The 144,179-nt window shown below is 43.1% G+C and overlaps 1 protein-coding gene across 1 annotated transcript; it reads left to right on the top strand.

Moving 5' to 3' along the window:
• The first annotated feature begins 6,279 nt into the window (after window positions 1–6,279).
• On the top strand, window positions 6,280–119,172 carry ENPP6 (ectonucleotide pyrophosphatase/phosphodiesterase 6). The gene is made up of 8 exons (XM_045879628.3): window positions 6,280–6,583; window positions 58,191–58,370; window positions 87,696–87,807; window positions 96,210–96,351; window positions 97,084–97,263; window positions 100,126–100,263; window positions 112,872–112,995; window positions 117,680–119,172. The coding sequence occupies exons 1-8, from the start codon at window positions 6,343–6,345 to the stop codon at window positions 117,883–117,885; spliced, it is 1,323 nt and encodes a 440-aa protein (XP_045735584.1). The 5' UTR covers window positions 6,280–6,342; the 3' UTR covers window positions 117,886–119,172.
• Window positions 119,173–144,179: the final 25,007 nt, after the last annotated feature.

The raw sequence follows: 144,179 nt of genomic DNA on the forward strand, positions 1-144,179 counted from the left end.
GAGCTTTTACATGCAACTGTTGCATAATTATTAAATAATTCACTTTACTTCCCTCTGCATACATGATGATTTCTATTTATCCCGCAAAGACATGAAGAGTGAATATTAGGTCATTTGTATAAGAGTATTTGAGCCAGGACTCAGAATTGCTCATTCTTGACGGGTGTGCTGAGATCACTTCCCTAGTTCTATTTTGAAGATAAAATTCCTTTGTTACCATGGATCATGGTTTGAATTAGGTTAACTTCTCTCTTTTTTTCTGATTTATATGATGAGGTGATTGCTTAAAGATGGCAATTCTCCGACAGTACCGATCCTGACAAATGGTACCACTCTGTCATGTAAGGCAGAACCTTGGGATTCATCCAGGACCTTTCCCTCTCCCTTACCACCCACATGTTCAATTAATCACCAAGACCCACTGATTTTTTTGGAAAAAAAAAAAAAAGTTAAACTCTGTTTCTGGCCTACAGAAAATCTGAGAGCATAATATAAATGACACCCCTGTACCAACCGTCAGGTTTGTGAAATTGTAGCATTTTGTCACAAATCTATAAAGCTCAGGTTTTTGTTTTGTTTTTTAAATAAATATAACATTACAGACAGAGTTGAAACCCCCTGTGTACCTCTCTCCTTTCCAGAGGAAACCTCAATTTTGGTGTTTATAATTTCCTCGGCGTTGGTACCATTATATATTGTGCTGCATGTTTTAATGTTAATATTTTATATTGTTTGTATCCACCTGCAGTTTGTTTTTCCCATTCATCATTGTTCTTGAGATCTATCCAAGACATTTAAGTCTACACTCGTCCCCCGCTTCTTCGCGGGAGATACGTGCCAGAATCAACTCTATATATACCATGTTCTTTCCTTTGCATACACATCTCTGATGAAGTTTAATTTATCAATTAGGCACAGTAAGAGATGAACAACAATAACTAACAATGAAATAGGACAATTATAACAGTGTGCTGTAATACAAGTTGTGTGAATGTGGTCTCTTCCTCTCGAAATACCTTACTGTCCTGTATTCCTCCTTCTTCCTGTGATGTTGGGGAGTGATAAGCTGCCTCCCTCACGAGACAAAGTGAGGTGAATGAGGTAGGTGTGTGACCTTCTAATACCGTGTCAAAAGGAAGATCTTCTGCATCCTGACCATGGGCGACCACAGGTCACAAACCGTGGAAAGCGGAACTCAGATAGAGGCGGGGGGACTACTGGGGTTCATTCTTTTGGACAGCTCTATCGGGTTCTACTAGACGAATATTGACGTCACTTATTCATGCTCTCACTAATGGATGTTTAGATTGTTTCTAATTTTTTTTTTACCATTAGATACTGCTGCGGTAAACACCCGTGGACCTAGATCCTTGTACAAACAGGTGTGTGAGAGGTCCTCTAGGGATCAGTGGGGGTGTAGTACCAGGGTCCGCACACGAGTGGGGTGCAGAACCATTATTTTTTTTGGCACACTTTTTGGTCACAGGGTTATAAGCTTCCTCTTTTTGGAACCACTAAAACAAATTTTGTGATGCTATGGAAAACCTTTTTGCCTGTTTCAGTATGAAGCCTTAGAAGTGTTACCCCTGACAAGATGCAGAGTCAGTATGCATGTCTTTGCGGTAACTTTCACTCCCAGCTCCCAAACGAAGGGCAGTTGGGACTCCATTGTTTTGTGTTCTCAAAAGCATTTTTATCTTCCCAAGATTCCTGTTATTGATGATCAGACTTCTCGTTTCAATTTAATTTTTTTAACTTTTTATTTTGAAAAAATTTTAGACTTACTGAAAAGTTGCAAAAATAACGTAGAATGTTCCCATAAGCCCTTCACCTAACTTCGCCTAAGGTTAGCATTGTTATGTATCCACAGTACAGATATCAAACCTAACGTTGGTACAGAAGCATTAACTAAACGACTTTATTTGGATGTACCAATTTCCCTTAATGTCTCTTTCTGTTCCAGGGTCCCATCCAGGGTCCTAGGTTGTACTGCAGTTAGTTGTCACGTTGCCTCAACTACCTCTGTTTTGTGACCCGTGTCTTGGTCTTCCCTTGCTTTTCATGACCTTGATGTTCTTAAGGAGTACATGATAGTTATCCTGCAGACAATCCCCCAATCTGGGTTTGTCTGGTGTTTTGCTCACGATTAGATTGGGGTTATGGATTTTTGGAAAGAACACCTCGCAGAGCCAAGTGCCTGTCTCATCATATGAGATGGCAGGGGTACATGATGTCCCCATGACATCACTGGTGATATTAACCTCCATCACTCGGATAATGCTGGGTTTGCCAGATTTCTCCACTGCAAAGTTACTTTTCCCTTTCTCTACTCTGACCTTTGGAAGTGAGTCTCTAGGTCAGGCCTAACCTTGATGGGGAAGAAGTAGGGATCAAGTTCCAAGTCCTGGAGTGAGGGTATCAATAGGTATTGTTTGGATTTCTTCTGTAAGGAATATTTGTCACTTCTCCCCTATTTATTTGTTTATTCAATTATTCATTTATACAATATGGACTTGCATAGTTATTTTGTACTTTGGGTCAATATGCCAATATTGCATTGCTTAGTTAGTGATTCAGATTGTTCTGGCTTTGGCCACTGGGAGCCCTTTCAGGTTGGCTCCCATGTTCCTTTGACACGCCCTGTCCTTTTGTTCTTTTGATCACTTCCTTACTTTTTTTTTAAGGATTTTATTTATTTATTTGACAGAGAGAGACACAGCGAGAGCAGGAACACAGGCAGGGGGAGTGGGAGAGGGAGAAGCAGGCTTCCCGCCGAGCAGGGAGCCCGATGCGGGGCTCGATCCCAGGACCCTGGGACCATGACCTGAGCCGAAGGCAGACGCTTAACAACTGAGCCACCCAGGCGCCCCAGATCACTTCCTTACTTAATTCCACTAAGCTTAGCCTCCATTGGTGGCTGTTGCCTGTGACAGTTATGTGTGTAGTGTCCTAATGGTGATTTTCTACTTCCCCCCTCACTTCAATCAAGATCAATGAAAGATACTTAGGATTTATTCTTTTTTTTCTTTTACACAGGCTTTGATTCCTCTTCCTAATTGCAAAAATTGAATGTATTCCCCCCCAAAATATGGGACTCTAAAAGACACCTGAGCTTGAATTTCCATCCTGACACTTTGGGCTATTTGGCGTTAGGCTTCTCTGAGCCTTCCATTTCCTTTGTATCACAGAGGTCTAAATACCCACCTAATAAAACTATCAGAAGGTCTAAATGAATGATTGCATTTAAGTTCTTAATACCAAGGAAGGCGGGTATTGTCATCCTTGCTTGCACCAACACTGTTACTGTCCCACACGACCTCCAGAGCCTGTTTTCTAACATGCAAACTCTGATGATGACCCGACCATGCTCAGTTTTGTCCGCGGCTGCTTGGGCACTGTCAGTGGTGTTTTCCGAGCCTGGCTTTTGACCGGAATCAAATGAGGAACTTTGAAAGCCGTAGGTTAACTCAGTCTAATTGACTCGGATTTTGGTGGGGTAGGTTCAGCCCTTATCTGTACTCTGGAGAGGGTCCACCATGGTAGGCATGAGTCTGGGGCCAGGTCCGAAGGCTAACAGTGGTTCTCACTCGGGAGCTGCTGACGGTAGTCAAGAGAGGATCCCTGCCCCTGACCTTGAGACTGCAAGGTCGTGCCAAAACGTGAGATGAGGAGTCAGGCTAAGAGTTTCTAGATACTCCACTTAGTATTCGTGTCCTCCTGCTTAGTCAGCTGCCTTTTAGAGAGAGAGTCTGTTCTTGGAGACCTTTTTCATTTAAAAAGTGCACAAAGACTACTTTTCTGGTGGGAACAAATAGAATGATTATTGTATGCCCTTTCTCTAATACCACCTTGGACTCCTTTTCACCTTTAACTTGCCAGAGCGCTCTCTCTCTCTCTCTCTCTCTCTTTGATTCAATGCACATAGATATATTACAAAATGATTACCCCAATAAGGTTAGTTAACACTTCCATCACGTTACATAATTACTGTTTGGGGTTTTTTTGTGTGTGGGGATAACATTGAAGATCTACTCTCTTAACAACTTTCAAGTATATGATTAAATATAGTAACCATGCTGTACATTAGATCCTGGAACTTATACATCTCATAACTGGCAGTTTGTATCCAACATCTCCCCATTTCCCCCACCCCTCAACCCCCAGCTACCACTGTTCTACTCTCTGTTTCTATGATTTTGGGTTTTTTTTTTTTAGATTCCACACACAAGTGAGAACATACAGGTATCTGTCTTTCTCTGTCTGACTTACTTTGCTTAGCAAAATGCCCTCAGGGTGCATCCATATTGTTGCAAGTGGCAGGATTTCCTTCTTCCTCATGGCTAAATAATATCCTATTATATATAAATATACACCACGTCTTCTTTCTCCTTTCATTCATCGATGGGCACTTAGGTTGTTTCCATCTATTGGTTATTGTGAATAATACTGCAATAAACACGGGGGTGCAGCTAACTCTTGGGAAAGTGATTTTATTTCCTTCTCCATATCCTCACCAACGCTTGTTATTTTTCATCTTTCTGAGGCTAGCCATTCTGATAGGTGTGAGGTGATAGCTCAATGTGGTTTTGATTTGCATTTCCCTGACGATGAGTGGCATTGAGCATCTTTTTATACACCTGTTGGCCATCTGGATGTCTTCTTTGGAAAAATGACTATCCAGGTCCTTAGCTGGGAAGGACCTGGAAGCTTCTGTCGCTTTTCAGAGGAGAAAACTGACGCATGGAAAGGCAACTTTCTCAGAATCACACAGTTGCATAATGCCAGAAGCCAGGCCATGGAATCCTGTCATCTTTCTGCAAGCCTTGGGTTCTTTTCTTCCACGTCATCTTCCTTTCCAGGGAGGCGAGGCCCCAGTGTGCTGACAGATCAGGGCAGCACACTCCTGAGAGCTCATGCGTGTCACTAGCAAGAGCTGGAACAGCTTTCAACACAAAGGTGATTCCAGATCCTGGAGGAAGTTTTCTGTTTTTCTGCATTGCCTGGGTTAAACCGCTGTGACAAATGACCTTATAGCATTGTCAACCTTTGAAACACAAGTAGCAAGAAGCACTCATTCTGAAGTATTAGGTGCTGATAATCACACCCAAACAAGATCCTCCAGATAACAAACACATAGACTTTGGACCACAAGACCTGGGGCAGTTAATATTAACCACATTTTCTGATCCCTTGTCTTCTAGCTTTTTTATTTCCAACCTTTCCCAGGCCAGAAGGTAAAAGATTAGAGGGACTCTTACCGTAGGCAATGCTGGGATTTGGTTAGAATTCCATCCTATACGTTTCTTTCTTTTCTCGTATGTTGGTGTGTATATTAAAGGGGCTTGTTTACAATAAGTTATTGACCCAAAACTTTAGAGAGACTGTCTACACATGATCATAAAGCAATAAGATCACCATAAGCCAAGATAGGCCACATCACCAGTGTCCCCACCCGGACATGTCCCGGCAGATGCCAGTGATGCCTTGCGAGGCTCTGAGGACCTGTGGACTCAGGGAGTTGTAATCTGCTCAGGGAGCTGAGGGAGCTGAGGAGTGAAGCAGAGGAAAGTGGATACCCCACGTATGCTCATCCTTAAAATTCGGGAGTCCTTAACCTTTCCCCACGTGAGCCCAGGCCGCCCCTGCCCCAAAGGGTGAGAGCCACCTCCTCCTGCAGATGGGTTTGGACATCTGAAAAACAGGACAATAAACACTGTAGATAGACGCAGAGGGAAAAAAAATAAGTGGCTAAGACTTAGACAAGTAATTTGTTTTTAAATGTGATGGTGACAGAGACATCGCTGAAAAGTTCACAAATGTGCCCACCTAATTTTATCATCTCTTGTTTCTATCCTGGATGAAGAGGTTCGTGTTACTAAATTGTAAGCGGAAAAGTCAGTCAGAGAGTTTAAATTAGGCAGAGGCGTGGGATAGCAGCAAATTAGGATTGTCCTTTTCTTGGGCCCCACCCTTCGGTTAGCCCAACTGCAAAGTTAGCGTGGGCTTCCGGCATCTTCTAAAATTCTACCTCTCTGTGGGTGCCTGTGTTTCTGGAACACTCACCCAAAATAATAAGGTCGCCCTGTCTCCCCTGGTGTTGATTCTGGGTTGTGTGGGGACCCGGCTTCTCCGAAGGAGTTGGTCTCCGGACTTTCTAGTAAAGGATGAGCATAGATGTTTTTAAAAGGGGGTGCTGTACCTTTAAATTCTGCAAGTGAACTTGGCTCAGGAAGGCCAGCAGTCAAGGTCCAGCCCCTAGAAGAGAGAATAGCTCCAGATTCTCCATCCTCAGTCTTTGCAAGAGGAGGGCTGGCACAGCCGGGCGGGCGGGCTCCTGGCACTATGGCAGTGAAGCTCAGGGCCCTCCTGCTGGTGCTTGCGCTCAGCCTGGTGCAGCCAGCCACTGCCGGCCGGAAGCTTCTGGTGTTTCTGCTGGATGGTTTTCGCTCAGACTACATCAGTGATGAGGCCCTGGAGTCCTTGCCTGGTTTCAAAGAGATCGTGAGCAGGGGAGTAAAAGTGGATTACTTGACCCCCGACTTTCCCAGTCTCTCTTACCCCAATTACTACACCCTAATGACTGGTGAGTACTGTGTCCTCTTCTGGGTGGGGTGGGGGCGGGGGGACTGGAGTCCAACAGGAACAGCTCCTGGCACTGAAGTCTGATTTAAACATTCAGGTTTCCCTAGCCCTTTGGGACACCAAAGTTCTTGGCTGAGACTTCTTTTTCACAGTAGTGTTGTTCTCCAAAAGTTATCTCAAGGACCTGTTTTGGTGAGGAGAACAGAGAACTACACGAATAGATGATGTTGAAAGTCGTTATTTGTTTCACAAATAAAAATTCTAGTTAACTCCGTACTTTCTAAGTTCAAGCTAAAAAGTCAACAGGCCTTCGTGTATTTGTACACGAAGTGTACAGGCTTGTTTATCAATATGCTAGACTATGAAAATTACGAATGGGATTCCTGGATTGCGTGGAGAGAATTTGTAGGTCATATCCTGAAGTATCACTTAGCAATGCCACTTGTCCTTCTTTTGCCTTCTTGGGCCAAGTAAAATGACATGGAGAAGAAAAAAAAATTGTTTTGTAGTTCAGATTCCCATCTTTAACTTTTAGTATCTGTTAAAACAAAACAAAACAAAACCCTAGCCAACCCAGAGCATGCTTGGGTTTGGGAAGCTGATTTTTGCCTAAAAATGATCTTCATCAGGGATCGCCAGAACGCCAAATGTGATTCCAGAAATTCAGTCCTCTCTCTGTGCTATAGAACATACTTTCTGCTCTCACAGTTGGATTCCTAGCTTCCAGTTTGTTTTTTAGCTAACCTTTGCAAGGGCCAGCAAGAGGCTCTCAGAAAGAATTTAGCAAACTGTCCAGGGAGGCTGTTAAGAATGCACTGTTATTGCTGCTTATGCAGGACTTAGCTACGTGCTCCGAGCACAGGGAAAACTCTATAAATTATGTTAACAGGAAGAGGATGAGAACTCTTGGATCTCATTATGGATCTCCACACAGAGGCAAACCCGAAGGAGTCTAGAAAGACAAATTGATATCTCTGACTTCATGCATGGGTACTGGTTGCATGCGTACATAAAAATGTCATAAAATTAAGGTGGGGGAGATACTTTAGAGAATTAGAAATGAGAGCATGGGGAGAAAAAAAAATCCAGACGGCACAAAGGCAGAGAATTTACTTGTTTATTTTTTAATTTCCCCCAACAGACAAACAAGCAACCTCTGTAAGATAAAGAGGATGAACAAAAGTCCTCTCGTCCTCACTTGGCATGCTTCTCCCCTTGCAGGGAGCTGGTTCGCAGGCTGCTGGGTCACACATAGATGTTATTGTGTGTCACAGCCTGACTTCAGTTCTGTCCCATGGAGTTTCGCACCCGCAGACCACCCCCACTCCAGTTGTCTTTCAGAGCTTTGGCTGGGAGACCCAATTCATAAAGTGCCACGTGCAGTTTTCTCCATTCCCAGTGGAAAAATGAACAAAATCCATTTTAGAAAGCAGGGCTCCAGTGAGTAAAAGGGGACCATGACAGCCTCCACAGAGAAACCAAGCCAGTGGCATGGCCTTTTGATTGTCAGACCCACATTCCTGATATTGGCACAAGGAATAAATGGCACAAAGCATCAGTCACGCGGTGACCACACTTTCTTCTCAGGCTAGGGGTGTTTTCACTTGTCCACTCATGACGGAAGAGCCCTTTCCATGGGGGACAGGCAGAGCCCATGAGTGTCTGGCAATGATCTCGCCTTCATGGTCAAACTGAGGCTAGCCTGAGGAAGCCATAAGAGCTCCATAGGCATTCTGCCTGAATATTTTTAGATGGTAAGATGTATTATTTGAAAGCCTTACTTACGTTGGCTTTCTCTCTTTTATAGAAGCAATATTTCTTTAAAGATTTATTTATTTGAGAGAGAGAGAGAGAGAGAGAGAGAGCACGAGCGGGAGGGGCAGAGGGAAAAGGAGAGAGAATCTCAAGCAGACTCCTCACTGAGTGCAGAGCCCCACATGGGACTTGATCTCATGACCCTGAGATTACCACCTGAGCTGAAACCAAGAGTTGGATGCCTTAACCGACTGCGCTACCCAGGCTCCCCATGGAAACAATATTGTACACAGAATGGCTCATGTTCATGTGCACATGTCTTTGGGTTTGTCTCATACCTACTGAGTGAAAGTATGGCTTAGAGCAGGACTGGGGGCCAGGAGGTGCTAGACCATGAAGGTGGTATCATCTCCACTGCCCTGGAACTGACTCAGGGCTACATTTAGACTATTCCTCCCAATAGCCATGCTTAGTTTTCCACTTGATGTTGAAAAATTCCTCTGTTTTCATTTAAGGAAGGATATATCCGTTGGGAATTGTACTTAAACATATGGTTTGAGCATTTGAGCATTTTATGAATCGACAAAGGAAGCATGCTGGATCCTTTTGGTACTAAAAGATATACTGTTATAAGGGTCATTGGAATCCCTAAGAGAGACTATGATCTCACTTCATTACATGAATTACTGCTCACAAGACATAAAGCCTTTGGTGTTCTTATCTTTGCATAATGAGGAATACTAGGTTATTGGCCTTGGAACTGGAAAAACTTGGCTGGAGTCCTCTCGGGGTCAGGATGGTGCTGGACAACTTCGGGCAGCCCAGTGCACTGCCCTGAGCCTGTTCCCTCAGTTTCCAGGTCACAAGTCAGGCCAGGATCTCAGGTGCTGCCAGATGCAGACATGAAAATGAACAGTGCATAGGGAATTAGAAAATGTTAGGACTGGCAACTCTTGGGAGGCCTAAATATAAGAAACGAAACAAATGACTGAAATTCTAGAGAGGAGAATTTTTTGGGGAAGCCACATGGACAGTGATGGGGAATGAACAGTCACAGGATGCATAAGGAACCTGGGAAATCATCTAGCCCAGTCACTGACATGAAGCCCCTGCAGCTGATTTTTTTTTCTCCTTCAAAATATATATTGACATCAGGACAAATGTGAACAAAATCTCAAAAGTGATCAAGAAGATCCATCAAACAACTGATTGCTGGGGATACACAGAATCTTAAAACAGGGTCTTTCATACGGGGAGCCCACAATCAAGTTGAGAAGGAGAGACAGATCAGATACCTACTGATATTCTAAGATGAACGAAAAGGGCTGAATTGGTTCCCTCCAAAATTTATGTATTGAAGTCCCAACCCTTAGTAGCTCAGAATGTAATGTATACAGTAAAGACTGTAAAGATACAGTCTTTAAAGAGGTGAGTAAGTTGAAGTGAGGCTGTTAGAGAGGGCCCAATCCAATCTGACTGCTGGCCTTTCAAAAGAGGAAGAGACACCAAGAATAAATGTACTCAGAGAAAAGGCCATGTGAGGAAACGGTGAGAAGGCACCATCCGCAAGCCAAGGAGAGAGGCCTCACCAGAAACGAAACCTGCTGGCACCTTGACCTTGGAGTTCTGGAAGCTGGTGATTGGAAATCAAGGTGTTGGCAGAGCCACGCTCTCTTGGGAAACTCTACGGGAGAATCTCTTTCATGATTTTCTCTTAGCTTCTGGTGTTGCCAGCGATCCTTGGTATTCCCTGGCCTGTAGATGCATTGATGTCTTACTCTAGTCTCTGCCTCTGTTGTCTCATGGTGTTCTCCCTGTGTATCTCTGTGTCTCTTCTCTTCTTTTTTTTTTTTTTTAAGATTTTATTTATTTATTTGAGAGAGAGACTGAGATAGAGAGAGCATGAGAGGGGGGAGGGTCAGAGGGAGAAGCAGACCCCCTGCTGAGCAGGGAGCCCGATGCGGGACTCGATCCCGGGACTCCAGGATCATGACCTGAGCCGAAGGCAGTTGCCCAACCAACTGAGCCACCCAGGCGCCCTGTGTCTCTTCTCTTCTTACAAGGACACCAGTTATATTGGATTAGGGCCCATCCTAATGACTTCATTTTAACTTGAATACATCAGCAAAGACCTTGGTTCCAAATAGGGTCACAGTCACAGGTACTATGGGATAGAGTGTCAACATGTTTTGCGGGAACACAATTCAACCCTTAACGCATGGTAGAGTGGAAAGAGCTGTGAATTTGTTGCAGAAGACCTGAGTTCATCTATCCTGTCACCTCTTAACTTTCAGAATTTGAGTAAGTTCTTTTGAGTTTGAGTATTATCTGTCAGTAGAATGGAGAAAGGAAAACTAACCCAGCAGGCTTGTTGGAGGACAGAATGGGACACCTCGTGTAAAGCCACCATTATAAAACCTGTATCTATTACACACTTAATCACTAAGATTAGGCTAAATTATGTTGCAGTAACAAGCTGCATCCGAGGCTTAAAACCAAGGTTTATCTCTCACTCAGGTACATGGACTTTAAGGACTAACTCTGCCCCATTTCCTCTTCATTTTGAGAGCCAGGCTGAAAAAGCAACTTCTCTATGAGACGTGCTGCTCACGTGGCTAAGGGAAAAGGAACATGGCAGGATGACGTGGCAATGCTTAGACCCTCTGCTCAAGGTGGCGCAAGTCACATCCCCTCATTCCATTGGCCAAAGCAAATTATATTGCCAAGCTTGATGCCAGTAGGTCAGGGATGCATAATCCTGTCTCCGTGGGGACAGGAATTGTCTGGAACATTAATGCAGTGTATCACACACACCGAATGGTTACTAATTGCATTTTAGAGGAAGCTTGTGGGGCTTTGTGAGAAAGAATGGCATAGAGATAAGTGTCCACAATGCAAGGGAGGGCAAGTATTATCGGGAGTTACACTGGGCTTGAACATTTCCATTTAATTCCATCTAGAACTAAACATTGAAAGATGAGTGGAAAGATTTTTTTTTTTAAAGATTTTTTATTTATTTATTTGAGAGAGAATGAGAGAGAGCACATGAGAGTGGGAAGGGTCAGAGGGAGAAGCAGACTCCCTGCTGAGCAGGGAGCCCGATGCGGAACTCGATCCCGGGACTCCAGGATCATGACCTGAGCCGAAGGCAGTCGCTTAACCGACTGAGCCACCCAGGCGCCCGAGTGGAAAGATTTTTAGCAGGAGATGTATTTTAGGCCAGATCTTAAGGAAAAAAAAGAAAAAGAAAAGAAAGAAACCTATGAAGTCTGCGAGAGGTGAGGGCCACAGTACAAGCAAATCAGAGAGACAGAACAAGGCAGGCGAAGGGGCACTAAACCTATTCCCCACCTGGGTGTGGGTTGAAGGGCTAGAGATGAATTTGAAAAACAAGTCATGCAGTTGATGGAAGGCTTTGAAAGCTGAACTGGAAATAACCCAGTAAGCTCCTCCTTTCTTCCTCTTCCACTTCAAACGTTCAAGTGTCTATTCTTCGTGATGGACTGTAAGTGAGGAGTTGAATTTGAAGAGCAGCTTGGAGGCGGCACCCGCCGAGGCTAACATGGTACTGAGAGGGTAGGAGGAAGTAAGAGGAAGGGAGCCTGAATCGGTTCCAAGACCAGGAGGCATTCAGAGTCTGGGACTCCTGTGAGCAGAGACCAGAGACGGGAAAGTTTGGAGGCCTGTCTATTTGGGGAAGTAAATTTTATCAGAATAGATTTCAAGTAGAGTAGGATATTCACCTGGAATTGGCCCTTTAGGGGATCAGAGAGAGTGTCTTAAAGGACAGTTCCAGAAACATGTGGAATAACCATGGGGGTAAAAGGGAGAAATTGGGCGCCTGGGTGGCTCAGTTGGTTAAGCGACTGCCTTCGGCTCAGGTCATGATCCTGGAGTCCCGGGATCGAGTCCTGCATCGGGCTCCCTGCTCAGCGGGGAGTCTGCTTCTCCCTCTGACCCTCCTCCCTCTCATTCTCTCTCTCTCAAATAAATAAATAAAATCTTTAAAAAAAAAAAAAAAAGGGAGAAATTGCTCCTGTGGATCCCAGTGGATCCCTAGTGAATGGACTTCTTATCTCTCTGGGTGCCCCAAGCTGGTGGAGGCTATTTCTCACAGATGCACAGTTAACTCTGTCTTCCCATCTGCATGAACTTGGTCTCCATTTTGTCATTTACTTCGCGAGGACACATAACCGTACTTTTCTAAGGGGTCCTGATCACGCTGCCTCAAGAAGCAGGCTGGCTAGGTAAAGTGCAGGGCAACAGAAGCCTGAAGAGCAGTAACCGGCTCATGCCCAGAGAAAAAAGTGTGTTCCAGGAATTTACAAAAATAATCTTTCCTGGCACGGCATTATTTGAGCTCCCATCAGCAGACCTCTCTACACCGAAGTGCCACTCTTCAAAAACTGTGTTTCTCTTGGCTTCCTTGGTGATGAGAGGGCGTTCTTGTTCTATGGCATTCAGCGGCTGGAACCTGACTCCCTGAAGGAGGGAATGGCTAGGGCTGTGGGGAAAGCTTAAAAATGTGGTGAAAGCTTTTGATTATAATAACAGCAAACTCTTTTCCAGAAGGTCCACCCGCACCGTCCTCAAACCATGGCGGCTCTCCACTCCCCCTTCCCCTCACCCCAGTGTTGATTGATAGGACCATATTCCTCCTGCCAAGGCTTCTGGGAGTTTGGCTGAAGCACACGGCCCTCAGGACCTGCCTCCTCATGAATGATATGCCAAAAATGGGTTAAAGGACATTTAACATTATTTTGGAGGGAGCCTGAGTCAGCGTGGTAACATTTATTTCAGTTTAAACAACACATACTCAAGTTTCAGAGCCCCCTTCCATGAATAGCACCATTGTGTCCACCATCCTCCAGGAGAGGACCTGGAGCAGGTCTGGGGCTCCCCTGGCTCCCGTGTGTAGCATTTGGCTCTCGTTGGATATTGTGCTTGATCATAGCCTAGTCCTACCTTCAGCCATTTCCATCGCAGGGAGAAAGGGTCTGGCAGACAGGTCATGGAACCATGTGGAGCAGTCTCATTTGGACAAAGGGCTGCTCAGACTGGGATCATAAACAGACTTGTAGTCGGGGTTATGGCAGATATTTTACCCCTTGATGAAGTAACTCCCCCTGGGTGCCTGCCTTTAAGAGCTTCTGTGGCAGCCAGGCATGCAGCAGGAGAACGAGTGGGGCCACCGTGAGAATGCATGCACGTGTCTGCAGCATAGTGTCCCAGGTGGGACCCATGAATGGGTCGCAGGTGTGCCAAGGGGCCTGGTCCCCTGCCCAGTCACCTGGGGATGAACAGCCTTGTGTGTTCACCCCACGTTGTCCAACCCAAATGTCTGATGTGAAGCAGGTTGGGAAGCGCTGGTGGACCAGAGAGAGAGCAGAAGGGAGGGCAGGGTGCCAGGATTCTTCTCCTGACTGCTAGGACCCGCTGGGACATCGGATAAATCATATCATCTTCCTAGTCCTGAGTTCCCATGGCTTTCAAGATGGGAGGCCTGGGAAAGAGGAGCCCTGGGATTAAGTGTGCACTTAGTGAGTGCCAGATCTATGTTGGGAATGTTCTAAGTGCCCTGTTCTAGGTGCTGGGAATAGTCATGAGGCTCAAAGGTGATTCTCAGGGGCCACGGTGGGGTGGAGGGAAAGGGTTATCAAATGGGGTTCTTTTTTTTTTTTTTTAAAGATTTTTTATTTATTTATTTGACAGAGAGAGACATAGCGAGAGTAGGAACACAAGCAGGGGGAGTGGGAGAGGGAGAAGCAGGCTTCCTGTGGAGCAGGGAGCCCGATGTGGGACTCGATCCCAGGACCCTGGGATCATGACCTGAGCCGAAGGCAGATGCTTAACGACTGAGCCACCCAGGCGCCCTCAAATGGGGTTCTTGATGACATTCTGCATCCTTCTCCTGTTAGGATCACAGCGAGTCCTCTTTGACCTCTTTAACGCATTTGAAGAAAGTAGTCTGTGGTTCACCCCACCAGCCGCTGATGGCCCTGGACAAGGATGCTGGCCTGAGGGGAGGGTGAGAGGGATGGAGGTCCCCACATCTAGGGATGTAGTGGGTAAGCCACCCATAGAGTTTCCCTGAGAGGTCCCTGGACCTTGGCTCTTCTTCCAGATTCTGCACACAAGGCAAATAAGTCAGTGCCCTGGCTCTGCAGCCCATCTAGTTTTCCCTGAAAAATTATCTACATGTATAAGGATTTGGCTTTCTCAGGTGGGCTTGAGAAAACATTCTGCTTTCATGGTTGAAGGCAAAAACCTTAAACAAACATAGGTGTTTGGGAGAAAACCTCAAATATTGGGCTTCTTGTCATTCACCGGCAGACCACAGGCCCAGCCTTGAATACACTCCCCACCCATGTCAGCCCCCGCCCCTGTTGGGGGTACAGGTAATGAAAGCCTGAATTAAAGGGTTATCCCCCCAGGCTCACCCTCACTGTCTATGTGAGCTCCATTTCTGGGCTTTGGTGTGTTCTCCTTGATAAAGGAGGTGGACCCTCTCTAGGGTACACCCTGACCTGGAAGACAACCCACCAAGAGTCCACCAAAGAGGGCAGATGTGAGGCCAGGCCACGTCAGGCCTGACCTCGGAAAAGTCACCAGGGTCTACACTCCTGAAAAAGGCCCCCAAGTCACTCACTCTGAGGTGTTCCTGGCAGCCAGGCCATGTATAATGTGTGAGTGGTCAGTTATCTTAAAATTTTTTCATACATGTTCTCCTAGTCTCCTGTCACGAACACTCTCCCCCACCCTCTGTCTGGCCGGGCCCCACCAGGAGGCAGGAGGTGCAAGCAGCCCCTGCTGGGAGGCACCCCCATTCAAGGTCATCGGGGCCCAGCCAAGGATTTTTGCCAATTGGAGGAAAAACATACCTTTAAACATACACAAGAAACTAGAACCATGGTTCCCTCTTAGAGATAGATGAGAGACGAAGAGGGGAAGGAGATGTCTTATTGCCTGTCTTTTGAACAATATGATTTCTCTATTCAAAATATTAAATTAAAAATATACCTGTATCCAGTGGAACGTGCTCATCTGTAGTTGAGTAAGCAGACATTCTAATTTAGCACTGATAAAGCCCCCTGTTCTGCTTCAGGCTGTTATAACAGAGAACCATAGTTTAGGTGGCTTATAAACAACAGAAATTTATTTTTCGCAGTTCTTGGGGCTGGAAGTCTCTGATCAGCATGCCAGTGTGGTCTGGTTCTGGTGAGGATACTCTTCTGGGTTGTAAATGACCATTTCCTCATTGTGTCCTCACATGGCAGAAAGAGGGTGAGAGCATTCTCTGGGGTCCCTTTTATAAGGGCACTAATCCCATTCGTGAAGGCTCCATCCTCATGACATAAGCACCTCCCAGAGGCCCAGCCTCTTAAGAACATCACATTGGAAATTAGACTTTAATATATGAATTTTTTAGGGAGACAAACATTTGGTCCATTGCACTGCCCTTGTGACCTAGAGAAATATCTTCACACTAAAAGAGGGTGTTTTTTTTTTTTTCAGATTTTATTTATTTATTTATTTATTAGAGAGCGAGCAAGAGAGAAACAGCATGAGAGGGTAGAGGGTCAGAGGGAGAAGCAGGCTCCCCACTGAGCAAGGAGCCCGATGTGGGACTCAATCCCAGGACTCCGGGATCTTGACCTGAGCCGAAGGCAGTCGCTTAACCAACTGAGCTACCCAGGCGCCCCTAAAAGAGTTTTTAAAAAGATATTTTCCAGCCTAGGGGGCATAAAGCAGTGTTTTGTGGTTTGGTTTGGTTTGGTTTTCTCAGTCTGTATTGCAGGCTTGCAAACAACAGCCAGCCAGGGCTCGGGAGACCCATGGTGAAGGCCACTGTCATCATCCTTCATGGAATACTATCATCTCATGGGGGCTGCCACTGCCCCTTTAAGAAGCAGGACTAAAGACAGTCTACTGGGCCTCTGAAGCCTTGTTTCTAGCCTCTGAAGGCCTTCCAATCCCCAGGTGGGTCCCTCGAGCTACCCCTGCAGACCAAACCAGTCCACACAGCAATCCGTCCTGCTTTTGGTCTACACTTGCTCAAGGGCAATGGAGTGTTAGCAGTCTCTGCATCTGGGCCCAGTACTTGCCCAGAAAAGACACCCCATTCATGTTTGTTGGATCCTGTTGGTTCAGCCAGTAACTGGACTTCCGTCCGACCCTGGGGTGGAAGTCTTATGTTATCTATCTTTTTTGTAGACTCTAGAGTTTTGTTGCTGAACCACATCTACTAAGGGTTCCACTGTTCTTTAACAAACCACTGGTGCATTCATATATGTGTGTTGATCTCACTGGATTCTGGAGTCCTTCTGGCCATATTCCATAGGCTTCTAAGTTCCCCCCTTCACCTTCACACTGGATGTGCTTCTCCTCCCCCAGGGCCCATAGCAACACCATTGCTACTTTTAGCCTGTCCTCCTGGACTCCCCATCACCCAGGGCTGTCCTCCTTTGTGCTGGGCTCTGTGGGTGGATCTGATTCCATGTTCCTGTTACTCCCAATCTATCCCCTTCCCCTGAGGCTTAGCCAGCTGGCCCCGTCCCAAACCATGACACCCCTCCCTGTACATTCAGACTCCATTTTAGCATGCATTCATCAGTGTAAAATATAACATTAAAACTATGTGAATGAACTTGGGAATATGTAACAAAACCCACTATATCCCAATCCAAAATTTCCCCCAGAGGCATTCAGAATTACAAAATGTAAAAACCAGAAGCAGCCTTAGAAATGCTAGTGCATTTATTTGTCTTATTGTGCAGAACAGGAGCCCGAGGCCCAAGATTCAGACCCAGCAGCTAGGTAAGGGCAGAGCCTCACCAAGCACAGGGCTCTGAGGCCGGCTGGGATCTGGCGACCCCCAAATGCACAGGGACAGAAGCCCAGGCGTCCTTTGCTACCCTTCCTGCCTATTTGTCTGGTAGGCTCCTCTGCCTGAGGTCTCAGCTCTGCTCTGGACCCACCACTCTTTCAGAGAGGGGCTTCCCTGCCTGGGTGGCTCTGCTTCTTTTCTCACCCTTACTAAGCTCTCCCAGGATGTATAAGCTGAAATGGAATGAGATTCAAAGAAGCTTTCTGTGAGGTTTCATCAAAGATCTGATCAAGGAGGAGGTGGATCCATCTAGAAGACTGGGGGTGCTGCTTGGATGCCGCTCAGCCATCCTCCCTACTTCCCCGGGCCACGGATGGTCATTGAAGGCTGGCTGCTCTCCTTTATGCTCCTTAAATAACTTCCCCAAGCTCTGATGGAGCAGATCAGAAAATCATGTTCCAAAGAATTCACTCTCAGACTGTGTCAGCATGTACTTCAACATCTAGCTAAAAGCTAAAATAATCAGAAGGAAAAAAAACGACTTTATTGACCGAATCCCAGCCATCTGTTTGTTCTTTTGAAATGAGTAGCCAGCTGTGTGGGTGTCTCGAAAATTCACCTCAGGAGTTTCCCTCAGTGGGCATCAGATTAGTCCCTACCCTTCAGGGTCCTGTTGGCCGGTTGTGAAATACCCGTTGGAATGGAATTCTGGAGAATGATCAAGTGATCTCTTCGCCTCTCCCTTGTCACCTCCCTATTTTTGTTGGAGGCCTCTCTGGGAACTCTCAGTCCTTCCTTTGCTTATACTACTTATTACTTCTGGAAGGGCTCTGCTCCCATCCTCTGCTCCAGCCCAGATGCCAACTTACCTATCTATCTCTTTCAAGCCAAAATAAAATATCTCTCCTCTAAAAACCTTGACCCACAGATAGAAACCTTTCAGAGCTGCGTGGTGCTTTGAGATCTATTTGCTAACTCCTTTACCGCTTACTGTCTGAACCGCAGAATTTGGTAACTGCAACAACATATAACGTGGACCTATATGCATACAATACATTCATATATGAATATTCTCTATGCAAGAATATATTGAACATTACTATTCTAAAGAAGTTACTGTTCTAAAGATGACCAGGACACGGCTTCTGTCTTAGATGAACTTGCAATTAAGCTGGAGTAACTAAATATGTGTTGAAATAAATATAATCACAGGACAGACTAGAATAGGCACAGTAGATACAGAGACCATTTCTGAGAGCGTGTGGTGAAGAGGAAAGGTTTGCTGAGGTGCTGATATTTAAATAAAGCCTGAAGGATTTGGACAGGTTGAAACTTGGAGGAAAGGCCATAAGGGTGGCCGGTCTTATGCAAGTCAAGGGGCAGAGGTGGGAAAGAGGAGAAACATGTGGAGACTAGGACTGGGCTTTGAGATGCTTACTGTGACATCCCTGAGCAGTGTGGATCTGAGGGAGGCCATCCAGGTCTGAGGTGAGAACTCACCTGGGAGTCGGGTCCTCAGAAGCAGAATGAACCTGGGGTCAAGGATTTTCTAGGCTCTGCGGAGAGGGAATGGGCAAGACTGGCTGGATGTGGAGGATCAGAGAAAAAAAAAGTCTCAGTATCAGACAAGAATTCAAGCTAGTCCTATGGTAATGTTAATGAATTAATCTGTGTGTAAGTGGATCCAAGTTCACAATCTTGAATGTGTAAGAAACAGTGCATGTCTTTATCTTCTTTAAAAAAAAAATCAATGCAAGTGATGAATCACTGAATTCTACACCTGAAAACAATATTACACTATATGTTAACAATTAGAATTTAAATACAAATTTGAAAAAAATAAAAATGAAAAATAGAAATTTACAGTTTAATCCCAAAATAAGTCTGACCCCCCAAAATCTAAATCTATGGGTGAATCTGAAAACATGCTAAGTCAAATAAGCCATACACAAAAAGACAAATATTAGATGATTCCACTTATGTGAGGTACCTGGGGTAGTCAGATTCATAGAGGCAGGAGGTAGAATGGTGGTAACTAGGGGCCGGGAGGAATAGGAAGTTAGTGTTTAATAGGACAGAGCTTCAGTTTGGGATAAGAGAAGTTCTGGAGGTAGATGATGGGGATGGTTGCACAACAGCATGAATGTACTTAATGCTACTGAACTGCAAACTGAAAAATGGTTAAAATGGTGAATTTTATATTATCTGTATCTTACCACAACTAAAAAAAAAATCCTAAATCTGACTCTGCCTCCCATCCCACTGGGCTCAGTGGAAATTCAGTCTTGGTCACTGCTGCGTGGGTAGTGGGGTGACTTCTCTTCCTCATCTAGGGTTATGCAAAGGTCCTGGGTCATATATAATCCTAAGGCATTGAGGACAGTAGCCATTGTTATTGGTCCACCCTGGTTCCCACCAAATGCCCACATGTGAATCCGTGTGTGTCCCAGAGACCAGGCTCTGCTGCTCTGAGCTGGAAAACCTTGTGCCTTGACTCCAGCCTCCCTTGTGTCTCTCAGACATCGGTCCTCCCCATGGAGTTCTGCCAGCAGCCAGTGCATCATTTTCTGCTCTCACTGGATCAGTAAATCCTTCTTACCTCTCCCATGGTCTGGAGGAAAAATTTTCACCAGGACAAGTTTCATGGGTGTGTGACCTATGCAGTCACACTGGGCCCCGTGCTTATAGGGACCCTGTTCTTGCTTTCATGCTCTGCTGTCACTATTTTGAAATTCTTAATAACTTACGAACAAGGAATCCCACATTGTCATGTTGCACTAGGTCCTACAAATTATGTAGCCCATCCTGCCTTCAGAGACATGTTCACAGTGTGTTCAAATGAGCTCAATTTGAGATGATAAAATGTCCCACAGGAAAGAGTGTGTCCATTAGGCAATACCAGCTGTTTTTCCAGAAACACAGACCACTCCAAAGACAAAAGGGGCTGGATGTCTGCTTGAAACACAATGGAGGGAAATACATAAGAAAAGAACAGGCCCGTTCATATTTCAGTGAAATATCTCAATGCAGTATCTAAATCAGTTGTTTATATTCTCATACCTTGGGCACTTGCAAGATATCTGGGTGGTGACTTTTTACCAGTCATGATGGCTTAGAGATAAAGATTTCAGAGTTGTCCTCAGAGAGGTGGGAAATTATGTAAATAGATGAGGTCCCTTGGGAAGATTATGTCAAGAGAAGAAAGAGAGAAGAAAAAGAGGTCAAGAGGTCCCCTCAAGGTTTCAAGACTATATATAGTTTATATAGTTGTGATCTCAACTGATCTCTTAAAATTATTGTTACAGTTTTATTTACATGCCATAAAACCCACCCATTTATAGTATACAATTCAATGATTTTTAATACACTTACAGAGGTGTGCAACTATCATCACAATATAATTTTAGACTATTTCCATCACCCCACAACAAAACCTTATTCCCTGTAGTTGCTCCTCATTCCCACTTCCAGCAACCACGTTAGGCAACCACTAATTTACCTTCTTTCTCTAAAGATTAACTTTTTCTGGACATTTTATATAAATCAAACAATAGGATATGTGGGTTTTTTTGTGTGTCTGGCTTCTTTCACTACTCATAATGATTTTGAGGTCCATCCATGTTGTATCAGTACATCTTTCCTTTCCACTGGCAAGGAGTCTTCCATTATACAGATAGACCATATTGCAAGTGATGAACCTGGGGTCAAGGATTTTCTAGGCTCTGCGGAGAGGGAATGGGCGTTTATCCGTTCACCAGCTGATGAACATTTGGGTTGTTTCCACTCTTCGGCTGATGTGAATGATGCTGCTACAAACATTCACATACAAAGTCTTTGTATAGACATATGTTGCCTTTTCTTCGGGGTAGGTACTTAGGAGTAGAATTGCTGAGTCATGTGGTAATTCTACGTTTAACATTTTGAGAAACTGCCAAACTGGCTTTCCAAAATGGCTGCATGACTTTACATTCCCACCAGCAATGTATGAGGGAGTCCCAATCCTCTACATCCTCGGTAACACTTGTCATTGTCTTTTTTCATTATCACCATTCTAGAGGGTGAGAAGAGGTATTTCACTGTGGTTTTTTTTTTTTTTTTTTTAAGATTTTTATTTATTTGAGGGAGAGAATGAGACAGAGATAGAGAGCTTGAGAGGGGGGAGGGTCAGAGGGAGAAGCAGACTCCCTGCCGAGCAGGGAGCCCGATGCGGGACTCCATCCCAGGACTCCAGGATCATGACCTTAGCGGAAGGCAGTCGCTTAACCAACTGAGCCACCCAGGCGCCCTTCACTGTGGTTTTGAGTTGCATTTTTCCCTAATGATTAATGAATGATGCTTGACATAACACGCTTAGTGGCTATTTGGTAATTTCTTGGGAAGGGTGTCTATTCAAATTATATTATCCATTTTTAAAAATTGGGTTATCTGTTTCTATTACTAGGTGTAGGAGTTTTTCATTCATTTTGGATATACTTTTCTTAGAGGAAATATAACTTGCAAATATTTTCTCTTAGGAGTCGGGCTGTTTTTTCACTTTCTTAATGGAGGGGCTTCAGGTGTCAAAGCATTTAATGAAGTCTATTCGTTGATTTTTTCCCCTTTATCGCTTGTACTTTTCGCGTCATCTGTAATAGCTGCTTAAGCCAACACCCTGAAGATTTACTCCTGTGTTTCCTTTTAAGAGTTTTGTACTTTTAGCTCTTACATTTAGGTTTGCAATCCGTTTTGAGTTAATTTTTGTATCATGTGAAGTAGTCACATGGCACCATGTGTCAAAAAGAGTATTCCTTTCCTACTGAATTTTCTTGACACTTTTGTTGAAAAGCAACTGACCATAAATGTTAGAGTTTATTCCTGGGCTCTCTGTTTTATTCCATATGTCCCTCCTTATGCCAGGACCATACTGTCATGATTACTTAGCTTTGTAGTAAGTTTTGAAATCAGGGTGATTCTTACCCCCCGACTTTGTGCTTGTTTGGGTTTTTTTTTTAAGATTTTATTTATTTATTTGAGAGAGAGAATGAGATTGAGAGAGCATGAGAGGGGGGAGGGTCAGAGGGAGAAGCAGACTCCCCGCTGAGCAGGGAGCCTGATGCAGGACTCGATCCCGGGACTCCAGGACCATGACCTGAGCCGAAGGCAGTCGCTTAACCAACTGAGCCACCCAGGCACCCTATTTTATACTATTTTATTAAAAATTTTCTGACCATGGCCATGAACTTGAGTTCACATTTACTTTGAAAAACACCATGTTAGTTGGTGATGGCGATGATGATGATGATGATGCGAACCATCATGTAGTAGTAGTAGTTAATAGCAGCTGGGGACATTTTTGTAGAAGCTAAGAGTTTTTTTTTTTTTAAAGATTTTTTATTTATTTATCTGAGAGGGAGAATGGGAGACAGAGAACATGAGAGGGGGAGGATCAGAGGGAGAAGCAGACTCCCTGCCGAGCAGGGAGCCCGATGCGGGACTCCATCCCAGGACTCCAGGATCATGACCTGAGCCGAAGGCAGTCGCCCAACCAACTGAGCCACCCAGGCACCCCTGTGCTTGTTTTTAAAGATGTTTTTGTCTATTCTCAGTCACTTGTCTTTCCCAGTGAGTTTTAAGATAAGCTTATCAACTTCTGGGAAAAGAAAGGAAAAAGAAAAAGAAACCCAGCTAGGATTTTGATAGGGATTGCATCGAATTTAGAACAATTTAGAAAGCATTGCCACCTCAACAACATGATGTCTTCTGATCCATAAACATGGGATGTGTTTCCATTTATTCACGTTCTAAACCCTTTCAGCCATCTTTGATAATTTTCCATGCGTAAGTCTTGCACTTCTTTTGTTAGATATTTCAAAGCACTTCATTCTTTTTGATATTGTTCTGAATGGAATTATTTTCTTAATTTCATTTTTGCAGCATTATGAAAGCCCAGTTGGTTTGGGGGTGTTGATCTTGTATGTGGCGACCTTGTTGAATTTGTTTATTAGTTCTAATAGTATTTTGTGGATTCCATCGGATTCTCTGCATACAAGAATATGCAAGATCATGTTTCCTGCAAATAAAGACAATTACTTCTTTCTTTCTCAGCTTGACGCCAGGAAGTTGTCAGGAGTTACATAAGGGTATCTTTGCAGATGAGAGACCTTAAGTCTAGAGAGGGTAAGCAGCTTGTCTGGGGTCACCTAGCCAGGAAGTGAGTAAATAGGACCAGAACAGAGGACGTCTACCCCCATCCATCACTCAGCATTTTCGCCACGCAGCCTCTGGTTGGTAGAGAAGACAATGGATGGCCTATATCTCGACAGCACTCCTATTGTCTTCCAGATTCAGTCAAGCCGGGAGCAGAATGTACATTTCCCACATGTCTGCAGTATTTATATGCCTGTATATTTGTAGCACTCAGTGCTAGGTGCTTTCAAATACTACATCAATCAATCCTCGTAAAACCCTGTATGGTAGGCATAGTTATCCCCATTTCGCGGATGAGCAAATCAAGGCTGTGAGGTAATAAATTACTTGCCCAAGATCACAAAGGCCATAAATAGCAGAACCATGAGTACAAAATCCTGTGCTCCTCCCATGACATCATGCCCTCCTCTCCTTTCCTGCTCTCAAGGAAGTGGCCTGAGGGCAGCCCCACCCTGTGCGGTGAGTGTCTGTCCCTCAGACGGTGATCTCGTTGCGGCCTTGCACGCCTGGCATATGCCTGCACGCTCAGCTATCCCGAGTGCGTGAGTCAGTGCCTTTCCAGGCTTCCTCCAGACGAAGCAACCTCATGGGCAACTATGTTTTTAAACCCTCCTTTGTGAGCCTCAATGGACAATGTGAACAATAAGCGCTTCTGGGGGTGAGTATAAAAGAGAGGATTCAACCTCAGACACTTAGCTACTTATCTCAAATGGCTGAGGCTGAACAGTTGTGAGGAATGGTTTAAACAGGCCTCTTTTGATAAGCCACATCTGGGATCCTGACCCAGACCACCAAGATGCATCTCTGGACCATTGCTTCTAATTACACTTGGTTCTGGGGGCCTGGGAGGCCACGGCAGCCCCTCAATGGAGAGGGAGTCCGAGTTGCCCCACATCCCACTCATGCTCCCTGACACTCAGTAGGAACTCAGTAAATGCCTCTTTGTATTTGTTCTAAAGTTACTTGGAAACTGCTTTATCTTAAACACTAGGCCAATTTCTCTCTTCCCCATCCCACCCCCACTCCTAACAGAAAGGGACATCCCACTGCCAGTCTTTCAAGGGGGACGTTCTCAGGCTCACAGCAGATGAAAGATCCAAGCAGAAATGGCAAAGATCGCCTCGGACTGAGCTCTGTGCTTCTTTCTGTCCTCTTCTCCCCCAGGCCGGTCCACACCCAACCCAGGACGGGCCCTAGAAATACAAAGCAAAAACGGGTATCATTAAGTATCTTGCAAACTCAAAGATTTTAAGAGACTATGGACTCTGAGAAACAAACTGAGGGTTCTAGAGGGGAGGGGGGTGGGGGGATGGGTTAGCCCCGTGATGGGTATTAAAGAGGGCATGTACTGCATGGAGCACTGGGTGTTATAGGGAAACAATGAATCATGGAACACTACATCAAAAACTAATGATGTAATGTATGGTGACTAACATAACATAATAAAATAAAATAAAATAAATTAAAATAAAAAATAAATTAAAAAAAAAAAAAAAAAGAGGCAAGGAGACACCCAACCTAAAACTCTGACGGTTTGCCTTTTTACTAAATTCCAAGTTGGTGAGTAAGCCAGCGCCCTGGTGATTTGAAAGGACTTCTTTTGTATTCCCCAGAGATTGCAGGTTTGGGAGTTTGAGACATTTACAATGGAGAGTCTAGAAAAGTTCTCAGAAACAACAGTTCCCAGGGGCGACATGGTGTGAGGTAGGTCTCCTGCCCCAGGCTGGCTTCCGGGTGGTTTTGTGGTCAGCAGGAGAAAAAGAATTCCTTAATAACATGAAATAAAAAGGCGATGCTTCTGCCAAAACCGGATTGCTTTGTTATTTTACTTAACCATATTTTATATTTTTTCAATTCATTGCCAAATCCGACCCCTTCTCCCCTCACAGGAGTCCCTCCTTGTCCACATTAATAGGCAGGTGCTGGGTGTTGGCCCAGTCGCTTCTCTGGTCTCTTGAAGAGATGTGCACCGGGGGGAGCCATGAGCTGGAAGCCAGAGATGTAGGTTCTAGTCTGGCCCATGGCCCTCTCTCGACTTTGTGGCCTCAGAGTCTTTCTCAGTTCCGCTCAGTTCTTTTCTTTTCTTTTTTTAAAAGATTTTTTTTATTTATTTGACAGAGAGAGAGAGCACAAGCTGGGGGAGCAGCAGAGGGAGAGGGAGAAGCAGGCTTCCCGCAGAGCAGGGAGTGCGATGCGGAACTCCATCCCAGGACCCTGGGATCATGACCTGAGCCAAAGGCAGATGCTTAACGACTGAGCCACCCAGGCGCCCAAGTCACTGGAATATTCTGGGTTCTTTTTTTTTTTTTTAAAGATTTTATTTATTTATTCATGAGAGACAGAGAGAGAAGCAGAGGGAGAAGCAGGCTCCCAAGGAGCAGGGAGCCCCATGCGGGGCTCGATCCCAGGACCCTGGGATCATGACCTGAGCCGAAGGCAGACGCTTAACGACTGAGCCACCCAGGCGCCCCTCATTTCTTAAAAAAAGAGGGAGTTGAGGGCTTCAGGGATGTGAATCCCGATGCTATAGGAAGGGGCTGTTTCTTATCTGTCGTTGGGGATCCATCCCCCCTAAACTTTCTGGCCCCGGCTCCCGTCAAAGGAAAGGTCCTCTTGTTGTTGGACCTTGTGTCTCCTCCTCGCTGCCATCAGGGGGGACAACACAGCTGGAACTGCAGCTTCGGTTAGCATTGGAAGCAGATGTCCACACATTTCCTTTTCAAACCATGAATTTAGTTTTTACACACACCCCTTGCCCTGGTAAGAGGCAGCGTTATGATTTTAAAAAGAAGGAAAATGGTCTGGCTTGAGGTAGGATTTGGGGGATTAGAAACCTAGGCCAGAAATTTCTATTTAAAATCACATCCTTCACTACCAGTTTCCTAGAGGAATATAAAGTTTCATTCTTTTGGGGAAATATCTGACGGACTCCATCCCCCTCTGGTTTCACTGGAGGAAACCCCCACACAGAGTCATGGCAGCGAAAAGAGGGGTGGCCAAGGGAAGAAGTCCCCAGTGTGACCACGAGGAACTATTTCTCTCAGCCCTGATCCATTTGCCCAGCGCAGCCCCTGGCTCGGCACACAGAGTTGCTCAGCCCAGGCCTCCAGCCCCGAGACGTCCCGAGAGGCTGAGTGGCCACCCTGGTGGGTTACACGGGGAAAATCCAGGAAATTCAGTTTTGAAAAAACGGCAAACACATTGGTTTGCTCGATCACCTTATCTGTCATTTTGGTCCCTATCCCTCTCTCTAGATTGATTCAGTTTCAAGTCCAAGTGAGCATGAGGCCAGAGGTTGACTCCTACTTGGCAATCAGTACCCCCTCGATCACATAAGGAAAAAAAAATGAGATGCAAAAATGGCTTTATGAGTGGGCCTGGGGGATTAAGAATGAATCTTAGGTTTACGGTTTGATGTCTTTATTTTGAAATGTCTCCACCATGTAATTGGTGGTGTATTCTCCTTAATCTTTTCTCACCATAATCGCTACTCCTTAATGCCACGTTGTTTGTACATTTTCAGAGGGCTGGAGTGACTTGGCTTCAGTTTTCACATATGGTTTCTCCTGAGCTCTTGGTATGTTTCACCTGAGACGTCCGTCTGTCTGTGGTCCGATGGACCAGCAGCAAACACAGTGGCAAGGCCAAGACGCAGCTTGTATGGAAGCTTCTCGTCACGTACCTACTGATGACACAAATAGACCCTGGGTTCCCAGGTCTTTAGATAATATTGGGAGGAGTGAAAGGGGCCTTTTTTTACTTGGAGCAAAAACCTCAGACAATGTTTGATTTTGTTGAACAGAACTGGGTTGGTATTTTAAGAAAATGTTTGCTTTGTAAGTCTCAGAATTGAGCTCACAGAAGCCAAGCTCAGTTAACGGTTTCTTAAGGAGACACCACTGGGAAAGGCTTCAGGCACAATGTAAACCAATGCTTGACTTCTAGAATTAAAATATAAACTCACGGATAAAAACAAAGACCGCTGGGCTTGTTCAACCCATGGGCCATGTTACCTTCTTTCCTGGGATAGTCTCCTGGAAGAGTTTGCTCCTTTAAAGTGAACTTAAAGGAACTTATGACAAGATTCCTCTGCTTTCATAAATGATCTATGAGGCTCCAGCAGGCAGTCATCAATCTTTTAGTTTTATGACAGAATGTGTGCTCCATGACATCAAGGACTTGGTCTCATTCAGTGCTCTATCCCCACCTCCTGGGACAGTGCCTGACTCATTCATTCATTCATTAAATAAATATTCTCAGAGCATGTGGACATCTCAGAGCATCTGTGGACATAAAAGATGTTCATCATTCACTTATCATTCATTCAGAAATTATCTAGTGCCTTCCACGGGCCCAGAGATATACTCTTCTAGGCACTGGGGACACCCACAAAAAAAGCAGGACAAAGTTTCTACCCTCATGAAACGTCTGTTCCTGTGAAGTGCCACGATTAAACAAATAGGTTATAAATAATGTCAGGCACAATAAATTCTATGGAGAAAGTTAAAGGTTAAGTGTACCAAGAACGATGAGAGTGCCATTTGACAGAGTGGTCTGGAAATGCCTCTCTGATTAGATGGAAGTTGAGCAGAGACCTAAAGAAAGTAAGGGGGCCAGCCATGTAGATATCTGAGGGCAAAGCCTGCCAAGCAGAGGAACCAGCGCGGATACAGGTCTGAGGCTGGCCCATGCTGGGGTTATTGGAGGTGAGTGATGGGGAGGGTGGCAGATGAAGTCTGAAAAGTAACAAGTGGTGTGGCAGCCCTGAAAATGCACTGCTCAGATTTCCAGATTTTATAGTTAACCCACAGGCCACCATTGTGTTGGTGGCGCAACCCCACATCTCCCAGGCTGATCCTCACCGACGAGTGAGCAAGGCAGGGGTCCAAAGCCGGCCCGTTCCCCTGCTGGTGACTTTGGTTGAAGGCACCCCCTCAGCCTGGCCCAAATTTCTTAGAATTGTGAGATTCTTTCTACCCAACCTTTTCCTTCTCCGTCTCCTTTCTACACATGTCAGCCCTTTCCTGCCTACTCTCGCGTCCTCCCCTGCATTCATCATAGATGCTTCCCCTGTACATCCCATGTGTGTCTACTCTTGGCTCAGGGTCTCCTTCTCGAAGGACCTGAACTAACTCAAGGCCATATCAAGTCTCTGCAGGTCATGGTGCAGACTTTGAATCATATCCTGAGTACAGGGAACGCCTCTGGAGGGTTTTGAGTGGAAGAGCAGAGTGATACACCTTTCATTTTAGAAAGATCACTCTGGCTACTGGGGTGCGGAGATGAGGAACCACTTAAGGTAAGGGTGGAAGCAGGAAGCAGGTTAGGAGGCTTCAGCTCAGACTCAGGTTGGGCAGGTATATGAAGTACAGTTCGACTTTTGATGTCATCTTCCTACCATAACTGCTCTTCCTAAGTTCACGCAACACCTTCTAATAGCAAGATCCAGCGACATCTTCCAGCACCTTTCTGTGGCATTTTACCTTTTGACCATGCCTGCCTTCTAGAGACTGTCACTGTTAGGTTCTGAGTGTCCTCTCACCTCTCAATCTCACCTTCTAGTAATTTCCACTGACTCCTTTTTTTTTTTTTTTTGCCAGTTCCTTCACACTGGGGCTCCTCAGAGTTTGGTCCCAGTTCTTGTTCTCTCTTCTCATCTTGGTGGTCTGACTCCTCATGCACATTTGTTGTTAACTCCCATTTGTCACTACCTCTACCCCAGACAACCACTAATCTACTTTATGACTTTTTAGCTTTGCCTCCTATGGATATTTCACACAAATGGAGTCATTCAATACATGGTCTCTTGGGTCTTGCTTCTTTTACTGAGCTGAACTGAATAGCTTTGAGGTTCATATCCATGTTTTGTTCCTTTTTATTGCTGAATAGAATTCCATCATCTGAAAATTTCCCAGATTTTTATAATAAAAAATCTTCAAGCTAAAGAAATCCTGAGAGTATTATGGAATTAGGGAATATTTGTGTGCCCTTCACTTGGTTCTCTAATTGTTAACATTTGACACATTTGCTTTATTCTCACTTGAGAAATAGAGGTTTCTGTTTTGTTTTATTTTTGTTTTTATTGAACCAGTTGCAGAGAAGTTGCCGATATCATGACACTTCACCTCTAAATAATTCAGCATGTACAGAATGCTCTCCTATATAACCACGATTATTTTTACATTTTCTCAATTGCCCAAAAAGTATGTTTTATAACTTTTTTGAAATAAAAATTCTAATCAAGGTTCAAATAGTACATTTGGTTGCCATGATTTTTGCTCTCTATTAAGAATATTATCCTTGACTTTTTGTTTTTTGGGGGTTTTTTGGACTTTTGTAATGTTAACATTCTCGAAAAGCCCAGCCAGTTCTTTTATAAACCGGCTGCGTTTTAGATTTGTCTGTTTTTTCCTCATGACTAGATTCAAATAAACCTTTTTTTGGCAAGAATACTACAGTTTTTTTTTTAAATCCAAATCAGGGCAAGGTGTCATGTAAGTTGGAAGACGGCGATGTGCGTCAAAAGGTCTCAAGGTGTTGGCATTATTCTAGAAGAGGGTCACAAGTGCCCTTCCTCTGCTGCCACCACACGTGGCTCTTTGTAATATTGGTTGGGTTGTTCCCACAGGCTTTACCCTTGAGGTTCACAGGATACATTGTCAGTTTTGCTGTAGATCTTCTTTGTCTTTATGGGGGGACTAGGTGACGTTCAAAATCAATGCAATCAATCAGGACACTTTTGAGAAGGAAAAAGTTTCTAAGAATCATTACTTTGGAACAACAGGTATGAACCATGACTATCTGGGGCAAACGCTACCCATGACCAGGTAATTCTACTCCCAGGTATATACTTTGAAGAAAGGGATGTTCTGCGTTCTCACTACAGTTCGTTTTGATATGAATTATGATATTACAATTTAACCTGCCTTTTTTTTTTTAAAGATTTTATTTATTTATCTGAGAGAGAGAATGGGAGACAGAGAGCATGAGAGGGGGAGGATCAGAGGGAGAAGCAGACTCCCCGCTGAGCAGGGACCCCGATGTGGGACTCGATCCCGGGACTCCAGGATCATGACCCGAGCCGAAGGCAGTCGCTTAACCAACTGAGCCACCCAGGCGCCCCTTAACCTGCCTTTTTATATGCTGTCATCACCTAAGGATTCATGTATTTCATTAGTTTGGAAAATTATCAGTCATCATCTCTGTAATACTGACCTTCCTCCAGTCTCCCTATTCTTCCTCCTTGGTCTCTTATTAGATGTAAATTAGAACCTCTCATTCTGCTCTTCGTATCTCTGAGTCCTCGTATTAGCTTCCTAGGGCTGCCATAACAAATTATCACAAACAAGGTGGCTTTAAACAACAGAGATGTATTCTCTCACAGCTCTGGAGGCCAGACTCAGAATCCAGATGTTGGCAGGATTGGTTCCTTCTAGAGACTCCAAGGGAGAATCTGTCCATCCGTCTCTCCTAGCTTGATGCTGCGAGAATCCTTTGGCTTGTAGATTCATCACTGATCACTGTCTCCATCCACACATGGCCTTCTCCTGTGTGTGTATCTGTATCTTCTCCTCTACTTGTAAAGACCTGTGGATGATCCAGGATGATTTCATCTCAAGTTCCCTAATTACACGTGTAAAGATCCTTTTCTTAAATAAGGTCACATCCACAGGTTCTGGGTAGACATATCTTTTGAGGAGCCACCATTCAAACCCACTACAGTCTTTCTGTCATGTTTTAATCTCTCTCTCTTATATGCTGACTTATGGGTGTTTCATTTATATCTTCCAGTTTACCATCTTTTTAGCTGTGTTTATTCTGCTGTTTAGCTGACCACCAAAATTTTAACTTAAATGATTATATTTTTAATGTCCAAAATGCCTCCCTGGTTATTTTCGAAGGTCTTTTTTTCCTTGATAATTTTGATTCTCTTTTATTAAACACGTAATAAGTCTCATATTATATTCTAGCTATGGTAATCCCAAACTTTTAAACCCCTGGTGCTAAATTTGAGTTGTTTTTGCTGACTCTCACAATGACTGATTAGTTAGTTAAAGTCAAACTGACTTCTACACACTTAAACTCCCAAATCTCAGTGGCTTAACATTCTAAATCTCTTTTCTTACTTGCATAATGTCAAGTGGGTGGATTGAGGTGGGACTTCGCTCCATGCAGTCATTAAGGGACCTTGACTGGTGAAGGCTATGCCATATTTGACGTGTGGTGTCCAGCATCACCCTGATCACCACCATCCTGCTAGTGGACAGGGAGAGACTGCAGAGGATCACAGAGGTAGTCACTGTGGGCCAGGCCGAGAAATGGTTTTTACCACTTCTGCCTTCTTTCTGTTGGCCAAAGTGCATTCACGGCTCCACCTAGATGCAAATGTGGCTGGAAACTATCATTGCTGGCTGGACATTTGCTTCCCAGCAACAATGAGTCCCTATGGAAGGACGGCAAGAGACATTTGTTGAGAACTACCTGCCTGCGTCACATGATTTATTTCTCTGTGTGTTTGGTCTGGTTTTTTGTTGTTGTTTTTAAGCTCATATTTGATTGAACTTAGTCTATGGGAAATCTGAGGAATTAAATTGGGACTTTCCTTGAGAGAAGAGATTCAATTGCTTCTCTGGGAAAGAAGGCACACTACTGATCTGGGACCATTTGTGAGCTTAGCAAAATTTTAAGCACTATGTGGGTGTGTGTGTTTGTGTGTGTGTGTGTGCGGCGTATTCTGTCTAGGATCTGTTCTATTATATATTGTAGTTACATTGTAGAGGGAGAGCCCTTCAGAGTATCTAACCTGCCAGGCTTCCCATGAGTGTTTGCACATGCCTGTCAACGGTGGAAAATACCTATGCTCATAATGTTCAAGTGTAACCTACCTCATTGGCTGTGTAGTAGTTGGCAACAATAACTGGCACTCTAAAATGAAAAGCTATTCACATATTTCTACATACTCAATATCTGCCTAATAGTATCAGGTGTTCTGGTTACTTTCCATTAGTCTGACAATCTAGTAGGTCCAATGTGAGTAGGAAGCATAGATCTCTCAGTGCGATGGTCTATACAAGCATGACATATTTCACACAAATATCACGTCATGTTTCTCTGGCACCTTTCTTCCAAAGAGCTCTCAAACATTTTCATATTTATTAACTCATATATCCTTAGGATTTCTTAATCCGGTGCAAAGGGGTGAGATTCTTTTAGTCCCACTTTAGTGATGAGAAAGCTGAGCCTCACGTTGTAGCTGAAGACCAAGTCTCTCTCCAGGCCAGATTCTTTCCTCTTGCCCACATTTCCCCCACCATGATGACCATCAGAGCCTGGACAGTAAAGATGGTGTGCAGATAGCTGTCACTTCTGTTTTGGTGTTTTCATAGTCCTATGTTAAGTCTCATGATGAAGTTTTCTTACTACTTTGGAAAAGGTTCAGTCAACTCTAACAGGTTTTTCTTCAGGCCCCACCAGCCTGAGAGTATCCAAGGTAACAACATCCATTACAGGTCACGCCTCCGTACAATTGGTACCCAGAGCTCTGGTCCTCACCAAGTCCTTCTCCTCTTGCAGTCCCATGCAGAAGGAGGTGTGTTCCCTGTGGCCCATGGAAAGGCAGCATGGCACACTGCTCAGGAGCCATAATCCAAGTCTGATGGCCTGTGTGCATGCTTATATCTGCCTCCTAGTCACCCTGAGTAGGCCACCTAACTTCTCTGGGCTTCCATCTGCTCACCTGGATCAAAAGAAGATGATGATGTGTCTACTTCACAGAGTTGGTGTGAGGATTAAAAAAATAATGCTGGTGATGCACCTTGTATCCTATTTGGCATAGACTTAGTTTTTGGTACCTGTTAGTTGTGATGGTAAAGATGACACTGAGAAAGGCCTCGCTCTGTTGACCACAGGTGCTGGTTCTGCAGTCACACTGTTGCAGTTGGATCTGAGCTCTGCCACTTAACAAACACACAAACTTGGGATATTGACTCACCTTTCCTAGTCTTTTCTTGGAGGTTCCCATTCCAGTGCTGGCTTTGATTTTTCCCAGTGGTGTGATAAAATGTCCTCTTCTGCAGCGGTAGCCCCAGAGGAAGGGCTTTTCCGCCATTTACCTTTGGCATCAACTCAGTAGTGGGGTGTAGACAGGAAGAAAGCAGGGCTATTATGAAAAGAATAGTTGCCTTTAATCTAGTGATTATTATGCGATTCGTTCACATGAATTACCTCTCTTTCATCCCCTGTAAGAGGAAAAAAGATAACATGTCATTTATAGTCTTCCACTGATTTTGAATGGGAGTGGATCCTAGTTTACTCAAGCAGAGATGGGTGTGGGTTTGCAGGTTTGGAAACTGGGACTCGGAACTAGCTGAAGGCCTCTGCCAGAGGTTAAAGAGAGAATAAGAGGCCTAGGGAACAAGGGGATAGATCTGGGTGAGAGGGAGTCAGGTATCAAAACAGCACTGTGGGGTATGGAGGAAGAGAGAGAAGGGTCCTGGGAGCTGCCAGGAGAGAAGAGAGACTGGAGCACTGTATCTTGTGGGAGTTTGGAGTAAGTGCTGTGCAGTGTATTGTTAGGAAATCTTCAGCAAAGGGTACAATGTTTCTTCTTTTTTTTTTTAATTTTATTATGTTATGTTAGTCACCATACAATACATCATTAGTTTTTGATGTGGTGATCCACGATCCATTGTTTTCATATAACACCCAGTGCTCCATGCAGTACATGCCCTCCTTAATACCCATCACCAGGCTAACAAATCCCCCCTCCCCTCTAAAACCCTGTTTGTTTCTCAGGTCCGTAGTCTCTCATGGTTCATCTCTCCCTCCAATCCCCCCCCCCCATTTTTCCCTTCCTTCTCCTAATGTCCTCCATGTTATTCCTTATGTTCCACAAATAAGTGAAACCATATGATAATTGACTTTCTCTGCTTGACTTATTTCGCTTAGCATAATCTCCTCCAGTCCCATCCATGTTGATGTAAAAGTTGGGTATTCATCTTTTCTGATGGCTGAGTAATATTCCATTGTATATATGGACCACATCTTCTTTATCCATTCATCTGTTGAAGGGCATCTCGGCTCTTTCCACAGTTTGGCTATTGCGGACATTGCTGCTATGAACATTGGGGTGCATATGGCCTTTCTTTTCACTACATCTGTGTCTTTGGGGTAAATACCCAGGAGTGCAATTGCTGGGTCATGGGGTAGCTCTCTTTTTAAATATTTGAGGAACCTCCACACTGTTTTCCAAAGTGGCTATACCAACTTGCATTCCCACCAACAGTGTAAGAGGGTTCCCCTTTCTCCACAACCTCTCCAACATTTGTTGTTTTTTCCCTGTCCATTTTTGCCATTCTACCTGGTGTAAGGTGGTATCTCAATGTGGTTTTGATTTGGATTTCCCTGATGGCTAATGATGATGAACACTTTTTCATGTGTCTGTTAGCCATTTGTATGTCTTCTTCAGAGAAGTGTCTTTTCATATCTTCTGCCCACTTTTTGACTTGATTATTTGTTTTTTGGGTGTTGAGTTTGAGAAGTTCTTTATAGATTTTGGATACCAGCCCTTTATCTGTAGTGTCATCTGCAAATATCTTCTCCCATTCTGTGGGTTGCCTCTTTGTTTTGTTGACTGTTTCCTTTGCTGTGCAGAAGCTTTTTATCTTGATGAAGTCCCAAAAGTTCATTTTTGCTTTTGTTTCACTAGTTTTTGGAGATGTATCTTGAAAGAAGTTGCCGTGGGCGATGTCAAAGAGGTTACTGCCTATGTTCTCCCCTAGGATTTGGATGGATTCCTGTCCCACATTGAGGTCTTTCATCCACTTTGAGTTTATCTTTGTGAATGGTGTTAGAGAATGGTCGAGTTTCATTCTTCTGCATGTGGCTGTCCAATTTTCCCAGCACCATTTATTGAAGAGACTGTCTTTTTTCCATTGCATGTTTTTTCCTGCTTTGTCAAAGATTATTTGACCATAGAGTTGAGGGTCCATATCTGGGTTCTCTATTCTGTTCCATTGGTCTATATGTCTGTTTTTGTGCCAGTACCATGCTGTCTTGGTGATCACAGCTTTGTAATATAGCTTGAAATCGGGCAAGGTGATGCCCCCAGCTTTGTTTTTCTTTTTCAACATCTCCTTGGTGATTCGGGGTCTTTTCTGATTCCATACAAATTTTAGGATTGTTTGTTCCAGTACTTTGAAAAATGTCATTGGAATTTTGATCGGGATGGCACTGAAGGTATAGATTGCTCTGGGTAGCATAGACATTTTAACAATGTTTATTCTTCTGATCCATGAGCATGGAATATTTTTCCATCTTTTTGTGTCTTCTTCCGTTTCTTTCATGAGTGTTTTGTAGTTCCTAGAGTATAGATCCTTTGCCTCTTTGGTTAGGTTTATTCCGAGGTATCTTATGGTTTTTGGTGCTATTGTAAATGGAATTGTTTCTCTAATTTCTCTTTCTACAGTTGCGTTGTTAGTGTATAAGAAAGCAACTGATTTCTGTGCATTGATTTTATATCCTGCCACATTACTGAATTGCTGGATGAGTTCTAGTAATTTGGGGGTGGAGTCTTTTGGGTTTTCCACATAAAGTATCATGTCGTCTGCGAAAAGAGAGAGTTTGACTTCTTCTTTGCCAATTTGAATACCTTTTATTTCTTTTTGTTGTCTGATTGCTGTTGCTAGGACTTCTAGTACTATGTTGAACAACAGTGGTGAGAGTGGGCACCCTTGACGTGTTCCTGATCTTAAGGGAAAGGCTCTCAGCTTTTCCCCATTGAGGATGATATTCGCTGTGGGTTTTTCATAGGTGGATTTTATGAACTTGAGGAATGTTCCCTCTATCCCTATACTCTGGAGAGTTTTAATCAGGAAAGGATGTTGTATTTTGTCAAATGCTTTTTCTGCATCAATTGAGAGGACTATATGGTTCTTCTCCCTCCTCTTATTAATGTGTTCTATCACATTGATTGATTTGTGAATGTTGAACAACCCTTGCATCCCGGGGATAAATACCACTTGGTCGTGGTGGGTGATCCTTTTAATGTATTGTTGGATCCTATTAGCTAGGATTTTGTTGAGGATTTTGGAATCCATATTCATCAAGGATATCGGTCTGAAATTCTCCTTTTTGATGGGGTCTTTGCCTGGTTTGGGGATTAAGGTAATGCTGGCCTCATAGAATGAGTTTGGAAGTTTTCCTTCTTTTTCTATTTTTTGAAACAGCTTCAGTAGAATAGGTATTATTTCTTCTTTGAATGTTTGGTAGAATTCCCCAGGGAATCTGTCAGGCCCTGGACTCTTGTTTTTTGGGAGGTTTTTGATCACTGCTTCAATCTTGTTAGTGGCTATTGGCCTATTCAGGTTGTCAGTTTCTTCCTGTTTCAGTCTTGGCAGCTTATAGGTTTCCAGGAAGTCCTCCATTTCATCCAGATTGCTCAGTTTATTGGCATATAGTTGTTGATAATAATTTCTAATAATTGTTTCTATTTCCTTGGTGTTAGTCGTGATCTCTCCCCTTTCATTCATAATTTTATTAATTTGGGCCCTTTCTCTTTTCTTTTGGATAAGTCTGGCCAGTGGTTTATCAATCTTATTAATTCTTTCAAAGAACCAACTTCTAGTTTCATTGATCTGATCTACTGTGTTTCTGGTTTCTAATTCATTGATTTCTGCTCTAATTTTAATTATTTCTCTTCTAATGCATGGCTTAGGCATCATTTGTTGCTTTTTCTCTAGTTCTTTAAGGTGTAGAGTTAGTTGGTGAATTTGGGATTTTTCTATTTTTTTGAGTGAGGCTTGGATGGCTATGTATTTCCCCCTTAGGACCGCCTTTGCAGTATCCCATAGGTTTTGGACCGATGTGTTTTCGTTCTCATTGATTTCCATGAATTGTTTAAGTTCTTCTTTGATTTCTTGGTTGACCCAAACATTCTTGAGCAGAGCGGTCTTTAGCTTCCATGTGTTTGAATTTCTGCCAAATTTTTTCTTGTGATTGAGTTCCAGTTTTAGAGCATTGTGGTCTGAGAATATGCAGGGAATAATCTCAATCTTTTGGTATTGGTTGAGACCTGATTTGTGACCCAGTATATGGTCTATTCTGGAGAAAGTTCCATGTACGCTCGGGAAGAATGAGTATTCTGTTGTTTTAGGGTGGAATGTTCTGTAAATATCTATGAGGTCCATCTAGTCCAATGTATCATTCAAAGCTCTTGTTTCCTTGTTGATTTTCTGCTTAGATGATCTGTCCATTGCTGAGAGTGGAGTATTGAGGTCTCCTACAATTAACATATTGTTATCAATATGACTCTTTATTTTGGTAAACAGTTGGCTTATGTAGATGGCTGCTCCCATGTTGGGGGCATAGATATTTACAATTGTTAGATCTTCTTGTTGGATAGACCCTTTAAGAATGATATAGTGTCTTTCTGTGTCTCTTATTACAGACTTTAGTTTAAAATCTAATTTGTCTGATATAAGGATTGCTACCCCAGCTTTCTTTTGAGGTCCGCTGGCATGGAAGATGGATCTCCATCCCTTCACTTTCAGTCTGGATGTATCTTTAGGTTCAAAATGAGTCTCCTGTAGACAGCATATGGATGGGTCCTGTCTTTTTATCCAATCTGCAACCCTGTGCCCTTTTATGGAAGCATTTAGGCCATTCACATTGAGAGTGATTATTGAAAGATATGAATTAATTATCATCATGTTGCCTGTGAAGACGTTGTTTTTATAGATTGTCCCTGTAAATTTCTCTTGTAGATCACTCTTGGGGTCTTTCTCCTTTATAGAACCCCCCTTAATATTTCTTGCAGGGCCAGCTTAGTGGACACATATTCTTTCATCTTTGGACCCTGAGTCAGAGACATTTATGAGATAATTAGGGAAATCTGAACATGGACTGGGTAACAGCTGATATTGAAGAATTATCATTCATTTTATTGGGTGTGAAACAATGTCATTTTTTAAAAAGTTCTTCAGTATGGGGCGCCTGGGTGGCTCAGTCGATTAAGCAGCTGCCTTCAGCTCAGGTCATGATCCCGGGGTCCTGGGATCGAGCCCCAGCAAGGGCTCTCTGCTCAGCAGGAAGCCTGCTTCTCCCTCTCCTACTCCCCCTGTTTGTGCTTTCTCTCTCTGTCAAATAATTAAGTAAAATCTTTAAAACAAGTTATTCAATATAAGAAATAGGATAGAAGTATTTAAGATTTAAGATATGATGTCTGGGATTTGCTTTACAATTATTCCAGCGGGGGAAAGGAAACCTGAAATCAAGGCAGAATGTCCTTTGTTGTTGTTTATCCTACTCTTTTTGTACGCTTGAACATTTCCATAAAAGAGAACTTTTAAACTTTAAGCTCTTCAGAAGAGATAAACATACACTTAGCCCAGAAGCACTGTAAGATTTTGCCATGGCTGAGTCAGCCTAGAGGGAGGCCAAAGCCACCGTGCTAAGGCTTGGTGCTCAGAGCCATGCGCCCCTGGGTCGGGGACATTACTCTAAAGGGTTCTGAGGCAGCGCCCTCAACGGCCAGGGCCCTGGCCAGGCCCTGTGAGCTGAGAGTGAGGAGGGCCAAGAGGCCAGAAATGCCCACAGAGCCTTGTTGTTGGATGCAGGGAGGGGAACCCTGGAAAAGGTAAAGGACCAGAGTGGTGGCAACCCAAGCCCGCTGCTGTAGACAGAGAAGGCTGGGGCAGCTTCTCTGCCCAGAGGCACACGGGGCGGGAGGTTGGGGGGGTGGTGCTGGGAGCAGAGCTAAGGACGAAACCCTGGCAGGACTCAGTCCCCACCTCCATCTCTGCTGCTCCCTTCCCTCCGCCCACATTCGCCCCGACTGCAGCCTGAGGTCCTCCGTCCAGGGAGCACGTCTTTACTCTGGGGACACATGTTCCCAGCTTGGCCACCAAAAGGAATGGGATCTCCAGCCTGGGGAATGCAGCGGCAGGTGCCTGACCTGCACAGCCCGGATCCTGGAGCACCTGTCACTGCAGCCACGAGTGGGCCCCGGCTTGGCATAGGTGGCCCCCCTCTTCCCACTCACTGTAGTCAGAGAGGTCTGGTCGTACAGGCTGCTGAATGGACCGTGTGTTGGGGGGAGGCATTTCCCCAGGGGCAGGGGTGGCGGCTCCCGGAAGGGCACAGGGGTGCTAGAGAAGTTAAATGCTCACTGCAGGCACCATTACAAATTGGGGTTCAAAATCACTTACCTTAACGCAAAGAGAAAGGAAGAGGAGGGTCATAAAGGGTAGGATAATAAAACACTGAATAGAAGCAAATACTGAATAGAAGCAAGTAAGAAGGAAAGTGAAACAAAACAAAGATGAGGATGGGAGGCGCGGTGGCTGAGGACGCGGAAACAACACGAGAATTACAATGAGTGACGTTCAGACTGGGCGATCGCTCCCGGCTCTGCAGGTTGCGGGCTTCACTTTTGCTGCAGTGACTGAAGGGGCTCCCCTGAGTGCGCGGCCCCTCGGCTCCCCGGGCCTCGCTGCCTGCCTCGGCCCGGATTCCTGGCATGTTTGGCATCTTTCCAAACAGCTTTAAGAATCCTGGGGTGCCTTCAAACCGTGAAATGCAAAACCGAAACGCGGGGCGGGCACAGGCGCGAGGCTCCTAGCATCACCCTGGTGTAGCTGCGGGTGGCGGTGATTTTTGTGACCGCCAGGAGAGGGCAGTGTCGGGCCAGGCATGTCCCCGGCACAGGGGCGACGTTTTCTCAGCCCTCCACGGTTAGGTTCTGAACGTGGGGGGATTCACCCCTTCCAAACTTTCCTGAGCAAGGCGCGTAGGTGGCAGTGCTGCTTTTCCCTATTCCTTCAAGGATTTGGGAGTCGGCCTCGGACCGTGTTGTGTAAACACGAAATAAGAGGCGGCCCAGCCTCAGCCCTCCCTAGAAGCCGTTGACCAGCCTGCACGCCCTTTGATAGCATTGCCCTGTAAAGGGGGATTTAGGTGATGGTGTGCATCTACCAAATGCCTACCATGTGCCTACGGTGTGTTAACGGTCTAGCTACTCCAGTTATTTAACTCTGCGAGAAAGTATGATTATGTCCATTTTTCAGATGTGGAAATGGAGGCTCATTAAAGTTAAATGACTTGTGTGAGCTCCCACGGCAGGGGTAGGACCCCGACTTTGGTCTGATGGGCTCCAACATGCCCTCCCCTAGGCCACATGCTTCTCACAGGTCCTCAGGTCCTGCCAGTTCTCATCCTGCCTGAGCGTCTGTGTTTAACTCAAAAAGCTCCTCTGTTCCCGTGGTGTCAACTCTTTGGACTGAGAAACTATCAAGATATCAAAAAGATACTTCTCACACCTAGCCAAGGGAAGAATTGCTCATTTGAGTTACTCTTTCATCCGCAAGGCAAATTATCTTTCAACACATTTTAGGTATGCTAAGAGCACCCAAGCAGAATTATATACACAAATCATTAGGTGAGGCGTAGTGTCACTCCAAAGCCGACCATTTACATGCTGATCGCTGGTGCTCATTGATCAGAGCAGATAAACTGGGGCTACAGTGATGACCTAAACTGTTTTTTCCTCCCATGACTTGGGAAGCTGGGAAGCTGGGAAGCTGGTCTCCCTTCTCCACGGCCACACCTGGCCCAGGGTAGTGAACTGGGACAGGCCAGCATCATACCTCACACATTCTAGCAACGACAAACAAAACTAATCACACTGACAAAAGTTAGTTTTCTTCCATTTGCTTCCCACCAAAAAGAAAAGAAAAGAAAAAAAAGCACGGTTGGGGTGGAACAGTTTTTATTTTTATAGATTGGTGGGTCCACACTAGATTGAGCCATCGACATTGCTGGTTACCTCACACTCCTGAACAGCTGAATTTGATAATTCTTTATCGGTTTCTGGAATTAATGGTTGATCCAATAATATTTTGATATCTGGTCCCTGTTGTTGGAGATCACCCATCGGTCATCCCAGATTCTACGCCAGTTGAAAAGCTGGATTGGAGAGTGTGGGTTGGATCCAAGAACTACATGTGCCTTTTTTTTTTTTTTTTTTTTTTACTGAGTTGAACTCTCCATCCTTGCTCCCCACCCCTCCCCCAGCCACAGGTGGACAACTATAGAACTAGAATCATCCCCTGCCCCCCCTGCCCTGGCAAGAACTGCTGTCCTGGGTGAGAGGAGAGAATGTAAACACTTGTAGGCAGACAGGCTGGGAGGGGGGCTGGAGCCTGTTTAATGGTCAAATAACCACCCCAAGTAGTGTGAGGAATGTGGCCAATCTTACTTCACCGGGGGAGAGGAGGACAGTTCAGTGGGTGGGGGGGAAAGATGGAGGCTTTATCACTAGGGAGACGGTGTTTCAGGATAAAGGTATTGGCTGAATTTCACTCGTGTATGCAAGAATAAGGGCCAGGAATAAGAAGTTTCTCCTTCAAATACCTTCCATCTCCAGAAGTCCCTAGAAGTACTGAGTAAAATGGGAATGTGTGTCTCAAAACAGATTCCATCTTAATGCAATAATTAATTCAGGCTTGTTTCTAACTGTGCACAGAGGTGAGGATAGATTAAATTGTTTGGAAATTTCTTTGAGCTTTGATTTTTAAAAAATCAGCTTTCCTAAAATAAAAGCGCCAAAACTTACATTTTTGTCCTTATGCAGGAAAATAATTTTTGTTTCTTTTCCTGTATTCTGGTTGTTAAATAATTGCACCAATCGAGGGCATGCCAGAAAAATAAAACCGTGCATTTTTTTTTTTTAGTCCAGTGACCTCAAAACTATGAGTGTGAATGTCTCTAATAAAAACTCTCTCTCCGGGCGCCTGGGTGGCTCAGATGGTTAAGCGTCTGCCTTTGGCTCAGGTCATGATCCCAGGGTCCTGGGATCGAGTCCCGCATCGGGCTCCCTGCTCCTTGGGAGCCTGCTTCTCCCTCTGCCTCTCTCTCTGTCTCTCATGAATAAATAAATAAAATATTAAAAAAAAAAACTCTCTCTCCTTTTCAACATTTGGGGTTATTTTTGTTGCAGTCCCTACACTTCACGCTATAATCCAAGCCCGTTATCTCGGTCTTGCAATATCTGTGACTCAGACTCTAATCATGACTGTGTCTGGCACATAGATCAGTAGTTGCATTTAAAGACGTGCAAATTTTGAGCTTTTCTTTCAACTTGACCTTGCATATTTCATTTGCAGCCCCTTCCTTAACATACCAAATTCTGAACAAGTTAAGAAAATAAGATGTATTTCCCAGCTGAGGTGATCCTTAAAACCAATCTCAACTTGTAAGTTAGGTGCTTTGAGCAATACGTTGTTAATTCTTTCAAGCACCTTGGGTACCAGGTAGTCCTTTGAAAGTTCACTGATCTAAATAGGGTCTAAACTAACCTTTAGAGCTTCCAAATGCTCAGGAAAAAGTGCTGAGAGGGCTCTAGTAGTAGAAAGCTTGACTCGCAACGTTCTCAGGTTGCCTGGCTCTGAATCAGGTATATAGTTATGCATTGGAGCCCCATCCATTTGAGGTGTTGTATATACATTCAGTCTTTTAAATGCACCCATTAACTTGAGACCCCTGGATTTCAGACCTTTGGGAGCCTCTCTTTTCACAGCTGGCCTTTTTCCAGAGGAAGAGGGAATGTATGATCCCTATCTGTTTCGTTGGTATCCCTTGTCTGGCGGCATTCCCTCCTTTAGAGATATTTATGGTAATGTTTGTGTGTGAGAGTCAACTGTAAAAGATAAAAGTGTCTGGCTTTCTGGAGATCTGGGCACTTCCATGTGGTTACCTTGGTGAGAGTCTCAGAAGCAAACCTGGGTTATGAGGCAATTTCTCTTACGATGACCGAGTCCTGATGGGCTGATAAACAGCCTGGTGGCTGGAGCGGGGTGGATGCTGGGAAGCATGAGGGCACTGAATCGTGGGATCTGGCTTTGAATTGGGCCTCTGCCTTCTTACCAGCTGTGTTGCCACTTTGAACCTTAGTTCTCCGCCTGCAAATGAGGGTAACAGTACCCATCTCTAATTAGAGTTATGTTGAAGACTAAGGGAAAGCATAAAGCACCTAATTCCAGATACTTAGGAGGTGGCCAAGAACTAGTCTTATTACTAAGCTGATCAGTCTTATGACTAAGCTTATTACCTGTCAAATTGGTTCAGACCTTTGGCCTTCAGGTGTTAGGCCCTCCTGAGTGAGTCTAACTTGGTCTCTAGCGCCCCCCATGCATTGCCCCAGTTAAAGTGCTTCCGGAATTGGCTGAGCCCTGCATCCTTACACCTGGACGGAGCCGGTGACCTGAAGCCATCCTGTCCTTGAAGGTGGAAGCTTTATAGATTGCATAATAGCAAGCTCCGCAGCGGCTGCAGCCTCCCTGTGGACTTATTAAGCGCTGTCCCTGTGGGCTTATTAAGCGCTGAGGATTGTATTGAGTGCGGGTTCATACACTGGCGAACTAGTGTTAGTAGATCATCCTGGTTAAGAGCAAGGACTCTGGCTCCAGACTCCCTGAGTTGAATCCACTACTCCTGCTGTTGAAAGACATCAAGAAAGGTACCTCTCTGGGCCTCAGTTACTTCATCTCTAAAGTGGGCTAACAGTAGTACTTATCCCCTAATTTACTGTCAGGATTAGATGTTATGTTAGTTTCCTAGAGCTGCTATAACAAAGCACCACACGCTATGCACCTTGGAACAACACAAATTTATTGTCTCATAGTTCTGGGTGCCCGCAGTCAGAAATCAGGGTGTTGGCAGGGTCACACTCCGACTCAAAGCTCCAAGAGAGTATCCTTCCTTGCTCCTTCTAGCTTCTGGTAGCTCTTGGCGCTCCTTGCCTTAGAGATGGCTATCTTCTCCCTGGGTCTTCACACATCTTCCCTCTGTGTGTGTCCGCCTCTGTGTCCAAACTCCCCCACCTTTTTTTAAAAAAGATTTTATTTATTTGACAGAGAGAGACACAGCGAGAGAGGGAACACAAGCAGGGGGAGTGGGAGAGGGAGAAGCAGGCTTCCCGCTGAGCAGAAAACCCAATGCGGGGCTTGATCCCAGGACCCTGAGATCATGACCTGAGCCGAAGGCAGACGCTTAACGACTGAGCCACCCAGGCGCCCCTCAAACTCCCCCTTTTTATAAGGACATCAGCCATCTTGAATTAGGGTCAATCCTAATGACTTCATTTCAATTTGATCATCCTCTCTAAAGATCCAATTTCCAGATAAGGTGACATTTTGAGGTACGAGGGGTTAGGACTTGGATGTATCTTTTGTGGGAGCGCACAATTCAACCTCTAACATACGAACTGAGAACAATACTTGGAACAGAGCCAGCACTGCCTATGTGTGTTGACAGAGTTTATTTTTAAGACCACATTCCAGCCAGGAAGGTACTGTTATTCCCATTTTAAAGATGGAAAAAATGAGGCTCTGAGAACTTAAGGATTAGCTTCAATTCCCACAGCTAGAAAGAGGGAAGACCCCTTAGCCCAGACCCTGGTGTGTCTGACCACATGCCTGTTGTCTCTCCACAGTAGCCAAAATCTCCCGTGTGTCCGTAACGCATGGTTGTGACACCGATTTCCAGCGGGTGGCCCCAGAGGCCTGCCTTCAACTCTGGCCTCAGCCTCTCGAGTGCTGTCCCTGGGTGAAAATGTCTGTGTTCTAAAAGAATCATTTCCCAGATCCTCATTAGTATTTTAGAACCTGTATTTATTTCACCATGTTTCGACTAAGCTGATGGGCCTAACATGTAACTTCATTTTTCCCTCTTCAATGAGCTCTCCGAATATTGATTAGACACGGCCCCATTCATCCAATGGAAACACCTGTGGGCCCCAGGAAAATATAACGAACGACTTTAGAAATTAAAGATTCATATTACTTTGTAGAGGTGATTATACATCAGAATTAAGAACGCTTTTGTAGAGTAAATCCCTCTACTGGTTCCTCATTGGCTGTGGAACCTCAGTGTTTAGTAATATAATAGGCTATGGGGTTGTTTTCTGCATGTATATTTACGGACATAAGTAAATGGTTAAAAAAAAAAAAAAAAGCCAAGAGGTCTCCTCTTGAGATCAGCATAAATTTATGTTCCGGAATATAAATATGACCACTAACTCTATTGTAGTCATGAAAAGTGAAGAGCAAAGAACATTGTATTGAAAGACAGGTGATCACAGTTCAAGTTGCTTTTGTTCTCTTTGCCCCTGCACCCAATGCACCACTTGTTAGCACTGTGACCTTGAGCAAATATTCGACGCTTTCACAAATAATATGTACATGATGCAAAGTTATTTCTCTATACCTCTGAGTGTATATGTGCAATATGTACATAATGCAGAGTTATTTCTCTATACCTCTGAGTGTATAGGTAGACGATTAGACCCGGAGGCCACCCGTGGTCGCCTTCATTTCTGAGATGTGTGTGGGACCGTAAACACAAGGCCCTGTGGTGGTGACATCAGACTCGGTGGTGCCTAATATTTAGTTAAGGACCCTACTCAAGAGGTCAATATGATTTTCTTGAAAAATCTGTGCCTTATGGTTTTGTTTTGTGCTGGGTCTTCTCTATTTGTCTATTTGCCTGACTCTACCTCCCCTAGCCCTACTGGAGCTCTGAGAGGCTGACCTTCTAGGTGGCCTCAGCTGGACAGAGGGAGGAGTTTGAATTCAGGAGACTGGTCCTGACTCCTGGCTCAGCGCTGGCCACGCTCCTCTGCTTGCTCTTCAAGTCTCCGTGGGGTGGCGGGCAGGGGTGCTGGCTCCCTGCCACACTAATCTTGGGTTGCCTCACCATCTCTTGTTGGTTTTCCTAAACGCTGGCCACCCCTTTGTAAATCACCCCTCTTGGCAAACTGTACCATCTGTTTACTGTGCCAGGACCTTGACTGAATCAAGCCATGACTATCTTGAATTGTCCCAGCACAGCGTATCATTAAGAGCATCTCACCCTTTAAGGAAAGTGAATGATGAGTGACGGAAAGCAGAACTTTGTTTTACCTGAATAAGAAATCTCCCCGTCTCTCATCTCTTCTTCATTTTGTGCTTGCCATCACCTCTGTGCAGTACTCTTTGTGCCTGAAAAAGTCCTCCTTAGCTTTCATATCCCAGCTCCTCTAGAAGCTTTCCCTGACTCTTGCAGGCCGAGTTGGCCTCCCCTCACTCTGCATTCCTTGCAGGCTCCCTATGTCCATCCTACCCCACTTCTCGTGCTTCACTGTTCCTATGAGATAGCAAAAGAGAGGGTGCTTTTCAGCACGACAGTGAGAGCTGCCAGGTAAAATACAGGGTGTCTGGCCACATTTGAATTTTAGATAAACAACAAATAATATTTTAGCAGAAGTATGTTCCATGGAATATTGGGACACACCTATAGGGAAAAAAATTCATTGTTATCTGAAATTCAGATTTAGCTGGGAATCTTACATCTTTGTCTTTTACTTTTTTCTTTCTTTTTTTTTCCCCTAAAATAAACCTAGCAACTCTAACTACAATGGACTTCTAAAGTGGGTGGCTCCTGTTTAAAGAAACACTTTCTTTTCTTTTTCCTTCTTTCCTTTCTCCCTTCCTTCCCTCCCTTCTTCTAGCATTCTATGAGCTAATGAGTATGAAAATTTGGGAGCTGAGCAGGAGCTCTGGAAGACTGAATTTCTTTTGAGAAAATTGAGGTCTGGAGAGAAATTTGGCCAGTAGGCACTGTGGAGCAGAGAATGCAGAGGAGGTCAATCAGTGAGATGGACAAGGCTGGGACCTTTACAGTGAGGGGCCAAGGACGAATATTTTGTCAGGAGGGGGGAGTGGGGGGCAGTTCTTCGTAGAAATGTAATGCAATGTAGCAAATGACTGAGCTTCTTTTCTGGGGTGCCATGTATTATGGAAGCAGGAGTCTAGAGGTGGAGATGCCTGCAATTATGTGGGAATTTGCAAGAATCTTGGTGGAAATAGGGTTGCAACCATTCATGTGGAGAGCTCAAGAGAAAGGAGGCTCCAGCTGATCTCTAGATTATATTTGTTTCTGTGATTCTCCACCCTAATAATAACAATACAAGTTAATGTTAACAGTGCTTACTATGTGCTATGTATATATATGTATGCATATGTGCATATGTGTGTTTGCACATATGTCTATGTATACACAAACACACTCCTTGATCTGTTGAGTTTGAGTAAGCACAAAATCCAATTACCACAGTTGAGTTAAATAATACCAGTTCTCCAGCAACAGGATTCTAACTTCAGTTGCCACCCCATATTCACTAAAATAAATATGGCAACCTTAATTGTAGCTATTGTAGCATAAAGTATAATTCACTGCTGGCTCCTCAGTCCACTAATCACTATGTAAATAACAAATGTACATCATGATCAGTGACCAATTGCATCACTTCTTTCAAAGTCTGTTGGTAATTTGTTGTTGCACATGTTACTTAGTTCATGCACAGACAGCAAAACATGTAATTGTGTTGCCTCCTCGCCTCCCAGGGATAAACCCACATAATTTAACTTTAATGGACTCCCGCTGCTGGATAATGCTCCAGGTCACCCTAATTCTCTTCAACACTTGAACAAAGGTGGGAAATGTGCTTTTTACTACAAAAACATTTTCAATAATCTAGGAAATAGACCAAGGAGCTATTTCAACTTTTAAAAGCCTATTTTCTTAGAGGGACTGTTGACTAGGCTATTGGTGCTACAGTGGGAGATCATGCAGTTTCTTTAGCTAAGTTTTGGAAGAAATATGACCTAAACATGCAGCCGAAAATATCCATGCATCATGGAAGCAAGGAATATGTGTATGATGTGGCAGAAATGTACTGCATTGTGCAAATAACTTTGTAGGATCTGAACCCAAAGTAAATGGACTCATAGAGGAAATAATTGATCATGGGGATGTTGACATCCGGCACCACTGAAGACTGTCACCATGCAGCCAGGGGAACTTAGCAAAGGCGAACTTATTGACATAAATGAAGAAAGCAGTTGTGATGAGAAGGAGGAAGATGTCCTAAAGTGACACCAGCAAAAATCTTCACATTAAAAGAATTCTCAGAGATATTTCATGACATTGAAAGCACAAAGGATAAAATGTTTGAAGCTGATTCAAACTTAGAAAGGGTAGGACAGTTTGCTAAGGCAAGGAAAATATGCTCACTTTTATTGTGTTATATCTTGGGAAGAAGGCAAGCACTGTTCAAACCAGTCTGATAAGTTTCATTTTTATAAGGAAATAAGACTCTTTGTCAATATTTCTAATGTTTTAAATTACATTGTACTAATAAGTGTTAATTTTACTATTTTCTTCAATTCTCTACACAGTTATTACTTACAGTAAGAGAGTGTTTAATATTTTGACAAAAATACTAGAAGCCATGGAAGAAGTGTAATTTTCCCCACTGATTATTAGGATAGTTTTGCATGGTTTCAGATTGCATGGTCATTTTTAAAAAATTTTAATTCCAGGATAGTTAACATACAGTGTTCTATTAGTTTTGGGTGTACAGTATAGTGATTCAACAGTTCTATAAATTACTCAGTGCTCATCACAAGTGTGCTCCATTCCCATTCACCTATTTCACCTCCCCCCATAACCATCTGTTTGTTCTCTATAATTAAGAGTGTTTTTTTGTCTCTTTTTTTCTTTGTTCATTTGTTTTGTTTCTTAAATTCCATATATGAGTGAAATCATATGGTATTTGTCTTTCTCTGATTGACTTATTTCGTTTAACATTATACCCTCTAGATCCAGCCATGTTGTTGCAAAAGGCAAGATTTCATTCTTTTTATGGCTGAGTAATATTCCATTGTATATATCTACCACATTTTTATCCATTCATCAGTTGATAAACACTTGGGCTGCTTTCATAGTTTGGCTATTGTAAATAATGTTGCAATAAACATAAGAGTGCATATATCCCTTGGAATTAGTGTTTTCATATTCTTTGGGTAAATACCCACTAGTGGAATTACTGGATCATATAGTAGTTCTATTTTTAATTTTTTGAAAAACCTCCATACTGTTTTCCACAGTGGCTGCCCCAGTTTTCATTCCCACCAACAGTGCACGAGGGTTCTTTTTTCTCCACACCCTTGCCAACACATATTGTTTCGTCTTTTTAATTTTGGCCGTTCTGACAGATGTGAGGTGATATCTCATTGTTGTTTTGATTTGCATCTCCTTGATGATGAGTGATGTTGAAGATCTTTTCATGTGTGTGTTGGCCATCTGTATGTCTTCTCTGGAGAAATATCTGTTCATGTCTTCTGCCCATTTTTAAATTAGATTATTTATCTTTTTGATGTTGAGTTGTAGAAGTTCTTTGTACATTTGGATACTAACCCTTTGTTGGATATGTGCTTTGCATAGATCTTCTCCTATTCAGTAGGTTGTCTTTGTTTTGTTGATTGTTTCCTTCGCTGTGCAGAAGCTTTTAATTTTGATGTAGGCCCAATAGTTTATTTTTGCTTTTGTTTCCCTTACCTCAGGAGACACATCTAGAAAAATGTTGCTGTGGGCAATGTCAAAGAAATTACTGCCTGTGCTCTCTTCTAGGATTTTATGGTTTTAGGTCTCACATTTAGGTCCTTAATCTATTTTGAGTTAATTTTGTGTATGGTGTAACAAAGTGGTGCACTTTCATTCTTTTGCATGTAGCCGTTCAGTTTTCCCAACACCATTTGTAGAAGAGACTTTTTCCCATTGCATATTCTTTCCTTCTTTGTTGAAGATTAATTGACCATATAATTGTGGGTTTATTTATAAGCTCTTTATTCTGGTCCTTTGATCTATATGTCTGTTTTTGTGCCAGTACCATACTGTCTTGATTACTCAGCTTTGTAGTATATCTTGAAATCTGGGAATGTGAGCCCTCCAGATTTGTTCTCTTTTTCAAGATTGCTTTGGTTATTCAGGGTCTTTTTGTGGTTCCATACAAATCTTAGGATTGTTTGTGCCAGTTCTGTGAGAAATGCTGTTGGTATTTTAATAGGGATTGCATTAAATATTTAGATTGCTTTGGGTACTATGGACATTTTAATAATATTTGTCCTTCCAATCCATGAGCATGGGATATCTTTCCATTTGTTTGTGTTGTCTTCAATTTCTTTCATCACTTTTTTATAGTTCTCACACCTCCTTGGTTAAGTTTATTCCTAGGTATTTTATTATTTTTAGTGCAATTATAAATGGGATTATTTTCTTAACTCCTCTTTCTGCTACTTCATTATTGGTGTATAGAAATGCAATGGATTTCTGTATATTGATTTTGTATCCTGTGACCTTACTGAATTCATTTATCAGTTCTAATAGTTTCTTGGTGGAGTCTTTAGGGGTTTTGTTATATATAGTATCCTGTCTTCTGCAAATAGTGAAAGTTTTATTTCTTCCTTACCAGTTTGGTTTTTTTTAAAGATTTTATTTATTTATTTATTTATTTATTTATTTATTTATTTATTTATTTATTTATTTAAGAGAGTGAGCAAGCTAGCGAGAGAACAGGAGGGGGCGGAGAGGCAGAGGGAGAAGCAGACTCTCTGCTGAGAAGAGAGCCTGATGTGGGGCTCAATCCTGGGACTCCAGGATCATGGCCTGAGCTGAAGGCAGATGCTTAACTGACTGAGCCACCCAGGTGCCCCTTTCTTACCAATTTGGACGCCTTTTATTTCTTCTCGTTGTCTGATTGTTGTGGTTAGGGTTTCTAGTATTATGTTGAATAAAAGTGATGAGAATGGACATTCTTGTCTTGTTCCCGAACTTAGAGGAAAAGTTCTCAGTGTTTTACCAATGAGTATGATGTTAGCTGTGGCTTTTTCATATATGACCTTTATTATGTTGAGGTATGTTCCCTCCAAACCTACTTTGTTGAGGGTTTTTATCATGAATGGATGTTTTACTTTGTCAAATGCTTATTCTGCACCTATTGAAAGGATCATATGGTTCTTATCCTTTCTTCTATTAATGGGATGTATCAGGTTGATTGATTTGCAAATATTGGACCACCCCTTGTATCCTGGGAAGAAATTCAACTTGATAGTGGTGAATGATCTTTTTAATGTATTGTTGGATTCAGTTTGTTAATATTTTGTTGAGGATTTTTGCATCTATGTTCATCAGAGATATTGGCCTGTAGTTCTCTTTTTTTGGTAGTGTCTTTATCTGGTTTCGGTATCAGAGTAATGCTGGCCTCATAGAATGAATTTAGAAAGTTTTCTTCCTCTTCTATTTTTTGGAATAGTTTGAGAATAATAGGTATTATTAACTCTTCTTTAAATGTTTAGTAGAATTCATCTGTGAAGCTGTCTGGTCTAGGACTTTTGTTTGTTGGGAGTGATTCAATTTCATTGCTGGTAATTTGTCTGTTCAAATGTTCAATTTCTTCTTGATTCAGTTTTCGGAGGTTATATGTTTCTAGGAATTATCCATTTCTTTTAGATTGTCCAATTTGTTGGAATAAAATTTTTCAGGATATTCTCTTACAATCCTTTATATATCTGTGGTGTGGGTTATTTCTCCTCTTTCATTTCTGATTTTGTTTATTTGAGTCCCCTCCCCCTGCTTTTTTTGATGAGTATGGCTAAAGGTTTATCAATTTTGTTGATCTTTTTAAAGAACCAGCTCCTGGTTTCATCGATCCATTCTATTGGCTTTTTAGTTTCTATTTCATCTATTTCTGTTGTAATCTTTATTATTTTCTTCCTTCTACTGGATTTGTATTTTGTTTGTTCTTTTTCTAACTCCTTTAGGTGTAAGATTAGGTTGTTTGAGATTTTTCTTGTTCTTGAGGTAGGCCTGTAGTGCTATAAGCTTCCCCCTTGGAATAGCTTTTGCTGCATCCCAAAGAGTTTGGATCACGCATTTTCATTTTCATTTGTCTCCATGTATTTTTTTAAATTTCCTTTTTGATTTCTTGGTTGACCCATTCATTGTTTAGTAGCATGTTATTTAACTTCCATGTATTTGTGGTCTTTACAGATTTTTTCTTGTTGTTGATTTCTAGTTTCATAGCATTGTGGTTGGAAAAGATTCATAGTATGACTTTGATTTTTTTTCAATTTGTTGAGACTTGTTTTGTAGCCTAATATGGGATCTATTCTGGAGAATGTTCCATATGCACTTGAAAAGAATGTGTTTTCTTCTGTTTTATGATGGAATGTTCTGAATATATCTGTTAGATCCATCTGGTCCAATATGTCATTCAAAGCCACTGTTTCCTTGTTGATTTTCTGTTTGGACGATCTATCTGTTGATGTAAGTGGGGTGTTAAAGTCCCCTACTATTATTGTATTACTGTCAATTACTTTCTCTATGTTTGTTATTAAGTTGCTTTATGTATTTGGGTGCTCCCCTGTTAGATGCATAAATATTTACAATTGTTATATCTTCTTGTTCCCTTTATGATTATATAGTGTCCTTCTTTGTCTCTTGTTACAGTCCTTGTTTTAAAGTCTATTTTGTCTGAGGTAAGTATTGCTGCCTCAGCTTTCTTTTTACTTCCATTTGCATGATAAATGCGTTTCCATCACTTTCACTTTCAATCTGTGTCTTTAGGTGTGAAATGGGTATCTTGTAGGCAGCAAAGAGATGGGTCTTGCTTTTTTATCCATTTGGTCACCCCATGTCTTTTGATTGGAGCATTTAGTACATTTACATTCAAAGTAATTATTGATAGGTATGTACTTACTACCACCTTGTTACTTGTTTTATGGTTGTTTCTGTAGTTATTCTCTGTTCCTTTCTTCTCTTCCTCTCTTCTCTCAGGGTTTGTTGACTTTCTTTAGTGATATACTTGGTTTTATTTCTCTTTATTTTTGTGCATGGTCATTTTTATGGTCCTACACTACCATGCAAAGGGAGAACTGCATATCTATATGTATATATCACAATAATTATCACCATCCTCATTACTTTGATGAGAAAATTGATGCTTCAGAGAGTCTAAGCCACTTGTCCAAGGTCATGCAGATAATAAATAGTAGAGCTTGGATTTACATCTATGCCATCTGTCTCCAAGACCTTCACCCTTAACCATTATACTACAATGTTGCCCCTACCAAGCTATGAGCACTTCAAAGACAGGGATCATAGCTTGTGATCTTTAAATGCCTGGCATGTAGACATTTGATAAACACACGCTGAGTGAATGAAAAACAAAAAAGAATAAATGAAATAGGAACTATAAAAGGAATTAACATTTATTGTTTGAAAATAATGAGAAAAAATTAAGACCAATTGAAGACTAAGTAGCAACAACCTTATAGATGTCCATCAGTTATAGATAAAACAGACAGATCTGAAGTCATCTCATTTGATGTGAAAGCCAGCCATTTCTGAAATGTTTGGAAACATATAGCAGATGCAGAGGATTATGGGTATTTGCTAAGAAACTTTTGGTGATGGTCATTACATCAGAACACACGTGACAAAGACTTTGGGGAATAAAGAATGAAGGTTTCTTTTCCTGATCCTTTCATACAGTAGTTCTAAGTGTAGAAACTATTCCACGAGCATCCTCTGAGAAAGGCAGGCAGTAGCCCCTGCACTTGTCACTGGCCCGAGTAGCTATTAGCAGCTCCCAGTCCAGTGCAACAGCTTTTAAACTTAGGCATCTATGGATGGGCTTCAAAAGTCCCCAAGTCACATAGTGGGCTCTTGATGGACTCAGCATTGGGTGTTCTATGCAACTGATGAATCACTAAATTCTACCTCTGAAACTCACTTTAAAAAAAAGTCCACAAGTCCTTCCAAGTATCAGGTTGATTGCCACATTCTGTGTTAACAAGTTTATAAACTCTACGGGAGGAAAAAAGAGAAAAACATCCAACTGTGTTTGGAAATTTTTGTACCAGGAGCTGTCCCCATTTTCAGAGTGAGTACTACACCTTCTGGAACAAGTTTTAAAGCCCCAACTGGCTGTCATGTGGAGGAGGAGATGAACAAAAATAGACCTTTACACCATACCTGAAAACCACCTGAGATTTGTGGTTTGTGTCCATGTCAGGAAAGTTCCTGTTGAACTCTTGAGGAAAGGGTCCAAATAATCAAAATTAGAACAAAGCTCTGTTTGTAAAGCCCAAACCAGAGGAAAATCAAGAAGAGTTGCAGATGTATAAAAATAGGTATGGGTCAGGCAGAAATATGGAGATGAGAGCTTGTGGGCTGCAGAACCCAGTACATTGTGTTTTGTTCTGTTCTGTTTTTACAGCCATAGCATTTGCCCAGGCAATAAAAATGAAAGAACAAGAGAGAGACAGGGTAGGTAAGGAAACCAGCTTGAGTAAGAGCGGACTCAGACTGTTATAAGCACAGACTGCCAGCCTTAATATATTCATGGAAAGAAATCAGCTCATCTGGGAGAGAAGACTCAGAGCAGACATGAGATAGGGAACATACATCCTCTTGCTGGCTTCCATGAAAGGCAATGCTTCCCAGAACAAAGGGATGCCCCTGGGGACTAGCACAGCATCTATGATTAAGTCTTTGAAGAATACACCCTCCCATTTTAACTCAAGGCCCCAATCTACCAAAAGAATAAAACCTACTTTCTAAACAGGGGTCTGAGGTTAGCCTTGTTGAAAGAGCTCCAGTCTACACTTGGAAACCCTATAACTCGCACAGAGAGAACTACTGGTCCCGGGACCTTCTTTAATAAATGTGAACATACCATTCACTCACAGGAAGTAAGCAGGAACCTCTCTGTTCCAGGCTATCACTTCTAGCCTTTGGAGAAGTGTTGACCTCCTTACGTCTGAGATTCCTTTAGAATGGATGAGCCACTCTGGGCCAGCCTAGACCAATCGGTGTGCTAGATGGGAGCAGAAACCAAAGCCACCTTGGGGTCCTTGTCTTAAAGACCTTCCCTAAAAAAAGTCATAATTAAAGTTATCAGAGCTCACTTGAGTCAGTGGGCACCACGGATTCGATTAATGTGTAAAGGGAGTATCAAGGCTAATGCTACATCTTACATAATGAGGAGGAGAGAAGATCCATCATGAAAAAAGCTAAGGGATTCAGATAACCACAGGAAACAAGATTTCATTATTTGAAATTTTAAAATATGCCAGAACTGTGTGTTAACTGCACACATAGATCCTGTCTCTCCTCAGTGAGGCCCGATGGATATTTCCAAAAAAAAAAAAAAAATGTGTAAGAGATGGAGAATTTAATTTAACAAAAATTCTCTGGAAGAATGTTCTCTCTCTCTCTGTCTCTGTCTCTCTCTCACAAACACACCTCCCACAATCCAGTCATAAGACAGCCCTACAATCCACAGGAGTCTCCTTATAAATTTTTAGCTACAGAACAAAAGAGGGTGAGAGAGTTTGCACCCTTAAGAGTCTAGATGGTTGAGTGTGAGTGTTGAAAAGAAGAAAAACATTTTATCAAATGATATTGTAGGATTTCTGAGATATACAATTTGTAAGTACTTTAAAAATTATTTTCAGTTGCTTCATTCTTCTTTGAAAGTAGCACCTTGTGGAAACTGAATCATATGAGGTCCCTGCTTAGATTTGGCTTTCAGGCATTTCTTCTAAAATAGTCAAAGCAGTTTCAGATAAAAACAGAGATTCCTATACCCCCTCCCCACTTGGTATCTCTCCCCATTATCCTAGCCCTTCTAGCCCTTTCCTGTGATTCATCTAGAAACTTCTTGGTTTACTGACTTTGGTAATGCTTTCCACACCCCTTTCCAGTTTTGCACCCTTGCCCAGAGTCTGTGATACCAGCTTCAGATAAGATTCCTCTGTCCTTAGGAGGACTTTAGAGAACATCTACAGGGAAAGACTGAAAAGGACACATTTCCCAATGAATATCACCATGATTATCTTGCCTTGTGAAAAAGGTGAACATTAGTAGGCTAATAAAGAATGTTTTAGGGGTGCCTGGGTAGCTCAGTTGGTTAAGTAACTGCCTTCGCCTCAGGTCATGATCCCGGGGTCCTGGGATAGAGCCCTGCATCGGGCTCCCTGCTCAGCAGGGAGCATGCTTCTCCCTCTGCCTCTGCCTGCCACTCCCTCTGCTTGTGCTCTCTCGCTCTGTCAAGTAAATAAATAAAATCTTAAAAAAAATGTTTTAGATACAGGATGCAGTATTTTGAGTAAAGAAAGCAGGTAAGAAATTTTACTCAAGAAAGGGTTCACCTTGATATTATTAAACTTTGATATGCTAAAAAAACCATAATCAACCAATAAGAAGTATGCCCCTACTTTTAAGGAGTTAGAACATACTAGAAATTATCCTCAAAAAAGTGGGTGAGAATCCTTCCAAGTCTCAAGCTAAGGTGTCAACCTGGTCCGCTTCTCAGCCCCAGCCCAAGGAAGCCTGTCTCTTTTATGCAGAAGAACCTCTGTTGAGTATTACATTATAAGGCACTTGAGGATGGGGACCACATTTATTTATTTATTTATTTATTTATTTATTTATTTTTAAGATTTTATTTATTTATTTGGGACAGAGAGAATGAGATACAGAGAGCATGAGAGGGAGGAGGGTCAGAGGGAGAAGCAGACTCCCTGCCGAGCAGGGAGCCCGATGCGGGACTCAATCCCGGGACTCCAGGATCATGACCTGAGCCGAAGGCAGTCGCTTAACCAACTGAGCCACCCAGGCGCCCTATTTATTTTGAATATCTATGCCTATCACCATGTAGAGCCCATAGGAGCACTGAATACATGCTAGTTGAAGGAATAAATATAACTAAATTCCTTAACCATTGGAGAAATTGCTCAAAGTTTTTATTTTATTTTATTTTTTAATTTTATCAGTCCACATGTGAAAGCTTTAGTCAGGGTCAAAAAACTAACTCTGCATTCTTGGGTAAAAACCATTTTGGTTGGATCTCTGGGCTTGCATGATTTGTAGAAGGCCTGGGTTTCTGGATGAAATAAAAGGTTTTTCCTTTATAATATTTTGGGTCTCCAAATTTTCAAAAATGTATTTTTTATGGTTTCTCTTTGTTTTTGTTTAAAAATAAACTTGTTGTGCGTGTTGGGGTTGGGTAGAGGTGCTCAAGAAGAAAGAACAACAGCAAACAAACAAAAAAAAAGCCACTTTGATTAAGCATAGTTAGTGAGCTCAGTGAAGCATGTTTCATCCTGATGCCAAATGACGCTCACGAAAATTGCAGCAATTTTTGATGCACTTGCCAATGTTTGTGTTATTTTTACTTTAAAGATGTAGCAGATTGCTCCAAAATAAATAATTTAAGCCTAACGTTTCAAAAGAGTCCAAGCGCTTGCGTCTTTCACTTCTGGCTTCTCTTCTGGGACTAAGCTGTGCCCAACAGAAGCAATCCTCATTTCTATGTAACACTCCATTTGGAGGGCTGTTTTCTTGCTTTGTTTTTCAAAGTCGAATCTATTTCTCACCATCCTGTTACAAATGTCGTAGATTCTATCATTGTTCTGCGCTGAAGCCATAACTCCTCTTATTCAGGAAAGCAAGGGAATAAACTCCACAGCATCTAGATTCGTGACTTTGTGGGAGGAGATTCCAAAGAGGTGCTCTGGGGTGAAGATCCAATCCAAGCCCCATGGGAAACTACAATTTCCATATTGATTCATATTTAGATTTCGAGCCATGAACAATGGGTCGAATTTTGTGCACGTCCTCAGTATAACTTAAAATAGGTTGGCGAATTAACTTCACACAAAATGACCCCATCCTCAATCAATTATTAGACTTCTCATTTGATTGTCTTTGTGGTAAAATCTAAGAGAGAAGAAACAGCCATGATTTAAAAAAAAATCAAAAGTAAATCTTTGTGCTGTTCTGTACTTCCTAACTGTGCATGAATGGCTTTTATAAACAAGAGAAAATGGCTTTTATAAAAAGATGAAATATAAAAAGACCAGAACAATAAACTGACGGCCTTGTGTTCTCATTAATGTAGGTCGCCATTGTGAGGTCCATCAGATGATTGGGAACTACATGTGGGACCCCACCACCAACAAGTCATTTGACATTGGTGTCAACAAAGACAGCCTGATGCCTCTCTGGTGGAATGGATCAGAACCTCTGTGGGTCACTCTGACCAAGGCCAAAAGGAAGGTCTACATGTACTACTGGCCAGGTGAGTGTGTTGACATCCAGGTCCCTCCAGCCTTCCAAATCTCCAACACTGTGGAGTCTCTGAAGACAAATGATGTGGTTGTCATGTTCGAAGACCAAGTCAGAGTTTGGAAAATGGGATCTTTACAAGAAATATGTCTTATGGGCATGATTTTTAAACTTTTGTTTTGAGCTCTCTAACATCAGACCAGACACAATGCAATTTCCTGATTTCCTTGGTTCAGCAATGTTGCTGTAGTAGATCATGCTTTTTCATGTGCAAAATTTTGGATATCCAAAAGAGATAAATTATGTGTTGCTTCTCTGCTTTACAAAAGAATTTGGCATACTGTTTCTATAGGTTTTGATCTCCCCTGTAATGTTGAAAAGACAATTTAAAGCACTTACAACTTTTTGGTACTGCATTAAATGAGGTCTCTTTGTATTAATATTCCTCCTGTACGTCATAGACCAATGAGGAACTAAATTACTTTACTTACTGCAATGAGGTAAGTCATCATGCAAACTACCCTGGCTGTTGTGAGAAGTCTTCAGAATACTCTCGTCTTGGCAGTCAAAAATCTTGCACTAAGGATGAGAGGATTCAGTGATAACAATATAATCAACTTACAGTTGTCTTCCCATTGGTTCCCATTGGGATTCATTCTTTAGGTAAGTGGGTGATTTGACTTCCCGATGTACATGGCTGTGGACACTTTTTTCCAAATTCTTAATGGTGTAATACTGCTGAGTGCCACAATGGAAAAAGATGTCAGGGGAGGCCTGGAAGAAATGAAGGGATTAATGGGGAGAGGCCGCTGGGGGAGTTCACTGGCCTCAGTTGGAGGGCAGCAGTAGCCTGATAAAACTGTGAGAGCACGGTGGGTGGTGGGGAAGGTGGTAGGTGGGGGTTGGGAAGAACAGAGAGAAGGATGAGTAAGCTGAGGCTGAATCACAGATGGCCCACACTGAGGGCGTGGGCCTTCAGCAGGAGTTTAGAAGATGCTGGTTGGAGGTGGTCACGTGGACAGCTGCTTAGGGCACTCAAGGCTGTGCCAATTCTTGGAGGAGCATGGAACACAGACAGATGGAGACCGTGGAAAACAGACTCACAGCCATGCTGGGGTAAGTGCCCGGAAAACTGCCACAGAGCAGAGACTAGCATCCATAGGTGAGCCCATGAAGGCCAGAGCAGGCTGCATAAATTAGAAACTGGGCATAAGAACAATTAGACACACGCTGGCTCTGCTGGCAGATAGAATTTCAGGGAGAGCACTGGAGTTTCTTCAGAAGACTTGGGATTCGGTCCATAGAAGCTACCTCAGCTGACATGAGAAGAAGCTTTCAAGCAAGGGAAGGCTTTAAGGGGACTTCATTACCTTAAATGGAGACTCAACTTTTCAGAATTGGACATGAAATTAAGAAAAGCCAGTGCACCAGACAAGCTAATCAGACTTGCTGGAGGAGCCAGGCTCATGGTTCAGCCCAGTGTGAGGAGGTCTCAAGCCAAAAGATGCACCTTGAGGTCATTCTCAGAAATCATTATGAACAAATACAAGGCCCACATGCCAGGGCCTAGGAGAAGGAACAGATTGGGCATGCTGCCTTAGGGACCACCTTAGACAAGTCTAAGGACCATCAAGATGCCTGTTACCCCAGTGCTGTAAGGGCCATCTTCCATGGTAGCTGGTTAATTTAACTTCCTGTCTTGGAACTTGAGTTTTTCATGCTCCAAAGAGTACATATCCCCCATCATCTCTCCCCAGCTCCCCACGTGCTGCCTCCTCTACACATGATCTCCTGCCAGTGGCCTTTCAGATAGCAGTGGGTGCCATTGTGCATGAAGGTAGGGAGTGGTCCTGAAGGGAGACAGCTGCCCTATTTTAGACCTCTCTCTGCAGCATTATAGATCGTTATTCTGTATCTCCTCCTGGAGGATCTGGCTCCTTCAGGATAATAAACAACTTGAAGTTACATATCTCTGAGTATCTAAAAAAAAAAAATCTCAAAGCTAATTTGCATGTAAAATATCATGTTCTCCTCCAAAACAGCTCCTTAAGGGCAAGAAAGGTCCAATCGCTTCTTTTGATTCACAGTTTAACAGCTAATGTGATGTGACAAATATGCCTTATGATCAGTTTATAGTGTTAACTATTGGGAGGAAAGAAGCTGAAAAGAAAGTCTCCTGGGATTTCCTCAGCAACCTAAATGAAGATGAGCTCAAGATCTGGCTGTGTTGAAGTCTTGATAGAAATCGGATGAATAGTCTCTTCTTAGACACTGTTCAGTCCTTCTAGGACCTTCTAGGCTGGATACCCAAATAAAGGCTCTCCAAGAGCTAAGTGTCTCTGAAGCCCCTGCCCCCTGACCCAACCAGGAGTGCTCTTGCCCACCCCAGTTTTACTGGCTGCCAGCTGAGGGATGAATGGTCACTGCTATCCTTTCTCCCTCCACCTTGGTCCCCTCCAGCCCCTCCACACAGCTAACAGCCCAGTGAGCGTTCATTTGTCTCTACAAGATTAAGTGAAGTACAGTGGCATTTCTTCTAAACATGACTTGATTTTATTTTTCTTCTCAAATCCTCCTCTTCCTTCTCCACTTCCCACAGGACATTGTACAGACCTCTGGATGAGGCCTGGAAAATCTTCATTGCTCCAGTGAGCTGTGTTATGACACTTTGAGTCTCACTGTGAAGTCAATATTTAGAAGTGCAATTTAGAAATGGCAGTAGTTCAAGTTTTTCCTGTCAGGTAGACAAAGCAGCAGACGGAGAAATTCGTCAGTGGTGAAGAGTCCCAAATAGCCCACCTCAAGTCTCAAGAAATTTAATATTGTAAACAGACCCTTTATTACCCCACCCAATGGTGCCATTGAGCTGTGCAGGGAGAAGCGTACCATGGGAAATGATCCCCAGCCCTAAATCAAATATTCCTTTGGGAAGCCCAAAGAAATCATCCAGGAATTGTACGGTGGGGGCCTAACAGTGTTCTGCAAAGGAAAAGGGCTGAGTGTGTGTCGTTCATTAACTTTATCTCCTATTCCATCCCTCTGGTTTGAGATCAAAGAAATTTTACTGAGGGGGAAGGGAAGAGGCTCTGATACTCACTTCATAGTAAGAGCATCCCAAAGCAGAGAAGGGTGGAGGAGGAGGAAAAATGAGGGGAAATGGGAGGATAAGGCAGATACCATGTGGAAACCAAGTTTGAGCTCCTTGGACAGCACACAGGGGCAGTGGTTTTAAGTTGATTCTTACGGCTGTTGTGAAATCCCAAAAAGGAATAAAGATTAGCAACTTTTTAGGAGTCTCTGGTTAAAACTCCTTGGAATGTTTGAAGACTCTGAGTTCTATGTCTTTTATGATGCATTTTGCAGTGTGAACTCCCTACAGCCAAACACTCAGGGGGACTGGGGAGCAACCATTCATATGGCCCTAGAGAAGGGCCTGGGCTCTTCTACCGACCTCTTCCTGTCCTGTGCAGGTGTTCAGATAAATAGGGCACCTTCTTTGTAGGGAAGGACACGTTTCCACCTTGCTTCCCTTTCCTACATTCCAGAGGTGGGCTGGGTGGGGATTTTAGGGGTGAGTATCTAACTGAGCTCCTACCAAGCAAGGTGATTTCATCTGCGTAAGTAAGGAGACATGCACTGGCTATTGATGGAGAATATGGATTGTTCACAGCCTCTTCCCCTTTCCTGCTGTGGTGGGTTCCTGACAGCCTTCAGCTGGGCTGAACTTGGTTGCATACACTAAGGCACAGGGAAGATTAGGGACCCAGCATCAATTATACAAATGAGTGAGTTAACGTTATGAATGGCTCCGTTCTTTGACTCTATGAACAGGACTCCAAATATCTGAATAAAAACTGAAATTCTTTTTTCAGACAAATATTTGACATTGCAAATGCATGGGATCCAGAGTTGCACTAAATTTTCCAATAATATCACCAATTTAGCATTAGACTTTAAGATGTATGTAACTTTAGAACACAAAGAGGTCCTCGTATGTAGTTTGCTCATTCCTATACTTGTAAATCAGGACCTCTTTAGGAAACTCATCAAAACTATGGATCCCCTTTGCAGAAAAACACACCCTTGCATACAACACTCATAATTTTGTCCTCATGTAATACAAGAAACTACAATGATGAGGATTGGCAAAAGGTCTTTGACATAGCAACACACATATATCTAATCTATAATTGATTTGATTTTTTTTTAATGTGATAAAAACATGTGTTAAAAATCACGGAAGTACCAAGCGAAACTCAAGATCCTGTAATTAATCTTGTCTGGCTAGAATGGGCTTGGGTCAAAATTCTCTAAGACTCTTTGGGTTGAATTCACTATGAGTCATTTCCTTTGTTTGTCAGGAACTTTGGTCAGGTCTGCATCCCTGATATTCCTGTCTGTGTCAGCAAGAAAAAGATTATGAATTCTCATTTCCAGTTGGAGGTTGTCTCTAAGACATGATCTTCAAAAGCGTTCTGTATGACTTCTCAGCATCAATGACCTCTGCTGCAGAGAAACTGAGGAGGTGTTGCCTATCTGGACCACTGCCGGCGGGAGCAATTCCTCCAGTGCTGGAAAGTTTTCATAGCTGCCCAACCACATGCAATTTCCTCTCGGAGGCTAGCATCTTGGCCAAAAGAGCTCACAGTTTCTCAGCAGCATCCATGATGGTAATTAGAAAGCCTTAAAGAGAAATCCAGGGATGAACTTCTATTCTTCACAAGTCATGGCAAATCTATTTCTTCATAAAACATCTTAAAAGGGTGTGACTCCAGGCCCTGAAATCTGCTCTTAGGAGACAACTATGAGCAAAACCAGATGCAGGCTCTCTTCACTCCAACTCCCCTACCTCCGGGAACTCACCATCCCATGGAGAAGGTAGATGATAAGCTTATACTTGCCCAAATAAATGTAGAAATCCACTTGTTAAAAGTACAATAATGAAAAGTAGATTGCATTATGACATCATCTAATAAGGGATCTGGTTTCATCAGATGACAAGAACTAACACCTTGGGTAAGTCGGGGAGTCAGTGGTAAGGAGCACCCAGGCTGAGGGAACAGCAGTATTAAGGTCTGGAAGGGATGGGAGAAGCAGCAGGCTCAAGAAGGTAGGATGCATGTGGTGTGGATGAGATGGAGAGAAGCCGAGGCCAGGCCAGGTTCTGTGGGCCGAGCAGGAGAATTTATTCCTATCGAGAGGAATAAAAAGTCACAGGAAGGCTTTGAGGAGGAAGGAGGCAGTGTCATACTTGCATTTTGACAAGACCACTCTGGCTGCTACATGGAGAATGGAATGTGACACCCCGAGGGGATGGAATAGTCAGAAGGTTATTGTACGGATCTAGGAAGGAGGTAAGAATAGCTTAGACCAGGGTAACCCAAATGGTGAGAAATGGAATCATTGGGGACATATTTAGGAATTAAAATCGCCAGGACCTAGTGATGAATTGAATTTGGGATTGAGCAGTGACAGGCATGACACCTGGTTTCTGGCTGACAGAACTGTGTGGGTGGCGAATCTTCGCTTAAACTGGGGAAGCTGGAAGATGAATGGTTTGGGGGCAGAGGAACGTCGGCTCTGAGTTGACTCTGAGACATGTGGACAGGGCAGGTCTGGAGCTCAGAGAAGAGAGCCGGAGGTACTGAGGTGTAGTTCGTGGAGGTGGCGTCAGCGGTCCTTGATGTTGTGTGGGTCAGAAGCTCACCTAGGGAAGGAGCAGACCTGAAAAGAAGAGAGGGTCCCAGACACAGCCTTGAGGAAATGAATGGTCGGACGGAGGTGAGCCTGCAAAGGAAACAAAGAAGGAGTAGCTTGAGAAGCAGGATTACAAACAGAAGAGTTGTGGAATGTGTAATAAAGAACAGTGATATCCCTTTATAAAGGCCTCTACTAAGGGGCTTGCTCTCATCTGAGAGAGGAGGGAAAGGTGTCACTGAGAGAGTGACTCCAGTGGAAATCTGTTGGCACGCACTTGTTATAGAAACCAAAGGAATAAAATGGTTTCAAGATGGGAGTGGCCATCACCAGTGCTCACTGTTGAGGGATATTACAGGGACTGCAAAGAGCATCTGGATTTATTATCAGGGGCATCGCTGGCAAGCTCTGAACTTTGTAGGAATTTCATCCCCTCAGCATTTTCTAATTTAGACTAATAATTATTATTAATAGCACAGGGTACCCTTTAATTTCTATCTATTGCAAGAGAGTCTTGATTTTAATAGTAACAATGATTATTATACTTCATCTATAATTGGTTTTGAAGAAAACAAAATATACAAATAATAAAATTTGGCATGATTTCTCCCACAAAGGCAGTTTTCAGTTAAACAGGAAAAGATGATGAAAAAAATCCAACACCTCTTTTTCTGGTTAGTGACTGCTTTGAACGCCATCGAGAGTTGATACATGCTAACGAGAAACAAAGCATATTTCCTTGGGTCAGGAAGCAGACCAGAGGTCAGCAGTTACCATCCGCCATGGCTGATGCTGTGATTATACTACACACAGGGTATTAGATGAGCATGTGGGACGGATTTCTAGTAGGAGCATTTGAGGCAGAAGAAAGAATCGCAGTCTTTTCAAAGACAAAGCGAGCTAAGGCATGTCATCTTTGCAGAGCTACAATGGCTCTATGGACTATGGTGGGAGTGAAGAGATATAAAACTTGAAATGGCCAGATCTTTATATGCTATGTAAAGGGATTTGAGTTCTAGGGGGCAGGGTATATTATTAAGTTAATGTCAATTGCAGAAACAGATAAGTCCCAAAGTCTCAGTGGCTTCACCCAATAGAAATCTTTTTTTTTCTTTCTTTTTCTTTTTTATTTTTTTAAATTAACATATAATGTATTGTTTGTTTCAGGGGTACAGGTCTGTGATTCATCAGTCTTACACAATTCACAGCGCTCACCATAGCACATATCCTCTCCAGTGTCCATCACCCAGCTATCCCATCCCTTCCACCTCCCCCCCACTCCAGCAACCCTCAGTTTGTTTCCTGAGATTAAGAGTCTCTTATGGTTTGTCTCCCTCTCCGATTTCATCTTGTTTCATTTTTCCCTCCCTTTCCCTGCGATCCTGTCTTGTTTCTCAAATTCTTCATATCAGTGAGATCATACGATAATTGTCTTTCTCTGATTGACTTTTTTCACTTAGCATAATACCCTCTAGTTCCATCCACGTCATTGCAAATGGCAAGATTTCATTTTTTTGATGGCTGCATAATATTTCAGTGCGTGCATGTGTGTGTGTGTGTGTGTGTGTGTGTATCTCATATCTTCTTTATCTATTCATTGTTGATGGACATCTGGGCTCTTTCCGTAGTTTGGCTATTGTGGACATTGCTGCTATAAACACTGGGGTGCAGGTGCCCCCTTGGATCACTACATTTGTATCTTTGGGGTAAATACCCAGTAGTGCAATTGCTGGGTCATAGGGTTAGCTCTATTTTCAACTTTTTGAGGACCCTCCATACTGTTTTCCAGAGTGGCTGCACCAGCTTGCATTCCCACCAACAGTGTCAGAGGGTTCCCCTTTCTTTGTATCCCCGCCAATATCTGTTGTTTCCTGACTTGTTAATTTTAGCCACTCTGAAAGTCCAAAACGGGTGTTCCTGACCAGCAGTTGATTCTCCAAATAATGAAACAGACACTGCTGGGGACTGAAATGTGTCCCCCCCAAATTTTGTATCTTGGAGCCCTAATCCCCAGTATGGTGGTATTTGGGTGTGGGGCCTTTGGGAGGCAATTAGGTTTAGATGAGGTCGTGCGAATAGGGCTTCCATGCTGGGATTAGTGCCCTTAGAGGAAAAGGAAGAGACTAGAGACCTCTCTCTGCCACACAGTAAGGTGACCCTTTGCAAACCAGGAAGACCTGCCTCACCAGACACCAAATCTGGTAGCACCTTGATCTTGAACTTCCCATCTCCCAGAACTGTGAGAAATAAATGTTTGTTGGTTAAACCACCCAGTCAATGGTATTTTATTACAGCAGCCTGAACGGACCAAAGCAGAAGGGAAGGGGGGAAGATGGAAAAGAAGATAAGGAAGAAAGGAAGTGTGAGAGACAGACATTACCCCAACATTTGTTAGACTAAATGAGGAGGCAAACCTGCCGGGAGCAAGGCTCTGGATTACTGCAAATCAGAACAAGGCAACTGGATTTTCAGGGCTCCTATTCCTGCCATCGTTAGGACTTGGAAGTCCTGGGTGCTCCATCCACCTGATCTGGCCTCCTAAGCCACACATCAGCCACAAAGCTCCCTGAGCCCTAACTCGTCCTATGTACCACCTGCCTTCCATTCCCTCAGTGCCCCTGCTGTCAGCTGGCCCCATCAAGAAATTTCAACTCAGGCTAATGATGGACAGTATTTTAGTCTAACAGCTCCCAGTGCCCTGCTAATTTAAAGGAACGACTAATATAGGAATGATAGCCTTCAAGGTAGAACCCAATGAGGAAGAAAGTTTTGTTCTGCAGGGTCAGGTCAGCGGCCTCTCTCTGGGCTGATTTGGGCATTCTGCCAGCTCCAGAGCTTGTTTGGGGTCAAGGTTAATTCCCACCGAGAGCTCCACCTGGCCCAGAGCTGATGCTGGTGTGGGAGGCTCAGAAGCTCTTCAGGGCTTCACCATCTCCCTTTGCTTTCTGCATTAGTCCGGGCACTGAACTCTGACCTCAAGCTGTCTGGGCAGGCTTGGCTGCCCCAGCGAGGACCCTTCTTACTGCAGACAAGGGTGGATTGAGCATCTAAAGTAAACTGGGCACTTCCCACACATCCCTTTATCAAATCCTCAGAACAGTCATGAGAAATGACTGCTATTCTCCCCACTTTACCATGGAGGAATGCAAGCTCCAGAGAGAACATGCAGCCAGGAAGCAAGTGAGCTAGGCTGCCACTGGGGCTGTCTGACTCCAAGTCCCAGGCAAGGTCCCCTGCCCTGGTACCTGAGCTTCGGCCAAGGCTGGGGAGGGTCTTGTGCTGCTGGGGCATCCACTGTCCCTCCCAGGCTTGCCAGCCCAACTGCCCAGAGCAGAGCTGGGATTCAGGGGGAGGGGGCCTGACAAAGTGAAGAAAGGGGCCCAAAGTTGGTACTCCTGTATTAAGCCAATCCTCAGTAGAGAATGCTGGAATCTTAGTTTTTGGTGGCTGAGAACAGTCCTGCAGCCATTTCTCCTAGGTCTGTGCCACAGGTTTTGCTGGTCCTGAAGCCCTCCAAGTGGGCAGGGGGGCCTAGACACCTCTATGCCTTCCCCGGGTGGGTCGGCAAGCTGCTAGCTGTTCGTCAAAGAGATTTCACTGTGTTGGGACAAAGAAGCAGCACTTTTACACTCCCTCCCCGAGCTCTTAGTGTGTGGGGAGCTCTGTCCCCTCCGTCCTTCCTACTGTGTTTCCAGCACTTCACTGAAGCACTTGGGAAACCTCAGGGAAATTTAAAGAAAAGAGCGAGAATGTGGCTCTAAACCATTTCAGCTCCTTCCTTGCTGTGGGACCTGGGGATGGTCACTTAATCTCTCTGTGCTCCAGTTTCATCATCTAGCCAACAGGAATGACCATATGTACCTCTTAGGCTTATTGGCATGTGATATGAGATAAGACATGTAAAAAATCTGACCAGAGTAAATGTTTAATCTCTGTAATAGACCTCTTATCCCCAGATTCTAAAAAGGGATCTTCAGTTTGTACCGACTTTAAGTCACATAGGGAGAGCCCTCTGATCCAGGTTACTCTCAGCCCAAAATAAAGCTGCAAGGTCACATCAAGAATTCAAATATACATTTGCAGCAAACATCATAGAGTGATATACAAGCCCTACTTTAAATCACTAAGAGAATTCTGGGACGGGTTATAAGGCCAGTAAGGAACGGGTGGAGAGTGTTTCCAGGAAAGGAGTAGACAGAGGGGGTTGACCACTGGGTCATCAGAAAAAGAAAGGGCAGAGCCTGTCTTTTGATGTCTCAGAAACCATGGACAGGGTTAGCATACACAGGGCCATATGCAGAGGGAGAACCTAATGCTGGGCAGTGTGGCCACTGGACTGGTCACAGGCCGTTTGTCTAAGGATTGCAGAGAAGTGACTTTGCAGGGCCCACACAAAGCACTCAGTCCTGGTTCCAGATGTTCCTAGTTCCTGGTTCCTAGTTCCTGAGGCTCAGAACCAGCTCAGAGGTTGGGGAGACCAAGATTCCTCCCGTTATATGGAGTCTTATTTGTAAGACTTGGCAATCACAGCTCGGATTTGGGGGTTGGTGGGGGTGAGGGATTCCTGGATAGGTGCTAGAATTCTAGCAAACTAGCTGACAGGGCTGAGCTGCAGTAAAGGACTTGTCGGCATCTTGCATCTTAAGTAGTACTGCGATCTAAATGACAAGAAATCACCTACTCAGAGAAAGAGACTATGGGAATACCATATGGTGCAGAAGCCAAGATGGCTTCCTTTGGGGGAAGCATGATGTCACTGTAATCATGTAATCAATCATAAGATTTAGATAATCTTGAAGCAGGTGCCCCTGACCCAGAGACACTGCTGATAGCTTATATGAGGGGGCATCCAGGGGTGTCATTCCAGGAGTGGTCATTCATTCCTCACCTGGTCCCACTTGGGAGGAGTGCAGTCCTTGACCCTGGCCAGAGATTTTCGCCATCTAAAGCTAACTAACAGATGCAGAGATTAAAGCTCCACCTTTGGCTTCATTATGCCTTGCTGTGGTTTCACCACCGCCTTCCTAACGCGGGGACTCAGGTTGGGTTAGGCATACATTCCTTCTCACCTTCGTTTCCCATTAGTCATCTTTTATGCCCAGTGAGTCATTTTCAGTTGAGTTTTTGGAATCTGCTCTGATGGATGAGTTGTTTCTCATCTCATTTGTCTCCTGGGCTTCCTTCTGCCCCTGCACACAAAACCAGTATTCAGTGGCATCCTGTACTCAGGCCAACCCACTGCCCTCTCCCTACATCAGAAGAGAGCTGTCACCAGAGGTCTCCTAGATTTGTGGGCCAGGCCAACCCTGGGGAAAGGGTCTCTGAGATCAAAGTCCACACCTTCCCCAAGGACCTGTTCCCACAAGCTCCTGTGCCTCAGATGTATTTTCTTGGAAAAGGTTACATGTTTCTAAGAGAGTTAATTGGCTTAGCTGTTTTAATAAGCTCTCTTGAGACATGTATTCAACAGTTGTACACCTGCCTCATATCACATAAAACGCAACTCACAGGGGTTATTGTTACAAGATGTGTCAAATTTGGCAAGCTGAGCTGCACTTGGAAGGTGAGACCTGTGCTCTTGGAAGTTGGAGAAATGTGATTTTTTATGGGCTCAACTTGGTGGTCCTTGGAGAGAACTGCCAGGAAGCAAGGATCATCTAGGAAAGCAGTGTGCTTTTCTAGGAGAGCTGATTACTAGCTGGCCTGGAGACCTTGGGACATTGACTTCTCCCATCTGAGGCCCTTGATTTCTTTGTAAAATAAAGGGGTTTGATGTAAGATTTTCATGAAGGGCTGTGAAGGCTGTGAGTTGTGCAAGGATGCCACATCCATGGGAGCATCACTCACATTATAGACGTTGGAGATTTGCATATTTATTTTGACATTTTGGCCCGTGGCAGTCAAGTGTTGGTGTGACAAAATAGGTGTATTCAAAAAAGTTTCTGTTGGATGGTAGTTAAGTGTTTTTAAAAGGAAATGCCTTTAAAAAAAAATCAAGCATGGGGCTCCTGGGTGGCTCAGTCGTTAAGCGTCTGCCTTCGGCTCAGGTCATGATCCCAGGGTCCTGGGATTGAGCCCCACATCAGCTCCCTGCTCGGCAGGAAGCCTGCTTCTCCCTCTCCCACTTCCTCTGCTTTGTTCCCTCTCTCACTGTGTCTCTCTCTGTCCTATAAATAAATAAATAAAATCTTAAAAAAAAATCAAGCATGGGCTTAGTGGTGACCCTCTTTGTCCTTTAAGTTCCCTCTGACTCTATATTTTCTACTCAGGATATTTTTATTAGGTTGTAGAAGAGGATACTCATCCAGTGTGAGGTTGGAATATCCATCAGGAAGGTGGACTCTAGAGAGAGATAAGATGAGGTCCTAAAAAATGAACCCTAATTCAGGGCAATTCCTTTCAAAGTTCCCTGGGAATAGTGAGGAAACAAGTTGTGGAGTAAAGCCAAAACATGCCTTCATGGTGTTTGTGAAACCAAAATCTTACTCCAGAGTTCCTGGTTGATTTTTCAAACTGTGAGATCCAGGCCATTGCCTTTGTTTCCCCACAGATCCCTGTGCAGAGATACAGAAATCCTGTTTTCTTCATTCATGTTGAGGTGACCTACAGTGACCTTCATTGACCAGATTCCACACGCCCCCTGAAGCCATGGAAATGGCCTGAAGGCAGCAGACTCAGAGGTTGAGCAACACACCCACTTTCAAAGATTGGGCCTGTGATTAATCCAGAAAGGCCCACAGACTCCTGATTGGAGAACTATCTCGTGGGATCCACACAACAACCCCCAACACCAGTCTGCTGATTTCCATCAGATAAAGACTAAAGAAAACAAAATGAAGTATCTACACCAACTCACTTAGGAATAATTAGTCTTGCTGTCTCTAAAACCACCAGTTTCATTAATTTCATGTTCCATTGCATTGTGGCTGTCATCTCTTGCTAGCTTTCTCCTTTGCCGGTCATTTATTCATTCTGGGTTATAAGATTGGAGGTATGGGGAATGTGTCTGCCTTTTGAGGTGCCACAAAAGAAAGACCATTCTGGATGGACAGGACAGAAGGATTGCACTTGTTCCAGTTTCTGTCCACCTGGGTACTAGTTTAATCTCTTCTCAGGGGCACAGGGAGGTATATAGTTTCTATCAAAATTAACTGTGTTTGCAGGACTTGGATTCAGGGCATCTCTGATGGGTTGAGATATGATCTTTTCACTCCATCATCTGGATCTCTGATTACCCCAGTAGAGAGCAAATTATAATGCCCCATTTGCTCTGCTATGAAGGTTCTTTCTCTCTCTTTGATCACAGAGCTTCAGTTGTGGGACAACCTAGAGGAGAATAAATTATACAACTATCAGTCATATGTCACCTCCAACTCCCCACACTTTATGCCCAGCTGCTTTATTGAACATTATAGTTCCCACAGAGTAGAGCTACTGCTGCCTGGTTTCCCTAGTTTAGGGGTCTTCAAACTGGGTTCCCAGGAATTTACAAGAGCAAAATTACTTTTAAAGAAATCAATTCTAAGATCCTAAAGTTTCATGTGCATTGCATATATTGTCTTGACTGAAAACATGCCCTTTCCCTACTTTACATAAGAAAGTAATACCCCTGAGCCATGCAGAACCTTACTAAGGTGCATTGCTCTGATATATGAAAGCCTCTAGGTACCAAACAAAGGGACAGTTCAAAATATTGGTGTAGGTGTTGAGGAAGTGAATACATCTAGTGATAAAATAACAAAACTTAAAAAAAAATCAAGTATTTTCTTCTGCTTGCTTTTAAATTATTTAGGAAAAACTTAATTGAGTTGTCAGCTGAAACATTATTTAAAAATTTATGATGATATGTGAATTTGGTATTCAAAGAATTAAATGACATTGGTACAACAAACTACTTCTATTTCCATCTACTTATTTATGTGAACAGCTCTCTTAGCACTTAGACTTAATAGGAATAGAGTGGATTCTGAACTTGTCTTATTCTAGAGATCTAGAGATCAGTCATATTCATCCATGGATATATGAATTGATTTTTGAAAGCATCCCTAATCCTTTCATTATGAGATGCATTTCTCTTTTATTTTATTTGAGAGAGAGCAAGAGAGAGAGAAAGAGCATGAGCGGGGTGAGGGACAGAGGGAGAAGCAGACTCCCTGCCGAGCAGGGAGCCCAATGCAGGGAGCCCAAAGCAGACTCCCTGCCAAGCAGGGAGCCTGGAACTCCAGGATCATGAATTGAGCCAAAGGCAGACACTTAACCAACTGAGCCACCCAGGCACCCATGAGGTACATTTCTAATAAAATGTAACTTTTTTATGTTTAAAAATTATTGAGATCTGGTGTTTCACTTGGTACAAGGACAGGCTAAGTTGTATTTGAAATAACTCTTCTCTTCAGCAACAGCTATAAAGGAGGCTGAACTATGTGTGCATATGTATGTTCATAATGGGTCAGAGGCATATAGAGACCTAGAGAAGGAGGTATATCTGGCAATTGGTACCATGTCTCCTCTGCAGTGAAATACTGATCTCAAAAGCAGTTGAGAGGCCAATAAACTGAACTGAGCTTTTGACAGACTCACAGGATGAAAGAAATAATAAAAATTGGAGTTCATAGTCCACCAAGGAGAAGAGATCTAGTAAATATCCCAGACGTTTAGTTGGACAATAAAGGGCAACACTCTAGCAATAAAATGAGCTAGACACAGGCAAACAGTATAGATTTTTTGAGGACTGAAGCCTTCATAAAGAGAGTGGGAACTTTTGAATCATCTTAACCCATTGTGAATTGAGATGGTCTGCCCATAGCCTAGGTGCCCATTGAAAGCAAAGCATTTGCTCTCTAGAAGAAGGTAACAACTATGGAGGGGCAAATGATATCTACAGTTTTTCATATGTAATATGCAGCATTCAATTTTTTAAAATAACCAGAATATAGGAAAACAAGGCTTGACTGAAAAATCAGGAGAAATAAACAGATGGTAAACTTAAACCCACTAATGATCCACCTATCAGACATGGACTTTAAGGAATGATGATAAAAGAACTAAATGACAAAATGGAGACTTGCACTAACCAACTAGAATCTTTTTTAAAAAGTAAATTCTAGAACTGAAGACAGCTATCCAGCTTAAATGTGGAGAAGCAAAAGAATGGAAAATGTAGAAAAGAATGTAAGAGACATATTGGGTATGGTGAAAAGGCCACAAATGGATTAGAGACACAAGCAATACAACACAAATAATGTTTGAGGACTTCCCAAAACAGACATGAGCTATCAAATCATAGATTCAAGAAATGCCATGAAATCCAGGAAAGAATATTGTGAATTTCAGGACTGCTAAAAACCACAGATAAGAGAAAATCTTAAAAATTGCAAGAGGAAACTTTTCAAAGGGTCTATATTAAGACTGATAGCTGATTTTCCAGCAGAAATATTGGAATCAAGAAAGGCAATGGAATGGTATCCTCAAAGTGATAAAAAAAAAATTATCAACCCCAAATTCTATAGCCATTGAAAATAACCTTCAGAAATGAACACTCAAAAATGACTTTTTCTAGAGGCAGAAAACAGAGAATTTATTGCCAGCAGGTTTAGAGTAAAGGAAATACTAAATTCTTTAGGTAGAAAGAAAATGGTCACAGATGGGAGCACAAAGGAGGAAAGAATGAGGAGCAACAGAAAGGGTAAATATGTAGGTAAAGGTAAAACAATAATAGTAATAATAATAATATTTAGATTAAAAATCCAAAGAGAATTAAAATACATGAACAACAGAAGCACAGAAGGTGGGAGAAATGTAAAATTTAAAGCATTCAAACATCTTTATATTTTCTAAGAAGGTACAGAAATGCAAATTTATATTAGACTTCAGTAGATCAATATTTCAATTTTTTGTCATATCCAGGGCCCTATGCCAAGAAGATATTAATTAAAATATATAAATAACAAGCTAATAAAGGCTGAAAATGGAACAACAATAATAATACTTAGCCCAAAAGAAATCAAGAAAAGAAAGAAAACCTATCAAATGTGTGATACAAGGCATTTAGTTAGATGGCTGATTGAAACACAAAGATATCAGTAAATACATTACGTGTAAAAGTTTACTTTTTTACTAATATTTTATTATTTCAATTAATCTCAGTTATTCTATTTGTTTAAAGTTCAAAAGCATGTGAAACCAATTCACATTGTTAGAATAGTGTTTACATTTGGGAGAATAGGGACTAGAAGGTGCCTATGTGTGATAGTAATGTTCTGTCTCCTGATCTGTGTGCTGGTTACACAGCTGCATTCACTTTATAGGAATTCATTGACCTGTACAATTATGATTTATTCATTTTTTGTCTATGTTAAACTTTAATAGACATTTCATTAAAAACAACTATCATCTGACAGGACAAAAACAAAACCTAATATATGCTGCTTATAAAAGGCATACATTAAATGTAAATATGTGGAAAAATTTTTTTTTTAAGATTTTATTTATTTATTCATGAGAGACAGAGACACACAGAGAGAGAGAGAGAGGCAAAGGGAGAAGCAGGCTCCCAAGGAGCAGGAAGCCTGATGCGGGACTCGATCCCAGGACCCTGGGATCATGACCTGAGCCGAAGGCAGACGCTTAACCATCTGAGCCACCCAGGCGCCCAGTATGTGGAAAAATTTTAAGTAATAACATTTTTAAAAAGATATATGACACAAAAAAATTAACCAAGGGAGAGCTGGTGCTGCTATACGAATATCAATCAATGTATACTAAAAACCTAGACTATTTTTATAATAAAGAAGGATACTTTATGTTGATATAAGGTTCAATCCACCAAGAAAATGTAACAATTCTAAATTGTAATACTCCTAATTGTACAATCTCAAAATAATAAAGCAAAAATTGACAGAACTAAAGGAGTGATAGGTAAATTCACAATATATTGGAAGATTTTAAGACTTCTTTTCAATAACTGATAAAATAAGAGAACAAAAAAGTTAGAAGGGTACAGAAAATTTATACAACATAATTAACATATTTACCTAATTGACATTACTAGAACACTACACCCAACAACTGATGAATACACATTATTCTCAAGTGCACAGGGAACATTTGTAAAAAATGACCATATGTTAGTCATAAAGCATTTCTCAACAAATTGGAGAAGTGTGAAATTGTACAGAATGTGTTCTCTAACCACAGTGCAATTAAAGTACAGTCAATAATAGAAAGAAAACTTTAAATCCTCATATTTTGGAAAATAACCAGAGACTTCTAAATAATTCATGGTTCAGAGAAAAAGATACAGTGGAAATTTAGAAAATATCTTGAATGGAAGGTTAGTGAAAATACTACATAAAATGTAGCAGGATAAATGGGATGCAACTAAACTCATGCTTGAAAGGAAATAAATACTTATATTTGCATATATAGATAAAAATAATGGCTGAAAATCAATAATCTAAGTCTCCATCTCAAAGCAAATTAAATTCCACCAAATGGAAAAAAGGCAACAATAACAATAAGAACAGAAATTAAGTAGAAAGCAAACATATGAGAGAAGGGATTGACAAAGCCACATTTGTTATTAGAAAAAAACGAGGGGCGCCTGGATGGCTCAGTCGGTTAAGTGTCTGACTCTTGATTTTGGCTCAGGTCATGATCTCAGGGTCATGGGATCAAGCCCCTTGTTGGGCTCAGCACTCAGCACAGAGTCTTCTTGTCCCTCTCCCTCTGCTCCTTCCCCCAGCTCCCACTCTCTCTCTCTTAAAATAAATAAATAAGTAAATAAAATCTTTAAAAAAAAAAGAAAATCTAATAAAATGGGTGAAACCTTGACAAGGCTTATCAAGGAATAAAAAGAGAAGACACAAATAACCAATAATAAAATGGAAAAGGGAGCATCAACATGGAACCTACAGACATTAAAAAGCCAGTAAAATAATATTACGAAAAATGTTATGCCGATGTATTTGAAAATGTAAATGAAATAGACAGTTTTCTGGAGAAAAATTACCAAATGGACAAAAAGAAATAGAAAATTGGAATACTTTTATATCTATTTTTAAATTAAATCTTTAAGATCCTTCCCTAGGGATGCCTGGATGGCTCAGTCAGTTAAACATCTGCCTTTGGCTCAGGTCATGATCCCAGGGTTCTGGGATCAAGTCCCACATTGGGATCCCTGCTCAGCAGGGAGTCTGCTTCGCCCTCTCCCTCTGCTCTTCCCCTGGCTTATTCTCTCTCTCTCTCTCAAATAAATAAATAAAATCTTCAAAAAATAATAAAAAATAAATAAAAGCAGAATACCCCAGTATTAGATGCCTCCACTAGTGAAGTTTTCAAACATGTAAGGAAAAAGTAACACCAGTCTTACACAAACTCTTTCAGAGAATGTATAATGATAAATCACATCCATAATGAAGTCAGCATAAGCTCGATACTAAAATGTGACAAGAAGAAAGTTATAGGACACCTTTTTCATGAACATAGATATAAAAATTCTAAACAAAATATTTGTAAACTGAATCAATCAATACATAAATAGAATAATATATGCCAACCAAATTGGGTTTATTACAGGCATAAAAGATAGGTTTCATATTTTAAAATCTATCAATGAATTCACAACAGCAACAGAATAAAAATAAAAAAAACACTTGATCATCTTAGTAGATACATAAAAACTATTTGATAAGTAACAACAACCATTCATAAAAAAAAAAACCTCTTAGTAAACGAAACTGGAATTTATTAGAATGAACTTGGGTAACTAGTAAAATACCTCCTTAATCTGAAAAAGAATATCTACAAAAACCCTATAGCAAACATAATAGTTGATAATAAATGGGTTCAGGAATGAGATAAGGATGGCTCCTGCCATGACTTCTATTCAAAATTATATTTGGAGGTCCTATTTAGTTGGGGATTGTGGTGCGGAGGGCAGGGGTAAAAATAAAACAAAAAGAAGAAAAAAAATTGTCATTATTCTAGATGACTCTGCAAAAATCCAAAAGAATTCATGTTTAGAGTTAATGAGATAAGTCTTTTGATATAAGGTCAACATTTTAAAACTATTGTATTTATATATATTAGGAACAAAAAGTTAGAAAATGAAATTTAAAAACCAATATCATTGGGGTGACTGGGTGGCTCAGTTGGTTAAGCGTATGCCTTCGGCTCCCGTCATGATCCCAGGGTCCTGGGATCAAGCCCTGCGTCAGGCTCTCTGCTCTGCGGGGAACCTGCTTCTCCCTCTGTCTGTGGCTCCTCCTGCTTGCGCATGTTCTCTCTCCCTCTCTGTCAAGTAAATAAATAAAATCTTTTTTAAAAAAACAATATTATTTACAATAGAATCTAAACACAAAAAAATAAAGGCATATATCTAACAAAAATGACTTGAGAACTTCACTTAGAAAATTATTTAGAGAAATGTAAAAAGACCTTAAAAAGTGGAGGAATATATTACATTAATCAATTGGAAATCTTAATATTATATCAACTTTCCCAAAGTTTGATCTATAGGTTCAGTGTAATTAATCCCAATCAAAATTCCAGCAGCTTGTGTGTGTGTGTGTATGTGTGTGTGTGAATTGTGTATGTCAATTGGCAGGTCAATTCTAAAATTTATATGGAAATGCAGGTTCAAGAATAGCAAAAACAATCTTGAGTCAAATGAATAAAACTGGAAGATTTACCCCCATTAAATACAGACATTTTAAAACTACAAAAATGAACACAAAATGGTATTTACACAAGAGTAGACAAATAGACTAAGAGTAAAGTTTAGATATTCTTTTTAAAAAAAGATTTATTTATTTATTTGAGAGAGAGAGAGAGCATGAGAAGGAGGGGCAGAGGGAGAGGAAGAGAGAACCAGAAACAGACTCCATGCTGAGCACTGAGCCCTACCCGGGGCTCCATCTCACAAAACTTGAGATCAGGACCTGAGCCCAAACCAAGAGTTGGACGTTTAACCTTCTGCGCCACCGAGGCACATCCCTACTTTATATACTTTTGAAACAGACCCGCAATACCTGATTTATGACAAGGGAGACACTTTAGAGCAGTAATGAAAGGTGATCTTTTTAAAAAATTATAAAACGTCTATTGAATGTGTGTATATATATATATTCAGACTCCTATCTAACACTATCCATAAAAATTCTAGGTAATTCCGGGTGGACTATAGATCTAAATGTAAAATGTAAAACATAAAGCTTCTAGAAGAATACATAGGTGAATATAATATCCTCATGACCTTGGGTAAGAAAAATATTTCTTAAACAGGAAAAAAATAGCATAATATAGAAAAATGACAAAGAAAATAGAACTTCTTGGGAACTTCTTGAAAATTGGGAACTTCTTGAAAGGACATCATTAAGGGCAAAAAGAATTCCACAGAGTGGAAGGAAGTATAACAAAAAGAAGTTCGTATCTGGAATATATGAACAACTCCTACAAAAAACAGCCAACTCAATAGAAAACCCTAGAAGATTTGAACTGCCACTTTACATAACTGGGTATCCCAATGGTCATATGTAAAGATCCTCAACATCATTGTTTATTAGAAAAATGAACAATAAACTGCAATGAGATAACTCTACACACACATGGAAAATGGTTCATTAAAAAAACTGACAAATCCAAGTGATGGTAAGGATGGATCAGCTGGAAGTCTCATAAAGTGTTGGTAGGGGCAAACTAAAAAAACAGCTTTGAAAAACTCTTTGGCATTATCTAATAAAGTTGAACATATGCATACCCCCAAATCTAGCAATTCTACTCCTACATATATTCCAACAGAAATGCATACCTAAATGCATCAAAGAACATGTACAAGAATGTTTATGTCAGCATTATTTAAAAATTTTAAAAACTGAATAGTAATACAATAGAACTTTTGTACATTTTTGGTTTCCTATTACAAAAATAATATTTATTTTAGTAAACTTGGTTCAATTCAATAAACAATAGTAAGAATTAAAAGTCAACCACAATCTCTCTGAATCAGTTAGGAATTGTCTGCTGCAAGTAATAGAAAATCTAGCTAACAGTGAACAATGGATACACATATGGGAATTTATTTGCATCACAAGAAGCACTTTATGGGGTTCATCTGCTTAACAACCTCATTGGAGGGGGAGACGAGCCATGAGAGACTATGGACTCCAAGAAACAAACTGAGGGTTTTAGAGGGGAGGGGATGGGGGAATGGGTTAGCCCGGTGATGGGTATTAAGGAGGGCATGTATTGCATGGAGCACTGGGTGTTATACGAAAACAGTGAATCATGGAACACTACATCAAAAACTAATGATGTACTGTATGGTGACTAACATAACATAAAAAAAAAAAAAAAAGACATAAACCTGAAAAAAAAACAAAAAACCCCAAGCTTGTTATACCCTTTGGCTACATTTTAGCATATTTGTTTTTTATCTTCACACGTGCTACCTCATGGTTTCAAGATGGCTGCTGTAGGTCCAGTGATCACATCCTCACAACCTGCATTCCAAACTGGAAAAGATGGAAAGAGGCAGTGCCAGCAAAGCACTTTATCTTTCATATGGAAGCGAAACTTTCCACCTTTAGCTCCTCAGCAGATCTCACTGCCAGTACGAAGTTATCTGACCATTCCTGGCCACAGGGGATTCTGAGGAAGTAAGATAGCTTTCTTCCTTCTACAGCAAGGGGTGGAAAGGGAGAAGGGAGTTCAGAATAACTTCAATTTAGCCCGAAAGAGTCTACCAAACCAGCGATCAAATTTGTCTTTTCTAATACTCATTTTCTTATATTCATTTCCACTCTTTTTTGTACACAAATATGCTTTAAATATTTATAAAAATGATGGGATGCCTGGGTGGCTCAGTGGGTTGTGTCTGCCTTCGGCTCAGGTCATGATCCCAGGGTCCTTGGATTGAGCCCTTCATCGGGCTCCCTGCTTATTGAGAACCTGCTTCTCTCTCCCTCTGCTGCTCCCCCGCTTGTGCTCTCTCTCTCTCTGTCAAATAAATAAATAAGTAAAAATCTAAAAAATAAAAAAATAAATATTTATAAAAATGAGATCATCCTTTACATACTACTTACTAGCCTCTCACCTAAAATATTATGCCAGTAAACACAAACGACAAAATGATTTTAATGCCTACATATAATTTAACCATACCGCTCTACCAAACATTTATTTATTTATTTTTAAAGATTTTATTTATTTATTTATTTGAGACAGAGCGAATGAGAGAGAGAGAGCACATGAGAGGGGGGAGGATCAGAGGGAGAAGCAGGCTCCCTGCCGAGCAGGGAGCCCGATGCGGGACTCGATCCAGGGACTCCAGGATCATGACCTGAGCCGAAGGCAGTCGCTTAACCAACTGAGCCACCCAGGCGCCCCTCTACCAAACATTTAAATTGCATCTTTATTTTATGTTATAAATAAGAGTGTAATGAAGATGCTTATATATACAACTTGCTTAGAATATGTTCCTAGAAGTGGTTTGCTGGGCGAAGCATGCATACGATAAAAATTGTGTGAATATCGCCTAACAACATTATTCTCAAAGGACGAGAGGGACTCAGAAATTCACACCGAGGTGTATGGCTCATATTGGTGTTGATCCATAGAGGACAACCAATTTATGGATTGCTAATCAGTATTAAAAAAAAAAACAACAACAACAACAGAATAGAATAGAACAAGAAAGCATTAGCCTGCATTGTTCATAGTTTGGTGAAACTTTTGTGTCTGCTGTGTGTGTGTTTCTGTACGTGTCATGAAGCAGTATGAGTATTTTGCCACAATTTACAGACAAAACGTTTTTAAAATGTTCGTGCAGATGAGCTCTTCAGGCATGCCTTCTGGTTTCCAGCACTCATTTTTTTATTTCCTTTTCTTGTTAACTGCCTTGATAAGAAGTTTTATAACAGTAATAAACTGCAGCAGTGATGGCAACATTCCTGATTTGCTTCCGACCTAAATGAAAATGCATCCCATGAAGTTTTGAAAAGTATAATTTTCACTGTAGTTAATATCTAGCGCGTCAGTGAAAGTTTCATTTCCTCTTTACATCAAGTTACATAAGGGTTTTCTTTTTCATTTATAAGGATTAGGATTTATTTTTAGTTAACTGTTATGATTAATTCCTAATTTTATTACCTGTGATCAGACTATGTGCATGGTGGCCTATAAAATTTCTGCTTTTTGGAAGTTATTGAGATTTTCTTTGTGGACCAGAATACGATCAGCTTTTCTGTTCGGTTTGATAATATTGAATATTCAATAATAATAAAATAAAATTTTCAATATCTATTGAATCCAGCTTATTGATACTAATATTCAAATTCTCTATCTCTTTAAATAAAACAAGATGAAATAAGAGAGGGAGACAAACCATAAGAGACTCTTAATCATAGGAAACAAACTGAGGGTTGCTGGAGGGGAGGCGGGTGGGGGGATGGGGTAATTGGGTGATGGGTATTAAGGAGGGCACGTGATGTAATGAGCACTGGCTATTATATAAGACTGATGAGTCACTGACCTCTACCTCTGAAACTAATAATACATTATATGTTAATTAATTGAATTTAAATTAAAAAATTCAAATCCTTCATATCTTTATATAGCTGTATCTTATATATCATTTATTCTTTATTTTTTGAGTTGTCATTAAAATCTTCCACCAAGATTGCAATTTTGCACTTTATTTTCCCAAGACTACTGTGTGTGTGTTGTGTATATTAATGATATATAAGTAATCATACCTATTCTTTTTTATTTTTATTTATTTTTTATTGAGATAAAATTATATTAAAATTGTATTCATTTCAGGTATACAACAGAATGCTTTGACATATATATGGTAAAATGATTATCACAATAAGTCTAGTTAAATCCACCACCACACATAGTTACAAATTATTCTTTCTTATGATGAGAACTTTTAAGATCTCCCCTCTTGGGGTGCCTGGGTGGCTCAGTCGTTAAGTGTCTGCCTTCAGCTCAGATCATGATCCTGGAGTCCTGGGATCGAGCCTCGCATGGGGCTCCCTGTTCGGCGGGAAGCCTGCTTCTCCCTCTCTCACTCCCCCTGCTTGTGTTCCCTCTCTCACTGTGTCTCTCTCTATCAAATAAATAAAATCTTTAAAAAAAAAAAAAAAAGATCTCCCCTCTTAACAAGTATACACATTCTTAACTGTTAATGTGGATTTGTAGTTATTTCAGGTTTTTGACACTAACTTTGGGGTGTTTTTTTGGTTCAGGGGGTGGGTTTCATCCACTCTTTTATATCTAACCTTTCTGTGTCGTTTTATATCAAGTGTAAATTTTTAAAGTATTTGATAGTTGGATTTTGTTTGTTTCATCTTCACATTCTTTCAGAGTTTAATCCATTCACATTTATTTTGAAACTAATACAGTTGGTTTTGTCTTGTATTATGTTTTCAGTATTAGTGCTTCCTGGATATTTCCTTTTCTAATCTTTTTCACTTTTCATCTATTTTGATATTAAGTTAATTTCATATGCTTCTTTTTTAGTGATTTGGAAGTTATGCATATATAACTCCCAATCTTTATATTCTAATCTTTAAGTCAATGTCTAGAATGAAACATATATTGACCATCTCTTTCCTCCAACAACAATGAAAATGCTTTTCCTTCCTTCCCTGGCACTCTCCTCCAATTTTTGTTGAAATAATTTGGAACTTTAGATCCAGATTATTACATTAAATTTTTCAATAAAATATTTTCTCATTTTTCAAATTTTTAATAGAATATTTTCACATAGCTACATTAATATTTATTACTGAATTTAATTATGTTTTGCCATTTCATTGTTTGTTGCTATTTATTTTAAAACCCTAACTTCTTCATTCTTGGATTCTTTTATTTTGACTTATTTTTCAGTAAGCTTGAGTAAATCTTTATAGTACGGAGAGCATAATTTCTGCCCTTGTATGTCTGAAATTGCCAGATACCATTTTAAAATAATACCTAAGGCTTTGGAGTCAGATAAAACTAGATTCGAATGTCAGCTTTTTCTTGTTCTTGCCCTGTGATAATGGGGAAATCTCTTTACTTTTTTGACGTAGGTTCCTTGTGTGTAAAATGGAGGGACTATCAGCTTACAGGATGCGTACGTTTTATACCAAGTAAAGTGTATTAACACTGGTCCATAGTAGTCAGTCAATAATAGATTGTTATTATTATTATTAATCTTTGTACAATACCATCTTTATTGAACATTATCCACATCTTAATACAATGTTATGCATATTAAAGGTCCTCCATTAAGTTGTATTACCATTTAATATTTGAGATATAATTTACATACAATAAAATGGATAGATCATAATAGTAGCGTTTGGTGCATTTTTTAAAATTGCACGCATCTCTGTAACTACCACCCAAATCAAGATAAAACATTTTCCCACAGTCATTCTTCCTTTCATTCAGCCACTCCCTGTCCCCAGAAGCAAACGTTTTCTGATTTGTATTATTATAGATTCATTTTGTCTATTCTCAGGCTTAATATAAATGGAATCACACCATATATATTCTTCTGTGTCTGCCTTCTTTTACTCATTGTAAGATTTTTGAGTTACACTCCAGATGGCATGTATCAGTAGTTTACTGTTTTTCACTGTTGAGTAGTATTTCATTGCATAGATATATCAAAAATTGTTTTTCCATTCTCATATTTATGTGTATTTGGGTTATTTCCAATTTGGAGCTATTATAACTAAGGCTACTATGAACATTTTTGCACAAGTCTTTTTGAGGACATATGTTTTCATTCCTCTTGTGTAAATACCTAGGGGGCAAAATTGTTGGGTCTTTGGATAATGTATATGTAACTTTATAGGAAACTGATGAACAATTTTATAAAGTGACCACATAATTTTATTATCCCACCAGAAAATTATAAATGTTTTAGTTTCTCATCCTCACTATCATTTAATATTTCATAAAAATCTATTTTGATGTATAACCGTATCAACTGCTTATATTTATTGTTGCATGATGTAACTTTTTTCCATCCCTTTCTTTTTAACCAGTGTATTTATCTTTTAAATTTTTTCTCTTATAGATAGTATATATTTGGGTCTTAATTTTTTATCCAGTCTATCTCTGCCTTTTAAATAAAGTATTTAGTTCATTTACATTTGATAGTATTTGGTAATTATTGGTATGGTTGGGTATAAGCCTACCATGTTTGTATTATTTTGTTATGTCTTAACTGTTTTTATTCATCTGTTGCTCATTTCCTATATTCTTTTCCATTAATTGAATGCTTTTAGAATTTTGTTATATTTTCTCTATTGATTTCAGATTTTATTGTTTTTTTTTTTCCCTAATGGTTACTCTAGACATACCAACATGCATCCTTAACTTATTCATGTTCTACCCTGAGTTAATATTTTATATTTCACAATGAAGTTACAGTTTTTAAATTTTATAATGCCATTTGTCCATTTATACATTCCTTATATTCTTATTGTCATCTATTTACTTATATATAATATTGTAAACCCCATTGTATATTGCTTTTAATTTTGCTTTAAACAGTCAGTGATCTCTTAAAGAAATTTCTTTTATGTTTACCCTTTCTGGCCAACATTTGTGTCATCTGTGGATCTGGTTCTGTTGAATATTTTTCTCTTAATTATGAGGCACATTTTATTGCTTCTTAGTACATCTCATGATTTTTTATTATATGCCAAACATTATCTGAAAAAGAACAGTAGAGAGTGTAGCAAATGATATTTACCCTGAGAAAAATTCATGCCTCCTCCTATGTCAGGCCTTTAGAGTGGAGGCTAAGTCAATCTAATCTGTAGTTGAGCTGGATCTGGGGTTTTTTGAAGCTTTAGTTAGATTTACTTTGCCACTAGTTTCAAATGTCATGAGGGAAGATAAGGATTATCCCTTTATCAGGTCTTGGAATTTGTCCAGTGGAGAACTCTCTGTTCTTCACATGGAAATTTTATGTTGCCTACTTTTTGAATCACTGAGTTCTTTTTCTCTCCAGCATTGTCCTCAACTTTCTGCAGCTGGGAAGACCTCTCTCCCCTTTGATGTTCTGTCCCTAGCCTTTGATGAGCTGTTGCCTTGCGCTCAGTGGAGGGTTTGTGTACTTGGGGGAAATTTCTCTGAGTTCTCCTGTCCTACCCTTAGCTTTTAGAAAATGCTGCTATGGTTCTGGAATGAGTTAAAATTCATTGTAATTTTTAAGAATAAAAAATAAAAATAAAAAAAATGGATCTACTTTGCCACATGTTATCTCTATCTTTACTATAGAATTCTACATGTAACTAATCGATAAAAAGTTGTTTGTATCCTCCTTTAACTTGAGGAAAGGGTAAATTTCTCAGGTGATCTATGTTGCTATGCCAGTGTTAAATTCAGATTCATTTTAATCCAATAAGAGGATTAAGAGAATATATGACTGATAATATTAACAAACATAATTCTTATTTAGTATAAAAAATACTGATTGATATTAATGTGCAAACATAAAAAAGTGTGCAGTTTCTTTTATCTGCTAAAACCATGATCAAAATTCCATTACTTGCAAACTCATAATACCCATGTATCAGATATGCCAGAAGAAGATACCTGAGCACACTGTATAAGGCTGCTAAAGTTTTAAAGGATAGGTGGTGTCTTATTTGCTTCTGAATGCTGACACTGAGCACAGAGTAGATACAAAGAATGGCCTTCATACATTGTTGAATAAACAGCTTTGCAAGAACAATAAACATTCACAAAAAACCTTCAACAGATGAAACACAGATATGTAAAGTGCTATAACCAGTCAAGATCCCACTGGCATTTCTTACCATAATGAATTTTCTTCAAGAACTCATGGGCAGGATTTACTCTTGGGTCATCTAGCCTAATCATCTTACTCAACAAACAGGCCTTGGAAGGGGAGCTGCCTGCCTTCTAGGCCTATCTTAATTGTCCTGGATAGCCCTTGCTCTCCCAAGATACCAGGCAGAGAGAGATGAACTCTTCCATGGAGCACTCAGCTTTGCTATGGTATGCTGGAGTAAGGAATTCTTGGAGGCTGCCCCACCTTCTTATAAATGAGCTGTAACGGACTAGCAGATATACCCAGGAGTGGGGTTAATGTGTTTCCTGACAGAGACGTTCCTTTCCTGCTTACTCCCAACTTGTTCCACTTTACTTACCTCTACCTTGAGAAATCATTTTTCCTGGGCTATAAGAATGCTCACCATCTTGTCTCCTGGCACTCCTTGTCCAGAGCTTTATTTTGTGTATAGTTCCCCACACTAACCTTGTTGTTTCTCATCTCTGAACTTTTGCTTCTGCTTCTCTCTTTGCTTGGGATGTCCCTTCCTTCCCCACCCCCATGCCCTGACACATTGGCCAAATGCAGTCTATAAGACTGAGCCCAACCTGGGGATTCAAGGAAGGCTTCCAGGAAGAAATAATCCCTCAAGTAGATGTCCCTCATCTGAGATCCCACACCAGTAAGTGTGCACCTCATTTTAGACTTCACATATTACCATATTTCCCCAAATTTCTCTTCCCACTAGACTAGATTCTGGGATGCTCCAGGATGAAGACCCTGACTGACACATTTTTGTTTCCACTATGTCTGAACACAGTGACTAGTTCATGGTAGGTGCCCAATAATAGTCAACGAACTTAAACTGAGGCTTGCTCATACCTCTCCTGCCCTATATTTTGGTAATAAGTTTGGGTGTCTCTTCCTCAGAGCAATTACTTCTACTTGTCCAGGGGCCTGGGGCAGTGAAGCTGAGGCCATAGCAGCTCCTAACATCTCAATGCCCTTAATTCTTTTACTTCATTTTGGGGCGCCTGGGAAGCTCAGTTGGTTGGGCCTCTGACTCTTGATTGCGGCTCAGGTCATGATCTCAGGCTCATGGGACCAAGCCTCACGTCTGGCTCTGCAGTCAACACGGAGGAGTCTGATTGTCCCTCACCCTCTGCTCTTCCTTGCCCCACCCACTCCCCCACCACTCTCGTGCTCTTTCTGTCTAAAATAAATAAATAAAATCCTTTAAAAAAAATCTTTTACTTCATTTTGGGAGAGGCAAAGTCGTATCTCAGAATCCCTGCTTTAATTCAGTGATTTTTAGGCTTGCTAATTTAGTGTGGCATTTCTTAGTCCAGTTAGACTACTGAAATTTTTATTTTATTATTCCAGGACTAATCAGATACTACCTAATACTTGATTTTAGAATAGACAAAAACACACTAGAAGACTCAGCAGTTATGAAAAATCTATGGGAAAAAGTTTTAATTGAGACCTTTCTGTGTATGAATTAATTTTGTTTCAAATTAGAAAAGACAAACATTAACCAATTTTTGTTAGTCCCTATCATGGGACGCCAGTGTTGTATAGGAACAATATTTGAGAACCTCTGCTCCAGTTAAGTAAAATTACAGTTAAATATACCACCTATCAGCAGTAAGTTCTTTTATTTCATGAAAATGAACAAAGATTTTTATTTTGAGTAATGGTGTTTGCTTCCTGAAATAAGCTCAAAAACCTACCTTTATTATATATATATATATATATATATATATATATATATATATATATATATATACTTTATTATTGAAGAAAGTAACCATTTACCATCTTTTTCCTTCTCAGGCTGTGAGGTTGAGATTCTTGGGGTCAGACCTACTTACTGCCTAGAATATAAAAACGTCCCAACGGATATCAATTTTGCCAATGCAGTCAGCGATGCTCTTGACTCCCTCAAGTAAGTGTCCCAAGGTTTTAGTCATACCATTGTTCTTCATTGTTTCCAGGACCAATAATGAATGCTAAAGTGAGTTAAGAAGGCTTGGTACAGGTGGAATAATGTCTCAGAGATATGATTAGTCTCTTGCGTGATGACTGTTAACTGCTACCAGAGAATAATTGTGAGTGAGTCGTTTCAGGTAGGGGCACTCTCTGTAAATGTTGAATGGAGAGCAAGAAAGTCCTCAAGTGTTTGGGACTTTCTTCTTTATGTTGATGGACAATAGAGAAGCAATACAAATGTCAACATCTCTCTAATTAAGATTTAGTGAATGCTTGTATTTCATAAAATGTTATTATTTGGCAAGAAGGGGGGATCGGTGGTGAAGTAAATTTGAAAAAATTGCCTAATCTACCCTCTTCTTGGTAATGTATGAAACACGTAGAACATAGAACCTTTTTCTTCCTCCCACATGGAGCAATGACACAGAACTTTGAAAATGCAGAAATCATTAATGGTGTCTTAAATAGCACACGAGAGTCTGTCAGGGAAGCTGATTAACAAGAAAGGTCAGGAGAAAGCCTCAAGGCAGTCTCAGAAATCGCTAGATATGGAAGTCAAGATAGGAGACCAGCTGGGGTCTACCTGAGTAATTAGCAACCAAGAAGCTAAAGATGTTGGGGGCTCTCACATTTCCAGGGCTGGATTTGCGGTCTCCTTGGCTACTGAGTGGATCTCCTGGGTAGGGTCAAGGCAGAAGATCCATAGTAATCAGTTTGGAGACCAAGGAGGGACTGTGATCCTCCCAGGAGAAAGAGCCTGTTTTCAAGCTGGGCAGCCTCCGAGGGCCACCATATCCCAGGCACTGTGTACTACTCACCAGCAGTAACCACATGAATTGGCCTATAGCTAAGATAGCCCCAGATATAGAGCTGACCAATTATGAATCCCATTCTTGCCATCACCACCCCAAACATTGCGGGGAACAAGTCACCCCCACAGAACTGCACAAGGAGAAAACAATACCCCTCCCTCCGTTCCTTCTTGGAATAATTCCACTTCCATGAAACCCATTAAGATGGGCCTTTGAGGCGCAAGAAGGCTCAAGCTCTGACAGATTGGAGAGGAAATAGGTTTGAAATACTTAAAAACTGAGATGTAACAAATTTAAAAGTTGAGATTTTTTTTTTCTGGAGGGAAGAGGGAAGGGACAAGGTCTGGAATGAACTTTAAATAAATATTATTAACCATTGAATAAATAGCCTTCAACATATGGTTTGTAAATCATGTGTGTTATATGATCCTGTCTCCTACCTACTCTGCTTTCTTTTCCTTGCCCACAAGTGCTGGAAAACCACACACACATGATGAACTAGAATATCGTGTTACAAACTAGTTTGTGCAAAGCTGAAGAGCACCACACGCACAGCAGATGCGCAGAGCTAGAACTCTGGAATGGCTCTGTGTCTATACAGTGCTGTTTCCAACATATCCAAAGTGCTGGCCACCCCTACAGCTTATTGCCATGCTAAATAAGAACATTTAGAACATAGCTGTCATACAAATACCTCCAAATAACCCAATGCTCTATTTGGGAGGGTAATCTTTTTCACATTCATCTTACCTTGAGAATCGAATGGTCACTGACTGTACACAACCCAGTGATGCAACAGGTGGAGAGCCACAGAGTCCCAAGAGGCTCAGGTTAGCCAGGGCTGGCAAGCCGGCCCATCCAAGCAGACTTCCTTGTCTTGAGGTATAGCAGCATGCTGGAGGAATGAGTGCTGGGCTCTGTTTCCTAGGGAAGTTTCTGTTTCTCTGTTTCTAGAGAAGTTTTTCTTTTTCCCTTTTCAAGCAACATGACAAAGCTCTGGAACACTGGGGAATAACATCTTTACCTTAGAGCACAGCATTTAGAAAGGGGGAGGTTGGTGGGGGGTGAGGTGGTAGTATGTATATGTGTGTGTGTATCTTTGTGTGTATGTGTGTTTAGCAAAGGCATTGGGCTCCCCTAGACAGAAAAGGCTACCAAGAACTGGAGGCCCAGGAAAGTGGCCTCGGGCTAGGCCTCTATCTGGTGTGACCTGATACCACCATATTGTTCAATTGGCACCATTCATACTATAGTTTACATAAATGGCCTTGAAATCCCAGGGGATGACATTCACATAATCTACCAGTGAATGATGCTTCTGCAGTTGGGGAGTGAAGGCCTAGGAAGGATGGAACCAGGCCAGTGCAATTGTCTTGTGGGGTCTTCATACTGTCAAAGTTAACAGGGCCACCAGAAACATCCCCTGTGAATAGTAGTTGGAAAGATGGAGATCCACCATTTCTAAAACTAGTTAGGGCTTGAAATGAGACAGAGAGAAAAAAAGAGAAGAAAAGCAATAGGCCAGATGATACTGATTGCCTGTGGAAAGCAGTAAGATAATTTAGGCTCTCTTGCAAAGAAAAAGAAGGCACCTTCTATAAACAGCCTAGATAGATAGATAGATAGATAGATAGATAGATAGATAGATAGATAGATAGACTGATTGATTTAGAGTGGGGGCAGGGAGAAGTAGGGGGAGAAGGAGAAAGAGAATCTTAAGCGGGTTCCACACCCAACGCAGAGCCCGATGCGGAGCTCGATCTCACCTCCCTGAAATCATGACCTGAGCCGAAACCAAGAGTTGGACCCTTAGCCAACTGAGCCACCCAAGCACCCCTAACCTATGCATTTTTAGAACATGTCTCATTACCTTCTTACAAAGTAGAATAAAGGATTGACATTTGTGGGCCAACACAGTTAAGACCACTTTACATGTAGCAGCTTATTCATGTAAGAATGTGACTCAAAGGAATTATGAATTCTCTTGGTGTGTATGCTTAGGCAAAGATGTATTAATTATTTATCTTTCCATCAGATAGCCCCAAAACAAGGAGCAAGTTTTAGACTCCATAGCTTACCTCTTGGTTTCTGCTCAGCTCTATCTCAAATTCCTAGCTATAATTTGAGGAGTGCTTAGAGTTCACACAAGTGTGCGAACACAGGCATGCATATGCATGTGGGCACACACAGGCATTTCTCCTGATCAGTACTGCTTATAGAGTGTCTTTTCCACTCTGCTATTATTCTGAGAGGCAGAGAGAATGGGATACAGGATAGATATGCTTTTGAAAGAAGGCAGTTACGATTGACCTATGGACAACATTTCGGCAAAGGGTCCGGCTCAGCCAAGAAGCTGCATGGTTCTGTAGAAGGGCTAGTCCAATTTCCATGTTTGATCTGGGCATTGCCATCCAGGGCTCATAAAGCTTTATTGACCCAAGTCATATCCATGGTAGACGCTACCTCGGCACCTAGACAACCTCCAGCGTAGAAGAAAGGAGAGGGCAAAGAGAATTCATGTCTTCAACACACACCTGCCAGCATTGTGTCAAAGGCGCTATCGCCATTGACCCATTCTGCTGTTACAGCTACTGTATTACACAGGTGTGTCATCCTCCTCCTCTTACAAAGAGTCCTCCTCCTGTCCCAAAGTTAAGCACCTCGCTTCAGGTCGCACACAGCTAGTAGGTGGTGGAGCCGGAGCCCAGGTCTGAGAGAGAAGTGCCTGGACACTTCAGAGTCAAGTTCACAGCTCTCCTCCTGGTCTGCACCCATACCTCTGAGGTGCCCTGAAACCGAATCAGACCAACAGGATGGCGGGGGTTGGCTCCTTCGCAAGTCACCCCTGGGCCTGGGGCTCATGAGCGCCTGAGGTGGACTGGCAGCCTTTCGGGTCTGCTCGCTGCTTGACATGTGCAGCACACAGCCCCAGTCATGGGCACGCTATGTACCATGCCACCGCACACGGGGACAGGGAAGCAACACCCCTGCCCACACAGCACCACAGAAAGCAGTTTGTGATCACAGCACTTAATCTGTCCTCCTGGAAGTTCTGTTTGTCGGACAGTCATGCTTCGGTGGGCAGGAAAAGGGGCATACCAGTGGTGACAGCCCCGTGCAGCCCTGACCGCCTGGAGGGACTAGGAGGCTGCTCCCAGGTGCAGGTGCCTGATGAAGCCTCTCAAAAGGGTTGGTCAAGCAACAACTGGGCCCCAGGAGCGGTGGACACAGCTGCTGTCTATTGTCAAGCTCCAGGTTACGGAAAACAGCTCCAAAGGAATTCTTTTAGGATCCCAGAACCTCAGTGGCTGCTGGTGCCTATAAAGGAGTGGATGGATGACGAGATGGTTCTTTCCACAGACCATGGGGCGGCTGGGGCAAATGTCCTGGCCTTTGTCTCTCCTCCCCCTGGACTCTGAGGGAAGGGGCTCAGCACACAGGCAAAAGCCATCCAGGCACATCTGGAAGGAAGAGAGAGACGCAAGGCATCTCCTTCCCTTTGCCTCCCTTTTGCTGTGTGTCAAGCACTTTATAAACATCAGCTCATTTCCTACCCAGTGTAGCCCTCTGTGGAGGTTTTTCACATGGCACATTGAGGCTTCCAGATATTTTTGCTGTTCTTCTGAGACCTCCAGGATAGCAAGGTTCACGTCTTTGAGCTCAGATTTGTCTAATTCCAATACCCTATCAATGTATAATTTTCCAAAATTAAGGCTCTGTCATGTGCTCACTACATATGTATATGAGAATTATGCTGAGGTTCAAATTCCTTTATTGCTGAGGGAATCCAGGCACGACCAGGCTGGTTAAACAGAGAATATGAGAAACACACACGTGAAGGAAAAGAATGATGGAGGACGATGGCATACGATTATTGTGAGATGCAGAAATGCTTCACGACTTAGAGGACAATCAGACCGTGATCTTTGGGACTGCTTTCTCCATCAGGCAAAAATAACCTTCATCTTACTGGTTTCCTACAAGTTGACAGCTAAGTTTACACATTCCGGGCTCAAGTTGGTCATAAAGTCTGGTGACCTGTAAACAAGTTTATCAGACACTGTTCTTGTAGGACACAGGAATGACAGGCAGCTGTTTTGGGGGCCTAATTTCTAAGTTTTAGATCATTTTTCTTAATAGTTGATAACTTCAACCATCCCTTCGAATTGCCCCCCATTTCTCTCTCCCTAAGTCTTCTCTTTCCAACTCACTTTGGTAAGGAAATGGATGTGAGGTTATGAACTTTTACACTGAAAAGAGATCTGGACAACATCCTAAGATGATGGAGGACCTGGGTGTCCCTGAAAGCCTGGGGCTGGGGGCTCCTTGCAGCTCTCAAGTGCTGGGCTGACAGCCACATGTCATTGGCTCAGTTCCTGGACCCCTAAAGCTATAAATTATAAATGGCCAACCATAGGTCTGCAGGCATTTCCACCCATCGCTCCTCACCCAACCACTACATTACAAATGAGCTGACCTGTGATGGAGACCAGATCCATGTGGAAAACACCTGGCGACCAAGAATCTGTCCGCTGAACTCCAAACAGGCGAGAGTGCTCAGCCCTTGAAGACTCGGGTCCCTAATGAATCGACGAAACTCCAACCTAGAAGTCTTTTCCAAAGTCACGTGCATAAATCCCTGAATCGCCAGCATCCCAAATCCAGTGTTCCTGGCACCTGGGGTTGACAGCTCCTTCAAAGAAAGCCATCAGGTAAATCTGTGATACGGGGTCCCTGATCACACAGAGATTTTTTAGATATGGTGCAGAGCCTGAAAGAAGCCAGCCAAGTGGTTGCTGTGTTAAGGGAAGTATCTACAATGCAGTGACCTAAAAGCATGTCTTTGAACTTTAATGCAACAGTCAGCCTGTTTGTGCAATTTTCCCCCCAGGCAGGCCCCACCCTGGAAGTGGACACACTTGAACACTGGATACACTGCATGAATCCGCACATCTGGGGAGCTACAGATTCAACTGCATAAAGCAGCTAAAGGCTGAGGCTCATCTGAGGGAAAGATTTTATGGAAGTTTCCACTGTAGTCATCAGTGTAATGAACACGGGCCTCACAAAAGTTTAGGGATGTGTATGAAAGTGCCATTATCTAGCGAGAACTTTTCCCCACCGCCCACACCCTTGCAGGCCCCTGCAGTGACTTTTTGTTCTCTGCTGTCTACAGATGGATGAGTCATTCACACATTAGCGAGTATGAATAATGATAATATCACTTTTGAAAAACACCTAACCCAGTCCCCATTGTGGAGAAGGGTGGTATTTGTTAAAGAAGGGCCGGTTTGTTGTGTTCTAAAAAGAGAAAACACTTGACTAGCAATTTCACTTAATTTGAAAACCAATGTACTCTCAAAAACATAAATGAAATGCCCCTCAGGGTACACAGTAGAACATCACAGCATCATTAAAGGACGTGCCGTCTTGGCAAGTATGACCCTAATGAAGGAAGATGCTAATCAGATTATCCCCTGAAAACCGCCCCAGTGTAGTGAATGTAGTAGATGCGGACTTTCAAAAGCCCAGGCTGGTAGAATGCTCTGATCTTGGAGATTCACGTTTCCAGTTCTAGCTATGCCTCTGTGAGACCTTGAGCAAGTCCTAGAATCCGTTCTGGCCTATTTCCCCATCTGCAAAATGTGCAGATGCTTTTCTATAGGGACGCTTCCCACAGTAGTTCCAGAAATCCAAGACACACCCAACCCACAGACATGGAGCGCTGTCCGTCAAGAAGGGTAAGAGTCTTATAAGAGAATAAGGACCATTTCCATAAGAAGGTTAAGCAGAATGCTGCCCCATTGGTGTGGGCCGTAGAGTTTTTAGTGGTTGTCATCAGGGTTTTGGAGTCAGCCCAACGTGGGTTTGAGTCCTGGTCCCATCTCTCCCTGGCTGTGTGAGGCAGGCAACTCTACTGAGCTCTCTGTTCAATGTAGCCCTGTCTTAAAGGGTTGCTGTGAGGATTAAATAATGAATGAAAAGCCTTCGACGTAGTACCTGACCCAGAGCAACTGTCATTTATTGAGCGCTTACTATTAGTATACTTTCAACTGTTGTAGAGCTCCAACTGTATGCCAAATACGGTAGGCTACAACTGAGCTACAGTGGAGGATGAATCGCCATCCCCCCCAAAGAATTCACAGCTTAGAGAGGGCGAAGGAACATTAGCAGGCCACTGCAGCCCCGCATGGAAGAGCATTACCAGGAGATGAGCCTAGAGGGCCCGCAGGAGCACCCGGAGGGCCGCCCAGCAGAGCCTGGGGCATCAGAGCCAACTTCCTGGAAGGGCCACCATCTCCCCTGAGACCTGGAGGATGAGTAGGAGCTGTTTTTAACTCTGGCCGTGCAAACCACCCTCTCTGAACTACCGGGAGGCAATTTTCCCTCCTCTGTGGATTGCAAGACCCAAGGCAGAGCAGGCTCTGAGGACTCACATTCTTTTATTGCTCATGTTCCAGGTGTTGGGGCAGCCACATCAGAAGACACCATGCCATCTCATTTGCATGTGTGTGTCTTTAAAATATAGTTTTTCGAGAGAAATAAGGCAATCCACCAAGAGTATCAACTATTAGCTCTTGTAAAGTCCAAGCAAAGGAATGAGCTGTAATTTCTTTTGCATTACTTCAACTTTTGTCAGTTACTATAACGGCTCCCACCATTAACATCGTCATCATCATGATCATTGTTCAGCTCGGGTGCTTTGGGAGGAGTCGTGGGCAAAGCTTGAGCTGGGGCAGGAGGGACGGTGGAGAGCACTGCGTGAAGGAAGGAGGTGCATTACACGGCATTTTTTTTCTCCCTTCCCTGACTCCGCAGGCCTCCTACTCCAATGGAGAGCACTTGTTCCTGGTCATTCTTAGCCCAGCATCAAGGGCTTGGATTATTAGTACTCTGGCCAAGGAGAGTTTCTCCAGAACCAGTGTCTTCCTGGGACCCAGGGAAGTGTGGTCACTGTTAGAATTCACTCTATATCCACACTGGAACTGGCCCTTCATAGAATAAATGTCCCCATTAGAATAAGTGTCTGCTGAACACTAACCTGTTTGCCTCCCCCAGGTTGCCCTGGGAAAGCTTGCTCTTATTCTTGCCAGTGGGTTAAACACACAGTCTGCTGTTTTATTTAGACACTTCCTTTAGGTCCAGCAATAATCGAAGTCATTATTTGAATGATTGCTTCTAGTTGTTCTGATCTTATGACAGCAGCGGTGGTAGAGTAGAGCTATGAGAACTGTCCTCTGCCTGTTCCAGCCCTTCCAACTCTTGGGGCACAATGAGCGATGCCACATGAGCCCTGAGGGGAGATGCCCCATAAACGTGCTCTCTGACTGTTGCACTGAGGTGCTCAGGACTGGCATGTCGTGATGCCGTAGTCGTGTTTCCTCCCTTAGAGATCACCGTGATCATTTTAAGGCGTCAGTTTTGCCTGGCCCACAGGTCAGGGATCTGGGGATGCCAGTGCCTTCACAGAGGACTGCTGAGTGGAGGGGGGAGAAAGCAGTGAGGGCCTCCCTCAACTGCGTCTCTCTCACTCTGCTCCCTCCAGGAGTGGCCGGGCAGACGTGGCAGCCATATACCATGAGCGCATCGATGTGGAAGGCCACCACTATGGCCCCTCATCGCCTCAGCGGAAAGACGCCCTGAAAGCCGTGGACACTGTCCTGAAGTACATGACCAAGTGGATCCAGGTAACTGAAATCAAGGACCATGACGCTAATCTTCCCTCTTGTCACTTCCTGTCAGTTTCCTTGGTTGTCATAACCCTTCAACATTTTCCTTCTTACTGGTGTTAGTGGACGAGGTCAGCACCAGGCTGGGGTGGGTCTCTTTTCTTCCCACAACCACTTGTCAGATACCAGGAGCTCCCTTGTTTTACAACCAGCCCAGCGGGACTGAAATGACCAGATTTGCATTCTTACCTGGCTTAGCTGGCCAGATGGCCCAGTTCTTTACCAAACCTAGTAAGTCTGTGAACCAGGTTCAAGCAGGCATGGAGACCAGACCTGGGTTCTGTCCCTGATCCTGCCACCCACCCCCTTGCTGGATGACTCTCAACAAAGTAAAACTTTTGTGGGCTTTATTTTCCACGTTTGTAAAATGGGTCGGTGACCGCTCCCGTCTTACCACACAGGTCTGCTGAAAGAGCAGAAGGAAATGAGAACAGAGAAAGTAGCTTGAATGGCTCAAGCCCAGGAGGGATGATTTCTAGCACTACTGGAAAGGGGATGTGCTTTCACTTCGCCCTCCTCGAAGTGCTTCTATGGTGATGTTGCACTGGTCCCATCAGGGCAGAAAAGTTTATGATTGAGGAAGTATCCTTTCCCCCATAACTTACAGTTTAAAACACTTGTTTACAAGACCTTCCAGAGTGAGCACATCTCTGCCTGGGAGCTGACCTGACGGCTTTTGTCCACCTACAGGAGCGGGAGCTGCAGGACCACCTCAATGTCATCATCTTCTCAGATCATGGAATGACTGACATTTTCTGGATGGACAAAGTGATCGAGCTGAATAAGTACATCAGCCTGAACGACCTGCAGCAAGTGAAGGACCGAGGACCTGTCGTGAGCCTCTGGCCAGCTCCTGGGAAACACTCTGAGGCAAGAAGCGCCATGAGCGGGGGAGGCGGATGGATGATCACTCTGAGCTTGGTCTTTGCCCTGGGGCTTTAGCACTGAAGTAGAGAGCTGTGCCGGAGCTGGGCCTCCCGAGGCATGTGACCTACTTTGTTGCTCCCTTGACCTCTGCCAAATTGCTCATCCTCCTGTGTCTGTCTGCTCTTCTCTGAAATGGGCATGATGGTGTCCACTGCACAGATGTTAGTGGAAATCAAATGAGATAAATGATGTGTGGTGCCTAGCATGTTAAGCTCTTAGCCCTTTAGTAGGGCTATTTTATTGTTGGCCCAAATGCGGCACTTCTCAGGCAAACCTGGGGGATATGGATGCATACAGAGAATGCTCTTTCCCTGGAACAAAGCTGCCCATCTGATCTGTTTTCGTAAGGGAACTGGAGATAAGAAGGTGATGAATGAATAGGGGCTGAGGCCGTGGGTGCCATGCGTCAGCTCCTTATCTGAGGAGGCACGCTGCTTAGGTGCAAACCCCAGCCTGATCATGGACTGGTAACCCATAGCTCCCTGTCCCGGACCCTCTGCTTCTTCTGAGTCCATGCGGTTGGTGATGCCATCATAGCTGCCCTCCTGGGCTGCTGGTAAACCCACAGAAGCATGCTGGGCCCACCTCAAGGAGACGATGTATGTGCCACTTTACAATGATCATCATCACAGGGGTGGTTCCCAAGAGGGTGCTCCCCACAGTCACTGCCCTCCAGGAACTGAGCACTCTGAGATAGCTAGACTTTACTTACCCTTCTCTCCAAACCATAATTATCTGCAGTACTTGGTAAATCATGATGGGAAAATGAGGAACAAGCAGCATCTTTGTCCACCTGCTTCGCCCCATGTTGCCTCGTCACATGCCAGCGCAAGCTCTGGGTCTTCTGCCCGCTCCCAGAGACAATTTCATGCTCTGGACCAGGTAGCGGGTCTCTTCAGAGAGAAACTGCTGCCCGTGGAGGTGCCAACCCCAGGGTCCCAGGAATTGGCCTAGGGAGGGCCTGACACCTCCACCTATCCTCACAGCAAGGATGTGGTTGACAATGGACGCTCTTTGGTAGGGATGGACACTGCGTGCAGGAGGCCGGGGTCTCTCCACTGGCCCTTTTGACCTCCTCTTGCCCACTACCATAGGAAAGTCTGAGATCTGTCTGGGGGTTGAGCAGCACAGTTGCCAAGAACGCCACTCCTCCCCAGCCTTGTCCCATTTCCTAGGTGGACGTCCCTTTTTCTCAAGTTCCGTGGTCAGGAAGTGGAGGTGCTGACCATTGGTACAGCAGCCCCATGAAATCCCTTAATATGAAGCCGGGAGGAATACTCTACACATTGGCAGGTCCCACAGAAAGTGGCTTCTTGCAAAGAAGTTCTGTTTTCTTGGCAAGGAAGATAATCTGCATTTCCAACTTGGCGCTCAGGGACGTGCTGCCTCCAGAATGCTTGAGCATCAGCAGCTTACGAGCTGGGAAGAGCTTCTTCCAGCACGACGTTCATGAAAGCCAGAAGCAGTTGGTGGATTATTCAAGAATGGGGGCTGTGTTTGGGTGACAGTTCGTCATGTGACGGACACAACAGTTTGTGAGACCTGGTATGTGTCATCAGATTTTTCACGTATCCAAAATCTTCCTGCAAATGCATCCTACTTTCCTTAAGAACTATGGATTTTCTCAAGTAGGAAATCATAACTCGTGGGGTCATCGAAACTCTCTACTAAAAAGCCTGAAGGCTAATTATTCTCCAGATCTGAGTTGATAAACTCAATTTTACATTCAGTTCTACCCAGGAATATGTGTCTGATTTGCCTGAGGGCCAACAAGTCAACATCAGCCAGTTGATTTTAATGTCAGCCATAAATATTTAAGCTGCTGCTAAATATTGGAAATACGTACAGAGTTTACACCCTCATCATGAAATTAGTAGTGTAATGAATGGCAGACAATTACTAATACTTTTAAGATTCAGGTGTAGGAAAGACATGCTCTAGGTCAAGAGCAAATCCTCTCCCTTTGATCTTGTGGCATTTAACAGCAGGTGGACCAATTCCTCATTTGCCTTTTAATTTTACTATAGCATTTTTGACGTATATAAGCTTTTGTAATTTATTAACTACTGAGTAGACAAATTATTATAAAATATTGGAAAGTATAAAGGGGTGCCTTATATTTACTAAACATCTAAGAAGTAGGACATTACCATTGATAACGGTATCTCTTATATATCCTTCCCAAACCCCACCACCTTTCCTGCCCCATCAAAGGAAGCTACTCTCTTAAATTATAAGTTATCATTTCCATAATTGCCCTTATCATTTTATCATGTGTGTTCTTTAGTTTTATAGTTATTTGAACTTCGCATAATAATAATAATAACCCTGTCTGCATTCTTCTGCAACTTGCTTTATTTTGCTTCTCAAACTGAGAGCCCTGCGATGCTTGCAGGTGTTCTGCGTAGGTGTAATTCACCTCTCTTCGCTGCTGTATAGTATCCCACCACAGAACCACATGAGTCATCTCTCCCTTCCACTGTTGCTGGGCATTTGGGCTGTTGAGTCTGCAGTCTCTATCCCTCTATATGTCTCCCAGTACACGAGTGGGAAGGGTTCCCATTAGGTCCCTAGGGGCTACCTTATTAGATCACGGGGTGTGTGGATCTTCAGCCTTATGAGATGAAGCCACCTTGTTTTCTGAGACATACAAAAGTTTCTCATTCTTATGTAGTCAAACCTGGCAGGTGTTTTGGTCATTTCTTTCTTTGGTCCATAAAGTTCTCCCTCTCCTCTAGGTGCAATAAATGTTCACACATAGTTAAGAAAGAGAATGCCAAACTGGTGACTCTTTTGTCTTTGCAGATATATAACAAACTGAGAACAGTGGAACACATGACCATCTACGAGAAAGAAGCCATACCAAGCAGGTTCTATTACAAGAAAGGGAAATTTGTCTCTCCTTTGACCCTAGTGGCTGATGAAGGATGGTTCATAACTGAGGTAATTATAGAATTATGACGTGTTCATTATACAAATTCTATCAAACACCCAAAGGTAAATAATTACTCTGCTTTTGCACTTAAGGATTTTGTTTTCACTTAAGTGTCCTTCATGGCCTCACTTCCACCTTTAGACGCCAAAGACTTGGTCAGGTGGCTTTGTAGACGCACACCATAGACGTGGACCCAGAGTCACAGTTTAGACTTAGTGGCTCCAGACTCGATATATTAACAAACTGCCCTTAACTCAATTACCCAGGCTTACAATGTAACCTATTCAGTTTAAAGTGCAACAGTTACTGTGAACCAAAGCAATCGCTTCAGGGCAGTGAAAATCAGGGAGAGGCTCAGCTTTGCTTTCACCTTTAAGAGAAATGTTTGGCAAACACAACTCCAGCCAACCCTGTTCCGCAGTTAGCCAACTTGATTTTGCAGAGGAGATTATCTTGTGTTTGGGATCCAAACCCTCATTGCCTCACACACGAATGACTTCAGCAGCTCCTGCCCGCCTGCCTTGACTGCAAGCTCACCAGGCTCTTGGATCAACTTCTGATCACGGGCCAGTGTGGGAGGGCCCTGGCCTTCAGGGGAACTGTGGTCAAGGCCGATCTAGAATCAGTTGACGGAGAGGGCGGGCTTTATCATAGACATGAGTTTGAAGATGGCTTGCAAAGAGACCAGCCTTCAGGGTGAAAGAGAATGGCAGGTGTTGGCACATGGGGGTCGTTGGTCGATGCCAATGAAGTCTAAGGCCTAGGACTAGCATTTATCTGCCAGAGAGAGTGCAGGTGGTGATCAGCAGAAATATGGATCAGGCAAATGGGTGGAAGGAAGTCTAGGAACCTAGGTGTGGAAAAATGAGTGTTCCTTGACATGAAATTTGGTCACTGAGGAGAACTGAGTCATTCCTATGTGCTCTCAAAGAGAAGCATCTGGTCACCAAGGAAACAGAACAGACCCAGTCTGAGCTGTCAGTCTACACAGGCCTGAGGCCAAGTGGGGCCCATCGAATCAGCAGACTTTGGCTTCCACACCATGTGATTGCAAGTTTCCAAGAAGGTCCCTCTGCCTCCTCATTCTTCTCTCTTCACTTTAGCACACTGTTCAATGTTTGCCTGGAGTGAGATTATTCCAGGCTCACAGAATTTTCATGTACAGTGATTTGCTCACAGCTTTGCATTGAACACACGATCAGTCAATTGCGTCACCTGGGTAGGTGTCTATACGACTATTTCCATAAAGCCAACTTTCCCAAGTCGTTCAAAGGGGCTGACGTTTTGAAACTTTCTCAGTTTAGGAAATTCTGGTGGAATGACTTTGACTTTTTCAAAGCAAAGAGATGAAGAGGGCCAGTCCAGCTACCTGTCACTCATTTCTTAGCATGATTATGAGCATCTACTCTTTCCTTTCTCATATTTAGCTGAAATCAAGTGCACTGAGAGGCTGGTTCATGGTGGGGAGGGCGATTGAAGTGATTTGGAGTAATTTATGGGAAAGTAGTCTTAGGTGGGAAGAGTGACAAAGCCAGAGACACTGCACAACTAATGAGAGGCCATCTCCATTCCAATGGGAGAGGCTCCGAACCCTCCAGTAGGGTAGGATGGGCACCAGGAAAGCTGCTCTAGCTCTGAGTACTTTCTGGAAGGTAAGAATCTTGGCAGTAGCACATTCAGCAAGGAGATATACATTTCTCCAGTGAGTCACTAAAACACAGTGCTGGGGGACAGGGGGGTATCAGCAAGATGCTCTTGGTTATAAGTCATACACAACTTGAATACATGTGCCTTAAATAATAAAGACTTTTACCTCATATAACTGGAAGTCGACATAGACAGTTCCAGGGTTGGTTCATCCAGCAGCTCAATCACATCAATCATACCAAGGCTCCGAGTTAGCTCTTCTGCAGTTCTTCTGGCTTTCTCTTCAGGGTCACAAGATGGCTGCTGCAGCCCCAAGCATCACATCCCTTCAGGTCATCGCAAAGCAGAAAAGAAAGGGTGTAGCTTCTTCTTGTATGTCTCCTACTTTTATTAGGGAACAAAAAATATAACCCCAGAATAAGAGGCAGATACCAGTTTCATGGGACTCTGACAATTATAAAATTTGGAGGGGTCTCTCTTTAAGAAAAGAATATGTAATTATGAATATAAAATTAGGTATAGGGACTTAGAAGAAATGCATGAGAGTGAGAAGCCCTGATGCTTAAGCTTCTCTAACTGCACTGTTAATCCACTCCTGCCCAGACCCCGCTAGCAAGCCGCCCCTTAGGTCTCATCCAGAAGCAGCAGTGTGGCTAGAAAATTCCTGCCTCGAGTCCGCTTTGGTCCTAAGATCTAGCACCATACTGCAATGCGGACCAGGAGGCCACGGTCACAAGACAAATGTGATACAGAGGCTACAGAATGAGGCACGCAAGGTCCCTGAAACTTAGGTCACAAAGAAGAGGAGGTGAGAGGAGAATGAGGACAAACATTCTGGCTAGCTGGGGGCGGCCCACTCAAAAAGCCCAGTGTCAAATCTGATGGGGCCTCATCCCCAACCTCCCAACACCCCTCCCCTCTGCACTGGGTGTCCAGGTACCTGCTCTTCTGCAGGAAGCCTGCCAGCTTCTGTGTCTTCTGAGAGCCAGCCACATGCTGATTACACACCATATTATATACTACGTTACGTTACATTACTTTTGTAATTACACAGTACACATACATATGTTTGTGTGAATCAGAACTCAGTCAGGGAGTTAACAGGGGCTACCCAGTTAACTGTATGGCTTAAGAAGTTGGGGAGAAGCCACCAGAACAGAAAGGAAGAATGCCTAGCAATTGATGATTATTTGAAAAGCTTTTAAAAAATATATAATTATTTCAAGAGGGAAATTTGGGGTGATTTTTTAAATATTTGAAGCAGAAAGTGGTTTTTTTTTTTTAAAGAAAGAAACCAGAAGGAAGATCAATAGGACGTGAAAAAAAATAAGATTCTGAATAATTTAGTGTTGACCCATTAAATATTGGGACTATCAATGTTATCTTGCCCTGCTTTAATTACTAATGAGGGGTGTTACAGAGCGAATCTTCATTGATCATGCCTGGTTCATTAGAAACTTTACAATGACTCCTCCCCACATTTCAATGACATGAACATAAAGCCATTTTAACTTCTGCAGGTAATAAATCCATCAGGAAAAATTTCTTCTTAAAATTTTGGTCAACAACAACAATAACAGCTATCTTGAATGAAGTTCTCTCCCTTCTTGGTTACTATTTCTGTTCCTCTCAATGACTCTGCATGGAGGATATTGTTAGTCCTGAAAGTAACACACCACAACATGGAACACAAATGTGGTTCTGAGCTTCCTAGCAGCCAGTTCAAAGAGGGAAGCACAATCAATTACATTAATGTAACTTAGAGTGCCTGTCACGTAAAAACACAAATGTTTCTCTGAAAAATCATAGTTGTCCCTGAGTCCTGAGAGAGATCAGATGTCTTTCAGTCACTCCTTTTTGTACCTTAGTTTCTTAGCCTGAATGAATACCTTTATCATTTTATGAATCCTTGAATTCATGGGCTTTTTTCCCCAAGACTCACCAGTAAAAATTATAGTTCCGGATTCTACCTTGATAGAACATGGGGTTTTATCTCCTTGTCTTCTGGAAAACCCTAAAGACAAATGTCCGTTTGTTCCTTGTTGCCTTGGTCTTTTTTCTTTTACATCTTTCTGTTGTTCATTATACTTACCTGACTGCAGAGAATGGAGAACCCCGTTGGCTATCTTTGTTCCCGCTCGGTGCCGGGCTGTTCGTCCCACCCCCCCCACCCCCCCACCCCACGGCTATTTGCAGAGTCTCTCCCCTGGCGGTAGAAGAACGCTGTGATTTGCTCCGTGACCTGCCCAGCAGGGCGCAGCACCTGCGAGGATGTGTCTGTGGTAGACTGCGTTCGGCGGCTGCCGCAGGGCCAATTTCTCAGGCCTGAAAGCAGTCTCTCGGGTCTGGACAGCCGAGGAGTCTTTTTTTCTGATTTAGACGCGATTAGAAAAACAGCTGAGTCAGGACAAAAGGGTGCTGGCTGGGGCCAACGGAATAGGGTCCCATCCCCCCTTCCTTGCTCTCTGTTCCGCAACATGCAAGATCTGGCTTCCTTGGCAACCGTGCCACGCCGGTATAAACACCACCTTTTTGCTACCACTTTACGTTTTGCAGACTCTAAGGCCGCTGCTCTACCGGGAACACTTAATTGAGTTCATTTTTTTTTTTTTTAAATGGTCACTTAGAGAGCTGTCCCCGGAAAAGATAAAGACAGGGAAGCAGATCGAATCTGTCACCTGGAATTGCAGGATTACCCCGTGTGACTGCTGTTGGCCTGGGGCTTCCCGCAACTTGCTTCTGCTCCCGCATTCTTTAGTATATGGGCTGGGTTGCCACCCCCTGCCGGTCCCTGGCCCTGGAGCTCCTCCTGCAAGGGTGGCGATCTGAGGCTTCCATATTCCCAGAGGACTGGTCAAACATGAAGGGTGGAACAATCCAGGCCACCCACCTAGGTCAAGCCCTGGCCTGTCACACTGGCCAGGTTCCTTTCTTCAAGGGCTGCCTAAAGGCTGCCCCCACCCCCTCCGTCTCCCTAAGACCTGGTCACTGTCCTGTGGGAACCTCTTTGCTCATGCTTGCCAGGGGTCAAAGGCTACACCCTTCACCAGCCACCCCACCCCACCCATGCTCTACCCCCCTCCCTCCTCCAGGGGGCACCTGCAATGGGGCTGGACATGGCCTCATCACCATGTGGTGGTCCAAGGGCCCTCGGGAGGGAGGTCCAGTGATGCTGCGTGTCCTTGGCATATGGGATAGTCAGGAACAACACAGGAAAATGCAAAGTGGGCAAATGCTGAGGGCAGTTTCTGCCGAACTTAAGTGCATTCTTCCATTTCCCACCTCCATTCCTCCATCCATATGCAGCTTCCCCCCTCCCCCCCCGATCCAGAAGCAGAATGTTCCTCTGAAACCCTTCCTGGGCAGACATGGCGCAAGCGAAGAAGCAGTTATCATTACTTCATATGGAAGAATTTTTGAGCATTCCCAGACCCAGAAAATCACCTTGCTTAGGCTTTTCTGATCCCGTAGGTCCCATCTTGCTAGGGATGCACAAAATCAATCGACCTAAAGCACGGATGCTCACAGACACGGTTCGAAGCTACGGTGGCTTCCTGCTGAATGTGGTTTCCAGGGAAGGAGCTGCTCGGTGCCCCTCTGCTGCTCGGGGTGCGCCGTCTCTATAAAAAACCAATGCTGAACACCATTTTCGCTTTTCACCTTTTCTCGTAGAAGAGAAAATCCCCCTCGGATTTCTTTCAGTTAGCTACTAATATAGTAGCTCTTTTGTAAAAGCAAAGTGGTGTAACTCGAACTGTCAAAAAAGCAGGGGATACCTGTACCTAAAAAAATCAGCCAGTACTCAGTGGGCTCTGGTAACATCAGTCAGAACCCCTGGGGTGCCCCCTCCTCCTCGATTCCCACCTGCCCTTTAGTCCAGCTCAAACACCATCTCTCCCATGAAACACCCAGCTCTCCCCTAATTTCCTCCATCCTGGAATTCTCATGAAAGCCGGAATCCCTCCCCTGCATGCTACATTTGTCCATCTGCTCTCGTACCCTTCCTTCCTGGGCTGGAGGCTCCTTGCAGGCAGCCCTGTGGCACCTCCGCCTTCGTTTTCCCCATGGATTCTGGCACGTGGCAGAGGCTCAGTACATGTTTGTGGAATATGAATTACTAAATGAATTAAAAAGTATTAAGGCAGTTGATTCTGGGTTACTTATCACAGGCTGTTCACTTTGTAGGTCTTCAATCAGTAACCAAGTGAACAGAGAGGTCAGCTGAGTCAGGAAAGCCTTTCCTTTGGGCTCATTATTAGTAGTCCGAGAAGAGATTTCAACAGGGAGAAGGTGTTCAAACCAGTGATGACAATTCTCCTAGCTTCAGCGAGCCCACAGCTGGAGCCCAAGTGTGGGACGCACTAGCTCTCGCCAGACACCCCCCCCCCCAACCCCGCTACAGGGGCTAAGTCCTATAGCCTGTCCTAGACGGTATTCCCCTCATGCCACCGTGCTCAGAAAGATAGGATGGGGCCCCAGCCTGATGAAAGACTGTGAAACATGGTGTTCGTTGTTGATCTTCCAGACTCCTGTCTGAGGGGAGAGAAATGCAGCTAATTCAGCCCCAAGCTTCTAAGGGAGGCCAATATTTGTCTCCAGAGGAAAGATTTATTTTGAAAACTGGCAAAGGATATGAAATGCCAGGCTCAATTCTAAGGCCTGTGGTCGAATGGCAGTTAGGCCTGGACCCAAAATATTTAGGGAAATCAAGACAATCTGGAAAACGTGGCTTCTGAGTTTTAGTGGCAGCTAGAGTGGTGTTGTCCAGGCCCGACTAATTGAGCTTCAGGAAGTCGGATGTCAAGTGCTGGGAGCTGCTGACTTTCTGGGGGTGATTAGGGTCGTCTGAGAGCACATGCACACCCTTCTCACCCTTGGCACACTTCAGGAAACATGATCCCGGGAAAAAGAAAAAAAAAGGGAGCTCAATCCATGCAGTGCTCTCCAGCCCTTCACTGAACTCTGAGGAATTCTGTTCCTGGTAAGCCCTGCTGGTTTGGCTCTCTGGCCTTTTCTATTCAAAGGACTATGCTGTGTGTGGCCACAGGGCTTTCCAGGGGCGGGGCGGGCCCGAGGCCTGAGCAGTTAGGTTCCGTGTTAGAAAGGCACAGAAAGAGAGACCTTTAGAGAGACATCCCTTTGCATAGGGGTGTTCCCGACCACCACTCGCACCGGGATCCAAGGACTCCCGCCAACAGGAAGCCTCCCGGGAGAGCAACGGGGGAAATCTAAGAAACAGGGGTTCGTAATAGAAACCATCGCTCGAACTTAACCCTATCAGGGCAAACACCAGAGCCAGCGAACTGTCCTCACTGGCACAAGAGTTTGAACTGAAGCCATCCATGACTTGGGTAGTATCGGGTGCCTCTTTCCGCCTGAGATGATATCAGAAGCTTATATTGTATTTTTCCAGGACATGGGAGCTTCCTCTTATAACCGTGTCCTAGGACAATAAAGCAGACTTAATTTTAGATAGATGTTCACATTTTATTTATTTTAATCTGACCAGATTTCCCCTGTGTTCCCCAGAGCCCTGGAGATTCAGGGAGATGCCTCATCAAGAGAGGGAGGGGACAAACTTGGGTGCCCGACCCCACTTCCCTGGAAGAATTATACTTTTAGTGGCTGAAAAGAGGGTTGGTGGTCAAAAAGTTGTGGGGTTTTTTGTTTTTTTGTTTGTTTATTTGTTTTTAGAAAGAGAGAGAGAGCACGAGTCGGGGGGAGGAGCAGAGGGAGAAGCAGACTCCCCATAGAGCAGGGGCCCCAATGTGGGACTTGATCCCAGAACCCTGAGATCATGACCGGAGCCAAAGGCAGACGCTTAACCGACTGAGCCACCCAGGTGCCCGAGGGTCAAAGAGTTTAACAACCAGTATCCCGTAGGCACTGGCCAATGAGGCTGGAGGCCAGATGGAATAAGCCAGTGGGGACTCCCTGGTTCCTGCTGTGGACAACAGTCCTCTGGGAGCCGACTACACGACTGACTCTACGCCCGCTGAGACCCTGAGTTCTCTCTAGGAGGAGGGCCCTAGGCAGCTCTGCTGGGGCCACACAAAGAGCCAGAGAAACAGACTTGGACCTAGGCATGGTAATCCAGTATAAATAAGAAGTGTCCTTAGAAAAGGACAGATAATTTAACATAGCACATGATGGGTGCCAGGTGAATGGTTTCCAGGGGTTTCCAGGCCTGACTATGCATGCTAATCAGCTGGGGAGAGATGATCAAATGGAGAGATTCCCTGCCTCACCCTGACCTACTGAACGCAAATACCCAAAAGTCGGGCCCAGGATAAGCTCAGGGCATTCTCTGCATGGCTAGGCTTGGGATCCCGCAGTGTAGACAGTGAGTGCTCCAAGTTTCAAGGTAGGAGCCCTCCCAGTGGGGGAAGATGGGACCAGAAGTCAACCCAAGCAGGAGGCACCAGGCAAGGCCCTGCACATTTGCGCTGGCCAGGGAGGATACCCATGTGGGATGGATTCCCACACCCTCAGCGCCCCCCACAAAGTCATTTTGGGGTGCACAGCAAGAGCCAGAGCCCGGATGTTGTCCTGGCAGCCGGTGAACCTCCTGTCTGCTCAGGAGTATTTGTGCCTGCAGCTTAGCAACCATTTTCTGATCTACACTGAGGGGAAATCAGAAGGAAGAGGGGAGAGGTATGCATGCTTATGTATCCCCAAAATGCAACAATAAAAAAAATGAGATTTTGCTACAGCAAGTACCTTGGCCATGTGCCAACAGAAACCAATGACACGGATTGTTCAAGCTGCTCTTGCTTCTTCTTGTCCTTCTATCCCTCCTTCTACCTTTACCCTCACTCCCAACCCTACCCCCACATCTGACTGTGTTCCCTATACCTCTCAGTTCAGCACCATAAAGGACTGAATGTGCCATAAAATGGTGAATTCAGAGATGTCACCAGGCATGTGTTGAACAAACTACATTAACTGGTTTGCTGATTTGGGAGTGAACAGTGAACATGCCTTTTTTTTTTTCTTTTTTAATTCTAAGGATGATTAAGACAAAGATCTAGTCTGAAAACTATAACTCTTATCTCATAAAGACTCTCGTGGCTTCCTAAATTCGAGCAAGCTGATGGTAGGCATTTCCACGTAAGTAGGCAGGGGAGTGCAGACACGGAAATCAAAGAACACAAGTGTATAAACATAATAACCATTTCTCCCAGTGTTCCCTCCTGCGGAGCTATTTCTGGTTCCTTCCTGTTAGGAATGATTAATTAGTTCAGTGGCTCATCAAAGGAAGGTCCCAGCACGGCTACCTGCCTGTGTATAGAGGAGAGGTCCCGAAAAGCTCTGGAACGTGCTGAACAAATTATACTTGGTGAAGATTTTGTTTAAATTTCCAGGATAGCGTTCACTGTAGAATGGCCAACACGTCCTGGTTTGTCTAGAACTGTCCCAAAGTGTGGCATCCCCGGCAGGCCCTCAGTCCTGGGCAGACCACGATGGTTGGTCACCCTGTTGACCGGCACAACCTCAGGCAGGCTCCGAGAGTGGATAACTCCAGGTCCTCTCTCCTCCTCACGCCCGCCAGCAGTTTCTCTCCCATGGCTGCTTCCTTTTCATGCTTCTCCCATACGAGGCAGTACAAACTCTCCCTGCCTGGCCCGGCCTTCTCTGTGCCCAGCCTTCTCCACGACCGGAGCTCCCAGGGGTCCGTTGCTGGGGGAACCTTGGGGCCAGCACCTGGGTGGCCTCTCATTGTGTGTCCCCTGCTACGCACGCTCGCCCATCCCACGGACAGTGATTCTCACCACAGGCGTCCCCAGGGCCTCATCCTACCTCACTGCCTGTCCCGGCCAGCTCAGGAATCAATATACAGAAGCCATAACCCCTCATCTTTCCTCACTAAAAATAAGCTCTTTCAGAGGAAGGAATGCTTTCCTCCTCTGTGCTTCTCAGCCAAAAGCCTAGCAGAGAGCCCGACACAGATTCAGAGCTCAGGGCATATCTGTTGAGCTGCAGAATGGAATGAACAGGCTCTTCTCCCATGGGGGGGATAAGGACATCTCCCACCATTGCCGGGGACTCCTCTCCCCAACAAGACCCTATTCTTTCTAGATTCCCTCCCTCACCTATTCATTAGGGGGAACTACCCCTTCCAGGTGGGGCCCTTATTTGGGCTTTCTACAGCACACTGCAAGAGGACCCGGTGTTTCCTGGGAATTGGCTGCCAACCCCACCATGAACCCAGTTTTCTTAGGGACCCAAACTTAGGAGCACTGCCCTCTCCATTCCCATGGACACACACACACACACACACACACACCACTCTTCTACCCCTGTCGCAGTTTTGACCAAATCTGGAGGGTCTGAGCACCTCCCCGGACATCACTAGGTGGTTCTATGTGGCAGTCCCTGGGCCTGCGAGAGTCAGGATGGGATTAGTTCTCCTCAACCAGCAGCTGGAGGACCCGCAGCCTGGGGATTTCTGCTCTGGAGGCCGAGAGGTCTGGGACACACATGCATCAGTAGGACCTCATCTGTATGCATCTAGGTGACAATGTGGGGTACACAACAAAGACGGGGAAGCCACCAGGAAGGGAAAGGGAGAAAATCTTCCAGATGCCATTTTGAAGCTAAGGCTGTGCATGAAACGTAAGGCATTCGGTCACTTCCGGGAGATGGGTAGCTTCTCACGTGAGCAGCCAGTTCCTTATTACTTCTTAAAATCAGTAAGAACAGTTGCTTGACTGGAGCGACTTGTCACTTTAATAAAAAGGAACACACTTCCCTACAATCCGCCAAAGCCCCAGTGACCTTCAGGCCGAGGTTTTCACGGCTGTATGTTTGTCTTTGTGGAATTCGTACATCAGGTATAATCACCCTTCACCTCCCTTTCATCTGTCCCTTTGCTGTGGGGCACATATGTCCCGTGGGGGTCACAGTTGGTGAAGTCGTTAGTTACAGAATGTTCTACGGGTGCTGCAGAAGTCACTGCCCTGGAGCCCGAGAGAGGACGCGACACCTCCAGTTAGCTGACAGAGCTAAACTGGGATGTGTTGTGATCATCACCACAGACAAAGAACAAAAATGGTATCACAGGTTGGAAATGCAGTAAGTTAATAAAAACGTTCCCATGGAAAAATACAAGCTACAGCTGGAGAAGGAGGGACAGGGGATGATGGGAATTCAGGAAACGGAGAGTCAGTGCAAGAGTGTGATCTGGAAAGCGAGGGAGCGGTTTATGGGGTGCGACAGGATGGGTGTGCAAAGCGATATGACAGCTAAATAAGCAAAGGGGACTTCGCGCCCCACAGCCAGCCGCATCTGGTGACCGGCCCACAGCCATTTTTTGCGCATCTATTATGTGCTGGGCATGTCGCACACAGTCATGTCCGCCTCCAGCGACGCTGTGAGGGAGGTGTTATCACATCCAAAAGGGAAACCGAAGCACCGAGAAGTAGCTCGCCCCGGATCTGAACCAGCTTGCAGACCCAGAAAGCAACAACCTGGAATCCAATTTTAAAATCTTTTTTTCTATACACTTGAGAACTGGCCATACTACTTGGTGAGTAAAGAGGCAAGGTCACAGGCAGTGACCTCCGGGTGTGGGGCCGTGGAAGGTGCTCGAGGACCGCGAGACAACCCGCCTGGGTTCCAACCCCCGCCCTGCCTCTCGACTGCTGTGTGGCTTTCAGAGTGTCCCTTAACCTCTCTGGGCCTTAGTTCCTTCAGCTGTACAGTGGGAAGAACATCATCCACACTGGGATGTGGTGACAATGGGGTGAATGTCAGTGCAGGCTCTTGGCTAAGTAAGTCGATGGTACTAGGTTACACGTCTTACGAGCCAACCTGTAAATTGCCCGCATTGTTGCTTCCCTGCTTTGGTCATGACCAGTCGGTTCTACTTCCTGCATCTCCAGTGTTTGCGATCTCAGACCCTGCTCAGCAGACGTGCCTGGACAGTCAGGCTCGAATGGCAGTCTGCAGTGAAGGGCTGGGGATGTGTCCTCCGCAGGACCCACGGCTGTCGCACATGCCAGCATCTGCCATCTCAGGAAATCGAGTTCTGAAGGGAAGAGGGTGACAGGGAAGTGATGGTTCTGGAGCCCGTCCCGAATGAAGACTGTCGCAGGAAACAAAGATGTAAACGGCTGCGCCATTTTCACATGTTTGACTAAATGAAGCGGAGGGGACTAATCTAGCCCACGTTGCTCCTGAGGTTGGAGCTCGGAAAAAAGGAACGATGGGGGTGGGATCTGGGGGGAGGGCGGTGGAAAGGGCTCTGGGCTTCAATGGCTTTGCTAGAAAAACAAGGTGATTCGATTAGACACCGTGTTTTCCAACAACTCTCGGACGGCAGTCGGGTGTCCTGCAATTCAGTTCCGTTCTGACACCGACCCCCCCGGAGTTGGAAGAGCCCCTCGTGCTAGGGGGCTCCGTCCCACCTGACTGTCCCCACTTCAGCTGCCAGCCACAGGTCCTGGGTCCCCAGGCTACCCACACTAGTGTCCGGCTTGACTACAGATTGGAGGGTTCTCCCAGCCCGGTCAGCCATCTCATTAACAGACACTCAGGTATGGGGAGAAAGGGGCTCATTATGAATAACAAAAATACCCCCTTCACTCCAGAAATTCCAAGGGTTTTAGGAGCTCCGGGCCAGGAACCTGAGACAAAGGCCAAATATACTTTTCACTATACCATAGATACACTTTAACATCCCTTCTGTCTCTAACATGATCTATTTAGTGGCTTTCAAACTGATGACGAGGTTCAGTTCTGCTCCGTGTAAGAAAATACCTTTATAACTAGAGCTCTCTGGCAATTTCAGGGGTTGCATCCAAAGGTCTGTGCTACCTGGAGTAGGACGTGATCCAGCCGAGGTTGGATGACCCCACTGGAGAATGCTGAGAAGGAAATCCCCACATTGGGTGCTAGTTTGGGCCAGATGCTCACTCATCACGATGGTTGGGACACAGTGTAATGTAACTGCCTTGCCTGGTTTCAGAATCAAGAGACACTTCCTTTTTGGATGAACAGCACTGGCAAGAGGGAAGGTTGGCAGCACGGTTGGCACGGCTATGACAACGAGCTCATGGACATGAGGGGCATCTTCCTGGCCTTCGGACCCGGTAGGCAAGACATGACCCCATGCTTTGTCCTCCGTTCCCAAAGAAGTGGTCTCCAGGAGGGGCTGACAGCACTCGTAAAGGCTGAAGTGATTTCTTTATGGACCTCTTTATGAGCAAAGCGGAGCAAACCCAGCTGGTCTCCATGAAACATCTTTTGCTGGCTTGCTTTCAAATGCTTCGTAGGTTTGGCAAATGCAGTCAAATGCTTTTCCTTGTAAATTTTAAATCTTGAGCGCAGGGAAGAAAATGTATTCCACATGTTTGTGATTCATTTTTTACTTAATTCATCAAAATGTTATTTCACAGCTATCTGATGTCCAGGAAAGCTTATCAGACACCAGGTTGCTGACAGCTGTGAGTCTCAGAGTTGATGTGATCACTTCACAGGGTCTGACTCTTCCACAGTTCCTCCCTGTCTAGAGCACCCATGCCTGTGGAGGTCATTCGGTTTAGGGCCCAGCCAGAAGCTGGGATGTGCTCAAGGCCAAGCTAGGAAATGACCTTGAGAATGACTTTGAGAATGGGCCAGAAGGCCCAGAGACAGCTTGGATGAAAGCAAATTTACTCTGCCTTCTTTGACCAGAAATTTCTAAGTTTGGAGTAGAGGGGAGATGGAGAGGGTCTATTTGGTCATTTGCTTTAATTGACAGAGGAATGTAAATTCACATTGTGGAAACGTTTATCAGACACTCTGGAGATCATACTATGACCCAAACACCCCTTTCTTTCTTAAAAAAAAAAAGCAGAGGTGGGAGAGACATTCAACAGCGGCCATCAACCATCAGTTGACTGGCTCATAAGCTAGTCTTCTCCCTTACGACTGTCCACTCTCCTTATTAAATGTAATAAACTTACCCTGACATCCATACTCCAAATGCCATTTTCTGGATGTAGATCAGAATGTTTCAGCCTATGACAGTCCATTCTTCCCTTTCAAAGTATAGGTTAGAAGCCATGCCTAGAAGGTCTGCTCTTCTTGATGTAGAAAGACAAAGATCTATGTTGACCCCTCTCGTTCCATCTGCCTTGGGTCACTCTCCTTACCACAAAATAGCTGCTGAGAACAACTAGGTGTCCATTTCTGCATGCTCCTTGGGAGCCCCTGGCCTCCTGGGCTTAGGGAACACACTGGTCCAGATCCTCTCCCATACGTGATCCAAGTTCCCAAGCCCTGAAGTACTGCTACATTGGTGCTGCTACGTGAGTAGCAGCAAACGTTTATAGAGTGTTAACTGGGTTCACAACATTGGCCTAAGAGAGTTCAGAGGATGCCCAAGCACATTGCCATCAACCAGTGATCGTTATTGGGTGCTCCCTGTCAACCAAGCCAGAGGTTATATCTGACCTGGTTGGTCAGATATAACCTCTTAGACTATATTCAACATTAATTCACCAAAGAGCTCAAAAACATAATGAATGAGGGATGGAGCCTTAAGGATTTTGTTGAGGTCAACTGTTCATTAGATTAGGTTGGAGATATTCCAAGGCCGCAGGCTTTACATGGGAGAACATTAAACATTAGGGCTTTCATTCAAAAGCATCACCTCCTCCTTCCTTAGAAGAGAGAAATAAGATCATGAATGCAAAACAGTTGTCAGTGGAAGGAGTGTTTATAAACAAGAGTCTCAGGCATGTTTCAAAGCAGAAGCAAATCTAGCCTCAAACCAAAATTTTAAGACAGAGTACCCAAAGCTACATTAGCTTAAAGTTAAATTCAGAGGGGACAGTTTGTCCATCAACAAAGGCCTCCATCACATGCTCCTGTAAAACTAAAAACCTAAGCCTTTTATAGACAGATAGAAGATGACCCCTGATGAAAAGGGACTGGGCCAACTGCAAAAAATGTTTCCAGGCAGAGACCGCCTTGAGAGCCTCCCGCAAACCATCACGTCTCTGGCTCCAATTCTCATGAAAGATTGAACAGCTTTACACACTGACTGTTTACTCAGAAGAAAATTTAAGAGTGAGGCCTTTAATAGCTATCTAGCTGCACTTTGAGATAAAGGTACATGCCTCCTGATTAATTATATGCACTTCTTGACTTGGGGAGGATGCTGGGCATCATTGCAGCTGCTCAGATGGAGCTTCAGAAGCCAGTAAGTCTGGTCCGGCAGAAAGAAAAGGAAATAATTCTGGAAGATAGCCTCTCTCTGGTTAATCCCAGTTTCTAATTTGAACGACCTAATCTTGCCCTGGAGAACTCCACATTTCAAGATAAGACAGCAGGAGTGTGATTCAGTGAGCTGCCTGTGAGCTAGCAAGCCTCACCCGGAAAGCAGTCCAAGGTGGCCAGGCCTGGCATGGGGCTGCAGAACCTTCTCTCTTTAGGAGAAACACTTTCAATATCCACAAATTTAAATTCATGGAAATAACATGGATTGCCAATCCAGGTTCAGCATGCCACCTTGAGTTAGCAGAGGTTGGCCAGGTCCTCCCCAGCTGGATCTGGTATTGTTCTGCTGTTCCGGAGTTTTCCAGAAGCTCTCATTCTAGCCTGGATCCTCTGTTCTTTGGGCCCAAAGGCCCAGCTCAGCAGCATAGGAAGTCATGAACCAGATGGAGTTGGGAGGGAAAACCTAATTCTTCTTCCTGCTTATGTGCATAAGATTTAATTTTGTACTTTCAGTGTAAAATCTTTTCTAATTTTTTTTTTTTTTTTTTTGTCAGTAGAGCTTGATCTCAGTTTTTCCTGCTGAGTGTTAAAGACATGGGCATTTGGAAGGCTGGGGAAGGATATGTTGGGTTTACTGTCCGTTACCCACACACCCTCCCCACCCACACACATGACGAGGACATGGCCACCATGTGGCAGGGCAGTGTGGTCATCACGTCCAGGTCCATGGCAAGTCGGAAGGAGAGATGCAAGTTGCTGCCACATCACTGGGACAACTTTTCCATTGATTTCTCACACTGCAGCTGATTCTTCTCTGGGGAAGTCTAACCACCATCCTCACCTAGTTGTAATTACCTTGATATTAGGAAGGGTTGGGATTCTGGGGAAGTCCTAAATCTCCTCTCCAGGGGGGGTTCTGGATTTTGACTAGTTTTTACCATGAGGTGATGTTGCCTTATCCGTTATCCTTCCTGCCCCAAAAGTGAAGTGAATCCCCCAAATAATTTATGGGTGAAATTTTCAGTCCATAGTATGCCCTTGTGGGGTGTTTACTCTACATGCTTATTAATAAGAATAGCTACCATTTATTGAGCAGATGCAGTGTGCCTGGAGCTATGGTTTAGGTACCATTTCTATGCCCATTTCCTGAGCTTATCTAGCTACTAAGTGGCTGGGAGCTGGTTGTAGAGCCTATTAACTTCTTATGCTAAAGTCAACATTACTTCTCCAAAGTGATCAAAATCTATCACTTGGGAAGTTGGCCTGGATCTAACATACTCTGGGAGAGTTTTCTGAATAGAACTTCTTTCTGTACTTGTAATTTCAGGGTTAGTATAAGAGCAGGATTTGGAAAAAAAGAAAGAGCAGGATTTGGTGTTGGCACTTCTGGACTCTGTTGCCATTGGTGTTTGTTTGCTTTTTAAATAAAGTACATGTGATCATTTTAGCAAAGCAATTATAGAGGATTATTTTCTAAGGTAGAAAACTTGGCTTTACAGCCCCTAAACCACCCATTTCCTTTCAAAGTCTTACACGGACTAAAAGCACAAGCAGAGGCCTTTATGGATGGATAAAATCTCCTTCTTGAATTCAAGCTCAATGTAGCTCTGGTTTGGGGCCCAAAAGGGAAACTGTTATGTACACCACTAACCTCTTACACTCACTCTTTGAACAGACAAGTACTTGGTTTTCAGCCTCTTCTTGGCCTCCTGTGGAGAAGGAGAAGGTGCACTCTTGATTGAAATCCTTCCGTACTCACTAGGCTGTGAACGACTAGCCCTACCTTCTAGATTCCTGCGTCACCGCTAGAGTCTGGTGCAGCCTCTGGGCGGAAGCAAGCACAACACTCTTCTCCACTGCTCTCAGGGCTTTCACCCAGGTCCCTAACTCCAATACCAGTTTGCTTGTTTTCCACTCGGCTAAGTTATTTTATCTGCTAGTGAAAGACTCCCAAGGAATGTTTGGTTGGTTCTCCAAACATATTTAAGAAACCAGTGTTGCTTCTGAGGTAGCCAGCACTGAGGAAACCGTAGAGATTCACATCCCATGAAGCCCTGAGACCTCGATGTGGCAGGAAAATGAAGAAACATTCTTAAGTGGCTCTGGGATGCCCTGGCCAACCAGCTGATGCTAGATAGACGTTCTAGAAGATAAGCATACTGTGTAATTGGGTTTGGGGAGCTCAGCAAGACAGTCAACCTTCTGTGACCACACCTGCTCTCCAGGGCTCTGCGGAAATGAGCAGCAAAAATGGAGATGCCCTTCTGCCTCTCCAGGAGGCAGCTCTATGGTCAGGAAGGCATGACAGTTATGCACAAAGACAATCTGCTGATTTGTCTGTCTAAAGAAACTCATCTCCATGAGCCATAGAAAGCAACATCTTTTTGTGAGCTATACCCCTTCCAGATACCCTTCCAAGTTCACCATGAGTTGGCCACGCCCCATTGACAGAGCTGATTTCCGGGCCCAAAGCTGCCTGGAACCTGAGTATAATTCTCTGTGTTGTGACTTGGCCCCCTTTCTGCCCAGGGCATGGCTGTGACAACTTGTTTTCTTGCCTTTCCCTTTCAGATTTCAAATCCAACTTCAGAGCTGCTCCAATCAGGTCTGTGGATGTCTACAATGTCATGTGCAACGTGACAGGCATCGCTCCCCTGCCCAACAATGGCTCCTGGTCCAGGGTGATGTGTATGCTGAAGGACCAGGACAGCTCGGCTCCGTGCATCCGACCGAGCAGCTGTGTTCTGGTCTTGATTCTCCTCCTACTGTTTGCATAGATGCTGCTATTGTTGTCCCCAAACACTCAGCCAAGTGTGCCTCCATGGTGGGATGGTTTTCATTTTCTATTCGAATAATAGCTTCATTAATACAATCAAGGCCACAAAAATTGTAAATATAATTCTTGGATGATTCCATACAGAAAAAAAAAATTTAATTTCTTTAAAAAAAAAAACATTTTAAACTTCTTTAAAAAAAAAAAACAAACACCAAAAACCCCAAGCTTTATTTCTTCTGGAGGTAAGGAAAACCCTAGCTTTTCATTGGTTCAACTATGTGTCATTTTCTACATTGTTTGCATGCAGTTACTCAGATGAACTGTCTGAGTAAGAGCTCACCCCTGAGGCAAACAGACTTTGAGTGGATATTGCATGGAGTCTCGGGCCCCTCTGTGTCCTGCCTTGCACAAAGCAGGCCCTTGTCTGTGTCCGGTCCACACCCAGGAGCCATCCTTGGGGTTTATGGCCACAATCTTGTACTGCTCCTTCCATCCCAGAAAAAAGAAGTCCACGTAAAAGCAATAGCTGTCTTCTGTTTTGGGTCCAGCTCATGGAGTCTTTTTCATTTTATACCAAGCCCCAGAAAGGTCGTATCTTAGCTTGGCTCACCAATCAAAAGTACCAAGGATTGAAGAACTCATAGAACAAGGTGAAAGATGTGGGTGCCCTCCCAAACTCTTGAGTGCACAAAAATGTCTCCCTTGCCTTGAGGAGCAGAAAAGCTTGCAGCAGACCCAGGCTTCTGTGAGACTTAGCACAGTCTGTCACAACATGGAAGCTTGCACATGGTGGGCCCTATATGTGTGGGTGGACTAATGGATTCCCCGCCACGCTTTGGATCCCCAGACAGAGTATAGGCTATAGCAATACCTGACATATCATTACAGGCTGATACATCTTGCTGATGACTTGTGGACATGTTTGCAGAAATCTCAGTTCACTGCTTAGAATGGTAGCACATTAAGTTCTATGCACCAGGAGTCTTGGAGCAAGGCTTGTGGAATAACACCAGCAGAGTGTATCCTGAGGGACCCAGAAGCCCAAGGAAAATGGTGGGGGTGGGGGTGGGGTGAGGAATGGAGAGAACACGATGGAACTGAATCCCGAACCAATTAGCCATTTGATTAGGAAACGGTTTGGTCAAAGTGCCACCTCAGGGACCTAAGTTGTTTGGAAGCCCCTACGAAGAGCCACTGAGCCCGAGCTGAAATGTTTTCAGTTTAGTCATCTAGATTTGCTGTAGGAAATCTTGTTGTGAAACAAAACATAACTGCATGTTTAAATGATCAGAGTCACATAGACATATCATTGCGTTAACAGTGAGTTTGCACTGAATGGGGCACATCTGTAAAAGAGCCTTTCTGTCAGGAAGAGATAGCACATCAGGTCTCCTCAGGATGATGAAGCCCTTTTATAGCGTTTGCCTTGAGAAATGAGCCCCGATTCAACACTCACCCCGATTCAAGAGGGTTGGGAACATCTCCATGCCTTGAATCATGAGAGCAAAAGATCACCACTTAAAAAATACATATACCAAATCTGTCATCACAAAAGATTTCTAAGGATTCATGTAATGTGTTTTAAAAGTGACAGCAAGCCATCGAATCAATTAGAAGAAGGCAAATCAGCCTTTGCTATTTGGCTGAAAGCAAACTGGTGCTCTCAGAACATTGGGCAGGGCTGTTGAAACAGGCATCCGTTGTTCAAAGTGTCCTTTGTCCGGGAAGGACAGTGTGGAGCTCACCTTCTTTCCTAAAATAATGCATATGTTTTAGTGGCTTAATTATTTGGCTAGAATTTTTTTCCCTTTGATTTTTATTTTAAAGTTACATTATTTTCCCCAGGAAATTTTTCTCTAAATGTGTTCTGTTCCTTTAGAGTAAAATCTCCTACATATAGACACCTTTTCTCCTGGATTATGTTGCTACTTCACTGCTAATTCCAGGGGGACGATAATTGGGTTGACCTGCAAATACTGAAGATAAACCAAACGAATGATCCTTACATTAAAGATGAGACGAATAGCTACTTTCCCTGCCCAATGTCTAATCTCCAGAGCCCAATTCAATTAAGTTCTGAAGACGTAAGCATAAATTAGAACAGGCCCAGGGACTTCTTTCTAGCCTTGAAGAGTCCTGATTATAGAGCCCCAACTCTACTTTTAAAATATTTTATTTATTTTTCAACAGAGAGAGAGAGACAGTGAGAGAGGGAACACAAGCAGGGGGAGGGGGAGAGGGAGAAGCAGGCTTCCCGCGGAGCAGGCAGCCCGATGCGGGGCTCGATCCCAGGATCCTGGGATCATGACCTGAGCCGAAGGCAGACGCTTAACGACTGAGCCACCCAGGCGCCCCCCAACTCTACTTTTAAAGAGAACCTGGAAATCCACATCAATCTGAGTTCAGTCACTGACGGCCATTTGCAAACTTCCTGGGATTGTAAGCATCATCTGGCCTGCTTCCAGAGATGGAGGTTTGGAGGATCTGGGTGGGACCTCAGACAGCACTTGTAGGTTTGGGTTTGCTCTATGGAGAGAAAGGTTCTGGTTAGACCTTGGTAGACCTGGGTCTTCTGACAGCAATTTCATAATCCTCCAGTTTCTCCAGAGGCCATCAGACTGGTATCGACTACCGGTCCCAGCTGGGTCAAGTTTCCAGCCCTCTCTAAACCAAAGCAGATTCGCAAGCCTCAGGGATGGAGAGAGGCACCGAGAGGGGCATTATTTTAGGAAAAAGTGTTTTCTCCATTTAGTGTCTGAATTTTCTTTATTATTTACCAATATTCATGATTCCAAAAGTATCTTACTCTCATTCATCTATTTAAGATTATTTATTAGCTACACTCTGTCTATACTCCGTTCCCGTGAGTCTAGGATTCCCAAGAGCACTATCAAACAAACTCATTGTTGAAGACATAGGCCTATTTTATGGATTTTCTAAAAAAAAGAGGTTTTTTTGCATTTCTGTAAATATCAAAAGACTTCCAAATGTGATTGTGTGTTTAATCTTTTTAAACAATTTTTGATAGACCAAAGTCAGCTCTTGTAAACTACTTGCTAGAGGGAAGGGAGGTGGTAGTCTTGGTAGACTGGTTCTAAAACATGTGAAACTTGGTCTCAGGTGTATGCTATGAAAAATAGACTTGTGTGTGTTGCTTGGAAATCATAAAATAGCACCTAGTACAGTGCATCAAATGTTTAATAAATGTTCCATAAATATGTGCTGAATAAAAAAATAAATCTCATAAAGGAGATCTGCTTACACTTCAGATATTCTCTTTGTCTATAGTTCCACAAATTAAAAGAATGATTCATTTTTGACTAGCTATCTTTTCTTATCACCCAACTGATAATATAATTATACTTCATTCCATGGATTAAACATAGTCCATCCCAGGCTTATGAATTTGATGATGGATGGAAAGAAGGAAGGAAGGAAGGGAGAAAGGAAGGGAGGAAGGAAGGAAGGGAGATTAGATTTTGAATATACTAAGCATAATATATTTTTTAGGATAACAGCTTTATCAAAATTTAATTCATATACCATATAATTCATCCACTTAACGTATACAATTCAAAGGCTTGATTCTAGTCACAGAATTGTGCAACCATCACCACAATCAATGTGAGAATATTTTTATCACCCCCAAAGAACGCTATATCCATCCACAAGTGCCTTAGCGGATCAGTCCCCATTTCCTGCCCACCCTGCCCCCACCTGTCTCAGGCCACCACTAAATTACATTTTATCTCTACAGGTTTGCCTATTCGAAGTATTTCATTAAAATGGAATAACAGTATATTGTCTTTTGTAGCTGGCTTTTTTCACTCAGTGTAATGTTTTCAACGTTTAGCATGAATCAGTACTTCACTCTTTTTATTTCCAAATAATACTCCACTGTATGGAGTGGCTACATTTTATTTATCCATTATTTAGTTGATGGACATTTGTTTTTTTTCCTCCCTTTTTGGATAGTATGAATATTGGTACTCTGAACATTCATGTATGTGTTTTTGTGGACATATGTTTGCATTTGTTTGGGGAATATACCTGGAGTGGAATTGCAGGATCACATGCTAACTCTATATTAAACTTCTGAGGAACTATCAGACCATTTTCCAAATTGGCTGCACAATTTTGCATCCCCACCAGCAATGTAAGAGGGTGCAAGTTTCTCCACATCTTCACCAACGCTTGGAGTCATGTCTTTTTTGTTATTATTATTACTGCCATCCTGGCAGGCATGATGTGAGATCTCATTGTGGTTTTGATTTGCATTTCTCTCATGACGAATAACGTTGGGCATCTTTTCACGTGCCTATTGGCCATTTGTCTCTCTTTGTTGAGGAAATGTTTATTCAAACACTTTGCCCATTTTTTAAAACTGGATTTTTGCCTTTTTATTATTGAGTTGTAAGAATTCTTTATATATTCTGGATTCAAGTCCCTTATCAGATATATGTTTTGCAAAAACTTATCTTTCCCTGTCCTATGGGTGTTCTTTTCACTTTCTTTGATAGTATCCTTCATGGCACAAGTTTTTAATTTTGACAAAGTCCAATTAATCTATTTCTCTTTTCATCAGTTGTGCTTTTGTGTCCTATCCAAGAAAGCTTTGCCTGACCCAAGATCATGAAGACTTACTCCTCTAATTTGTTCTAGGAGTGTTACAGTTTTAACTCATATTTTAGGTCTATGATCCACTTTGAGTTAATTTTTTCTTTATTGTGGGAGGAAGTGATGGCTACCTCATTCTTTTGCCTGTGGATATCCAGTTGTCCCAGAATTGTTTGTTGTGGGCATATTGACTTTTTAGAGAAATGTGAAAATGATTCTGTTGGATATAAACACTTTTTAAAAACTAATAATCACTCCAGAAATGTGAATTTTTTGTACTTGAGGTTACACAACACTGGATATGCAACACAGTGTTTGTTTCCTCATACTCCCCTTGACCAGGTTAGGCCCCCACTCTACTCTGCCTCTACACACTAGCTTCACACAACACCCACTGTGGTTCTCTGTCCCACACTGATCAAAATTCTAATCATACAATAATTAAAGTTCTTGTTTAATATTGTCTTTTTTTCTCACTGGAATTTCCATTGAGAAAGATAGTGACAGTGTCTTATTCACCCAACAAAATGCCTGGCACACAGTAAGTATTCAATGGATATCTGCCGAATGCATAAATGACTTTGCATTTTATTGCATTTTCTTCCCATTTTTATAAGTGCACCCACAACCTCACACACAGAAATCACAAATATTTTTTAAAGCTCCTGCTTCACCATTTTAATCTCCCCTCTGGCCTTCTTATCTAACCCCATTTTTCCTAAGTAATTACTTACCTTGGTTTTCCTTTGGCACTGAGAAATGTTGTACCTCACAATTATCTTTATTTCTATTTCCTTGAATTCATACACATTCTATTTTGCATGAGTTTGTTTTGCATGCTAAATATGGGAACAATTATATTTTTCTTCCCTGTCTCATTAGATTATAGTTTTCTTGGAAGCAAAGAGCTTCCCTCCCTCCCTCCTTCTCTTTCTTTCTCCCTTCCCTCCCTCCCTCCCTCCCTTCCTTCTTTCTTTCCTTCCTTCCTTCCTTGGAAGGTCAAGATTTGAGGGGACCCAATAATCGGCATCCATGCTTCCTAACTAATTTTGTATGTAATTGAGGTAGACCAGGGTTTGGTAGATGGAGGGTGAAACATCACCTTTATTACAATAAAGCTGACAGTTACTGGACAATGTGGCATATAATGTCACACCTCTGAATCACATAGACTGGCCCACCAAGGCCCTATACCTATAAGAGCTTTGCAGCCTACAAGAAGGGAAGCAAATGGTGTGTCAAACATGAAGGCACGGAGACTAACCACAGCAGTTCTGGAGTTAATTCCCTGAACCCTAAACACCTGCTAGGATGTTTCTTCTCTGGGTCACCCAGCACGCTTACTGGGCCAGGAAGAGTCCTTAAGGAGCATCACTGTGGCAGTTCCGAAGTTCACCGAAGTGATTCAGGAGGACTCAGCGTGGCCTGATTCGTGGTGAGGCCACACAGAACTGCCTGTAATTTGGCCCTTGGAAAGGAGCTCCAGGTATCTCACTTGACTCTGCCCTTGCTTGAGCCCACCTGGCCCTACTTGCTGTCCTGGCCTCCCTGCTGTGCTCGGACTTACGGAACTCCAAATGGATTTCACATTTTTGACAGAAGCCCTTGTAGATAAGGCATAGTTCCATGAGATAACATTCTCCCAACCATGAGTCTTAGCTTAACTCCTAGCAAAAGAATGATTAATTTCCGTTCCTTTTAAAAAACTTTTTAGTCATGTAATTGCCAACAACATTTGTTATACTCTTGGCAAGTTTAAAACACAGTCAAATAATTTTATTTCATCGGGGCAGAGCCCAGGTCCGGCTTATTCACCTCTGCGTATCTAGATCCTGGCACAGAGTCAGGCACCTAGTAGGGTCTCATGCATTTGAAGAATGGATGAGTCTAGTTGCTTATAAAAGAGCATACTGACTGTGTCATACAATTATCTGAAGTTCTGGAGCTGCCCTGGTACAACCTGCCCCATGTAGAGTAAGTCCCTTCAGGGAAGGTTCAAACTGCAAGAGATGCAAGAATAGCACACACCACACGCTTCATTATGCATTGAATTGCTCACCCCACTGCCAAATATATATATATATAATCTCCAAGCCCTAATCCTTGATACCTGTGTATGTGTGTATGTGACCTTATTTGGAAATCGTTTTACAGATGTAATCAAGTCAGATGAGGTCACACTGGATTAGGGTGGGCTCTACTCCAATGACTGGTGGCCTTCTAAGAAGAGAGAAATTTAGATCCAGAGACACAGGGAAGAAGGCCACATGGCAGTGGAGGCAAAGACTGGAGGGACGTGTCTACAAGCCAAGGAACAGCAAGGACCGCGGGCAACCACCAGTAGCTGGAGGAGGCAAGGACGGATTCTCCCCTAGAGCCTTCAGAGGGACCATGGCTCTGCTGACACCTTGATTTCAGACTTCTAGCCTCCACACTGTGAGAAGCTGCATTTCTGTTAAAATACCTGGTTTGTGGTGATTTGTTACAGCATTCATGGGAAATTAATACACCCTGCATATTGTTTTTGGAGTCAGTCCAGCTCATCAAAGATTTCTCGAGCCCCTCCCCTCTTTCATACCACGTACTGTGAATGTTTTGGGAGCACATAGAAGAAAAGATACCATCACTATCCTCGCTGAACTTACAATGTGGTCATTTCATTTCTTCCATTTTTGAGCAGAGTTGAATTCTCCTTTCCATGGAACAAAATGTTTCGGTTGCCACAGGCAATGCATAGAGAGAATTTCAGAGAAAACAGGAGTAACACAACGAAAGAAGGCATCCACTCCAGAGCAGGACAGCTGGAGGCAGGAAGCTCACTTGCTTGTGCTCCTGATGGCACCTTGTCCATTGTCTCCTTTGGGATCTTACTCTTGGCCATTGGATGTTCCTCCTTAATCTGCTCTTCACCTTCCCTGTATAATTATCCCTCAGCAAAAGCAGGGATGATCATATTACTCACCTGGTTAAAAACCACCCTTGTGTCTTTCATTCCTATAGAATTAAATTCCAAATTCTGCTTCCAAACCATTTCCATGGTTTGACTTCCCCCTGAGTCTTCCAGTGTTCCATCTCAAATCCTCAGCTGAGCACCATGAATGTGCCATTCTCAACTCTGACCCTGGCCCTCTGTCCAGCACTCCCCTTCCCACTCTTTGTCTAGCAAACTTATATTCACTCTTCATGGCCTGGATTCTCTGGGAGGCCTTTGTACTTTCATGTTCTCTTATTGTTTCATTTATTACAAAGCAAGTCACAGTGTAGTGTAATAATTTTCTTGCAAGTGTTCTTCAACCAGGGTGTAAGCAAAGCAGAATGGTGGGATTGTGTCTTCTCATTTTTGGAGTCCTCAAACAAAGTCTGGAGCACCAATGAAGTCGACCACAAAATAGCTGATAACTGTCTGGTGAACAAATGAATGAATTATTGAATGAATGAATGATTGAATCAATCAATCAACAGAGTGAAGAAGTTAGGACATTCTAATCAGAAGATCCCCCAGAGTTTGGACAGAGCCTCTTATAGCAGCGAGGGGTTGGAAGAGACAGGTGCAGGAAGGTTTTGTAGAAAGGAGCAGGGTTTGACAAATGACTAGCTATGTGACAAGGGATCCAGAGGGCAAGAGTTTCTCTTTCAGCATTTCAGCAGGCCCCCTCTTTAGCCATGAACAAGAGGAAGTGAAACATGATGGCAAGAAAGGAAGGAAAGATAAATTAGCTCTGTCTTCACCACGTTTAATTTGACTTTTCAACAAGACTAACACAGGCTTGTACTGTCATTTCTCTAGGCTTGGAGGAGACAACAGAAGGGAGTTCAGAGCCTTGAACACGCAAGATGTAGCATATGGAGGAAGAAGAAGAATCCCAATCACTGTTTCCTCCTTCCCATGCCTTCTGAGTCTGATCTGCCTTTGCTTCTGAGAAATGGGCAGTGGGTGACAGGAGGAGGTGAAGAAGAGCTTTCAGAGGAGGAGAGGGGTGTTTAAGAAATCCCCTTCTTGGGACAGCCTTGTTTACACTTCTCCTCTCTCTCCTGTCCTTCTGCTACTTAGGATAGTCTGGCCTCAGGGTGGGGTCTGGGGGACAAGTAGGAGCTGAACTTCTGCCATATCCCAGAACAAGTTGGTGCCCAAAAGCACCATTCCACTCCCACAGTCAGTGACAAGGGCCGGAGGGACAGGATGAGGGTGAGGCAGGGAGGGGGAAGGGTAGAAAAAAGGAGACAAGGAAGCCATTTTGCCTGCTCTTAAATGAAAGGAGCAGAAGGAACTCTGGAAGCTTATCAAGAGTTCAGACCACAGTCCATTTCAACAAAGTATGAAGTACTTGGGGTCAAAGCTCCAATGAGTAATAAACATTATTTCTGTGGACCACTGCTGGGAATCTGCATGAAGTGGTAGCTGGTTTACGGAGGAGGATTTGAGCATTCCAGGATCCAGGCTGCTCTCTCCATCTGAAATCCTAAAACTAGCACCCACCTACCTGGTGCCTGGTATTATGAAATGCATGTGGCACACAATGTCTCTTGTTTATTTTAGGCAACCGAGGTGCCTAGAGAGTAAATGACTTGCCCAAGTCCACACAGCTAGGAAAGACAGAGGCAGGTCAGTATGACTCTGGGGGAGAAGCCCTGGCTTATTTAACCTGTCAGCACTCTCTCAAGCCCCCACCCCAGAAACAGACAAGCAAGGCAAAGCAGGGAGTTTATCTAGCAAATAGGTTCAGACATTCTCTTAAGAGCCCCCCACAGGCTGACACTGTTTCTGGAGCTACCACGGATGACCCAAAGCCCCTACCACATGGCCTCTATAGGCTCCTAAGGAGGAATACTATGCTTATGGATGTGCATTGTGTAATAACCTTGACAAATTCAAGTTTTTAGTTTGGGGCACTGGTTCTCAAACCTGGCTACCCAGAATTACCTGAGGAATTATTTAAAAGTATTGATGTCCAGCCCCCAGCCCTAGAGATTCTGCCTCATATGTATGAAGGGGGCCCAGGAGCTGGTAGTTTTTAAAAATCTCACCAAGTGATTCTAATGTTCAACAAGAAATGAAAAATACCCAAGAGTAAGAAAAAAATATGACAAAAGAAGAAAAATGTGAGTACAAATTAGGGCCTTTTAAGAATCCTAAGGGAGCATGAATGGTTTGCATAATTTCAATGTTAGAATTCAACTAGATTAGGAAATACATTGTGTTCTGCCATGTTACAAAAAATACATCTCAGTCAGCACGCTGGAAGTTCTTTTGTACTTTATAAAGATCAAAGTAATAAAATCAGCAGAAAATGGCTTAGGTTTTGAACCAGACCACCATGAAGACGAGCACTCTCCCTTCAGTGAAATCACAAGTTACTTAGAGCCCTCCTATGGATTGCTTGCAACTAATCCTAATCAGAAATATCTACCAGCAGCCAAACAGGAAACAGGTCCACTCGTGTAGCCAGAACACAGTATCTGGGGGAGGATAGCCAGAAGAGCAATAGGCCTTGTTTGAGGCTACAAGATATGACATGCCGTGGAGGGTGAACTTGAATCTGTCTTTGGGGGAAATTGTCTCACCTGGTTTACTGTCAGTTTGAACTAAGAATTAAATCTAGTGATTCAATTAACACTGACTGACTGTAAATCCAGCAGAGACCAGACAACTTAACATTGGGAGACCCATTTAGAGTCAATAAAATTTACTGTGCAAATACTCAATGCAGGGATTTTGTATCTTGAAAAGTCAGACCCGCTCCTTTCTAGGAAAAGGCCGTCCTGAGTACTCTGGATGCCAGCTCAGTGCAACAGGCATAATGGAGCTGCTGTTGCAGGAGTCCAGAGAGGACGGGAAGGGCCAGCAGAGCCATGGAGAATACATCTGAGAGGCTTTGAAGGTCATCACACAACTATACGTGTGCCTGCTGGGATGGACCACAAGCATCTTCTATTTCTTTCCCTGTAAATGTGGCATGTCCCTACCCCAGCAAAAGGCTGCTACCCCAAGCAAGAAATGTTAGTCATCAAACCTTCAGACACTGGTTGGGTGATGGGAAGGGGAAGATGAACTTTTAAAGCTTAAGAACCAGGACAGCTAGAGGGTATTATGCTAAGGGAAATAAGTCAATCAGAGAAAGACAAGTATCATATGATCTCACTGATATGTGGAATTTGAGAAACAAGGCAGAGGATCATAGGGGAAGAGAGGAAAAAATAAAACAAGATGAAATCAGAGAGGGAGACAAACCATAAGAGACTCTTAATCTCAGGAAACAAACTGAGGGTTACTGGAGGGGAGGAAGGAGACAAGGAAGCCATTTTGCCTGCGGGTGGCAGGGTGATGGGCATTGGGGAGGGTATGTGTTGTGGTGAGCACTGTGTGTTGTGTAAGACTGATGAATCACAGACCTGTACCCCTGAAACAAATAATACAGTGGATGTTAATTTTTTAAAAAGGCAAAAAAAAAAAAAAAAAAAGAACCATGACAGAAATCATAAAGGGCAGCATAAAATTTTAAACTTCTTTATGTCAAAAATTAAACAACGTTAAGTCAAAACACACTGAAAAGAATTACAGTACATATGATAAATGGCAAAAATCCTTAAACTTAAAAAAAACCAACAACATTTGAATCAGTAAGAAAATCACCAAGGCCTTAGTAAATAAATGGATAAAGGGCAGAGATTACTATATATGGATATTTAATAAACACACAAAATAATTCTATACTATATATAGAATATACATGTTATATAATATATATAATAATTCTGTAATTTCAGGAGTAATCAGGATTGCAAATGAAGAAGATCCTAGTTTTGTCTCACAGATTGGGAAAGGTTGTTTTCAATAGTTGTAGTGGGAAGATGTCAGGGGTATTCCCCCAGTGGAAAACCACCCACCTGGCAGGACACAACAGGAGAGACATGACTGACCTTGTGAAATTAGTTTGTCCCACTGAGAACAATTTGGCACTGTATATAAGAATCTTGAAAAATAGGCATAACCTTTACTCCAGCATGGCTTTTCAAATGTTTCCCCAAATTATTTACGAAGTAATAATGCATGCACATGTTTAAAAAATCAAAGGTACCAAAGGGATGATAATGAGAAGCAGCAATTCCATGCTTTATTCTTTTCAGTCCTCCCGGCTTGATTCCAGGCTTGCAATCCTAGGCTTGATTGTCTAGCATGTTTTTTTCCCCCTCTCATATTTATCTCCATATTCTGTCCATAACCATTATGTTTACAACACTCTCTCTTAACATTTTTAGACACTATCTATTGACTTCTTGGGCCCACTGCACCTGTCTTTTCCTCTCCTGTGATTCTTTTACAGATTTTAGTTAGAGTGATCACCAGTGTTTAGAATATTATTGTGTCGACATTGTTTACTTTGCTATATTATCTCCTCTCTCAATAACCATGTGTTTTCCCTAAGTTAACAATTATCTTGTTTTTTTTTTCTCAATTACACGGTTTTCTGTATTTTGTTGACCTTAAAAATAAAACTGTAAAGTTATTTTACCAGCAAAAATGGGTCCATCCAGGAAGAGCAAAGAGTTGCACTTTGTGATATGCAAGCTATGGCAAAATCATGGGCAAGACCAGAGAACAAAGGAGGGGAACACTCTTTTCTAAGGGGGAGAGGGGAGTTGGGAGGGGCTGTTATAAACAAAAAGTTCACTGGAGTAAACTGGGAGTTTGGAGTGGCTTCTCATTGGCTGAGTTATGACAGTCTCTCATTGGCTGGGCTGTTGCTGGGCAAAGAGAAAATCTGTCTTCCACCTGCTGGGGGAGTAAAGTACAGACCTCTTCCTGTTGGGTGGGCAAAGGGCTGCAAGGAGTGGTAGTCCATGAAAGCACCCCCTTCTGGCCCCATGACCCCATTTCAAATGAGGTTTCCTTCATTTTCACAATATTGATCCTTAATTATTTCCCAATGCTCTTTCCCATGTGTCTTACATGAACATGAGCAGCCATCTCTGTGACAACATGATATCCATTTTACCAAATACTTCACATCCTGCAAAACTGTGTACTAAATGCCACAGGGCTCATGGAAAAAAATGTTTCTCAAAACCTGTGCAACTTTATAACCAGAGCAGTAACAAAAACAATAATTGGTACCTTCACCGAAAATCCAGGTGGGTAGCTCAAAAAGGCTGGAAGCTGCTTAAAAGATGTGAAAAAGAAATGGTGGCTGATGGGTGGGCACTGAGATGATACAGGTGGAGGTGGAGTTCTGAACACATTTAAAATTTTTCTTAAAGTTGAAAAGGATTCTGGGAAGATGATGATGGCAGATGACAGTTTGCTTTTTTACATCTTCCTGAATCCCCACATTAACAAGGCAGGACAACTGGACAGCAAAATCAGAACCCACGGGCAACACTCGCAACAAAATGAGGTTACAAAGTATCTTCAAGAACCCCAAGATTCAAGTGGATGGGGACAAAGGAGCAACACCCCTGAAGCCTGCATCATGTCAGTGTTTGTGAGGGAAGAAGAAGACAGAAGCAAGGGAGCATCTGATGGACCTAAGAACAAAGTCAAGATAATCAATGTGCATTCACTGAAAAGCAGGAAATGTCAATTTGAAATCAACAGCTGAAACTGAGTGGGCTTTGGCCAATCCGATGGAGGGAGTGAGTGAAGTCTATCCACTATGAACCCTTGAAACTGATGAGCCAGGGCTCACTTCTAGGACAAGGCCCAAACCTGAGGAGAATCTGCTGGGAGTTCAATCAGAATCCAGCAAGACAGGGACAATAGAAATGAGGGAAAGAGAAGGTCCAGATAAGCATGGCAGGAAAAAAGAGCCAGGAATTCTAAGAAAGCAAGCCTCCGTATTTTTGAATATTACATGAAACCAACAGAAGAAGGTACTGTATAAAATTTAAAAAACTATCCTGAACCACATCTTCTAATGTGTAGATAAACCAATTTCATATAAAAATGTGAGAAGTATTAAAATCATACTAAGTCTAAAGTCATCCCATACTAAGATACTATTTTGAAATGACAGGAGCAGAATAACAGTGCAACAGTCAATGAAAGTATGCTAGAAAGGCCTGATTACAAAATAGATCAAAACCATCACTTACTATTTCAAGATGAACTAAAATTCATGAAGAAAACAATGTAAGATATGAAAGAACAACATAAATCAAGTCATAAAAACTAAGAAAGGATTGAACCCAAGAAAGAATACAAGACAAAGAAAAATCATTTCAGAACTGAAATCTAAACTAGATGGAACAAAAAGTTAATACAACAGGTAATACTTTAGGAGAAAGAGAAGGTTAAAAAGGGGAAATTTTTAAAATCAAAATTAAATTAAGAGATTAAAAGATTCAAGAGAAAATGACAAATATGAAAGATAGGTTAAGAATGTGAAACATACATTAATAGGAATCTAAGAGGAAAATTAAGCAAAGGAATGGAACAAATATTAAAACCACAAAGCAAATTAAAGAAAATAAATCAAAGGAAAAATTGACACCATAGACCGAAGGAATACTCCACGTACCCGAGAATATCAACCAGAACTGTGAATATCAGAAGCAGAAATTACTGGATTTTAAGAAAAAAAATCTTTTAGGTATCTAAGCAAAAAGAGGAAGTAATTTATAATGAAAAAGTCTTCTCAAACACAAAACTCATGGCAGAAGAAAACAGACTAACATGTTTGTGACACTAATAAAAAGAACATGTGAGCCAAGGATTTTTATAACCGGCAAAACTGACTTTCAAGTATGAAAGGTTTGAACTGTTATCATCATGACTGAATTTAGGCAACACCGAGCTCATGAGTCTTCCTTGATGAATCCATTAGGTAACACACTTCAGACAACCAATATGGCCAGGGAAACCCTGACATAGGTCTGGGAATGAAGTAACAGTTACTACCCAACAGCGGAGGGAGTGCAGCATGCTGTGGTTATGTGCTTTGACACTAGGCAAGGAATAACGGTTTTCAAATGGGGGGGGGATGGTAAATATGGGGCATATTCTCTCCCCCCAAATTAACTATTATCAGCCATCTTACTGGTGGTGGGATATTTGGATTGCTATTCTGAGACTACTGTGTAACTAATGGAGCTTAAAGCCTATGAGTCAATATGGGATATTCAAACTCTATCACTCCTGTCTCGAGAACCAAGATTCCCCGTGTGGAAGAAAGGAGATGCAGACAAAAACTAGAAGAGGTTAAGTAAAACCTGTATGTCCTGAATATGAATTTGAAGTATCAGTAAAAAGTCTTAGAGATTTTATCTTTAAATATATATTTTTTTCTAGCTCTGTCCACTAAAGACTTAGAAGCAATTACATATCCAGTAACATTCCTAGCAACTAGGTTGTGGTTTTTAAAATACCACTTCCCACTAAATCAAACCAGTGTTTCTTGAAGAAAAATTGATTTCATGTCATCTGAAATATGCACCAGAAAAAAAGAGAAAAGCAAGGAAAAACCTAAAGAAAACGCAGCAAAAAATAGCGGTTGTTTCTGGGGATTGTAGGTGATTTTCATTTTCTCCTTTATGCTTTTTGTATTTTATAAATTTTCTGTAATGAACTTATGACTGAAAAAAAAATTGACCTCTACAATAAAAAAGATAGCAAACAAAATTATGTTATGAAAACCCACATATAAAAATAAAATAAATATATTAAAGTACATGTTTTGAAAGAAGATCATCAGATAGCCAAAAGATAGCAATTCAAAAATCTTCTCTAAGGGAGCCCTTCTCTGAGGTAGTTATGCACACATTTGTCTCTCTTGACAGAAAGATTCCTTTAGTCTATAGGCCAAGATGGCCTGGGACCATGTTACAAAATGTGCAGCCCTGGGTTGCCTGTGTGAGACTCAGAGCTCCGCCAGAGCCTGTTGCAACCCTGAAGTATAACGAATGTTCTGTCAGCTCTATAGGGGAGCAAGAGAATGTAGGTGGGGCAAGACTTCAGCTTTCACTCCAAATGCTTATCCCTTGGTTCCTGGGGATTGGGATCTATAGATAATTTTCTTCCAGAAGACACTGTATTTTAAATAAATATGAAATGGAAGAATGCACCTGCCACCAGAAGTCTGCCAACAAGAGCATAGATTAATCCTATCTCTTCACTGAGGCAGGAAGTCGGCACCACCACCTTTGGTAAAATGCTTTTATCCGACCTATTTTTTCTCAGTGGGTTTCAATGACCACAGCAGATGCCACTGGTTAGGGAAGTGAAGGCACAGGAAAGGCTGCCAAAAAAGAAGTGATTTAGACCCCAAATTTCTTTGCCAATCAACTACCAGACATCTCGATTTCCCTCCTGCAAAATGAAGGCCATCTCACTTGCTATTCATTTCACAGAGCTGCAGTGAAGTTTACGAGAAGGTGTTCATAAATACTCTCAAGGCTCTGGAGAAAGTGTCTGTATAAGCAGAAGATGTCACACACACACAGCTATCTCGGCATGCACAAAAAGAGAGGGGGAAAGTTCAAAAGAGGGGTTCGAGTCTTAAAAATACACCACAGCGCCATTTCTCGGTTGTGGCAGGTGTTATTTAGGTCAGTGGATACAATTGGCTGAGAGCACGGTGCTGCTAAAGAACAGGCCAGAGACTGATGAGCAGCCTCCAGAGCAGGCTCCGCAGGCCTTGGATGTGTGTGCACCTGAGCTGTCCCACGGCCTGACTGCGGAAAACCAGATGTTCCTGGACAAGACAGCACACATTGTTCGAGGGGCTGTGCTCATGTTGTCAAACTTCGGGGTGTATGAGAATCACCTGGTGATTTTGAGAAAATGTGAACTCCAGATCTTACCTCTGGAAATGATCATCGGGTGATCTCGAGCTTGCCCAGGAACCTGCACTTCAATTAGCCAACTCTAATGTCTCCCAAACTTTGAGAATCACTGGTCTAAATTTTATAGTCTGAAGATTTGTAGTGAACTGACACCTCTGAAGGCAGAGACGGGCTGGACCCCTCCAAATTCTAAATTTTGCTTCAGAGCAGACAGTGGAGAGGACACAGGAAGCAAAATTTTCTTGAGCAAACTCCACATCTCCACATCACTATTAAATACAGTCACTTGTGTACCCAGAGCAGCAAATGGTAGCTGGCTGAGGTGATGCAGTCAGTTGGAGTAGATAAATATTCTATATTCATGCTGTCTCATATGGTATCCACTAGCCACATGCAGCTACTGAGCACTTAAAATGTGGTTAGTCAAAACTAAGATTTAGAGTAAGTGTGCAGAATGTTGAAAAAGAAACCCAAAGTTGATGGCATCACAATTCTGGACTTCAAGCTCTATTAGATGGCTATAATCACCAAGACAGTATGATACTGGCACAAAAACAGACACATAGACCAATGGAACAGAACGGAGAGCCCAGAAATGGACCCTCAACTCTATGGTCCACTCATCCTCCACAAGGCAGGAGAGAATGTCCAATGGAAAAAAGACAGTCTCTTCAACAAATGGTGTTGGGAAAACTGGACAGCCATGTGGAGAAGAATGAACCTGGACCATTTCCTTACCACACACACAAAAATTGACTCAAAATGGATGAAAGACCCAAATGTGAGACAAGAATCCATCAAAATCCTAGAGAACACAGGCAGCAACCTCTAAGATCTTGGCCACAGCAACTTCCTGCTAGACACATCTCCAAAGGCAAGGGCAACAAAGGCAAAAATGAACTATTGGGACTTCATCAAGATAAAAAGCTTTTGAACAGCAAAGGAAACAGTCGACAAAACAAAAGACAACCGACTGAATGGGAGAAGGTATTTGCAAATGTCTTATCAGATAAAGGGCTAGTATCCAAAATCTATAAAGAACTTACCAAACTCAACACCCAAAGAACAAATAATCCAATCAGGAAGTGGTCAGAAGACATGAACAGATATATCTCCAAAGAAAACATCCAAATGGCCAACGGACACATGAAAAATGCTCAACATCCATCAGCATCAGGGAAATACAAGTCAAAACCACAATGAGATACCACCTCACACCAGTCAGAATGGCTAAAATTAACAAGTCAGGAAATGACAGATGTTGGCTAGGATGCGGAGAAAGGGGAACTCTCTTACATCGTTGGTGGGAATACAAGCTGGTGTAGCCACTCTGGAAAACAGTATGGAGGTTCCTCAAAAAGTTGAAAATAGAGCTACCCTACAACCCAGCAATTGCACTATTAGGGATTTACCCAAAGATACAAATGTAGTGATCCAAAGGGGCACCTGCACCCCAACGTTTATAGCAGCAATGTCCACAATAGCCAAACTATGGAAAGAGTCCAGGTGTCCATCAACAGGTAAATGAATAAAGAAGATGTGGTATATATATATAAAATGGAATATTACTCAGCCATCAAAAAAGGGAAATCTTGCCATTTACAACAACACGGATGGAACTAGAGGGTATTATGCTAAGCAAAATAAGTCAATCAGAGAAAGACAATTATATGATTTCACTCATATGTGGAATTTAAGAAACAAAACAGAGGATCATAGGGGAAGGGAGGGAAAAACAAAACAAGACGAATTCAGAGAGGGAGACAAACCATAAGAGACTCTTAATCATAGGAAACAAACTGAGGGTTGCTGGAGGGAAGGGGGTTGGGGGAAGGGGGTCACTGGGTGATGGGCATTAAGATGGACACGTGATGTAATGGCAGTGGGTATTATATAAGACTGATGAGTCACTGAACTCTACTTCTGAAACTAATAATACATTATATGTTAATTAATTGAATTTAAATTTAAAAAATAAAGGGCGAAAAGAATATAAATTATTTAATTAATTTTTTGCTATTCATTACATGTTGAAATGTTTTAGAAATATTGTATTAGGTAAAATATATTATTAAAATTAATTTCACTTTTTTCTTTTTCCTTTTCTACATGAGGTTACTAGAAGTCAACCAGGACCAAAATTATTTTATTTATTTTCCTATTATCCACCCCCAGGGCCAAAATTACTTTATTTATTTTCCTATTATCCTTGAAGTGGCCCGAAAGAGGATATTATTTCTTTTCATGTAATCTGCTCATGGAAAAATATTCTGAAAGCAGTAGGCCATTTTGCCTGGTTTGAGGTTACTAGAAGTTTTTAAATGATTCATGGGACTCCCATTATATATATATTTTTTCCACATTATATTTCTATTGGACAGTGCTGTTTTAGGTCTGTGCTGTCTGGGTTTTAACTGCTAGAATTCCTTGACCCTGGAATGTGCTCCTTCTGGATAATACTGGCATGCCAAGAGTCCCTTCTTCCTTGCTGTCATAGCAGGGTGACCAAATCATAATGGCCCCTCCGGAGAAAAAAGGAGATAGGCCTGACCCAGCTCACTCATAAGTCCAAAAAGCCTGCCAGACATAAATACCCTCACAATATGGAGGGTCAAAGGGTATAAATCAATTAATAACTGAAAAGATAATAGAAACCCCAACAATGTCCAAAGCTTGTGACCACAGAGGGTTACAGAGTAGCTCTATCTCCTGGTATCCTGCTCCCACCTATCCCATGGGGAAGGGAAGAATGGGGAGGGATGCAGAGATGGGATGAGGGAACTGGTGTCTCAGCTCTAGAGAGGGCATGAGCGAATGGGGGCCATCTTACTTTCTCCCTACGAGGAGACCTTGTCCCTGATACAAGCCTATTCAGTAAGTCCTATCTGCAGTAACTTGGAAATACATTTTGGAAGAATTTTTGTTCTTTGTTTTTTGTTTTTAATTTAAAGCAAGGCATTACATTTTTATTCAGGTTCTTTTATCACTGGCCCAGATGCCAATAAAGATATGATGAAAGCACTAACAAAATTCTTTTCAAATGACAGAAGAAGCAGAGATAAATTTGTAGGTTATTTGGGAGCATGACAAATTTTACACCCAGAGAAAAGTGTAAGACGAAGAGAGTCTCACCTTGTTAACTAAACTAGAACTGAAAATAAAGATTCAGATGTGTCCTGCCTTCCTGGCTGCTTTGGGTGCCATGGAGCCCAAAAACTCTAAAAAGATTCTAACACTCCCTCCACCCTCCATCTTTCTGGTGAGCTTGTTTGAACTCCTCTTGCTGTGCCTTCTGTCCTAGCGGTTTGAGGGACACCTCGACAAGCTTTCTGCTTGAGTCACAAGATCCTGGGGGTCATCCAAACCTAAGTCTCAAGTCAGTGGCCCAGGTGACTTCATTGGGTGACCCAAATTGTACCAGGCATGAGCTGCAGTTCATAGCACACCACCACCACTCAAAACAAACGAACGAACCAACCAACCAACCAACCAACCAACCAAACAAACAAACAAACAAAATAAACAAAACCCTCAACTTTTCAACATGCAAAGTTCATAGCATCTTAGCAGGCTTTTGCTTCAGGTGTGACCTCATTTACCCAGCAGAAGGAACTGGACCGGACTAAAAATTATAAGTCACAGAGAGGGAGACTGTACTTGGCCCTGCTCAAATTGGCTAGCTCATGGGATAGCATTCAGGGGGTTCCATGGCCTCCTAGTCTCCTCGCACCGAGTTCTGCTAAACTGAAGGTGGCGATCTAGTTTAAGAAGGAGTGTGTCAGAGAGGTCACAGGCGTGCTTCATAGTCCCATACTCCAGGTGGCAATGAGTTATTCCTCTGCCATGCAGGTCAGAGGCCAAAGAGTCACCCAAGTCCACCATTTTTGTTTTACTCACTGTGGATTTTCTGACAGGAACTGGGAATCTGGTTGAAAATTACCAGGCGTATAGATAAGGTTTCCTCATTAAAGTCTCATAAAACCGTGCAAATAAATCATTGCAAGTGGAGAGAGAAAGAAAATCTTCTGTTTAGACTTTTCCATGACCATTTAGGCCAATTATTTTTCCTCTTTCAGCCCAGTGACTTTATTTTCAGCCAGCATAGGGCTTGATAATCAGAGGAAAGAATTTAGAGACCTCACAGAACTTTTCTGATTTCAAGTTAATGGCTTGGTATGTCAAGGCCAGGCCAGGCCTGGCAGAATAAATTATGAGAGTGCAGCTGAGGAAACACAGCAGGGGAAACCCATGTAATACATGTCTGCAGATAGGATAGAAACATAAATAAATACTACAGTTTCAAGGAGATCCAAGGGGTCCATTTTGCCTGTCCTGGGGATTAAAGCTATTAGGGTCACAGGAGCAGTGACAGTTCCAACGGAGAGTCCACTAGAGATGGGAAGAGACCACCCTCGCCCCTCCCTCTGCAGGGGTGTGTCTTCCTTCCCTGAGCTTTTCAGCCAGGCTGTAGGGAGCCCCGTGCAGCGCAATTTCTCCCAGGAGCTCCTTTTCGGGCACTTGCCAACTCTGCTAAAGGCCTGGGGGCTTTCTGATTTTTTTTACCACAATTTCTCTGGTCCCAAGTCCCAACTTTGCAAAGATTTTGCTTTCTCCAGAGCCAGTCTGACTAATCAGAAACAATGGTGTTACTGGATCAATAGCTATTGGCAATGGCCTTCAAGGTTTCACCCAAGGTTCCTGAGAAATATCTGACCCTTGAGATGTTATGAACTTTCCCATGGGGCCTGCAACCTACTTCCTGATCAGAATGTCCTAGGAGAAAATGCACTCTGAAGTCAGTTACTAAATGCAGACTGAAATGACTCCAGATTATTCCTAAGCCAAGTTATTAAAATGAAGAGACCCAGGGCAGATTGCTGGGTGGCAGGGTGAACGACCAGCCTGGTTTGTCAGGGACACGGGGTTTCCAGGAGCTTGGAACTTCAGTGCAAAAACTGGACAAACCTGAACAAGCTGGTCACCCTAACGAGGGGACCAGAGACATTAACTGGAACCCCACACAATGCTCATTTCGCTCTTTTCTAAGAGACTGGGACATTTTTTTAGACAGTGACTCCCAAGTCCCTGACTATAAAGATTCTGATATAAGCCCATGAGCCTACTTGCTCGCCTTCACTGAAAGTACAATGTATGCATGAAGCCCCAGCTGAAAGGCTCACGTGTCTCTAAATGATTCTGTGACTACAAGTTATTGTCTTCATCCACTTGGGCTGCCGTAACAAAATGCCAGACTGGGTGGCCTAGACAACAGACATTTACCTTCCCACAGTTCTGGAGGCTGGAAATTCAAGATCAAGGTGACGGCCAATTTAGTTTCTGGTGAGCGCTCTCTTCCTGGGTGCAGATGGCCACCTTCTCACGGTGTCCTTACACGGCCTTTCTCTGTGGGTGCGCACGGACAGAGAGAAAGCAAGCCCTCTGGTGTCACTTCTTATAAAGACACTAATCCAATCAGATCTCATTTGACCTCAATTATGCCCTTCGAGGCTCCATTTCCAAATACAGCTACACTGGGGGCTGCAACATATAAACCGGGGGAGGCGCAAACATTCAGTCCCTAATAGTTATGTCACTCAAGTGGAGGAACTGACCAATTTTAAATGCCCATTCTTAAAGATCCATGGAGAAAATGGACATGGCAGCTCTTGGCAGAGCAGAATGCCCTGGACAAGTTGCTCATACTGTGACGATCCACCATCAGGATGACGTTCTACTGAAAACACCCATCTCCTCTTGTCCAACTTTCTAAGCGTGCTTCCCAATCAACGCCTTTTGTATGTTGCTTGTCATCTGCCGCCTGTGCCTTCAAATGACTCCCAGAACAGCATCCCCCGGACCCAAACTGCTCAATACTGCTGCCAGACATCCTGTGTGTCCACGTGCTCCGCCCTACCTCCCCTCTGCCTTCAGGCTCCAGGACTGCAACCAGAAGGGTGGGTTGATGGAGAGAGGAAAGGCAGTGCTCTGGAATCCAGAGTCAGGACCACGCTCCCCTTTTACCGGACAACACCTCCAGATGCACTGTCCTGCACCTCTGAAGCACCTGGCCCAGAAAGTTCATTTCCATAGGATTGTGGAAAGCCTCCAAATACCCAGATAACTTTACTCAACTCCCTCTTAGTCTCATCTGATAAGGAGGTGTGGCCTATTTTTCTCTCTTAGAAGTTTTCGTGCGCTATGTCCACGTGCTATATTCAAGGAGTTTTTCACTGAAGGACTCCTCAAGGGTTGCCACGTGTAGTGAGGAGGACCCCAGGCATCATCTCTCCATTGTCTGGATCTATCTCGTTACCTTTTGTCTGCAGTTGAAAACATCCAGGCAGGGCGCCTGGGTGGCTCAGTCGGTTAAGCGACTGCCTTCGGCTCAGGTCATGATCCTGGAGTCCCAGGATCGAGTCCCGCATCAGGCTCCCTGCTCGGCAGGGAGTCTGCTTCTGCCTCTGACCCTCCTCCCTCTCATGCTCTCTCTCTCTCTCAAATAAATAAATAAAATCTTAAAAAAAAGAATCAATAAATTCATCAAGGTGGAGCATCTTGGGTAATATAACCATTAATACAGAGGGCAGGGTGCCTGGGTGGCTCAGTTGGTTAAGCGACTGCCTTCGGCTCAGGTCATGATCCTGGAGTCCCGGGATCGAGTCCCGCATCGGGCTCCCTGCTCGGCGGGGGGTCTGCTTCTCCCTCTGACCCTCTTCCCTCTTGTGCTGTCTCTCATTATCTCTCTCAAATAAATAAATAAAATCTTTAAAAAAAAAAAAGAAAGAAAAGAAAACATCCAGGCAAAAATCGTCCTAAATCTAAATGTCAGGAGCCCAGAGTGAGTTCCTCTTACTTGAATTTTCATGGAAGAGACAGTGAGACTATTTTCATAGGCTTTGAAGCCACACCTTCGGGGCTTTCATTATCTGCCATGTATTAAATGGATTCCCTCCCTCTGTTAAGGGTTACGTGCCACACTGTAGAGGACCGATCTGTGTTCATCCCAAGTAGCTTAACTATCCAGATAAAGTAGCCCATGCAGAACGTCGTGGCCACTCTAGGGAACGTTAGTTGAATGACTACGTGAAGATTTGATTCTACTGTCTGCTCCTGCATTCATGCTCTTGGTCCTACTATGAGTTCAGGACTGATGAAACTTATTTTCAATAAGAATTCAAGCAGACAGGACTGTTGGCTACTCACGGGAAGGTGTCTGGCATTCCAGCGGGAGCTCTGGCTCTGCTGTGATTGGGGGTCGTACCCTGTGGATGCTGCTGCAGTGGGGCTAGGCTTTCAGCACACACAGCCTGTGAATATGTGTGCCTGTATTTGGACCACTGCACTGCTGAACAGACAGCAAGGCTATTCAAACCTTCAAGGTTGGCTGTGTCTACACAAACATCCACGTGGTTATATAAGCAGCACAGTTCAGTTGTGGGAACAGGATTTTTCGAAACTTAAAAAACTCAGAAAAAGAGACAAAAAGAGCAACTTTACAGCAGAGAAACCCAGCAAACGCTGCTTTAGCCAGGTGACCAAGGTCAAGATCAACAGTCATATATTATGTTGAGATGCACCCTTAACATGATGTGATGAAAATGGCACATTTGTGACCTTCCTTTCAAAAACCTACAACCCTAATCATGAGAAAAACATCAATCAAATTCCAATAATGGGACATCCTACTATAGGCCTGACCCAAACCCCTCAAAACTATCAAGGTCATCAAAAAAACAAGGACAGTCAGAAGCTGCCACAGTCAAGGGGTGCCTAAGGAGACAAGACATCTAGATATAAAGTGACATCCTGGATGGGATCCCAGAACAGAAAGAGGACATTAGGTAAAAACTCAGGAAATCTGAATATACTATGGAGTTTAGTTAATAATAATGTATTGATATTGGTTCATTGATTGTGATAAAGATACTATATTAACGTAAGATGTTGATAATAAGGGAAATTGTGTGAAGGGCATAGCATATTCCTATATACTCGGTACTAACCATCTGTATTATGTGCTTCACTTTCCTGTAAATCTAAAACTGTTCTAAAATAAAGTCTACTACTACTACTACTAAAACATATATAAGGTAGTGGAGCTAGTTTGCCAAGGTGAAGGAATGCATCAAGAATAAATAAAATATGTATTTTTTTATTTGTTATACCTCAATAGACCTTCAAGGCATTATGCTAAGAGAAATAAGTCAGAGAAAGACAAATATTCTATGACCTCATTTCTATGTGGAATCCAAAAAAGAAAAAAAAAAAAACAAGCAAACAAACAAACTCACTGATACAGAGAACAGATTAGATTGGCAGTTGCCAGAGACGGGGAGCGAGGGGGGCAGACAAAATGGGGGATGGGGGTCAAAGGGTACAAACATCCAGTTAAGATAAATAAGTCCTGGGGATGAGATGTACAGTACGGTGGGGAAAAAAAAGAATAAATAAAATACCACCATACCCTTCAACATGGAAGCTAAGGAGTGAACACTTAATAATCCTACTAAGTTTAATGTTTCTTACTTTATGTAATGTGCAAAATGGTGCTTTAAAATAATAAATGAAGAGGTCAGACACAGAGGTCCCATATTGTATGAGTCCATTCACGCCTAATTTCTGAAGTGAGTAAGTCCACAGATAAAGAAAGCAGATCAGTGGTTGCCAGAGGCTAAGGGGACGAAGGAATGGGGAGTGAATGCTGATAGGCCTGGGCTTCCTCTTCTGGTGATGAAATGTTCTGGAACTAGACAGAGGTGATGCTGGTACAACACTGTGAGTGTCCCTAATGTCAGTGAGTTATTCACTTTAAAATGGTCCATTTTATGTGAAGTGAATTTTACTTCCATCAAAAATAATTCATGATGATGAAATAATTTAATAATTTTAAAATAAGAAATTTTTAAAGAAAATTAACACGATACTCGAATAGTGATATGTAAATAGCGATTTTGCTTATCGGCTATTTATTCTTTGTCAGAATTCTGAATGTTCATTTAGCATGATTGTGAAACTGTAGTGACCAGTTAGAATACAAGTCATTTTCATGAAGAAGAAGTCAGGAAGCAATTGTTCAAGTCAAAAAGGGGGTCTGAGCCCAGAACCAGGTTTGTGTCCATGGATATCGTCGGCTAGAGGGCTGGCCCGACTTCCCAGCCCCGGCTCCGTCCGTCGTTCAGTGGCGGGGAGTCTTCAGCAGTAACTTGAAGTTCCTGGTGCTCACTGTCTTTGTAAACCGAGAAAAGAGAGCCAGGGAGAAACTTCTGAGTGTTTGTAAGCAAAACATGAGCTCACCGGTGTGTGTGCATGTTGGCAGGGGTGAGGGAGAGGAGTGGGGGAACTGGCGCAGGGGTGATCCCCTCCCACTAAACAGCCTCTGGCTGTGGCCCCCCGGAACCCCAGTGGCGGAGCTGTGCCCTGCTGCAGGGGAGGTCTGCCGGCCAACCACGGCACCTTGGTTTCTCCAGGGACTTAGCCTGTGACAGCAGGGCCTGGGGAATGGGATCAAATTTAATCTGGTGCCTGGTGTCCGGGGTTCTCCTTCCCTTTCCAGCAGCCTCTCCAGACGGCCGGCAGCAGAGGAAGGCGAGTGCGCTCTGTCACTGCAGCCCAGCTCGGACAACTCAGGACTGCAGCGTGTGAAGGGCGTAGGGGAGAGGGGTGGGTGCTCGAGAGACGGCAGGTGCACCCTCCCTGTTCCTCAGCACCCCGCTCCTGGCCAGCCGATGCTGGGTGACAGTGGAAGGACCCCACCAGGAAGGTCACTCCCCAGGGGACAGGCCCGCTGCTGCCACCAGACTATGGCAGGAGGGAGCCGTCCTCTCCCACACAGGTACTCGCCTCTCCCCGCAGGACCATTCCAGGGGGAGGCGCCCAACGCGACAGTGGCTGCCCCCCATC

This window comes from Mirounga angustirostris, unplaced genomic scaffold (assembly GCF_029215605.1).
Source record: "Mirounga angustirostris isolate CCGP_5_RB_7025 unplaced genomic scaffold, mMirAng1.0.hap1 SCAF_2, whole genome shotgun sequence".
NCBI lineage: Eukaryota > Metazoa > Chordata > Mammalia > Carnivora > Phocidae > Mirounga > Mirounga angustirostris.

Coding starts and splice junctions, on each gene's coding strand:
- ENPP6 (XM_045879628.3), top strand. CDS start 6,343: ATGGCAGTGAAGCTCAGGGCCCTCCTGCTGGTGCTTGCGCTCAGCCTG. Junction 58,371..87,695: donor CTACATGTACTACTGGCCAG/GTGAGTGTGTTG, acceptor TTTCCTTCTCAG/GCTGTGAGGTTGAGATTCTT. Junction 100,264..112,871: donor AAGGATGGTTCATAACTGAG/GTAATTATAGAA, acceptor GCCTGGTTTCAG/AATCAAGAGACACTTCCTTT.